This window comes from Acomys minous (assembly GCF_964271855.1).
Source record: "Acomys minous genome assembly, chromosome: 3".
Taxonomy (NCBI): domain Eukaryota; kingdom Metazoa; phylum Chordata; class Mammalia; order Rodentia; family Muridae; genus Acomys; species Acomys minous.
Window position 1 is genome coordinate 134,216,896 of NC_140485.1, and position 144,179 is coordinate 134,361,074.

General features: G+C 45.2%; 1 protein-coding gene and 1 long non-coding RNA gene across 3 annotated transcripts in view; both read right to left on the bottom strand.

The window, feature by feature from the left end:
- The window catches only part of CNKSR3 (CNKSR family member 3), an 89,009-nt gene extending 77,820 nt beyond the window's left edge, over positions 1-11,189 (bottom strand). For both annotated transcript variants that reach the window (XM_084774662.1, XM_084774661.1), the window contains exon 1: positions 10,611-11,189. In XM_084774662.1, the coding sequence (XP_084630788.1) occupies positions 10,611-10,662 (52 nt within the window). In that variant the 5' untranslated portion in view covers positions 10,663-11,189. The remainder of the gene's footprint in view (positions 1-10,610) is intronic.
- Positions 11,190-33,473: 22,284 nt separating this feature from the next.
- On the bottom strand, positions 33,474-102,861 carry LOC311593577. Its single transcript, XR_014777764.1, has 4 exons — positions 102,600-102,861; positions 101,137-101,239; positions 34,769-34,916; positions 33,474-33,955 (listed from the first exon to the last, which is right to left on the bottom strand). It is a non-coding gene; the product is annotated as an uncharacterized lncRNA (long non-coding RNA).
- Between the last annotated feature and the right edge of the window lie 41,318 nt (positions 102,862-144,179).

Consider the following 144,179-nt stretch of genomic DNA (forward strand, 5'->3'; position numbering starts at 1 on the left):
CCTGCTGGAAGAGCCCTCCTTCCTAAGCACTCATCCAGTCTCCACCTGAAGTCACCCTGTCAGCAGGACCTCTGTGGAGGCTCTGAGTAGTGTCACTTATTTCTGCTTGGTCCCTCTGAAAGGGGGCAGACTAACGCTTCTGGGCTTATAGCCTGTTCCAGAATCACCTGAAGATGCTGAGTTCCAGGCCCTGCCTGGTTTGCAACACACACGTGTCCTCAGGTGATCCCAAAGCTGAGCAAGCTGGTTCCAGGGCAGTGGTGCTCAGAGAGTGGGAGGCAGCACAGGGTCTCTCTGTTCAAACACTCACTCAGAAGTGTCAGGGGTCAAAGACAATGATCCTGTAACTGCAGGTGCCCGGCATGTTTTCCTGTCCCAGAGCCCAGACCATTCCTGTCAGGATCCAAACAAGAATAAAGACTTTTTTCTCCATACAGAGAGGTCTGACCTTACTTGCTGGCCTTCTATAAAGTGCTTCAAGCTGGCTGTGGTGCTCACACTTAACCCTCTTCATCCCTTTCGTCGCTAGGCACCTCGCTAGTGTTGAGTGGATATGGTTTTGATGCTCATTATTAACATTTTAGGCTCCAGGGTAGACAGTCTGTCAGAACTGCTGCTCACAGGTGCGTCATCTGTTCACAGCTAGCGATGGCTCCCGATGATAAGATGCTCATGTCCCTCCACCACATTAAGTCATGCACTCCCACAGGCATGCTCCCTAGACTCTGCTGTTGACACTGAAATCTGAAATTACCTCAAGGGGCTAGGGTGACGGCTCAGTCAGTAAGGTGCTTGTCTTGCAGGCAGAAGGGCCTGCAACAAAAGCAGCCAAGCAGAGCTGCATACGCTGGTAATTCCAGCAGTAGGGAGACAGGCAGGTCCACAGGCTCCCTGGCTCGCCTGGCTCCCCCAGCGCGGCCTAACTGCCAAGCCCCAGGACTCTGAGAGCAACTATCAACAAACAAACAAACAAACAAAGATGTAGATAATGCCTGAGGAACAGCACCTGCTCTAGTCTCATGGCGGGAGCGCGCGCGCGCGCGCGTGCACACACACACACACACACACACACACCCTGAGAACATACAAGATTGTTCAATTAGTATATACTTAAGTTGGAAACACATTCACCACCACCGCCACCACACCCAGCTCCCCCACACCCAACACCCAACACCCCACCCCCGCCTAGAGCACTAACTAACTTTCCCCTACCCTGCAAACCTCTTAAAATAGGAAATAGATTGCTTCCTTTCACTGCAATCTTTTCCTCAGGAAAACATGACTCAGATGACCACATGCCCCTCCACTGACAGATAACACAGGGGTTTTCCTCCCGGAGAGTGACAGTCTCCTGGCCTCAGGGCAACCAAGAAACTGGATCAGCAGTAAAAGAAGACTTTCGGGATCTTCACTTGCCTCCTGCTTGCCCTAGTGAGAAGTGAGACAAGTGTTTTTTTTTTTTAATGTGTTCGTCTCTTGCTTGCTGAGAATTTCCCAAAATACCATCTATTCAACTAAAACGGCTCTGTTTTCTAAAGTAAAAATTAGGACAGTCCATCAGCAAAGCAAAATATTTTCAGTCAGCCCTGCCAGTTCCTGTGCTCCAACACTTTCAAAGTTTCCAAACACACACATTCTAATTTAACCCAACTATTGATCTCTGACTAAAAGGCTGCTTTGTCTCAAGAAGCACATCTGCATCTGCCCTCCTGGGCACAGGTTAAAAACTGTTCAATTTGCCATTTGATGTCAAAGTAGACGAACCAGGCCGAGCGCGCTTCCACACAGACACTATTCACGGAGGAATGAGCAACTTCAGACACTGCAGCTCCAGCAGAATGCACCAGGAAAGAACAAGGACGTGAACACAGCGTGTGAAGACAACTCGGCAAGTGACCGGCACACGTGGCAAGACCGGAATCAGGGCAAGCAGAGGCCAGAGGACTCACCTAACTCTGGCAAGAGGGAAAAAAACAGACGGGCATCCAGTTTCAAATGCGGAGTTCAAAGTACTGAGATACAGAGCAGTGCATGGACTGTCCTCAACATGTCTTCAGAGTCGAGCATGGCCTAGTCAATAGTCTAAAGCATCGCCTCCAGACCATGACAACCTCTGCAGCAGTATTCCAATTTCACTGCTACCCCAAGAAGCCCATGACCCTGCTATCCACCAACTGTCTTCGATGCACATGAGCCCGTGTGGCCTGACCTCTTTTCTCTCACACAGCCTCTTTCCTACTCCACCTGCTTCCTGTCAGACTTGATCTTCGTAACCCTGCCATCCTTCCTTCCCTCACCCCTTCCCTCCCCCCCCCCCCCCGCGCCCCCAACAAGCTCATTCACCCCACAGGGACTCTGCACAAGTGATTCTCTCACATGAAGCTCCTCTCCCGATTTCTCCCACAGCCAATTCCTTCCTCTCGTCCACGCCTGTGTGCCGTCTCCTCAGAAAGGCTCCCCTGATCACACCATGCAAAGGAACCCTTCGCCACTTGCCCGGCTGCTCTCCCTCCAAGTCTCTGCTTTGCTTTGCTTTTGCATTTACACTTATCAACACAGGTATCTTCTCATTCATCAGTCTAGAGCAACTGAAAGCCTGTCCCCAGAGCATCCCCTGGAACTAGGTACTCACTCATGAGTCACCATCAGACTCCACAGACACGGGCTCCCCGCTTTGGCTTCCTCCCTTCAGCAAACTGAAGTGACCGCGGACAAAACACTTGCGAGAAAAAAAGTGTGCCTGTGCTGAATTACTGCCTGTTAGTCTCATTATTGCCTAAGCCACAGAGCTTCCCAAGGACTCACATAACCCTTTATGTTGTTTACTACAAATAACCTAACAATGATTGGAAACATAAGGGAAGGACAGTGCCGGTCCCATGCAAACACTGTGCGTTTTCACGTGAGGAAACGAGCATCCAGACACGTTTAACATCCCAGAGCTGTAAAACCAAACCTGTGCAGACAGAGAGGGGCCCCGTTTGTTAAATGAATTTGAGACACATCTTCCTGCCGCAACACAACGTCACCATGACAAGAGCTGCCACTAAACTGTTTTCAAACAAGAAGCCACCCAATCTTTTTATGTTTCCAGAGGACATAAGGTGTCCTCTCAAGAAAGAAATGGGAAGTGACCAGGAAAACCAGACAGCAGAAAATAGCTGATACGCCCACTTAACTTGCCTCTTGCCCATCAATAAACAGAAAGGAGGCCGTCCCGTCACAAATGATCATAAGGCAGGGAAAGGTGACAGGTCATCCACAAAGGTGTTGAATATTTAAATAAGAATCATCCCATTATATCCCACTCATTCACTGAGAAGTGATATGAATTAATAACAAACAATAAGAGTGTGGATATTTATATACCTCATGCTGTGCCCATTATCCCCCCCCACACACACATGATATCTTCTCACACTGACTGAAACCCTGTGTGCTGGTTACGATCTGTCCCTTCTACGAGATGAGACAAGTAAAGATGAGCTTGGCAAAGTCGGGTGGCAAAGCTCTCCACCCTCTGTGTGAGACAACACGGGCTCTCAGCCTGACTCTATTCTCACTGCAGATGCTGCATCTTCAGCCCCTCAACCTGACCATCCTTCTTGCCCAAAGCAGCTACGTCAGTACACTGCGTCAATCAGTGCAAACACCAAAGAGGCCCATAACAACTACAAGTGCGGTTGAAGAAAGCTAAACCCATGTGTACATAGGTGTGAGATTCTACCAGCCAGATGTGCTAACCGTATCACTCTGACAAGAAATGTGGCATGCAACATAAAAACAAAGTGGGTTTGGGTATGTAGCTCAGTTTCTTAGCATGCCCCAAGGCTCAGAGTTGGATCCCATCACTGGAAAATAAAATAATATTAATATATGCACACATATACACACACAGCTAAGAAAGCCAGAGGAGAAATGGTTTATTCCATTGCTGAGCTTCCTTCTGACAAAACAAAGCAACACCAAAACTTCACTAAGTGACTAGTAGTTAATGTCCCAACTGCTACCAAAGTGACATTCCTAATGTCAAGGATTCTACAGGTGCTGCAGCCAGAGCATGAGAGGCATAGGCAGCTCCCCCACACCTTCCTTCCCACAATGCTGACTAGAAAGGCCAGACATGCAGTCCCACCTGGAGGGGAGGAAGGAACCAAAGCCTGTGAAGGCAGCCTCGGCTCCGGCCTCCAGATCCAGGGCAGCAAAGACTCAGAGATGTATGTGAAAGGCCTGTGGGAACGGTTAAAGGAAGGGGAACCTGGGAAGGCCCTGCAAAGCTCATGTAAATAAAACTGCACTTGCTCACAGGAGCCCAGAAAATGGCTAAAGCCAGGAATAAACCTCCAGAGAAAGCAGAAATTAAGACAAAACAGAAAAAGTGACATGAGACCACACATGCTCCCTGCCTGGCGAGCTGTGATGACCACATTGCTGTGGCAGAAGCACAGCAAACACAGTGAGGGGGGCAGGAGGCTGCTCCTGGCTCCACCCAGTGAGGTGAGCTTAACAAGTGAGCTTAACAAGTAACAGGAGGCCAGACAAGAACAAAGTCACAGCCCAGGAGCTGTGACTGGCCAATGGTCCATCTTATCCTAAGTACAGCTGAGCCACATGAGAATAATCTTCAGCCACGGAAAGCACTGACCCTTGTACACTTCTCCATCATTCACCTTAAAGAATACAAAAAAATAAACAAATCCCAAGTTGTTATGAGCATTCTCAAAGTCCCAGGAGATAGATTAAAAAATCACAGGGGCAATGGCTCACTTACTGTGCTAAGAACTACCTGTGCTGTTGCTACGTGATGCTTATAAATAGAAACCTTCAGGTTGCTTTTCTGTCTTAATGAGTGGCCAAGTCAAGCATCCTCAAAGGACGGGGTACTCCTTTGAGTACTCCTGAACTCAAGCACACAGCAACTGAAGGAGGACGGGGCAGGGCCTGCCAGCTAAGTTTGAAAACATGTCTTCGGCTGTGTGCTGCTGCAAGAGGGCTTCACCAACTGTAAAGGGTGTGTGGTCTTGTTAAAATACAGATTCTGATATGGAATGCCAGAGGAGGTCAATGCCAGTGTTCATGGACCAGATGCCAGGTGGGTATGGGTGGGGGCAGGATGGGCCATTTTAATGATATGCTAGCTGAGTAGTCAAGCGGGTGAAAAAGTGTTTGCCAATCAAACATGAAGACCCAAGACTGATCCTCAAAAACCCAAATGTAAAAAAAAAAAAAAACAGGCATGGTGGTGTGTACCAGGGAGGGTCTCTGGAGTTTGCTGGCCAGCCAGCTCAGCTAATATATGAGCCCCAGGTACTAGTAAGAGCTCTTTTCTCAAACCACAAGACAGACAGCACCTGAGGAACAGCATTAGAGGTTACCTTCCGATTCCACATACACACGAACATGCTCAAGTTCACCTACACACGCAGAGGAGAAGAGAAAGGCAAGCCTTTGCCACATTAACAACAGGCACGTGGCATCCGCTGATCTAGAACATCCAGAAGGGCTACAGGTGCCACCCCAGTTCCCTGACTGGCTGGCACCTCCAGCAGAGCCTAGTGCTCCCCAGCAGTCAGAATCCCTCCCCGGAGACCTCTCTGCTCACACCACAGTTCGTGACCTGAAGCTATAGGATAAAGGGAAGGAAGCAATAAAAACACAGCATAGCAATTTATGGAGCACTTACGTAAGATCACACAGTCAGAGGCAAACCCGGATGGCAACTGAGCTGACGGCGGTGCCCACGCTACCGGCCGCTCGGCTCTTCTGACTGGCGCGAGGCATCACGGAGATGAAGAGATGGGAGAAGGCTTCAAAGCACGCATTGCTTGTAAACCTATGGCCCTCCTTCCTGCCTCTGTTTCTTTAATATGGGTTACCTCTCTGCTTGGGTTTTCTGAGGACTCAAAGGAGGGCGTCTAAAGCAAGGCCTTGGAACCGCATCTCCCACGTAACAGATGCTTTGTTTAATGTCTTCCCAATATGGTGATTAAGAAAACTATTACTGTAGAAGCAGAAGAGAACCAGAGAGGGGAGGTGTATATTGGACCTGCGGTAAATATGATGACCCTACAGCAGCTGAGAACATCTCCCCCTTCCAGTGACCACAGAGGCTAAAGGAAAAGGTACGCCCTCACCTGGAACCAGGATGGCAAAACCCTGGCCCCAATATGTCAGATATGTCGTAGGGAGGAATGACAGTGCCCTGTAGTGTGAGGCAGCACACTTCTAGCTGACCTACAATGTGAGACCCATGGCCCCTCCATGAGCACACAGTGAGGCCCTTTAAGGTGGCTAATGGGCTGTGCTCAGGCATTCCACAGAATGAGCAGAAGACAAGCAAATGCCTCCCATGGCGCCCGCTCAGCCTTGGAAGGGAAAAGGCCCCTTCACTGATGGAGACAGACACAGTGACTGATGCTAGCAAGGGCACTGGCTGGCCACGGGGAGGCTTCCGCAGGAAGGCGGGGCTATCCAGATGTGCTCCTTCAGCACCACACTGACAAGAGAACTGCTAGTTCTAGCTGAGCATACCCAAGAGAAGGGAGTAGGGGGGAGACACGGAGCAAAGTAGTGTCTTCCTTCTTGAACACAGTGCCCAGCAGTGTGAAGGCAGAAATGTAACTGGGGGGCAGAGCATATCACAAGACTAGTATTTAAATCAAGCTCAGGGACAAGGACCCTATTTTAAGGTCTTGACCCAAGAAGACTCAAGAGAAATAAAAATAATGAAAATGTAACACTATGTCTACAACAGCGCTGGCCAGTAGAAAACTGGTTTGCGCCCTACTTGAGGTACATCTATAACCACAGGTTCATGCTCCACGTTTGATACCATGTGGCAGACACTCATGCTGCCTCTCAATAGCTAGACACTCTTCCTTCCCTCCTGATCACACCCTGACTTTTTTTTTTTCAAGACAGGGTTTCTCTGTGTAGCCCTAGCTGTCCTGGATTCGCTTTGTAGACCAGGCTGGCCTCAAACTCAGGAGAGATCCGCCTGCCTCTGCCTCTAGAGTGCTGGGTTGAAAGGCATGCATCACTGCACATTCTCCATTTTTAAGACCACAAATGTGCACAGTGGCAGAGCACCTACCTGCCTACCACCTGTGAGGCCTTAGGTTCAACTCACAGCACCACGAATGCACAAAAGGCAACCATTCTCACAGTGAGATGGAGACCATGTGAGTTGAAGGAGTTTCCCGGGGAACTTTTTTTTTTTTTCATATCTTCTAAATTTTATGTGCACTGGTGTATGTCTGTGTAAGGGTGTCAGATCCTGGAGTTACAGACAGTTATGAGCTGCCATGTGGATGCTGGGAACTGAACCAAGGTTCTCTGGAAAAGCGGCCAGTGCTCTTAAGGGCTGAACCATCTCTCCAGCCCCTCATGTGGATCTTTTTTAAGGGGAAGCCGTGGCTGTCCCTGGGTGTGATCCTAAGTTTTTCCTGCCTGACACTGGAGCAGAACCTGGGACAGAACAGCCCTCTACTCTGAGGTGCTACCTCACATGCTATGGTGCATACACAAGAGACTAGGATGACCAAGGCCTCGGGAACAAGAGAAAACTGAAACTCACGCTTGCTTAACCCACTGGCTTTCTGTGCACACAGCTCTCTGCCACACACAGACCATGTAGAATAAAATACATGTGTGCTGCTGGTTATCCAGCAACACAGGATGTTAATACACTACATCATGACAACACTGTGGGCCCACTCTTAAGTGTGTCAGAGTCTCCGTGTGCTCTCTGTACTGCCCTGGAAAGAAATTCTTGAGATGATAGATCAGACACCTTTTCACCACTTTGGTCAAATACTGCTCACCAGCCGGCTGGTTGACACAGTAAAGGTACTTAGCTCCTCGGTGCTTCGGTTCCTCAACTGGAGAAAGAAATAGCGGTTCCTGCCTCAAAGGTGGCTGCATATATTAAAACAAGTTGATGCTTACACTATGCCTATCCCTGAGTGCCAGGCATCCACTCGTATCATGGTAAAAACTGGTGATGGTGTAGCCAAAAGTTAATAATAAAAGCCAGATGGATGTGTTTATCCAGCACACTGCATCCTTTTTAGACATGAATCTGTAATATTGACATAAGCACAAGCTGTAGATAGGACTGATTGCAGATAGCCCTTTTCACGGTGCTCCTAACTGCCACGCTCACGGTCACACAACAGCAAGCGTGGCAACATCCACGAGACAAGCTGCTTGTCACAGGGATGTATTTATAAAGTGGGGCAGAGAGACTAGCAAAGACAGCTAAAAACAGCCCCCTAAGCAAACAAGTGGCATACGTCAATTGTTTATTAAAAAGCTAAAAACCTGTTCAGCATTACAGCAAGAAAGCTTCATTTAATATGTCACGCCGTCTGGAAAAGCATGGCCTCTTGCCATCCAAGAGTTAGGCAAGTACTTCCTCCACCCTTTATCTTTTTTAAAGATTCTAACACTGAAAGTATCCAGGTCTTCCTAGGAGGCTAAAAAAGTCACAGAATTTGTAGGATGCTGCCACGTACCAGCACAGGTGTATAACCTACAATATGTGAGTGTCAAGGGTCCTGAGTCACCTGCAGTCGACTGTCCTGGGGAGCGCAAAACTTTTTCTAGATGAAAGCAGCCTCAAGCAACCCATAAGGCCAAAAATACCCCAAAATGTGTTTTAACTTTTCTTCTCTTAAATCGATGATGATGATGATGATGATGATGATGATGATGACGACGATGATGATAGAATTAACATTTTTCTCCCAATCTAAGAGAAGATGGAGAAGAAAAAAAAAAGACACCCTCCTGTGTGTCTGTTACCATTTTTCTGGTTGTACATTATCAAGTAGGCTGGCAGAGCCACAAGAAAGCCAGAGTGGTCCTCTGTCACCCCTTCATGAGATAAGAACAGTACCACACAGATACAATGTGGACCACAAGCAAGGGGCATGTCACAACAAAACCATAGAGGACATAATTAAGAAAGTAAAAAGCAAACGGCTGGAGTTCCTTTTAGTAGTAGTAGTAAATGGTATTCAAAATACTATCACATCACTATGTAGTAAGTACGAAATTGTTAATATTTTCTATCCCTTCTTCACACTGGGTCCTCAAACACCCTGTTGATTGCATACACAGCACATAACAATTACAACTGGCCACATGTCAAGGACGTGAGAGCAAATGCAGCGACTGGCTGGGCAGGTTCTGAGGATGCCTGGGTGATGGTTCAGAAAAACTGGCCATCTGCTCCGTCTCAGCAAGCTAGCTGTGGCACCTGGTACTGTTCATGTTTAGGGAATAGGCTTAAAATAACCTTTAAGTGCGCTGCTGCTAACAGTGTGGTTTACTGCTTACCCTGGCAGGGTCACCGAGGCTCGTACATTCATTCTTTCACCGCCACGGCTTTACTTGAGAATCCTGGAAATTCCGGCCACTAGAGCAACTACTTCCTAAGAAAGTACTCTGTTGTTCTCCTCCAAGGAAGCCAGGAATAACCCGACATACACCGGACACTTCCCTACTGGCACAGCCCCTTCCAGTGGCCTATTTAGGACTGGCTTGAGAAATGACAGGATGGGTTCCCAGTGTGCCATAGTCATGGGGAGGGCAGTTTGAAAGACGACCTGCACCACCTACTTCTCATCGTCTTTACCGAGATGAACAAAAGCAAAGACAGAGCACTTGGGCCAACTGTGAAGCACTCTACAGTTCTGCCTGCTACTGAGAAAGGGCACCAGCCCTCACCCGCAAGACCAAGCAGAAGAGGGGAGAAAAGTAGCTTGAAACACATGTTAAAGTGGGGAAGTGGGACTCCTGAGAATCCACCGGTTGGTTTCTGTGCACTTTGTACCACTGAAGAGGACAAAGAGAGTTGAGCCCCTCTGGCAACTGTCTCTAAGAGCTACAATAAAGTAAGGGACCCTCCCACGCTTGCAGCGCCGCCCAGCACCCACTGGGCCCGAGCACTTCATGGAACCCGACTGGGGTTCCAGGCACTCAGCTCCCTCTCAGCGCTCAAGTGGCCTCAAAATGCTGCGCCCTCGGGGGTCCTGGCACCTCCGGAGCTGAGTCCCGGCCTATGCGGGAGTCTTGGCGCTGAGATTCGCACAGGCGCATAAGCCAGTTCGCCCTCTCCAACCCAAACAGACAGGCTAGGCTGGCCTCAGAAATCTCCATCTACCTGCTCCATTGCCGGGTCACGCCCGCCGACTGCTCCCGGCCGACAGCCTTTACTAGATTCAGGGGCAGTCACCCACACAAAGACGCCTTGTGCCTCTACGCTTGGCGACAGGCAGCAAGTCGCGGGCACCGTACCCGAGCAGGGCAGAGAGCGTGCCCTGGCGCCAAGACCCTCAGTCTCACATGCCCAGCCCATCTTCAACGTAAAGACCATCCCATGGCTCCACAGCTTAACCATGGGTGTCCCGTCGGCTGCACACGACGCGCACCCCCACCGAAAGGAACCGGTCGGAGCAGGCGCACCAGAAAGGGGCGCACAGGCCGCTCAGCAGAAGTTTGCTTTGTCGCCGGCAGGAGAGGCCGAGCACCCCAGTGCCCAACTCTTGGCCCGCCCCATCTCCCAGGCTGCAGAACACGGGGGTCCTCCGCGGTCCGCTCACCTCTAGTCCAGTCCACCACTTGTTTGGGGCTCCACTTGGTCACGGGCTCCATGGTAAGCGGCTTCGCTGTCCGATGGGCTGGGAAGTCGGCGGCGGAGTGTTGCAGCCTGCGCCCGAGGTTGTCCCCTGCGCGCCCCGGGCGTCCGTTCAAGCCTGCATGGCCGCGGTCAGCGGGCCATCCCGCTGCGACTCAGCCAGGGGAGCGCGGCCCTGGGTCCCCGCGCACGGGACAGCTGTGTCTGGTGCTGCTGCTCCCCCGGCTACTGCCGTCCAGCTGCAGTTCCTCCCAGCCGCTCTCTTACACAGCTGCTTCCCCGCGACCACCGCAGCTGCGGGCGCACTGCTGCGACCTCAGACCCCAGGCCCGGGCTGCCCAGGCGTGAGACTCCTGGCCGGGAACTTCTAGCTCAGCTGCCCTACCATCCCCGCGGTCCCCGCTCCGCGTGCGCCGGCGCTCCGAGCCTTCCCGCCAGCGAGTCCCACCTCCTGCGCCACCGTCGCGGGCCGCCCGGGCAGGGAAGGAGAACGCGGTGCGTGCGCGCTCGGGTTGCAAAGTTTCTGCTCCGCGCTGGGCTCCCGGAATAAAAGAGAGGGCGGGGCCTAGCGGGAGCAACACGTGGGAGGGGGCGGGGCCGAGTGGGTGCAACACGTGGGCGGGGGCGGGGCCGAGCAGAAGCAACACGTGGGAGGGGGCGGGGCCGCGACGTCTTGGACTCGGTTTACTTTCCCTTCTTCGGCGCCGCTGGGGACTCCCAGGGTTCCACTTTCCTTTTCCAAGGGCAGGCTGTAGCCGCTCCCTGAGTCCTGGAGAGCCGGTTGGCTCCAAAGAGGTCCCAGCTAAGTGGGAGCGCCGAACAGTCTTAAGTCCTGTGAACAGCTTTGTTTCTTAAGTAAGATTACGTTTCCTGAAGTAGGCCAATTACGTGTGTTTTGGACAAAAAGTCCCCTCAAGGCTGCTACAGTGTATCGACTCTTCGCTTTAATAACAGCAGAGTGGCAGTTCTTTGAGATGTGTTTTTGCCATAATGTAATATTCATATCTTCAGAATGACCTAATGCTCCAGTCAGATTAATCATTAACCCTGAGGCAAAATTTGTCAGCGAGCTACAATAAAAAAGAAAAGAAAAAAAAAAAAAAAAGAACCATCCCGGGTTTCAGCCTCCTGACAAGGGGAGGAAAGCCCTTTCCACACTACAAGCCTCAATTTGGAAGCAGAGCATAGGTCTGGGGAAAACCCTATAACCGGTGTTTACCTCCTCCAGCCCTCCCGCTCTACCTCCCACATACATGAATAGACACTCTTGGCCCCTGGTGAGTCTTCTTTCAATTATAGTTATTGATTTCCATCTTCCCCTTGGCGACTATTAACCCTATCCAGGACAGAGGCTGATTGTGTAGACTGAGCTGGATCTGTTTGCCCACTTCCGACTACCTAGCTTCCGGCGTGAGGGAGTGGTTGGTGTTTATTTATTCAGTAAAAACCCGGAGATGTTTCCTCTGTTCCAGCCATTGCGTTCCTATTTGCTGTGTTGGGATACACGCTGTTTAGTACACGTGAGAATCACAGCTAACACCCAGTTATCTGTTGAATGGTGTATAGTGTGCAAACTGCCTTAACCCACCTGAGCAATTCATTTATACAATAGAGAGGTGCGACTGTCAAAAATAGTAATTTTTTTTAACCAAAAGCAAATAGCCAACCCAGAAACTTGGCAAAGGCCGTTAGAAGATTCCTGGTAGAGGAGTTGCCCTCTTTTTAAAAATGATCTTTGACACGTATCCTTCCTTAATCATCTTTATGGCCACAAAAGTAGAGAACCATCTTGACCTTTGCTCAGTGGGAGTTGTCCTACAGTTTCGACAATCGCTGTATAATTAGGATAGCCAAACAAGTAAGTCATCCACAAAACAGTGCTGCCTATGAAAGGGGGTGCAACAGTAACTAGGCTGACATAATATGAACCAGACTGTATAACCCTTGGAATCATAAAGAGAGTCAAATGCCAATGATTCTGCTTGAGATTTTTACTTGTTTTGACAATATTCTCTCGTTCCTGTGCATTCGTTGCATTGTCTCATTAAAAGCTGGAATTCCTGAGTCCAGTTTGCAGAATTTCATCCCACAGGTAACACAATATACACTCAGCTTATCAACAGAATATGCAGAGAAGGCCAAGTTTAAAATCTCCAACCTGAAAGACCAATTAACTATCTAAATGAATTAGCGATATATGTTTACCCTCCTCGGCCCTGCACGCTAATTACTATGTAAATAAGGCCTTCTACCTTAATTACAGCTGTTGCTACGTGAAAGTTCTAGGGTGTGCTGACTGCCTGCTGAAAGGCAAACTTTACATAGAAAGTTTGGCATATCAAAGAGATGGGATTTGAGATGAGTAGATACGGAAATTGATGTGTACGCAAAAAAAATTTTTTTTTAATTTATACACTCACCAGCTTTCTTTCTGCTTGTCCCTGGTGGCCTTGTTGCTTTGTTCCCACCCTCTTCCACTGGAGCGCCCTTCCTCCTTCCCACCTTGATACTTGCCAGGCTTCCTCCCACATAACTAGGAACTGAACAGGCCTTCTCTTGATTGAATCTGATGTGTTACACTAGGACCCATTCTTCTGTGTTTTCCTCTCGTTTTCTCAGTGAGCCTCCTTGCATATTTAGGTCAATCATTCAATCACCAAAAATATCTTGTGAACATCTGTAGCATAGCAAACTGAGTATGAAGATTAAGGAACTCATAGCTAGAGGCTCTTGGGTACCCTGGGACTTTCCCAGGGCACATTTTCTTCTTGTTACCTTCAATCAACAGACAAGGCCCAGAGGGAACAGAGGGACCCGGACAAGGGAGTCTGGGAATCAATTTCACATTAACAACTTAAGTCTCTTCAAGACTTGCTGTTACCTTTATTGGAGAAGTCGGAACTAAGCACTTTGGAAGCATAGCTATTACTGTAACCACTGGATAAACACAGGAGTAAAGACTTCAAACCCTCTCCCAGTTCAAAACACTTTGCATAATGAAAGAAACATGAAGGTCAAATGCCACCTGCTCCAAATGCCTTTCCTTTCAGCTGAGGCTCCTTTCTGGGTGGTTATTTTTCTATTGCGATGATTCTTTTCCATATTATTTTCAGAACATTTAGAATCCCTTAATTTCCTCCCTCATATAAATTGGTGGTGTTTATCTTTTTAGCTTGAGAGACAGCAAATAATTCTGCGGATTTCCACCTGGGAAATCCTATAGTGGGGCAAATGTTCTTATCTATGACGTCACCCCGCTACCTACAAAGTCATCAGTTAACCCAATTACCCAGGCTGCTGCTGAGCTCGTCTCCCACTCAGTTCCAATGGGTCTGGGTTCTTCACACCACGGTAACGAAATTATCTCCCTAAATACACAAGCGTCCCATCAGATAATCCAAGTGGTAAAGTTCCCAAACATTTTTTTTTTCATTGAAATACATTCGGCCTTACTTGTTTGAATTCTTCGTTTGATCATCCAAGAACCTTAATGACATCAGCTGCAGGCAGCAGGAGAGCTAATGCTGAGCTTTCTCTTACTCCCACACATATCTCACAGATCAACATCTATTGAATCAAGAGTCAAAGGCCTCGTGTTGCTTGTTGGTTATTATTGTTTCATTTTTATTTATTTATTTTGTGGTACTTGGGGTAGAAAGTAGGGTTAGCAAATACTTTATCATTATTCTGTATCTCCAGCCTTCTTTTGATTCTTTTTTTTTTTTAGGCTGGGTCCAGTTAAGTTGCCCAGGCTGACCTTGAACTTGGTATGTAGCCCACAGAAGCCTTGAACTTCTGATCCTTTGCCTCAGGCTCCAAACTAGCAGGTATTACCAGTGTATGCATGCTTTCATTGATCTGTTTTGCAGTGCTTAGGAAGGGACCCAGGGCCTTGCACATGCCAGGCAACTGTTCATCCCCGCCTCTGCTCTTTTAAATCATGTTTGGAAGAGCTGATTCTAACAAAGAAACACTGAGCCTATAACTGAATTTCAAGGATCTAGCTCAATGTTGGGCTAATGTTGGGACCCTTTCATACAGTTCCTCATGTTGTTATGAACCCCAGTCATAAAATTATTTTGTTGCTACTTCATAACTATAATTTTGCTACTGCTGCAAAGTGTAATGTAAATAATAACCCCATATGCAGATCATGCAGGACCTCTGATAAGCGACCCCAAACGGGTCACAGCCCACATGTTGAGAAACATATTTTGGAAGAGTTGCTACGTGACGCAATGCCTGCAAATAGTTAAGCTAAAGCAGCTAACAGGGAATGCACTGCATAGACAAGGAACAATCAGTCTGGTCCGTCCCCCCCAACCTCACCCCACCCCTTGGATGCATGATATTTTCTTGTTGAAACTATCAGGTTGCAGAGTGTCTAAAAAGAACAGAACGGCATTCCCACCTGTTTTTCCTGCAGCTCCATGTAACTCCTTAGGACCCATAGTCTCTGAACAAGGAAATATGACACCATCAGTTTCTGACTCAATGACCCTTGGTACAAACACAAGCTCTAGTGGATAGAGACAGACAAAAGCATGGGGTGAGAAAGCAGGGGGAAAGCAGTGTAAGTCTCTTTTAAAATTAAGTTACTCCAAGTGAGCAAAACACAGGTTTGTCGTAATTCTCTGGTGTTAACAAGACAGACAAAAAAAAAAATCATTGTTTCTGTATTGCTTTGTGTTTTTTTTTTTTTTAAATTTGGCTTAACAGAAATATTTTATTAGACCATTTCAAGTCAAATAGAAGCCAGGCATGGTGGCACACACCTTTAATCCCAGCACTCTGGGAGGCAAGTCCGAGGCCAGCCTGGTCTACAAAGTGAGTCCAGGACAGCCAAGGCTACACAGAGAGACCCTGCCTCGAAAAACCAAAAAGGGGAGCGGAGATCATCTCAAAGGTCTCATTCGATGGAAGGTTCTTGCATCTGCCACTGCGAATCCCCAAAATGGTGGCTGAGCTCCACATCCAGTTCACAAATGACAGCGATAGATGACAGTCACAGCTGTAACATTTCATTCTAGAAAAACCCCAGGATCCAGTCTTTTGTCTATTTAAGTCCCATATAAGTTCTGCTTCTAGTGTCTGAGGGGGGGGGGGGGATGGGAGATGGCAGTGGGGATGTGGAGGGTGGGGGTAGGGGGAGATGAGGTTAAGATATTTCTTGTCCGTTTTCTTCCCCCTTTCTGTGACTCAGGCAGGGGAGGGGAGCCTGGAGGAGCCTCAGTTTACAAGCCAGTGGGAAGTCTTTTGGAGATAGATGGAGGAAGAAGCCCCTGAGCTCCCTGAAATCCTCCTGCCTAGGGTGGAGAGAGGCTGAGACTGGACCTGAACAGCTAAGGCTTCACTTCTGCCAGCTCCAAATTACGGTCCCCTGTTAATGTCACAGACCTGCCAACCAAAACACAGTATGAACAAGAGTGTGCCAGCAATGCCGGCTTCACCAGCGGGGACCCAGCAAGCCTGCTGCAAACTCTGGTTGGCCTGATGTTATCCTCCATCCTCTTGTCCATGACTTTTGATGACATAGTGTCATCTGTAAGGTACAGGCCTAAAACGTCCCTTTCCTAAGAAAATCCATTTTGAGGTCCCAACTAACTTTCATATCTCACTGCCTCAGCCAAACTATAGGCAGCTAGCTGTGTAACCCTGAGAAGGTCAGAATTTGCGTCCTAAGGAATATGACGAATTCCTTTCTCAGCCAAGTGTGGCAGCACACACTTTTAATTCCAGCACTCAGACGGCCAGAGGCAGGCATATCTTTGTGAGTTCAAGGCCAGCCTTGTCTACATAGTGAGTTTCAGGATGGCCAGAGGTATGTAGACAAACCAAACAAATTTTCATTCACCTTAAATTTCTTTGTTGTCGCAGTAAGACACCAGTTGCTGAGGTACAGATTTTCAAGCAAACGCCTGCAGCAATTTCTTCCTGAATCTATACATCTATCTACATGTTTTAGCAGGGTGATATAAAAGCACTTGCTAAGCCAGTTTGGGATACATTGTCTTTAAAAATAGGAAATGTGAGGCTGGAGAGATGGCTCAGAGGTTAAGAGCACTGTCTGCTCTTCCAGAGGTCCTGAGTTCAATTCCCAGCAACCACATGGTGGCTCACAACCATCTATAGTGAGATCTGATGCCCTCTTCTGCAGGTGTGCATGTAGGCAGAGTACTGTATATATAATAGTATAAATAAATCTTTAAAAAAATGAAATAAAATAAATAGCAAATACTGCAGTGATAAGAAAAGACATGCACATATTTATGTGTATGTGTGTACATGCTTTTTGTTGTTGTTGTTGTTGTTTGTTGTTGTTGTTTGTTTTTCGAGACAGGGTCTGTTTGTGTTGCCTTGGTTCTCCTGGACTTGCTTTGTAGACCAGGCTGGCCTTGAACTCACAGCAATCTGCCTGCCTCTGCCTCCCGAGTGCTGGGATTAAAGGCGTGCGCCACCATACCCGGCTGTGTGTATATGTTCTTGTGTCTTCCTGTGCACATGTGTGCATGTCTATGGAGCTCAGAGGACAACATGAGGTGTCATTCTTCTTATGTGTTTTGTTTGTTTGTTTGTTTGTAGATATGATCTCTCACTGACTTAGAACTCACCATGCAGGTTAGACACTCCGGCCAGCAAACTCCAGGAATCCTCCTGCCTCCGCCTCCAGAGTCTGGAATTTTGACATGCAACACCACACCTGAATTTTTCTGGCCTGGGTTCTGGGATCCAATTCAAATCCTCTTGCTTTCAAGACAAATGCTTTATTGACAGAGCTCTCCAACCAGCTCCGAAACATTGTGTGTTTTTGTGGATTTTTTCCCCCCAGTGCTGAGGATTGAACACAGAGCTTCACACATGTTAGACAAATGTTCTTTTAGTGACCTGTATCCTAGGTCCCCCATCTTCCTAATTAGAGTTTAACACAAAATGAAGATATGCAAATACCAGAACTATGAAACTGCAATTATCACAATTCATACCTTGATTATCAAATTGAGAATTTCACTTCTGTCAGCATTAATTTTTTTCAGAAGTAATACTTTTTTTTAAAAAAAAATACAAGTATTAAGTATACAGAGGAACTCATTGTCATTATTAGTCATCAGCTGCAGACTTGCTCTTTGTTTGAGGGTCCAAATCCATCGTTAGTTTTCGGTATCACTGGATGAGCTAAGGGACGCTCAGAAAGCCAGTAAAGCTCCTTTGTGGATGTGTCTGAAACAGTCTCTGGAAGAAATTCACATTCGCTCAGTAGACTACGCAGAGGAACTCCCTCGCTGACCCACCAGGAACCTTATGCTTTGCCGAGGGCCCAGGTAGAACAGGGAGATAGAGGAAGGCTGCGTTTCCCTCAGTAAGGGAGAGCATCTGTCGCCTCCTACTCTTGGCCTCCTTGTCAGTCTAGTTGTCAGCTCATACCTGGAAGGGTCTCTGATATCCACGATGTCGAACTTCTAACCGATGTGGAGCAAACTGTCTGTCCCACCCCCATCTTGTTAGCATGGGGTTCCATCCAGAGATTCTTAATTTAGAGTGAATTTAGAACAGAGCTTGCACAGTCTGAAGTTTATCTGATTATCTTTAATACACTTTTCTCATTTCCCCCTGTGCTACAGGGTTCTACAATTATTTTTTGCAAATAGGTATAATTCAAAGAATGCTTTTAGCTTCAGTTACTAATTAATACGCTGAGAAACTTAAATGCATTTCCTTCTGGGAAAAGAGATACTTACGTCCTTAGCCAACCAGAGGTGAAGTCCTGGTCAACCCCTAGCCAAGCTGCCATACTTTTACAGAGTCCGTTGCTGAGTCCCTTTGCTGTGTGCTTATAGTCCCAGCTCTCAGGAGGCAGAGACAGGTGTGAGTTTGAGGCCAGCCTGGTCTATAGAGCAAATTCTAGGAGAGCCAGGGCTACACAGAGAAACCCTGTCTCAGAGAGAGAGAGAGAGAGAGAGAGAGAGAGAGAGAGAGAGAGAGAGTGTTGTGGAGACAGGGTAAACTTGATGAACTCCATTGAGAGGTAAGCCCTGTGACTGTCAATACCTATGGGGCCACGGGGTCTGAGTCTCTTCTCTTCCCTTCATGTATACAAGTCTCCGCCAAGCAGCCTGACACTACCCCTTTGCCCTCATGTCTTTATCTTATTTTATCTTCTGAGGAACCATGCATTGTCTCCTGCCTGCTTTCTGGGCTAAAATGCAGCTGTCCACTATTTTAGATTGTTAGCACATTTTAGAGCATGTATCTGCCAGTAATCCTAAGCGAGCCTTTTTGTGTAGCTATTTCCTCTGAGTTGAAACATCCCCTCCTGAAAGACGTAGAAGGAAGGAAAGGACTCCGGGAGCTGAGGAAGCCTCTGGGCTTCGGGAGGCTCATCGAACTTAGGAAGGAAGCTCAGAAGGTGAAATATTCACCAACCCCCACCCCCCCAACATTAAGCAAGCAGTAAGTGATTGCCCATGGAGAGAGGGCTGTGCAGTTGAACTGATTTCAAGGTGGCCAAGGAAGCAGCTTTTATAGCTGTCATCGCTGCTGGTGTGGACCTTTCAGGGACACAGCTGCCTTTGAGTCACTACACTCCTGTAAGTGACCTCACTAAGCTCACTGGTGCACCAAGATTCACTTGGGTTGAATAGTTTCACTGATCCATCACTGATGTCCTATCAAGGGTGAATAACTTGTTCGTGTCTCGTCAGGAAGAGTTGCACAGTGAGGTTCCACACCGGAGCTACACTTTCAAGGACCTCAGAGGATACACTATGAAAACCCTTTGCTTTGGGAACCACAGGAGGTTTTATTATAAAAACTGTATATGTTTATCCTATTCAACATACTGTCTTGATTATGTTTGAATGGTACGCTAGCTAAATCCAAGTATGCAAGGATTTTATTTTGATCATAGACCATATGGATGAGTTGCGGTCAATACAAATGTGAATTAATGATGTGCGTGCTTATGCTCACCAGCTCTCTCAGAGATGAAAGGGAACATATCAAGTAGTTTTACTAAGGAACTCTAGATAGGTTGTATACTAGCAACCAAAGTAAAAACAAGAGGAAAGCTCAGGCTCACACTTGCTAGCTTTGTTATACAGGCCCAAGACCGCCTGCCTAACGATGGTGCCACCCATGGTGGGCTGGGTCCTGCCATACCAAGTAACAACCAAGATGTCCCCCAGCCCCAACCGTGCCCACAAGCCGATCTGGTCTAGCCTAGCCCTCCATCCAGGCTCTCTTCTCAGCTGTCTGTCCCGAAGCTGTGTCAAGCTGACTGTTAAGGCTGACTTGAAGAGAGAGCTTACACTGAGATTCTGAAGCAGATCATTTCATTTGTTTTTAAGCATATCAAGATAATTAATGTAATACTGAAACATATAAATATGTTCATAGCTGGGTGTGCTGGTACACATCTATAGTCTCAGCGCTCAGTAGGCTGGGAAGGAGGATCATAAATTCTAAATTAGCCAGATTATCTAGCAAGATCCTATCTCAAACACTCACTCTCTCACACACACATACACACACACACGCATGCACACAGGGAAAACACCACAGGAACAATTTGGTGGGGGGGGGGGGGGGACTGAAAGGTCTTTCAAGTGTGGTGATAAAAAAATGCAAAGGAGCCGGGTAGTGGTTGCACACGCCTTTAATCCCAGCACTCAGGAGGCAGAGACAGGCGGATTGTTGTGAGTTCGAGGCCAGCCTGGTTTACAAAGTGAGTCCAGGACAGCCAAGGCTACACAGAGAAACCCTGTCTCAAAAAAAAAAAAAAAAAAAAAAAAAGCAAAGAGGCTGACCATGAGCATAGTGTGGTAAGTCTTGAGTGGTCAAAATAAACCATGTAGCTTCACATCAACATGGGCAAGGCCCCAGAGATGGGACGGTGAGCTTCCTTTGTCTCCTCAGCTCTCTTATTTGCATCCAAGGACCCAGTCAATGGATCTAATTCTTTTCCACCATGTCCAAATGAATAGCTTCTCTACTAAATTGGTTCTTTATTCAGTAATACAATTTTCTCTGTGTTTGTCTGTGGCCGTTATTGTGTCTTCTACTTTCTTTGCATTCACGGGACCCTGAAGAACACTGTCTGTAAAGGCTTATACAGTATTTTGTCATTCAAGTCTAAAGCAGCATTTAAAGGAATTGGTTGTCTCATTATTCATCTAACAAAGAGTTGGATGTCTACCATCATCCCCTATTGTACAAGAGGCATCAGTGAAATACTATTTATATAATATAGATATTATATAGATAAATTATATATTTTCCAAAAAAATGAAATGTAAACTGCTCAAAAATTTGTTACTTTAGCACATTGGACCATTACCCTAGTCTGATGGTAAGTGGCTGAAGAGGTCGGATGTGAATACAGCTTTGGGGCTGGATTGTGTCAGAGAGAAGGAAACTAAACAAGCTTTAGCAAATATATTACAAGGACAAAAAGGTAATGCCATGCCTTGTGTGGGTTGCTTGAGCTAAAGCCAGATTGGCTGACATATCCCTAAGGGAACACTCCTAGAAAGCAGTAAACAAATAAACAAGTGAGAGTGAGCGGAGAACATGAGAGCGCATGGGTGGGTCAGAGACACGAGAACTAAGAAGTATTATCATGAGGGTCAAGTCTTGAAAATGACAGTTAAATTCCTTATGAGCTATTGCTGCCTGTGTCCATGAAGAATGAGTTGACAGTCTTACATTTGGAAGAGGTGACAGCCGGGAGGAAGCCATGGATATGTACATGGTGTAATGGGATTTGTTAAGAAACAGCCACATTTGTCCTTTGGTCAGTCATTTCAAAAACTAAAATACAGGGGGAAAAAAATAATGAGCCGGGTTCAGATAACCCTCAAAAAAATATAATATTGGTAAGAAGAAAAACTCATTTTACAAAGAAAACAACTTGATAAAATATAGTCTCATAAGTTATCTTTGCCACCTAACCCTCCTCTAGCCCAACAAAATTCTCTACTCTGTTGGAGTGAACACTGTTGATAGGCATTGCTCATGGACTTATGCAATAGATAGATAGGTGATAGACAGACAGACATATAGATAGATATACATGACTAATAGATGTTAGAGAGATAGACGATAGATGATAGATGATAATTGACACATAAATAGATGATAGATTGATTAATAGATGTTAGATAGATGATGGATAGATGACAGACACATAGATGACAGGTAAATAGATGATTGATAGATGATAGAGGTAGGTGATAGATGATATAGACAGATACATAGAGATAGATGATAAATACACAGGTAGAGAGAGAGAACTAGATTAGATAGAGGATAGTAGATAGATAATAGATATTTATATAGAAATTATCTATATGTGATATATAATATTAGATTTTCACATTAAACAAGTACATCTTATTAAAAAATTAAATGGGAGGGGAGAGTCCGACTTTAACCCACATATTTTCCTTTCCTCAGAATCACCCTTCCAAGGGTGAGGAACAGAGGAGCCTACACTCCGGCTCTGTTCAGTGGTTGATTGAACTTTCCAGAGGAGAATAGCATTCCTTCCCTGGCATGAAGCAGGCTACATGAGCCAAAGAAAGCTGTCAAGACAGACAGAGGTTGCCGCTGGCAGTCGGTCACAAGCTGGCTTCCTGTGAGATGGCAAGGCTGAGGAAAGGGAAGGGCAGTGTTTGCTACAGTTACTAATTACATATGCCAGGTTATAGAATATGCTGCCACCTGACACACAGTGTGGGGTCCCCACAGCCCTTCTCTGGATCTGACCCTCCCAATGGGAAAAAAGCAACTATAGACCTAATAAGAGAGGCTCACTTGGAGTCCAGACAAGCCTTCTAGACTCTGTGCCAAGAAGTGGAGCCTCAGAACATCTCAATGAAAGGTAGGCCGAAGTCCTGACCCCCTCAAGGGGTGATGCCTCAGCCTATGACCTTATTTGGAAATAGTAAAATATGACCAAGTGAAAAATGAGATCAAGGAGAGTCCTAATCCAAGATGACTAGTGACCTAATCTTTAAAAAAGTAAATTTGGACACAGAAACAGACAATGGGAGAAGGAGGATAGTAAAAAAGAGCCAGAGAGAAAATGTCTGTCTCCGAGCCAAGAAGAGCATCCTTGGGAGCCCAAGAAGGAGCTGAGCCTGGAGCCATCTTGACTTGGATGCTTGCCTTCAGAACCATCAAACAGTAAGTCTGTTTGTTGGTTAAATTGCTCAGTTCATGCTACTTTGCCTTGACAGACTTAGCCAAACTGCTGGGGTCTCTGAAGGAAGCCAGAAGAGGAAACTCAAACAGGGCAGGAACCGGGAGGCAGGAGCTGATGCAGAGGTCATGGAGGGGTGCTGCTTACCGGTTTGCTCCTCATTGTTTGCTCGGCCTGCTTTCTTGTAGAACCCAGGACCACCAGCCCAGGTGTGGCACCACCCACAAGGGACTGGACATTCCCACACCAATCACTAATTCAGAAAATGCCATAGAGCTGGATCTTTTGAAGGCATTTTTTTTCGATTGAGGTCCCCTCCTTTTAGAGAACTCTAGCTTGTGTAACATTGACATAAAACTAGCCAATATAGACTGCTTATTTTACAGTGTGTTATTAACATCTGCTGAACAGATTTAACGACAATCGGTTTGAAGTAGCAAATCCTATATTAAGAAGTTAATTAAAATAAAAGCTGTCCTGTGCATTTCCTTGCTTTTCACTTTTAAATGCTAAAGTTCTTTTCCAACCACAAGTTCTTTTATGCCCACTTCTAGAGCAGTAGATTTACTCTCATATAATAGCAAAGGAGAGGGGTGTGGGATATAATACATATAAAGTTATATAACATTCTTTGTGAATAGTTAGGAAAGTCAGCACAGTGAGTTGGAAGTAGGGAAAATAAAGTCAAAAAAAGCTGAGGGTACTCAGGAGGCAGAGACAGGTGGATCATTGTGAGTTTGAGGCCAGCCTGGTCTACAAAGTGAGTCCAGGACAGCCAAGGATAACACAGAGAGACCCTGTCTCGAAAAAAAAAAAAAAAAAAAAAAAAAAGAACTGAGGGTTTCAGTTTCATAGAAAGATCTTCTGCAGATCCCAGAGGGAAGGTTGGAGAATATGGAAAGTTACTCTCAAAGCTGGCTTCCTCCGTCCTGGGAAGGCAGGAGCCTGGACCGCTAGAAAAATGGGCAGAGCTGAGGTTACATAATCTTGACCTGGTAGCAGAAAGGCTTCACTGTTGAGTAGCAAGACCAGGCTTCTCCTACCTCAGCATCATGGCCAGCATCTCCCAGAAGGATGTGAGAAACTAGGAGAGCTCAGGCTCATGAATGCCTGCGCCGGGCCAATCTTACCTCAGCATCTGTTTTACAAAGTAAGATGAATTTTCTTAAGATCTTAGAGAAAGAAGAGAGAAAGAACTTCTGGACCTATACAACGTGACAAGGAATGGCTTGTCGCTAAGCCTCACATAGATAAGGGCCCCCCAGATATTTTCATTTAGTGTACTCATTTTTTTTAAATTAAGTGTAAAAGTACTCATAAGGGTCCCTATAAATGAAAATTTTATTATGTGAGGCTGTCACCAAACTGGATCATTGTCTGCCTTGTCTAGAGTTAGTCTTTTTTTAAGCCTAAAAGAAATTTCTCAGTCCATATACAGACAGCAAGTGTTGAAATTTGAGATTTGATACAATAGTGATGAAAATACCACGTCTATTTTAAGAGAAGAATATTGACATCTGGTGCTTTATCCCAGGCTTAGACTATATAGAGATACATCATACCCCCCCACAAACACATACATACACACCACACACTCATACACACACTCTATCACATACATATTACACCATATACACACACTACACACACACTCACTGCATCACACACACACATGCACACCACACACACACCATACCACACACATATCAAACACACTACATCACGCACGCATACACTCCCCCACACATACTACACCATACACACACACACTACCCACACACACCACACACAAACACAGTATATCACACACACATACACACCCCAAATCCCTGAAACATACACCACACCACATACAATCACACACATTACAACACACACACACACACACACACACACACACACACCACATACTCATACACACACTATACCCCACACATTCACACACACACACTCATACTATACCACACACACCACACGTACATTCACACACTACATCACACACACACACATTTAGATAATAATGACTTCCTTCACAACAGCAAACCTTCCCTTTGGCTATTTTCTACAACAGATTTTTTTAATTTCCTGAGAAAAACACAACCATGGTTTTTCTAACACCAGTCTTCTGACCCCTGGACCTCTAGCCTTTCCTTGCACAGGATTCGCGCTCCTCTGGGAGCTATTGGTGACCCGCACACTTCCTCTGTGGCTTGACAGGCATGTAAAAACACCCCTCCTGATAAAGTCTGCACCAGTTTTGTTTGGTGCCACATCCAAAAGCATCTCCTCAGAATCAAAACCTCCTGAGAGGCTTTGCGAAGTCTTCTCACTAGACTGAAACAAAGGAAGTGGCCTTGCAACCCCTGCTGGGCTGCGGTGGTCTTCTCCCGCTGCCCAGCTTAATCTGATGGCCATTCGGTCACATATAGTAAATCTAAGGATAGAACACACTGAATCATTACCCCCACCATCCCAGTTCTAGTTTGTTCTTCCAAAAGATGTTAAATGTTTTTAACTAGAATGTTTTCTAGAACTTAAGTGTAAGGGAAATTTACGCTGAGAGGCATAGCACACACCTGTGGCTTTACACATGTGACATCTGAGCATTTGGGAATCTTGGGCAAGAGACTCTTGAGTTTGAAGATACCTCAGGCTATAGAAGAAGATAACCAAAATGTGTCAAATTGAAACTTGTAAAAAGTCTACATTTACTACATTCATATTCCAGGGCACTAAGTAGTATACAGTGCATGCTTACTATGGATAGATGATAGATAGATAGATAGATAGATAGATAGATAGATAGATAGATAGATGTTTAGTTTCAGGCATCCCTGGGTCCCTACCTGCTGCAGGGTGTGGCTTGCATTCCCTGCCCTCTATCCTGAATTCCCTAGCCCAGGGGTGGGGCTTCCCTACTCCCAGAAACCCTTCTTTATATAACCCTCACATTTTGGTTTCCTCTCTAACTTCTGCTCTCCTCTTTCTTTTGTATCTCTCCTCCTCTTCTACTTTATCTCTCCCCTGCATGACACTGGAAGCTGCTTTCAAAAAACCTGCATTTATTAATATGTAAGTTCTTCTTGCCATTAGCTCATTCCAATATTTCAGTCGATAAATAGATAGATAGATAGATAATTTTAAACAGGCATTATTTTCTTTTAATAAGCCATTGTCACTCAAAACCCTTATAAGGTCTACTGCTATCCCCTTTTCCAGATGGGCAGAACAAGGCTCAAAGATGCTCAGTGTCTAATATAAGTTTCCTCAGGGGGAAAAGTAAGGCAGAATTCCCACCCAGGGCACAGATGCAATGACTTCACTGCACCCCTGTGCCTTGTTAATTTATTCAGTCCAACATGCGTTGAGCAACTTCTTCATGCCACACTCTGTTCCAGATGTTTCCACACACAGCACGGGCCAGATAGACCAGGCCTACGTTTGGAACTTACACTGTAGTGTAAAGGGTATGAAAGCATGTGGGAGAGGGAGCTAGGAAGAGAGGCTGGCAACTGTCCAGCTTTCTGATAACTCTGGGGTCAACCAGGCTTGAGAAAGCTGCTCCACGTTGGGTTCCAGTTTCTAGGCTGGCTTCCACACCATCACTCGTTACTGTCTACAGTTTTACTGTGGCCACGACGACGAGTTCGTTTATAATTTCTATTTGCGAAAGAATTTCTTCCAAAAACAAAACTACCAGATGGAGTCACAAATCAACCCGATGTAGGAAAAAAAAAAAAAAAAAGACGAAGAAATTAGCCCTTGGTTTCCGAGCCCTGTGACCTGGACACCAGCTGTGGGGGTCTCTTTGTGGCACCACGCAGACAATGCTGTGCCCTGATGATGGCCTCTGGGGGCCCAGGACATCCACCAGCTATCTGCCAATAACAAGTTTCCCAGATGGCCTGTAAGTGATCTATCAGGCTTCTCCCTACCCCCACCCACCGTGGAAAGGCCAGCCCGATCCTTCCCTGCTGTGCTGGTGAAAAACAAAGTAAAAGGCTTCATTCTGTTTTATAGCCCAGGGAAAGCCAGTCCTGATGTCTTCACTTTCTTCTTTCTGGAAAAAAAAATGCATTTTATGGTGGTGGTGGTGGGGGAGGGCAGGCTCGTAACTCACTGACACAGAAGTAGATTTCCAATATATTAGACATTTGTAACAGAGAATTGGGTTATCTCCTCTTAAATGGCTTACTCAAATTTATGGCTGTTTTTTAAAATGAAAGAAATAGAAAATAATATATTACATATCTGAGACATAGTTTTGCAACCAAAGTGCACTTGTTTTTTTAAAAAAAATCAAACAAGAAGCATATTCTAGGTCCTGGCTAGAACTTGGCCAAAAGTAAACAGTGACATAAACATTCAGCAAGTATGTGACATAATGCGTTGCTGTAACTGCACTATCAGACGCCCAAGGGAAGAAAGCTATAGGCAAAACTGATTCCCTAGTCAGACCGAGGGAGAAATAATTTGGAATCCCCCCTTTTAATTAATGGCTTGCTTCAAATACAACAGAAAGACTAAATATGGTTGCATTAAAGATTGAGGGGAAAAAAGTCGAATAAAAACCGCAGCTTCGTATCATCTTAACTGTAAAAGAACATCCAATTCTAATAACATGATTCCAGCTGTATGTAAGTTCACTCGGTTGTATAGATTTGGGGTCTGGTTAGTTTTGGTGTGTGATGTTTTTATTTATTTGCAAGGGTATTTTTTAATAATGAAAAAAATTTTAAATTGTAAACGCCACTAAAAACTCTGTCCCAAGAATTCTTTGGGTGTCAGCTTATATGAGATTCTCTGTTTATGTTTTCCCGTTTGGTGCTTTGGTCATGCAGCTGTTGTTATTGATTCCCACTGACCCTAATTTAAACTAAAACTTCTACCCGGAGACTGGCTCTCATCAGAAGACACTGCCGGGAAGGCTCCAATACTACAATACTTCATTTTGGTTTGCCAAACAAGTTAAATTTCTCACATTCCTCTTACCGCTTTAGTGCAGTTGGCATAACAGTGCATTAAAGTAACACCTGAGCTGCGTCCCCACCTGAAGATCCCACAAAGCTTTAATACATTAACTCGCATCTTGTTTGGCCCAGCCTCTCCTGGTGCCCAGAGAGGTTAAACTTCCCTCTGCCAAGAAGATTAAGGTAAGAAGATTAAAACTTTTTTTGCACAGGAAAAGATGTCTCCGGGTCATTAGTTCCCAACGGTGATCCTCAGACAATGTGCACGCTTAGACATGCAAATTCTCAGGCCCACCTGGACCAACCTCTCCAGAGCGTTAGGGGCTGCCCCGCCCCCCAATCTATTCAGATGCACACTAAGGTTTGAGAGCCGCAGATTCAGGCCAACCCTCTCATTTTTTACGACTGAAGTGTCCTCACCACAGGCAGGTTAATGATTTACCCGAAATTGTTAGGGTCCGAAATGGAATTAGATTCTACGGCTTCAGCTTCAAGCACAGAGGAGGAACAAGAAAAACCTTGGCTTTTTTTTTTTTCCTCCCTTGCCCTGACTGGTTTAGCCGTGGCTGGCTCAGGGTCCTTGGCTTCAACCCTGGCTAGACTCTGCAGCTAGAGGTCCTTTGCAAACCCCTTTCCCAGTCTGTCTGTCTCTTTGCCCAGGCCTCACTCTTTGTGGCGGCTGGCTACTGAAGAGTGTATTAAGTTTGCACAGACGTGTTCCTTTTGAGTCCCGGCTGGGCCCACTGAGGCCTTCAAAGGGTCCTCTCCCTTCTCCTTTGTGTGTGTCACCCTTGGGGAAGTCATCTTTGGTCACATTAGAATTTGAGATGCTACAAAACACAGGTATTTCATGGTTCCCTGACTTCTGCATAAACTTTCTCCCTGTCACCCTGCCAGAGAAAATAAATCCATTTCTTGCTGACCAGAAATCTACATTCCCAGGGTTTTTTATTCATCCCTTTTCTCCCATCCCAGCTCTATGCCCTTTACAATGGCTACCAGGCTGTCGTTTTTGTGTTAAATTATGATTTAGTTTGGATGAGAAAGCAAGCTTTTTCAATTTCTTTTTTTATTAGCCCACAAAACTATTAGGTTTCACTGTGACCTTTTCAAATGTAATTTTGTCTCTGTTGGTCTTCTGTCTGCTTTTCTCCCACATCCCTTGTCCCAATTATATTCCTTTGTTTTGTCACTTGTATTTTTTTTTAAGATTTATTTATTTATTTATTTGTTGTATGTGAGTACTTTATCTGCAGAAGAGGGCTTCAGATCACATTATAGATGGTTTTGAGTCACTATGTGGTTGCTGGGAATTGAACTCGAGACCTACTGGAAGAGCAGGCAGTGCTCTTAACCACTGAGCCATCTCTCCAGCCCCCTGTCACTTGTATTCTATTACTTACCCACCACACACACACACACACTGCTAGGATACACATTTGAGTCAGAACAGGTCTGAGTTAACTTGCTTTAACATATTTCACAGATCTATCCATATTTCTGTAAACTTAATAATTTCATTAGAGTGCAAAACTTAATCATAAAAAGATCAAGAAGAAAAAACTGGCAAACGACAAGACGTTTCAACTTTTTTCAGTAAGAAAACTGTAATATGTCTGGAAATTCCGCCATGGTAGACTTGATCATGCTCCACAAGACTGCAAGAAGAAATTTCAACTTGCTTCTGGTGGTGTTCTAATATGGGCTAACACAGCAGCCATTGACAGACTTGGTTTGTTCTCACAACATCATGTGTTTATAGGCATATACCTGTGTGTGCAGTTGCCTTTACAGCCACATAAATAATGTATAGCTCCACTTTGACAGGACAAGAATAGTACAGAAAGGAGAGGAGACAGAAAAGGAACGCTAAAGAGAATGCAGAACGAAGCTGTCTGAGAGAACTTTATTCTGAGGAGGACGATCCCATTGCTCTCTGCTCACTTTTTGTTGTTTGTTTTTTTTATTTTTGTGTGTTTTTGTATTTACTTATTTTTTATGTATACAGTGCTCTGCCTGCATGTACACCTGCAGGCCAGGAGAGGGCATTATATCACATTATGGATGGTTGTGAGCCACCATGTGGTTGCTGGGAATTGAACCTAGGACCTCTAGAAGAGCAGTCAGTGCTCTTAACTTTGGAGCCATCTCTCCAGTCCTCTGCTCATGTTTTTGAAGCCAATGATGTTAACATGAATGACATTGGCATCCAAATACCCTGCACCCAGCAGGGACAAGGCATCATAATTTCCCAGAGCATTGTCCCATCTCCTCTTAGAAACCTCTTAATCATTACCACTATAAAAAAGATCACTTTTCAGGGGGAGACTCAAAAACCTGCATTGTGGACAGTCTCTTTTCTATTCACCAACAATAGATGTTGCTTCCTAAATTAAGCCCAAGTCTGAGGTCATAAATTCTAGATCTTTAATTTCTTTGGCAGAAAGCTTTTATAAGGAAACCTTGACACATACAGAAATAAAGGTGTCTCAGGCCTCAGAAATAAATCTGAAAGCATGTGATGAAAGGAAAAGGAAGAAAAAAAATAGCAGAACTTGAGGAAACTTCACAAGTTGTTTCGCTAAAATAAGCTTCATCAATTTATAGAGAAGAAAAACTGTGAAATCAGTATAACTCAGGATCAAATTAGCTGTTTTTGTTAGGATGTTTGTGAGAACGCTTATACACCTCTTACATAAAGACACTAGGTTTAAATAAGTCCCGTTTGTTTGATGAAAGCCTCTAAAGAGAGCTGGCATTGAGAAAATAAAAGCATAATATTTTATAGTGAGACAACAGTGTACAAGCAAAGGAAACTGCCTAGAAAGAAAGCCATTATTTTTTTAATGTATGTGTGTGTGAGGGGAAGCACAGGCACCTGTATACAGATCGAGTCCAGAAGACAACATTAAAAAAATAATTTTCTATATGTGCATTGGTGTTTTGTCTGCATAAATGGCTGTGTGAGGAGGGTGTTGGATCCTGGAGTTACAGACAGTTGTGAGCCGCCGTGTGTGCTAGGAATTAAACCGAGGTGCTTTGGAAGAGCAGCCAGTGTTCTCTTAACCACCGAGCCATCTCTCCGGCCACAACATCTTTTTAAAAAGGGCTCTTCATTTGCAAGAGTTCGACAATTTCACCCTTTTCTCTGTCCACCTCCTGCACCTCATCTTCTTTATTCTTCCTCAGAGCCTCCCCTCTCCTGCAATCCACAAACCAAACTTTCTTCAGCCTGTCCATCTGCCTGCGTAGGTAGCTCTCCCACCCCCTCCTTGGGGCTCAATTCAAGTGTCCATCACAGAGAGGACGTAGTTTCTAGGAAAAGTAAGTGCCTTCCTTCAGTCGCCCAGTGCCCAGCTGCATTTTCCTGTATATGTATTCTCAGTATGCTCCATGCCCAGCTTGCTTGTTAGAATGGAGGTATCCTAAGGGCTGGGCTTGTAAAATGCCCCCTCCATTAACAGTTATCCACAGAAGAACAGGCTGTATGTGGCTACTGAGAAGCAGTTAAGCCCTGAGCTTCCTTCCTCCCGGCACACACTAACACTCACACTCACGCTGCTCTCTCAAAAGCATTTTCTTTTCCAACTAGAAATTCCTAGTGCCACAGACTTGCTTCAAAGAGCACTCCTTCCATCCGTCCTCATCCACCTCGACTTAACTGCTGCTGCCATATGCAAAGCCACCATGAGCCTTCCTCATGGGCAAGTCCCATGGCTTCCTGCCCAATGTCTTTGCTATTTTAACTTTTTTTTTAAATCTATGTTTCTTTTTTCTTTTTTCTTTCTTTTTTTTTTTAAATTTTTTTTTCTTTTGGTTTTCAAGACAGGGTCTCTCTGTGTAGCCTTGGCTGTCCTGGACTCACTTTGTAGACCAGGTTGGCCTCGAACTCACAGTGATCTGCCTGCCTCTGCCTCTGCCTCCCAAGTGCTGGGATTAAAGGCGTGTGCCACCATACCAGGCTGTTAATTTCTGTTTCTACAGAGCCTGATAGCATATAGGATAAATGCTGAGTACATGATTTTTTAATGTATTTTTTATTAATTTATTCATATTACATCTCAGTTGTTAGCCCATCCCTTGTATCCTCCCATTCCTCCCTTCCTCCCACTTCCCCCCTACTCCCCTCCCTTATGTCTATGTCTGAGGGGGACCTCCTCCCCCTGTATATAGGGTATCAAGTCTCTCCTTGGTGACCTATTATCCTTCCTCTGAGTGCCACCAGGCATCTCCATCCAAGGGACATGTTCAAATATGGGGCACCAGAGTTTGTGTGAAAGTCAGATCTCCTTCTCCACTCAACAGTGGAGAATGTCCTGTCCATCGGCTAGTCTGGGTAGGGGTTTGAGGTTTACTGCCTATTTTTTCCTTGGCTGTTGCCATAGTTTGCGGAGGACCCCAGGGCCCAGACTCGCCTGTAGTTTTCCAGGACCCGCTGGATCCTTCTATTTCCTCATTCTCCCAGGCTTCTCATACCTAAAGTCTCAATAGGATGTCTTCCCCTCTTACCCACTTTCCTGGTAGGTACAGTTTTTCATGGGGACGTACATCTTGGACTAGTGTCTCGATGTAAGTGAGTCTATACCATTTAGCTCTTTTTGCTTCTGTGTGAACTCACTCATTATGACAATTTCTAGTTCAATCCATTTGTCCACAAATTTTGGAAATTCCTTGTTTTTAATAGCTGAGTAGTATTCCATAGTGTAGATGTACCACAGTTTCTTTATCCATTCTTCTACTGAGGGACACGTAGGTTGTTTCCAAGTTCTGGCTATTATGAATAAGGCAGCTATGAACATGGTTGAGCATATGTCCCGATTTTTCTTAATATATTAAAATTAGTCAATTTAACTAACCCAAACTGTTATCTACCTTTTGTTCTGTTTCGTCTTGTTTTCTTAAAGGGGAAAAAAAAAAAAAGACAGGGAATCATGTCGCTTAGGCTGGCCTCAAACTGACTATGTAGCTCATTGTGACCTTGAACTCTTGATCTTCCTGCCTCCATCCCTCCGGTGTCTCCACTCTTAAGTTCTGGGTACCAAACTTAACACTATATTCCCAACCCCCTCGTCTTTGAAATGCTCTCTCCTTTTGCCATCTACAGCACTGCCTGGCTTCTTCACAGCTGGCTACTTTACCAGCCTTCTTCTTCCTTCCTCTTCTACGCTGGCCTTTGGGCGCCACCAACCACGTGTGATCCTCCTCCTGTTCGTCAGAGGAGAGCTTGCCCAAGACAGAGTCTTTACTTCTCAAAATCCATTGACTGAGGACCTGGAGTTGCATCTCTTGGTTTAACCTCTTGTTTCAGTTCCGCAAAGGCATACCCACCTCCGAAATATACCTTTAGATTGATAAATACATACTTAGGGCAAGCGACACTTGTCCCAGTTCAAAGACACTCTAGAATAATTTTTACCAGCAGAGCATTGCTTAATCAGTTGCTGGACCTTGGGATGTCTCCACTTTGTTTCCATTCCACACTTGCCTTCCAAAGCATCAAGAGAAAGAGAAGTGGGCGGGCTGGGAAAGGGGAACCCAGAGTGCCCTGCACCATCTCCCTACTGTGGCTGCTCTTGCCTGAGTTTTACACACACAGGAGGCTTGCAAAAATGTCTCACGCACTCCAGCTGAGATGTGCAGACATGTGTTGTTTCTTTATTTTGGTCTTTTTCCAAAGTTTCCAACTGCTCACTAATAGGAAAAACACATCAGTGTTCCAGGCCATTCTAAGCATGATACCATCTAATCATTTAAAGAGACCATTTGAGGACTACCAAGGCTCCCCTGGAAAAATAACTGGGCCTCTGAGGAAGCTTTCCTTGAAAGGTCCAAGTATGGGGGCAGGAAGGGATGTGGTTGACATGGCTGTAGTCAAGGGGAGACACATGCTCTCAGACCTCACAATGTGGCTCCAGAGTCCCTTGTCATGTCAGCCATTGGTAGAACATATGGTCTTGCCCCTTGGGTTTGGTCAAGACCGAACGGTCTCTGTAGCTGATCTCACCTCACTCTGGCCTCTTATGGATGTTTTCTCTGTTGTGGTATCCTCGCTGTGCCTCAGCTAGCCGCTTCTGTCCCACACGGGAACGAAAGATAAACTTCAGATGATTCCCTCGCTAGCACATATCTGCAGGGCTCAACCTGGGAAGGATATATTAGCTTTGTCACTCTTGACCTTGGTGTCACTCACTGGCTGAGCACAACCCTACCTTCCCAGGAACCTGGGACTGACCCCTCAATCATCTTTCCTTTCTAATAAACATCTTCTTTATCTCTTTTCCTCCCCATAATCTTTACTGCCACTAAAACAGGGTTGTTGGGTTGTTTTTTTGCCCCCATCCTATACTTCTCTCTTCTGCTCCGTGTGTATTGAAGGGCTTTGGCTCCAATGTGGAAGACTTCCGTAAGTCCACTTCTCTAACTAAGGTGGGAGCATCCTAAAAGAAACTGGAACTTAAAAAAAAAAAAAAAAGCTGGAACTTTCTAAAAGTAAAAGGAACTGGGGGAATGTTTTCCCACTACAGACTGGTACACATGATATAAATTAAAGCTGATAAGGTGAGCACTACATACTGTGCTAAGGAATTTTGGTTGAGCCTTACAGCAACATGAAGAACCATTAACTGTTACAAGCATGATTCAACTTACTTCGAACAATCCCATTGACTGGGGTGCAAAGAGGGCATTAGACACAATGCTTCTTAGATGCTACATCTACAACACTAATGGGAAATGCTAATAGCGTGGCATGATGCAGGGACGGAAGAAAAATGCAAATCTGGAAGGCAGCAAAGTTGTTGAGACGCAGTTGCAATGACTCATACAAGGTCCAAGCTTTCAACTATGCAAACATTAGTTCACATTTCTGGATGAAAGTATGGAGAGGAACAAAATGGATCTGGAGGACTCTGTCCTAGTTACTTTTAACTGGCAACTTGATGAAGAGTAGATTACCTGAGAAGGGGGCCTCCATGGAGGCATCACCTAGACCAGATTGGCCGTGGCAATGTCCTAGGCAATGTCCAATGACTTCTTTGCTGATTGATGTAGAAGAGCTCCAGCCCCTGTGGGCAGCATCATTTCCTAGGCAGATGGTCCCGAGCTGTATAAAAAAGGGAAAAAAAATCAAGCTAAGCACAGGTCTGTAAGCAAACCAGGAAGTCCCACGCCTGCCCAGTTTCTGCGTCAGGTTCCCTCTTGAGCTTTTGCCTGGACTTTCCTCCAGGACAGACTCTAACCCGTGAGCTGAAATAGGCTATTTTGTCCCTCAAGTCGCTTTTGGTTATGTTGTTTGTCAGGGCAGCAGAACGACAATAGAACAGATACCAACTAAATGGGAAAGGGGGCATGTAGTTTCATTGGGGGTCGGATAAAAGGTGGCGCTGATTCATGAAGGCGTTTATTTCCACAGCAGTGGGGGAAGAGGCTACTGTTCTCTCTGATGTAGGAGCAGCAGTGAAGGAGAGCAGACGGGCTGCTGATAATATGGTTTTGAATGTTTTCCTAAGTTTAGAAAAGAACCCACTACCAAGAAGAGACTTGATAACCTAGGAGCATATACAGGGGGAAGAGATCCCCCTCAGTCACAGTCATAGGGGAAGGGAGTAAGAGGAAAATGGGAGGGAGGGAGGAATGGGAGGATACAAGGGGTGGGATAAGAATTGAGATGTAACAAGAATAAATTAATAAAATATATTTTTAAAAGATTAAGATATCATCAGGATGTGTAACATGATTGGAGAAAAACAAAGAAACCAATGTAACTTTTGGGTATTGATCATGTTACAAAAAATAAATACTTAGAACACTTGAAAAAAAAAAAGAAAAAAAGAAAAGAACCCAAAGCTCATGTCAACATATGTTTTAGAGGCAATAATAATCTTTACTTTTTTTTTTCAACACAGGATTTCTCTGTGTAGCCCTGGCTGTCCTGGAACTCACTCTGTAGACCAGGCTGGCCTCAAACTCAGAGAGCTAACACTGCCTCTGCCTCCCAGGTGCTGGGATTACAGTCGTGCGCCGCCACCACCACCACCACCCAGCTAATAGCCTTTTCCTTTTTACTGAGTATTTTATGTTTGTTAGGATTTATGATATGATTGTGTTCCCTCCTCACACACACCAAAAAAACCAATTTATATATTGAGGTTCTAACGTCAAACTTAATGAACTCCTGAGGTAGAACCTGCAGAAAGTAGGTTTCATTTCTGTCAGCCGGATGATGCCCTGTGATGGGGATTAGTGCCTTAGATGAAGGGAAAAGCAGGGTTCGTGGTGCAGCTGAGTGGAGGAGCACTGTCTAGAGTGCACAAGGCCTTGGCTTCAATTCTTAGTCCTGAAAGAGGAATTTGTTTTTACTTTTTCTTAACTAAAGAAAGAAAGAAAGAAAGGCGTCAGGCATAGTGCTGCACACCTTCAATCCCAGCATTTGGGAGTCAGAAGCCAAGGGGGAGCTCTGTGAGTTTGAGGTCAGTTTGGTCTACATTGAGGAGCTCCAGGACAGACAGGACTACATAGAGAGACCTGTCCCAAAAAAGGGAGGCAGGAAGAAAGAGCAAGAGAGGAAAAAAGAGAAAAAGAGGGAGAGAAAGAAAGAGGGAGGGAAGGAGGGAGAAAGAAGGAAGGAAGGAGAAAAGAAGGAAGGAAAGAAAGTAAGAGTAAGACAGAAAACTCTCCATATGTAAACACACACAAAAAAAAAAAGGTCATGCAAGGACTGAGAGACGGCAACCACCTCCAAACCAGGACGCTGCATCTCCTAGCACCCTCATCCAAAACCGTCATCTAAACCCCAGTCTCCAGGACAGTGAGAAGCAAGCGGCTGTTTAACCACCCTGTCAAAGGCATTTGGGATTGCAGGCCAAGCAGACTCAAGCAGCAAGCAACCATCTAGTTAGGCTCCAAACAGTATCTCATTAACCCAAAGAAAACAAAGTGGTACCTGCCAAGATCCAAGAGTCAGGGAAGGGAACCCCCAAGATGGGCGGGACTTGCCTGGGAAACTCCGAAATTCAGTCTCAGAGCATAGATTTGGATCCTGACCTCTCTCTTCCCAAAACCAGTGGTTTTTAGAAAACTCTCCCATGCCTGGGAAGAGAGTACTGTAGTTTTTTTTTTTTTTTCCTCAAAAGTTGCAAGTCCATGTGTGTGTTGTAGCTTCTCCAGTGGTTCCGTTTCATTTCCAAAGTCATAGAGCCAGTTGCCAGAGAGCCGAGATTAGACCCAAGGTTCTATTTCACCTTCCAGTTTCTTTCCACACCCCAGCCTCTTACTTAGGGTACACGCGAGCTGGGAACCAGAGAGACTGTCTGTGTCTGTGGCCTGTGGCAGGCCACATTTTAATTGTGCCATTTTGTGTACACCTGTAAAACCTTCCTGGTGTCCTTGTGCTGTGCGAAGCCTCTGCCCCCAGTGGTCCATGCAGTATTGTTGGAACTAGTGGGGAAATTAAACAACTTCAGGTCATATCTGTGTCTGTTCTAAGGTGGATTTTCTTCCTTCCTTTCTTTCTTTCTTTTCTTCTTCTTCTTCTTCTTCTTCTTCTTCTTCTTCTTCTTCTTCTTCTTCTTCTTCTTCTTTCACCTAATTTTATAAGCTATGGTTTTGAAGGTTTGAAAATGATTTTTATAATTTTTATCGTTTTATTCAAATAACTTCTTTATCTTTTCCGCATCATAGCAAAAGACACAGGTGGGTCAACAAATGCTCAGTAAAGTTCAGATGATGTCATTTGTGTTTCTCACCATGCCCTAGCCCAGGGGGAATGACTCTTTTCACTCATTATAAAAATCACAGCCTTATGCTAGGTCTAAGATATGCTTGGAGATATGATTTCACTTTTGAAGTATGGCATTTCTGATGCATTAAGCTTAAGTGTGCTAATGGCGTGTGCTGTTGGCACAAGCCAATGCCAACTTTACCGTCAACCCAGTAGAATTCCTTAGATGCCTCGGCACAATTAAGGGAACTGAGTTGCTGCAAGGTGATTATTCAAGATGAATTAATGTGTAATCCCAAGGAACAGCAAATAGCTGTGGAAAATGTGCACTCTGGTTTATTAGAGAGTGTGAGTGAGGGACAACTCCAGAGCTGAGGCATGAACCTGACCCATCTGGACGGGCACAGGACACAAGTCCACGTTTTGGGTATGACAATTTGTAACACTCCAAATTCTTCAGTTCTATCAAGAACCCCCTGCACAGCCCAGCCCAGTCCTCGGCCTACCAATATATGCAAAACATTTTTCTAAATGTGATCTCATTTTTCTAAGTGAAGGGACGTCCTCAAAGGTGAAACTGGTAATTTTCCCTACAATGATCAGTATTTATTTCCTGGAGAAGAGACAGGATTTTTCCACTTGTCTTTCTCTTCTGCTTTCTCTATACTTTTATCATGTATAAATCACATAGCAAATCGGAGAGGTCTTGTTAAGGATATTTTGAGAGCAACTCAGAGGGTTTTTTAAAAAAAAGATATATTTAAGTTATGGATAGAAAACTCTGACAATATTCTAAAAGTTACTGAACTGCATATGCACATAGGTGAATTAAATGTTACATAAATTGAATTTTAATAAAGTTCCATTGTTAAAACAGTTTCGGAACTCAAAACTGTGTACACCAAGCTCAAGCATGGATGAGAAGACTATTGAATCTAAAAGAAAAGGAAAGGGTTAAAAAGTCTTAAAAAATTCATCCTAACTCCCAGGAGAGCCTCATTAATCATCTCTATACATCCACAATGTAATTCAGGACAGACATTTAGATTTGAAGCTATGACCTCATAAACAACAAATCAAGTTGGATAAGCTGTTTTATTCAATCCACCAGTTTAAAAAAAACACACACATAAAATAAAGGGCTGGGAGATAGCTTAGTATGTAAAGTGCTTGCTGTACTACATAAGGACTTCAGTTCCGAGCATTTTCCCCCACCTCAGCAGACTATGCTGAGCTCCTGTAAGCCAAGAGCTGGGGGCAGGGTAGGCACTGGGGAAGGGGTCGACACAAAGGATATTCCTAGACTTCACTGGCCCCCCACTCTAACAGAAAGCCCCTGGATTTGTAAGAAAGACTCATGGATAAGGTGGGCAATCATAAGAAATACCTTTGTTGACCTCTGACCTTTGCCTCCACACCCACATGTACACACACAAAAGCAAAACATAAAACAGGGGAAGGGGCCTAAGTACATTCACTTTAGCTGGTCGTGTCTTAAACAGCTGTCCAAGTAGCATTTTTGTGGTGCGGCTTCGTGCAAACAAGCTTTGTGGATGATATTTTCAGATCTTTCTGCCTGTGCCAGCTGTAGGAGTTAGAAGGAAACTCTCCTCCAATCTGGGGACATGTCTAAACCAAAGCGCCTGTTTTACTCACACTTCTTAGCCAATTAGATTGCTGTCAGGAAGTGCAGGACATCCAGGAAAATTTTAACGAAGTCCCCAAAACCTACAGGGATGCTTTTCTTTCAGTAACTCTGTGGCTACAATGAGGGGAAATGAGCCACTGAAACAACATCCGGAGCTATCCGAACGTATCACTGCAGACCTGGTCAGCTTTACTGTCACAAGGTGGTGACATCATTTTTCAAAAATACATTGCGGCTTAAGGGCCAAGTAAAGTTGGAAATGACAGTTGGTACTGTCCTGTGTGGTGGCTCACCCACATTTGTCTCCTAATGTCCTGCAAAGTAATGTTTGTTCCTCTGTGTTTTTGTGACCAGCTGATTCTATGTTCTTAACTCCATGAGCCAAAGCCTCACCCCCACCCCCACCCCAAGATATAAAAACAAGAAAAGAAACCCTCAAATCCCGCAATTAACAGACCAGATGGCCTCCTGTTCAGCGGAAATCTCATTGAGGTGAACTCAAGTGACCTGGCCTCCAGCTGGCAGCGTATTAGCTGTGTATGTGAATTTAATTGGGTCCAAAGATCCTAAGCCTTTAGTCTTGTCAGTTCTTAAATGGGTTCTACTTGTGTGAGTTTCTTCTGATTCACAAGATGAGGGTAAACAGCAAAGCAGGAGCATCTAGGCATATGAGTTTTCAACTAAAGGAATGAACAGGAGAGGAGAGAACGCGTTGAAATCAGTACCCAACACATGGATAACAGTTCTCTGAACCTCAATTCAGTTACTCAGTACCTCCTCCCTGCTACTTCCCCTCACGACTACTCCTTGATATAAGCAAGATCTCACCAGGATAAGATGCTGTGATAATTTTAAATAAAAATAGCCTCCATTGGTTCATAGGTTTGAACACTTCGGGCCAGTTGGTGGAACTGTTTGGTAAGGATTAGGAGGGGTGGATAACTTGGTGCCATTCTCAACCTAACTCTCAACCTATGTCTTTGTGTCTCTGTGTCTCTGTGTCTGTCTGTCTGTCTGTCTGCCTGCCTGCCTTCTTGTTCTTGTCTCAAAAAGTGTGAGCTCTCAGCTACTGCTCCAGCACCATGCCTGCCTGCCTGCTGCCATGTTTTCCCCCCATGACAGGCATAGATTCCAACCCTCTGAAATTGTGAGCACCAGTTTAAATGCTTTCTTTCATAAGTTGCCTCAGTCTTGGTATCTTATCACAGTTGTAGAAAGTAACTAAGGCAGATACCACAAGCAGAAACAAAGCCTACCCCTCACAGCATTATGGGAAGAGGCATTTCTTTGACTCTCGCATGAAGACACTGTGTAGTAGGGGTTGGGGATTTAGCTCTGTGGTAGAGTGCTTGCCTAGCAAGTGCAGGGCCCTGGGTTAGGTCCTCAGCTCTGGGAAAAAAAAAAAAAAAAGAAGAAGACACTGTACAGTAGTTGAAGAACAGATTGATCCTTTCAAATCCATTCTCTCCCTTACCATCTAAATAGCCTTCGGTACCAGTTCACAAATACCATGGTCCATCTTTGAGGTGTGTGCAGATGTTAGATAACAAATGTCACGTAAGACAAGTGCTCAATGTATGTTTGTTTTTGTTTTTGTTTTTCCACGTAGCTTTTATAGACACAAATTCTTTATGGGGGGAAAACAAGTAGGATGTTGAGAGAAAATTGTGGTTCCAGGGAGTTTTGTATTGATTTATCTGTAAAAAATGTTAAACATTTTTTTATTCATTTAGCAAGAGCACCACAGCGTCCATGGTGGAGATTAGATGACAGTTTTTGGCGAGAGTCAGTTCTCTCCTTCCGTTATGAGGGTCTTGGGGGTTGAACTCACATCCTCGGGCTTGGCAGCAAGTGCCTTTATTCACTGAGCCATCTCAAGAGGAGAAAAATCAATGTGAGCTTTTGTCAAGAGGGTCACATATCTCAGTCAATTTCCAAAACAGTGCATGAAGTCCTGAGGACTCCCACAGGCTCTGTGCCTCTGCTTCCTCGTTCAGGCTGTATCTGGCTGGCCTTGGAGTGAGGCGCCTTTGCTGTTCATTGACCTCTGCAATCTGGGGGAAACGAGAGAAACTTCTCAACTTGAGCCTCCACTCTGCTGTCTGGCCTCTCGTGTCCCGGTTTTAATAACGAGGTACCCTTCTTCTAGACAAACCTCTCACAAACTGAACATGGTTTCAAAATCTGCTTATTTACATTTCTCATGGAACTTTCTGTGGTACACTGTGTTCGGTAGGAAACATCTGCCTTTGGATTTTTGACACTGTGAGGCCACTTACTGCACGGTGCGGTGCGGCAAGCCGTGGGCGCAGGGATAACTGCCACGGGAAGTGACACCCCCACCCCCACCCCCACGCGCGTTCGCGTTCACCCGGCATCTACAATCACATCCTAAGCGAATGCTCATGTGCTCACTGGCAGACACCATATAAAGGTGCGGGTCAAAGTGGAAACGTGCCCAGGGTCCCTCAGAAAGTGCTCGGCCTTCTGCTAGGCTTGAATCGTCAACCTTGGGAGGCACTATTAACGCTGGGTGCTTTTATTTACAGTGGGCCCCACTCAGGGAATTCCTGCTCACTCTGAGTATTAACTTTGCAGGAACACTTTGCGTTTTCGTGAGATGGCTGTGTGGAAATCAGCATGCTAGATGCTTCTGTCTCACTCCTGAAGCCCTGGTCGCCCCATGGCAGATTTGCAAGTGAAACCCTGCGCTGTCTCTGTTTGCACTCTGGGTTACATAGGACGTTTGCTTGCGAGTCTGTGATGCACTTTGAGCGGATTCCCCTGAGCCCTCCCTCCCTCCGCCCTTCCTGCTCATCCTTTTCTTCTCTCAGACAGATTGGCTTCTCACTTCATGTCACACGCACATTCATGACTTTATGTATTCATATAAAACCAGGGAACCACAAACTTGAGAAAATGTGTGTCTTGTTTTTTTGTTTTTGTCTTTTTGGGAACTAACTCAGTTTACTTAATACAATTATCTCTACTTGCATCATTTTCCAGTAAACAATATAATTTCATTCTTCTTCCTAGCTGAAAAGAGGAATTCCAAACTTCTGCATTTTAAGTCTGTTATTCCAGGGGCGGCTTGAAACTGGGTGGGAAGGTTTCCTGCACGGCAATAGGTAGGTATGAGCCACACACTGGACCTTGATTTTTTTTTTTTTCACGGACAGGTAAATACCGAACACTCACATCTTTCATGATAGGCCTTCCCGCTAGGCTTCTCCGTGCGAAGCGCGTTGGCACACGAGGCTGTTTGACAGTCCAGGTATACGTGGGCCTTTGGCACGGTGGTGAGCAAAGAGTCGGGGGCACCTGGGCTGGAGGAGTCTCCATGAATTGGGAGCACCTGGGCTGGAGGAGTCTCCATGAATTGAGGTTGGATGGTCAAGTCTTCCTAATGGAGAAAAATGACTGCCTTAAGGGTGGGTCATTTCTTTCCATTCTATATTCACGGTTTTCTTTCTAGCCTAAGCCTTGGATTTTATCAGTTTTTCCTCCAGCTTTTAATTCTTAAATCCATTTCGGCTTTGTAGATTTTTTTTTCTAGATGTTTTTAATATCTCCACCACATCATGATTGTGTTAGGTAAGGTATTAATCACACTGAGTGAACGCAACTGATTATTTATATACGCTGATTGAATTATTGCTGCTGCCTTCCTGGAATGTCTTAGGAAGGATGCCGCCAATATTCTCCTCTGGGTCACTGACACAGATGATGAGAAGGCCAACACAGTGTCTTGGTTTGGGTTCCCTCAAGGAATGGACTTGGAGGCAGATGTTTAAGAGGTGACCCTGAGATGTGGTGCGTGTGGGTGGAATGCTTGCCTAGCTCATAAGAAGCTCTAAGTTTGAGCTGGGCAGTGATGGTGCAAGCCTTTAATCCCAGCACCATATAAAACCAAGTGCTGTAACCAATGCCTTTAATTGCAGCACTTGAGAGGTGGAAACAGAAGGATTGGCCATTCAAGGTCATCATCGGCTACACTGGATGCCGAAGGCCAAGCTAGGCTATAGCAGATCTTGACAAGAGGAGGAGGAAGAGGAGGAAGAGGAGAAGGAGGGGGAGGTTAAGCCAGGGATTCAGAGTGTCTAAATTGAGCTGGAAGGAGGGAAGGTCATAAAGAGTGGTCGGTCAGCACTGTCACTTAGGGAACTACTTACTAACTCAGTAAGTATTTATTCATTAAGTCATTAACTCATCAAATATTTACTGACTATATATTAATTCCAGGCACTATTGTAAATGCTAAGAATATAACATTAGAGTTCTCATAAGCTTGCATGCATTCTAGTAGAAGGAGACAGCTTACACACACACACACACACACACACACACACACACACACACACATACACACACACTTTATTTAATTTTAAAGGAATCATACAAATGACAGTAAATGATGGGTTATGAAAAGGCATACTTGGATTTGGTTGTTAGATGCTATGTGTTAGTTGCTATGCACCGTGAGGAGAAGTGAGGAGGGTCCAAACTGACACCACCTAATGCTTTACACTTTACTTCTCACAGTCAATAATCCCACACAGCTTTGGCTGCTCAGGGAGCTTCATGACAATATGGTCCCTGGCATGCTCTCTAGCAGCATGTTGGCTTAGAAAAAGTAGAGCCACCTGCACCATATGTTCTAACCCTGTTCAGGGAAGCTGAAGGGAGCTGGCCTGAAGCTTCTGGACAGTGCTGCTTCCCAGAGCTGTGCCCCGGGGTTCCTGAAAATGAAGAGGCAGTGTGAGAGTGGGGGTGGGGAAACCTACCTGTGTATCTAAGTCCATTCTGGCTGCCCATTTCAGCTTTTTTTTTAGTTATTGTTGCTATTTTGTTTTCTTTGAGACACAGTTTCTTTGCCCTGGCTGTCCTGGCACTCAAAGATCCGCCAGCCTCTGCCTCCCAAGTGCGGGGAATTAAAGGCGTGTGCCACCAGCATTTGGCAATTCCAGCAATTATGATAGAGATTTATCTCTAAAGAAATTACAACTTCACTCCCTAACCTGATCTGTCTGAGGGGATCATGAATGCAGCTCCGAAGCCTTATGAAGATGAAACAAGATCACAAACACACAGACAGACTCATATGGACTAGGATCAGACCATTCACACGGGCAGAAGCTGTGATTTGTAAACTTCTAGTCTTAACAGAAATATTTAAACGGACCCTTGCAAGGTTGGAGCTTAGTAAACAAATAAGCTGGAAGGAGCTCGTAAATAGATCTGACAATCCAATGTAGTCCAATTATCCCAAGATACATACTTAGTGTCTGTGAGAAACTGCTGGGGACCATGAGGGGGGACACAGCGGAAAGAAAGGTCAGCAGGTGTGAATGGGTACCTCCTCACACTGCCCTACGGGGAGACAGACTGATAATCGAATGCAGAGACCGGAGCCTCCAATGTAGGAGTGAGGCTCCCGGAAGTCAGATCCCAAGGCAGGGAGTGGGAGTGGGGAAAGTGATGAGCCCAGGAGCACACGCCTGCCATCCCTCAAGAAGGAAAGCAGCCTCGCCTCATCAACACCCACGCAGCAAACAGAGCCCTAATCATCTTTTACTGTCCCATAGATCACAGGAGCCGGCATGCCTCCCAAGCCCCAGGAACTGCAAGGGTAGTAATTCACATAGCTGGTTTGAGACAGCTACATGGGGACTTCCCCCAATCGAGACCCCCCCACTCCCCACCCCCACCCCCCAGAGAAGCTGGGCACCTTACACCTCCCTTCACTGCTTCTTGTGGACCGAACTAAAAGCTACATAGACTAGACAGACAGGAAGCAAGATGATACTTCCAAAAGGGCAAGGGAGATTGGAAATAGTAGTGTAAGCAAACGCTTAGTATGTTCTGATCAGAAAAAGCAACAAAACCCACACCGCATTCAAACATCAATGCCAGTGAGCTGCAGATGCACTTCCCGGGTTTTTGGAGTCTTTCAGCAGGCCACTGGCCCTCTGTGCTATACACTTAGAGAGCAGCAGCGTGATTAGTTACCATCCTTACAGAAAAGCCATGAACAACATTATTAAAATCCTTCTTTTTAAAGATGAAGCCACTGAGCCTCGGGCGGTGGGGCGGGGGGGGGGGGGGGGGGGGAGGGCGGAGTGGAGAGAAGAAAACAAACATATTTACCCCAGGACCCATGCAAACTAGACTCCATGTCGTGGCACTGAACCCTAGGCTTCTGGCAAGTTTATTTTAGTGTCCATTTGTTCCTCCTCAGAACCAAGCTCCAAATGCCACAGCCATACTGAGCTTCTGCGAGGGACAGAACCCCCACTGAGTTGGGACTTTATGAGAGACTTAGGCCTTCCAATCTGTCCTGACCAGCAGAGTGGGCACTAGCACAGAACTCAAGTTGTCAAATCTAAGGGCAGAGGGAGCTTCATCAGGCTAGAAACTCCTCCAAAGCTGAGGTGACCACGACAGGCAAATGTCTTGTTAAACAGAAGATGTCAGACTCGTCCAACACCCAGTAGAGCATGACACAGTGGTTGACCATCATCACTGCACACTAAGATTCTTACAGCCTGTTGCACCATTTAACGGGCGTGTGTGATATGGAAGGCCTCTTTTTTATGGTCAAAGCACGTGTGGGTATTTCCTTTGCTTCCCTCGGTTTCTTGCTGAGGGTTCTGAAAAACAGATAAGCCCATGAGGACAGGAATATATTGCCTGGACCATCCGTGCCTGTTGCCCATTGGAAACTCACTGAATGGCTAAACTGTGAAGATGGCAGAAAGGCTCTCTCTCTCTCTCTCTCTCTCTCTCTCTCTCTCTCTCTCTCTCTCTCTCTGTGTGTGTGTGTGTGTGTGTGTGTGTGTGTGTGTGTGTGTGAGAGAGAGAGAGAGAGAGAGAGAGAGAGAGAGAGAGAGAGATGTGTACATGGCTACACAGTTCCTGTATGTACAAGGGGAGTCCAGAGGATTATGTCAGTGATCTTCCTCCACCACTCTTTGCCTTTTTAATTTTTATTTATTTTTTGAGTCAGCGTCTCTAATTGAACCTGCAACTTCCCAGTTTGTCTAGGCCCAGCAAGCCTCAGAGAACCAGTTGTCTCTTCCCATGATACATTGCCTTTGTCAGCATTTTACACTGGCTTTGTGTATTTAGAGGTTAAATTAAAAATAGATTCAATTATTATAAAGTACAATGATAGCATTGGCCAGGAAATGGCAAACATATCTCCCTTCCCCTGGTAACAGGAGCTACAGCTAAGACCGCACTGGCTTCCTTCTTTTCCAATAGCACGTAGGCTTCGAAGCTGCTCCATGGTTGAGCATACAACAGATGACCTGGGAAGGGCACTGATTGCGTAGACAGTGGTTTTCAGTAAGGACCAACGTCTTCACACAGAGGTACAAAGGGCTCTTCTGTAAAGAAGTCTATTTCTGTTTTTCTTCCTTTAACTACATCTCTATTTTCACTTCATTTAAATACTTGTGGAATCCCCTATTATGCAAGCTAGGGGAAGAATGATCTCGGTTTTGTTTAGAAATTTACCAAAACCTACTGACCATTGAAGATAAGCACCATCACCAAGTAAGTGCGCATAGTGCGCTGATAAAACAGAACCTACCTCAGTCTGTCTTTGAAATGGCAGCCTTTACTATGAGGATACATAAACACTCAATTGTCCTCAGTGTGGTGGTCAGTTTTTATTGTCAACTTGGCACAACCTAGAGTCACCAGGAAAGAGGGAGCCTCGATTAAGGGATTTCTCAGATCAGATTGGTTCACAGTATGTCTGTAAGTGATTGTCCTGATTAATGGTTGATATAGGAGGACCAAGCCCACCGTGGGCAGCACCAACCCTAGGCCTGGGCTGTATGAAAACACTAGCTGCACATAGAGAGAGCTGGTAAGCTGCATAAAAAGATTATTCCCATAAACTGATGACAAGATTGAGCAATTCCTGTTATAAGGTGTTATTGTAGCTGCTGTCATGTCTAGCACAGGCCATCACATGCTTATGATGCAGCTTTGGAAGCAAACCTATGACCCACACCATTATGTATAGTGCCTAATTCCTGATAATGACGATAAATGCTGTGCTCTTGGCTTATGTGTTTACTTCCTGTAGGTTTTGTCATTATTCAAGAGTGCACTCATATATACATACATATGTATGTATATATACATTCACATATAATGTGCATGTGTGTGTATATATGTACATACAAATATACATACATATATTTAACTGTAAAATAGCTTCAGGGAGGCCCTTCAGGAGGGGTACTGTGACAAAAGATGAGAGCTCTATGCATGTCATTGCCCTGAAGACCTCTGGGTATGACAAGGATGAAGGTGGGACACAGTGATGTGGACAAGCCCAACTCTGTATAGCTCAAGACTAATGTGAGCATAGTGTTCTGTTATCATGATTGTTGCGTTGTTTTGGTTTTTTTAGATAGGAACTCCTCGTCTATGGGCCTCTAGCTGGCCTGAAACTTGCTATGTAGTCCAGGCTGGCTCTGAACTTGCTGTAATTCTCCTGAGTACTGGCAAACATAGGTGTGCACCACCATATTTGGATGTGTCTGTTTTTAAACTAAGAGGCATAACAAGTAAAATAATAATAATAATAATAATAATAATAATAATAATAATAAAAACACCCCACAAGAAGACCATCAAGGCTGCCAGATCTGGACCCAGGGGGCCCTCACAAAACACTCCACCAACCAAGGAGAATGCGGTAAATTCAGACCTCCTATTCAGATGTAGCCAATGGACAGCTCATTCTCCAAGGTTATGGGGAGAGCAGGGACTGGCTCTGACATGAACTCTGGTGCCCCCTATTTGACCACTTCCCCTTTGGTGGGGAGGCCTGGCATCACTCAGAGGAAAGGGAAGCAGGCTATCCGGATGAGACATGATAGGCTGGATCATATGGTGAGGGAGGGGGTCACCCTCTGTCAGAGGTCTAGGGGAGGGGAATAGGGTGAAAAAGGGAGGGAGAGGGGAATAAGAAGATACAAGGGAGGGGATAACAATCTGAATAAATTATAAAAAAAATAAAATACAGGGATTCCAAATAAAATAAAATAGAAAAACATTATACAATAAGGATATAAATAAATAACATATTTTGTACATCTCTGTAACATGTTTGTAACTTAAGCTAAATGTGAATGTTATATGCAAATTCTTAAAAATTTAAAAGTCTATAAAGTAAAATAGTTAAGAGTCAATTATGCCCATTTTTAATTGAAGAAAGAAGAAAAACATTTTGAGACACGGTCTTGTTATGCAGCCCTGGCTGTCCCGAAACTCACTATGTAGACCAGGCTGGCCTCAAATTCACAGAGATCTGTATTATGCTACCACAACCAGCAAGAAGAAAAAATAAAATTCCATGTAAGCTCAGTGTGTGGTGTGCACAATGCCTACAGCTGTTCCATGGTGATGCACTGGCCTTCACATCTGTTAATCACCCTTCACTCACCTCAAGCAACTTCCAGGATGGTAAGCCTCCAACAGCCTGTGTCATACGGGTAGGCATGTGATGGGCTGTACCGCCTGGGTTTGTTTAAGGAGCCTCCGTAGTAGTTACCTAAGAAGAAATCACCTACACTGCATTTTCCCTTCTCTTTTTCCTTTCTCCCTTTATGCTTTCTTTATTTTAATTAGTTTATGTGTGTGTGTGCATGTGTGTACATGTGTGGGCAGTTGTGTGCGTGCATATGTGTGTGTGCATGTGGGGTGTGTGTGTGTGTGTGTGTGTGTGTGTGTGTGTGTGTGTGTGCACGTGCGTGCGTGTAGGCCAAAAGACAAGTGTCAGGAGTCAACATCCAAAATGCCATCCTCTTCCTTTGAAACAGGGTCTCTCATTGTCATGACAGGAAATGACAGCTTTGTGACTGTCACTGTCATCAAGTTTTCCTTGTAGGGGCTTGTGAGAGGGAAGAAGAAGAGAAGAAAGGACAGAAAAAAAGAATAGGAAGGAGGGAGGAGGGAAGAAAGGAGAGAGAGATAATAAAGCCATGGCACCATGTACTGTGCCCAAGCCCAAGCACCTACATAATCAGAAGGCACGTGAAGCTCAGCCGAGGTGAGCTAGGACCGTACAGAAGTGGTTGGTGCCTCCCCATGGCAGCACCCAGTCCTCCTGTGTCCAGAGCTGCCTTGTGTTGTGTCATCCCAACTCATGTGTGTTTTGAGCAATTGACCTGGAACATAGCCTGAGTATTCTAGCCATCACAAACTCCACTGGTTATCTGTACAGAGCTAAAAATAATTGCACTCATTTGCACCTCGTGAGAACAAAGTGTCCCACAGTCTTCCCTGCATTTATAAATCCAAGGATAGGTCCCCACCTTTTGCTAAGTTTCCAGAGATGTTGTGGAAAATGGTTCTACAACCTTTTAGGTCCTGATTCCCCCAACACCACCACCACCACTAGGCTGGCCTCAAACTCACAGATATCTGCCTGCCTCTGCCTCCCAAGTGCTAGGATTAAAGCAATGCACCACCACTGCCTGGCTTTTAAAATTATATATATTATATGTATTATGTATAATATATATTATGTATGGATCAGAAAGGAATATATTATATATTAAATTATATATAAATATATTATATATTCTTTTCCCATTAAATACGATAAATATTCTTTTTCCATTCAGACATGTAATGAACACAGTATTTCAGAAAACTGAAAGATAAAATACATCAAAGCCTAACTGATGGCTTTACTCCTTCAGTAGTTCCAGACCCTCACCGGGTGGCCTATTCTTTAATAAAAGCTCTGATATCCAAAACCACTTCATGTTTTCCCAGTCAAAAAGGATTTTACTAAAGAGTAGTCATAGGTACTTATTAATAGCAATGGGGAAGTGACATTTCCATTCATTATATAATTTTCATTGAAAATAAACTGTTAAATACACATTATTTCTCAGTTCTGAGAAGATAGAGGACCAGGAAATACACTGGGAGCTAAACACGGATGCAGTTTGGTAGGGTCAACAGAGTGTGAGCTGCTGTACATTGACGGCAGCGCGGTCACACTTAGCTTCCACACACCCACTTCTGTCTACTGCGCCCACGTATTTACCCTAGGGAAAGGAGGGCAGAGGGGACCTCAAGAGCAGTCACATGACCAGGGTCACACCCAGCACGGCAGGCAGGGCTCGTTTGCACACCTGCCTTTCCTGGAAATGTTTGGGCTCCTTGTTTTTTTAGATTCACGTGCAGTTTCTCTGGGTCCTGGAAACACCTACCCTGTGTCAACTGTAGCAGCCCAGGGAGACCAGGCCATTTCAGAGGGAGGAAGTGGAGGGGCTCAGGGAAGCCACCGAACTTGGGCCTATTTTAAATGCTCCTTCTGTCTCCAGAAAATGAATTTAAAACCCCGTTAAACCATTGTAGAAGCCCTCTCTCACTCTCAGATTCGAGCTGTGGGGTTTTTGTTTTGTTGGGGTTTGTTTGTTTGTTTGTTTTGTTTTGTATTGTTTTGTTTTGTTTAAGAGAAGGAAAATAAAAGCCTTCTCAGTGGCCACTGGACATTAGCTTGTGCTGGACTATCAGGGACACAGCAACAAACAACTTTCATTGCAGAAGGTTTTTGTTTGTTGTTGTTTTTTTTTTTTTTTACTCTTTAATATAGTTTCCTCATGTTGTGGTGACCCCCAACCATAAAAGTATTGTGTTGCTACTTAATAATTATAATTTTGCTACTGCTATGAATCATAAGTTAAATATCTGATACACAGGCTATCTGATATGTGACCCCAGTGAAAAGGTCATTTGACACCTCCCCCGACAAAGGGATTGCAACCCGCAAGTTGAGAAGCACTGTTCTACAGCATTTTGCATTGGATAGGCGATATTTTGTGACCTGAGGTAATCATAAATTGCATCAAGAAATATAAGGACTGGGAACATAACACAGCAGCAGAGTGTTTGCCTGTCAGGTACAAGGATGCGCATTTGATCCCCAACACTAAAACCGAAATTCAATCTTTAAGTCAACAGGGGAACCATTGACTTAGCTCCTCACAAATAGATACTTATATACACACAATTATGAAGTACATCACTACAAACTAACAGACTCACACTTATATGGAGAAGGGGTGCTGGCTAGTTTGACTGAATCCCATGGAAAGTGAGTCTTCATAAGGAACCATCTAGATTATGTTGGCACGAAGGCATGTCTGTGGGGGTTGTCTTCGTTGTTGATTTATATAGAATGACACAGACCACTGTGGATAGCACCATTCCCTTGTCAGGGGGCTGAGGCAGTGCAAGAGAGGAGAAAGTTAGCTAAGATCAAGACAGCAAGCAAACGAGATCTACGCATTTATATTTACTCTTTTTGAAGTGATTTATTTAATGTGCATAGGTGTGAGGGCGTCAGATGCCCTGGAACTGGAGCTGCAGACAGTTGTGACCTGCCATGTGGGCACTGGGAATTGAACTCGGGTCCGCTGGAAGAACAGCCAGTGCTCTTAACCACAGAGCCATCCCTCCAGCTCCTTATATTTATGCATTCTCTGCTCCTGGCTGTGGATGTGCGACTTTGAGTTCTTGCCTTGACTCTCTGGCACTGTGAGCCAAATACACTTTTTATGCCCTCATGTTGGTCTTTCTTTCTTTCTTTCTTTCTTTCTTTCTTTCTTTTCACAAAGGAAATGGAATTAAGTCATGGATTCCACCCAAATGTGGGCCAAGCAGGGAAAGGATGGAGGGAAAGCTTCCTGGATACAGGGGGCCACCAAGCATCAACACAACAGCCAGAGCACTGTGTCCCTGACAAAGACGGCAACTAGCACTGAAAGGCACTTGGAGCCAAGGCACAGTGGCATGGTTAATGTCATCCAGTGGGGCCTGGGGTGGAGTTGGATGAGTGTTTAACATTGCTAGATCATACACTGGGACTCACGCGAAGCTTGAGGAAGGAGCCGAGGGTGATACGGAAGGAAAGAATCATAGAGAAGCCTTGCCCACCACCATGTTGGGAACAGGCTTCTGTGTTAGGAGACACTGCTCAATAGACGACAATAAACCTAATTACCAAAGGCTCGGGAGAGAGCTTACGGAAGAAACAGCCGGCCACCTCAATACCCAGACAGGATATTAGAGGCGCTTTCATATTGGAAACCTGCCCCTAATTCTCATCCCGTGATACTGTCATCTAGTCTTCATTTTCAAATTCAAACTACTTAGACCTAGTAGCAATTCTGTACGCATGTACCAAAGCAAGTAGAAACAATATGAAATCATGACAAGTACTCAAAAATCAAAATAGTTCATGAGGCGTGGGGATGGGGGTGGGGTGGGGATGGGGTGGGGTGGGGATGGGTGGGGATGGGGTGGGTAGGGATGGGGGTGGGGTAGGGATGGGTGGGGATGGGGTGGGGATGGGGTGGGTGGGGATGGGGTGGGGTAGGGATGGGTGGGGATGGGGTGGGGATGGGGGTGGGGTAGGGATGGGGGTGGGGTAGGGATGGGTGGGGATGGGGGGGATTCTGCCGGAAGTTTGCCCACTGAGTGCAAGGAGTATGACAGAGGTTAGATTAAAGAGAATTCCTTTTTTTTTTTTTTAAGATGTATTTATTATGTATACAGTGTTTTTCCTCCATATACAACTGCGCTACAGAAGAGGGCACCAGATCTCATTACAGATGGTTGTGAGCCACCATGTGGTTGCTGGGAATTGAACTCAGGACCTTTGGAAGAGCAGCCAGTGCTCTTAACCTCTGAGCCATCTCTCCAGCCCCGAGAATTCCTATTTGTCTTAGGCAATTTTTCCTCTAACTTTGAGAAGATGGAGGCGTTCCCTTTGTGGGCAAAGATGAGCTTCGACGCCTCTCAGAAAGCCCGATGCTCAGTAGAGAGAGGTGTGGGTCTCTCCCCAGCCTCATAGTGAGCTGGGTGTGTCAGGAGTGCCTGGGTATGTGCTGTGGACTCTTTGCCTGGAGAACACAATGCCACACAAAAGGTAAACACTGCTCTCTAACTTTATAAAAATCAAAAAATTCCTCCAGCCAGATTGACAGAGATTATGATTTACCAGGCAACAATGCCTGTGCATGTCTGTGCTGTTAAAATATGCATCAATTTTTAGTGTGTGTGTGTGTGTGTGTGTGTGTGTGTGTGTGTATTGTGTTGTGTATGCTCCAGAGTGCATGTCCAAGACTCATCAACAGAGCCATTTCCTTCACCTATGTTTGTATTCCTGAGACAATGTTTCACTCTGTAGCCCAGGCTGGCCTCAAAATTACAGCAAACCTCCTGCCTCAGCCTCCCAAGTGCTGACATTATAGGCATAAGCCAACACACCCAGTTGCACTGGCTTTACTGTTAAAAAAAAAAATAGTAAAGTACGATATACATGGGACAGGATGCAAACACCCCATGTGGACAATCTAACCAGAGGGAGGCTCATGCCTAAGAACCCAGCTCAAGCCAGGCGTGGTGGCACACGCCTTTAATCCCAGCACTTGGGAGGCAGAGGCAGGCGGATCGCTGTGAGTTCGAGGCCAGCCTGGTCTACAAAAGCGAGGCCAGGACAGCCAGGACTGTTACACAGAGAAACTCTATCTCAAAAAACCTAAAATTAAAAAAAACAAAACAAAACAAAGAACCGAGCTCAACGATGACAATAATGAACAGACTGAACACACCCACAGCCCCCAGGTTTCCTCCATCTTTTAGTCATCTTCTTTAAAATAATTCAAAGGGCCAGAGAGATGCCTCAGCTGGCAAAGAGCTTGCCCTACTAGCCTGAGGAATTGAATGCAATCTCCCAAACCCACATCAAAAGTTCTGGGCAGGACGGCAGGCTCCTGTGATTCCAGCTCTAAAGAGATGAAGACAGGAAGACTCTGGGAGCTCCCTAACATGGCAGTCCAGCTTAATTGATGGGCCCCAGGTCCCCACAAGAGACCCTGTCCCCAAAAAACAAGATGGAAAACAATTGAAGAAGATATCTAACACAGACCTCTTACTTCTGCATGTACACATGAACACATGCCCTGCACACACACACACACACACACACACACACACACACACACACACACACTTCAGAGTGCTTTTTTCTCAAGTGCTGTTTTTAGTTGCCCAAATCCATCTCCTGAAGCTCAAAGGCATCTGCTAATCTGCGTGAAACATGCAGAGCAGTCTGCTTAGTCGTCTGGCACACGTTTCACATAGGGGGGAAAAAAAACCAGAATAATAATAAATCGCAAGCAACTTCCAAGAGAGCGAACATATTTGGCTTGCTTAATAAGCATAAGGAAAAGAAGTATTTGCCTCAGCCTTAAGCCAGCAAAGCTCTCTCCCCTGTGGAAAAGCAGTGCCGGGAGCAGCTCACCACTCTCACAGTGGCCGCGTTGTTAGTAAAAAGAAAGAGGTGACATCGCTTAAGGAAATGCCCTCTCTGGTAACAGAGAGCAAGCCTGCTTCAGCTCAGCGATTGCCTCCTGTGTCTGTGGGAGGCTGCGGTGATGTGACAACTTCTCCCTGCACATTAGTGGACTAAGTGGAAGTTTCAACTTGGAAAGCAGTGCCCACCGTTTAACTTTAGGTTGAGCTCCGTTTGCCCTGGGGGGGGGGGCAGATCCCCCACCTCTCCTTTTCTCTTTTTAATGGTGAGAAATTTAAGGAAGAGCATGATTCAGAACTGAATACTTAGATTCTTCTATTAACTAACTATATGAGCCTACATACATGTTGCTTCGCTTTGACTTCACTTTTTTTTTAACGATAATTTATTTATTTATATTTTATGCGTATTGGTGTTTCGTCTGCATGCATGTCTGTGGATGTCAGATCTTGAAATTACAGACAGTTGTGAGCTGTCATGTCGTTGCCGGGAATTGAACCCGGATCCTTCGGAAGAACAGTCGGTGCTCTTAACTTCTGAGCCATCTCTCCAGCCACTCACTTTGACTTCTTGTGGAAATAATAAGAGAATTGAACTTTAAAACCACCTCAAAGGCTCTTCAAGCTTTAAAACACATAGAATGGGACACTTTGGGAAGTATCTTTGTCCTCGTTGTCCTCCAAGGGCCTCAGCTGGTTCAGGTTGATCTCAGAGTGGGAAGGAGGCAAAGTCCCTTCTAATGACCAACGGTCCTTCCGGCAGCTCTTCTCTGCTGCTTCTATTGTAAAAGCTACTATAGAACCCTTAGGTAACTCTGGAACCAGCAGAAAACAAGCCCGTTAACATTTGAAACAGAGAGCCAGGCCACCTAATGGTTCTTGTGAGAAAACACTGCTAATTCTAGACACCCCTATGGATCTAGAACAACCTGTCACATGTCATTTGCAGCAACCACCATGGTTCCAGAGAGAGAGAAACAGAGAAAGAGAGAGGTTCTCCTCCCTGCCCCCCTGCCCCAGATGTCTTTCTGTTTGTTAAGAGTACTTCCCAGCCTCTGTACGGCTGTGAAACTACAGACAATTGTATTCTGAAGGTTTATGAGGTGAAATGATGCGTGTGGCCAAACGTGGCATATCTAGGAGATTTGGCAATCATAGGCCCTTCCAGAACTTTCTCTGGCCTTCAGAATCCTACATCACAACCTTCTTGTGACTCATTTATTGTCCCCCATTTTGCCACAGCTCTCGCTGAGCGTCTCTGACTGGGGAAGGAGTTATTCAGTTAAATCTGTCCCCCGCTTGTGGTGTGCCATGATGCACACACCTTTAACCCCAGCACTCAGGAAGCCGAGGCAGGCAGATCTCTGAGTTCGAGGCCAGCCTGGTCTATAGAGTAAGTTCCAGGAGGACCAGAGCTACACAGAGAAACTCTGTCTCAGAAAAACAAAACAAACAAAAGCATCCAAGTCCCCAGCCATGCCTGCAAAGAAGGTTGGGGAAACTATGCCTTTTTACTTTGACTTCTAAAACACGGATGGAGCAGATTCCCATATATTAGGGGTTCCATAAAGAGAAGCAAGCAGACGGAGGGGAGCAGATTCCACGTGCTTCTTCCTGTGTATATAGTCATTGTAACAGACCTTACCAAAACCACTTGTTCCACAGGACAGCAAGAACTCTGTGTGTAGCAACATGATTCAAGCGGGGCTTGAGACCTGCCGGATCTCCTAACATCTGCCATGGCCACAGCATCTGTCATTCTCCCGGCACCTGCTCTAAACAGCAGCGCTACATTCCCTTGTAACTCTCCCGAGGTTGTCACTTCATGTGCTGCCCACAGATCTAGGTGCGGGAACCACCATCTTAGAAAGCCTCGTGTGGGCCACTCTCCTCCTCACCCAGTAAGGCCACCAGTTAACCCAAGGGGTATCCCAACTCCCTCTTCATAACCCATTGGCTGCTCTGGCTATGCACGACCCAGAATTACCAAATGACCCATAGGTTTCCCAGGACCTTTCCCCAAGGGAGCAACCATTTACCCTGTCTGGGATGCACAGGACTAAGCAATATTTATTAGGTTGTTGCCCCAAAGTCAGCATTTGCAGACAGTCACCTGCCTTCTAAGCCATGTCACCTGTGTGTCCCCCTGCCTGGCAAGCCATCTTCTCTGTGTAGCCTTGGCTGTCCTGGACTCGCTTTATAGACTAGGCTGGCCTTAAACTCACAAAGATCCACCTGCCTCTGCTGGGATTACAGGCGTGCGCCACTGGGCCCAGCCATCATCTGCCTTCTAAGCTGTGTCTCCTGAGTGGCCCCCGTGCTTTGCAGAGATGCCTCTCTCTACAGCCGGAAGTCAACTGGCTGTGAGACTGAGTGATACCCTGTGAGTCATGGCTGTGCCGCACACATCTCACAGGCAGCTTTAAAATCCCATCAGACACGTTGTTTACATAAGTTCACCTTTTCAAAATAAGCTGTCACTATGGGGTTCACAGGAGTGACGAAACAGGGAAAATGTTATTATCTGCTCTTGGAAGTCTTAATCTGACTGGGCAGTGGGTGAAATTATCTACAAAAACTAATTCTCTAGAAAAGGCTCCGGACAGCCGAAGTCAAGCAACCATGGGGATTTACTTTTTTTTTTTTTTTTTCCTGGTAAAGAAGATAAACACAGAGTCCATTCTCTAGTTAAGGGCATGCCTCTTCTCAGCCTTCCCTTCACACAGCTAAGCAGACTGCCTCCCAGTGCTGTTATCTCTTTGCTTTTCCACTAAGGTTTTCAGAGAGCTGCCAGCCACTCTTATCTGGGAATTCCAACTTTGCTACAACACTGTAACTACCAGAACGGAAGGGAGACCCATGAAACTGAAGCTCTCTGATGTTTTCAGTGCCAGGTGCCTCCCACCCTTGTCCTGCTATGCGGCTCCACCCCGCCTCTCTTCCTACTGAAATCACAACTCCTCTTCAAGGTCCAGCTCAAATTCCTCCCCATTTGGCAGTGACCTTTCCCACAGTTCTGAATTCTGATCGGGACCTCTCTTCAAGACACTGCTTTATCATTGCACAATGTATTGTGTTGTGTTGCTGATCTTCTTTTGAAGTCAGTTTTCTCTGTTTAATTTTATTGGCACTTCTCTTAGTACCTACCCTTTAAATCCAGCAACAACAGTGACTGGGGAATTTATTTTCATTGGTTGAATAGGAAGGTGAGTATTTAAATGAAGTGCCAGTTAGTTTCTAAACAGATCAGATGGTTTATGTGGATTTACTGTAATGCCTAAGAACAGATATGATGACGTGATGAAGACCAAGCAATATGGGGACTTCAACTATTAGAGGATTATATCCAACTGTGCGTGTGATTGTGTATATGTATGTGAGTGTGTGTGATTGTGTATATGTATGTAAGTGTGTGTGATTGTGTATATGTATGTGTGTGTGATTGTGTATATGTATGTAAGTGTGTGTGCAGATATAAAGCAAATGGATGTTTTAGAGAGATTTTTGCCAAACAAGACTTGAAAATATTGTTTGCTTCAATTCTACTTTCAAATTTGGGGGTGCCTCATTAAACGTTTATGTATTTAAACATCTCCAGTCTGGGGCCTGGCTGACCATAGAAAGGCATTAACCTAAAGCAGGCAAGTACAAGAACTGGGAAACCTCTCAGTATGGTCCAAGAGAACCCAAGGTCTAAACATCAAGCTCTTTAAGATTAATCTAGAAAACAAAGTGCCAAGGGGACTGTGGGACAAGCCAAGACTAGTGCTCCAGAACTAACACTGTCAACAGCTAGAAAGGTCTGCAGGAAACTTTTATGTGATGTTTGCAGCATGATTTAAGAGTGAAAAAGAGCCATAAATTAACCACACACACTGGGCAATGGTTCTTGTAAGAATTAGCACCAAAAGGGCCACAGTGTTCTCTTCTACAGAGGCCCCGCTCCTTCTGCCTGCTGCATTCCTTCTTCCACTCACTCCTGGCACACATCAGCAATGTCTATATGGGCTAGGTTTTTTTTTTTAATCTTCTGTGGCTGTTTTGGTGCCCACTCACTAGACTGGAAGCCTGCTGTGTGTGGGAGCTCTGTCTCTCTTGGTAGATGTACAGATCACAGCCAAGTGCCTGGAAGCTGGGAGAGGCTTAGTCACAAGGTCCAACTCTGACCTCTAGTTTAGATGATACTTTATACACTCCATGCCAAAGCAGTGTCTGACTCACTGGAGACCCAGTACATGCATGGATGGATGGATGGATGGATGGATGGATGGACGGACAGGTGGATGGATGGTTGGACGAATGGGCAGATGAGATGGATGGATGGATAGATGGATGGATGGATGGATGGATGGATGGATGGATGGATGTTTGACAACCTAGCAATTCCTCTGTAAATACTGGACAATAGGAGCTTTCCCTAAGAGTCTGGCAGTCCCATGGAATTAAAAGGCAGTTGTATATCTGATTCACTGTCACCTTCCACTCACAAGTGAAGGCAATAGCCACTAAAGAGAGGTAAGTGTGGGGCACATGAGACCGAATGCCCCAGGTGACCTAGAGCTAGAGCTATATACAGTTAAGCAAAGGGTTATCTCCAACCCACAATACACATGACCAGGCTAAGTCATCTTTGCTTAGTCTACAAAGGAATCAAATTTACATCACAGATAACCCGGGTGCATCATCATAGCTCACTCTCCAATATTTATGAGGACAAAACACTTATCCCGACATCAACCACATGCCATAAAGATAGGTTAACCACCATGACCCTCAAAGCCTTTCATTCAACCATAAAAACATGTGCACCCCTTCCTGTCTGCGTCACTGATGAACTTTCCAGCAGAGCTTGCACTCTGACACAGACAAGCAACCTTTGGCTTCATCTCTTAAGGTTTCAGTATTCAACACACACATATGTGCATGTGCCTATATGCACATACGCACAGATGTACACACATCTGGTAATAGTTTAGCTCTTCTTTGGAAAACTCCTTTAAGAGTAAAGAATTGGAAGCTGGGCGTGGTGGCACATGCCTTTAATCCCAGCACTCGGGAGGCAGAGGCAGGCGGATTGCTGTGAGTTTGAGGCCAGCCTGGTCTACAGAGCGAGTCCAGGACAGCCAAGGCTACACAGAGAAACCCTGTCTCAAAAAACCAAAAAAAAAAAAAAAAAAGTAAAGAATTGGGAGTCTCCTATTAACTACTATTTTTAATTAATTTAAAATTATTATTATTATTATTATTATTATTATTATTATTATTATTATTATTAGTTTTTTTGAGACAAGGTTTCCATGTATAGCCTTGGCTGTCCTAGACTCACTTTATAGGCCAGGCTAGCCTCGAACTCACAGCGATCTGCCTGCCTCTGCCTCCCAAGTGCTGGGATTAAAGCTGTTTACCACCATGCCCGGCTAATTTAATTTTTAAATTTTATTTATCTTTTTTGTTTGCTTGGGTTTTTTTTTTTTCAAGACAGGGTTTCTCAGTGTAGCCCTGGCTGTTGTGGACTCATTTTGTAAACCAAGCTGGCCTCAAACTCAGAGATCTGCCTGCCTCTGCCTCCCGAGTTAACTGCTATTTATTAGCAAACACACTCATTACTCATAGCTGTAGACTTACTGAGTCCCCATTCCTGCAGAAAATTCCAAATTAAATCAAGACACACTTCTTCAAGGAGACAACCACCAATGGACAAAAAAGAGACAGTAAAAAATCTCCATGGAGGGGCTTCTATGCTAAAATAGAGAAACCCAGAAACGCTGATCCCTTCAGGGCAAGATCACCCTTTGTAGTGCCTGCTTGAGCAAGAGGCTTTTCAGTGGGTGCCTTCAGGCCTGTAACGGTCCTGTGAAATGAATAAAGGCAGAGACATTGTCTGTGTTTTGTAATAATGGAGTTAGCAGGCCGCACAAGCACAGGGACCTTGCTTTGGATCTCCAGAAGCACCTGGGTGTAAGCATCTGTCACCTGCAGACCTGAGGGGTGAAGACAGACAGATCCTCGCAGCTCCCAGACCAGCCAGCCCACCTGAACAGTGAGAAGCCATGAGAGAAGCCATCACTCACTCACTCACACAGACACACACACACACACACACAGAGGAGTATGATTGAGAAGACACCTGAGGCCACCCTCTGACCTCTCACATAGGTGCCCCTCTCTTCCCCAACACACAGTAATCAAGCTAGGAGCACCCAGAGGTCTGAGGCTGGAGGATCATGTGATCCCAAGAGTTGGACACCAGCCTGAGCACCCATAGTGAGACCCTGTCTCTAGCTGAACACGGAGTTTTCTGTTTCAGATAAACTGGCTAATCCTGTCAGATTTTGTTCCAGGTCACACAGCAAACAAACAGCGGAGCCAGGACTTTGGGCCTTCTTCTATTCTCACTGCAGGATCTCCACTATGCGGCAGAGTTTCACGGAGGACAAAAAGAAAGATTTAGTTGCTTACCAGACAGGGAGTGTGCAGAGAGACACGGTTGTTGGCTGAGCCAGTGCATTTTGTGTATTTTGCGGCTCATCAGAGAAGGTAGAAACAGCAAACAGAGTGGCAGAGCTAAGATTAGGGGAAAGACAAGAGACTGTACTTTGTGTGGGTTCTGTGTTTCCTGATTTCCTTTAGAACAATGGTTCTCAACCTCTCTGATGCTGTGACCCTTTAATACAGTTCTTCATGTTGTGGCGACTGACCTCCAATGGTAAAATTATTTTTGTTCCTACTTCATAATTGTAATTCTATTGTTATGCATTGTAATATAAATATCTGTGTTCTGATGATTTTAGGGGACCCCTATGAAAGGGTTATTGACCCCCCCCCAAGGAGTCACGACCCACAGGTTGAGAACCACTACTTTAGTCATGTTCTCTGAGCCAGGCAGCCCAGCAGCTCTTCCGTGACCAATCTAAGGTTTGCAAATTCATGCCTCCTGCTAACCAAAGGGACCCTGTCACACTCCTTCACTGTCAGCCGAGATGTGTTTATTTTTCACCCCTGCCTCCAACTCATTAACCCAGCTATGAGGAATCCAGGCCCATCAAAGCAGCATCACCGATGTCTACGTCAGTTTTCAAACCTAATTTCTTACTGCGGAGGAGAAACAATGCAGTTGTGGAATGTTTTGATTTCATGGCCACAGACTCTCTGTAATTGCTCTCTCTTTGTGGTTGAAGATGCCTCCCTATTTTTCCAACCAACCAGTAAACATCTCCTTGGATTTCCTGGATAAGAAGATAAATAATAAGGACTCTTACAAATTTCGTTATAATGGGCCACATCTTTACGTCCATTGTAAACAGTATGGAATAGCTCCTGAGTAAAATAAGATGCAATTAGGAGAATGACTGTGCACCTGACACTGTAGTTCCCGGCCTCATCCCCAGGCCAAAGGTAGACATGTGTCCAGTAGCACAGATTGGGTGCTGATCAGCAAGCCTGAGTCGCCCCTGACACTGTACTCAGCAATCCTTTTATCTAGTTTCTTGTGAGAGTGGGGCAAGTGTGTGGAGGTCAGGGGACAACTTGTGAGAGTCAGTTCTCTCCTGTCACCCAGTGGGTCCTCACGCTTGGGTTCAAATGCAGTTACCTACCAAGCCAAACCATCTATTATGAGCCTCAGAATAGGCCATTTTCTGATGGATCTGAAGAGAAGTGATTGACTGTTACCCTTACCCATAGGCCCTTTAGGCCTCTAGATGTGGTAATTTGTCTATCATAAAGTCATGAGCCGCCACAGCCCAGCTAAGGTCTGGTCTTCTTTTTCTTTTTCTTTCTTTTCTTTTTTCTTTTAGATAGAGTTTCTCTGTGTAGCCATGGTTGTCCTGGACTCACTTTGTAGGCTAGCCTCGAACTCACAGTGATCTGCCTGCCTCTGGCTCCCAAGTGCTGAGATTAAAGGCCTGCGCCACCACGCCGGGCTAAGGTCTGGGTTTCTAATGCATTATGACTCCTGTCATGAGTGAGTCCACATGTTTTTTGATGAAAGAGGCATTCCTTCTTTTGGTCTTGAAAAGTTGAATACACACAAGGAGACCACCAAGGTCAGCGGATATGGACCCAAGGGGCCTGAACAAACTGATGCACCAACCAAGGACGATACATACAGAGTACCTAGGCCTCCTGTTCAGATGTAGCTAATGGACAGCTCATGCTCCATGTGTATGGGGAGTGGGCAGAGAGAGGACTGACTCTGACATGTACTCTGGTGCCTGTGATTTGATCACTGCCTCCTTGGCAGGGGCGGCCTTGGGGGTACACAGAGGAGGAGGATGCAGGCTACCCTGAAAAGACCTGATAGACTGTGATCAGATGTTGGGGGAGGAGACCCCCCATTAAAGGTCTAGGGGAGGGGAAGAGGGCAGAAGAGGGAGGGAGGGAACTGGAAGAAAAGAGTGAGGGGATTACAATCAGGATATAATGTGAATAAATTATAATTTAAAAATTTTAAATAGTTGAATACATGAGACCTTCACGTCCCAAAGAAGCCACTGTCCCTCACCACTGTTGATGCTTTTCAGGCGACAGCATTGCCATTCTAATCCTACTGGTCAGCTCCAGCTAGACCAGCTCTAGAAATCAAATTGTATTGTTCTTTACTGTGTCCAGTATCCCCGATAATCAGAAACTATTACGCCTTTCATTGAAAAGCCCATCTGTAAAAGAACCCACAGTCAAGCTTTGAGATGTAAGCATTAGACATTTCAGAGTACAGAAACAGGCCCCTCTGAAATCGAAAGATGTCTGACTCAAAAAGGGTGCCATAAGATGGTCCACAAAATTGGGGTGGCTGCTGACCACATCTGCCAATGAAAACATTTTCCTCCAGATGGAATTGCTGAGGAGCTATGGAAAGCCATTTTGAAGCTTCAGTCATTTGCCCTCTCTGTGCCTGCGGATGATGGCTGCTTCTCTCCGCTAACAGAATCCAGGCAAGTCTGACTGCTACCCCTCCCTGGTCAACACAACAACAGGGGTCTTCCATATATGACCTGAGCTCAGCCTTGGAGTTTGTCTTGGGTCTGAGATCATAGCTGCGACTACTTGGCTGGGCCACAGTTCCTAGCTCTCACAGAAGCCAGATGGATAATTTATCTCAATAAATTAAAAAAGAAAAAAGAAAAACTCAAAAAAAAAAAAACCCAATTCTTTCCACTTGCCTTTGATCTTTCTAGATGAAATGTTTGAGTTTAATTAGGGAGTAACTAGGGGTGAAATGTGCTATGTACCTATAGGAATGAAACACGTGAACATCATGGCCCCTGAGAGGAAGCAAGAACCCTGCTACCTTAGACCATGGCCAGGCTGGAGGAGAGCGAGAATCAATGCTCCAGGCTGGCAAAGCAATGATGTAGTCAAACTGGCGTGAGCAGTACAGACGCAGACAGTCTGCCCCTTGCCATGTTGCTCATTTCATATGCAGTGCTGACAAACACCAAGTTTAGCAACAAATCTCAAACCAGAGCGGCCTGTGCTTCTCGGATTATGTTTCTGTGTGCGGACGACAGTACAACAAGGGACATCCCTCCACTGAGAGTACAGGTTGGTCATTTTTCTGGCCCACATGCGGCCACCTGTAATTATTGTAAGGGACACATGTGACAGCTCGTCTTAGTTGCCAACTTCACATAGCTGGGAAGAAGGAACCTCAGTTGAGGAATGGCCTCCGTCAGATTGGTCTGTAGGCAAGTTGGTGGGCATTTTTGTGTGTGGGGGGGGGGCGCTCAGGCCACTGTGGGCGATGTGACCCCTGAGTAGGTGGTCTTGGTTGGTATAAGAAAAGCAGCTAAACATCAGCCTTGGAGCAAACCAGCAGCAGCATTCCTCTGTGGTCTCTGCTATAGTTCTTCCCTCGGCGCTCCTGCCTCAAGCTCCTGACATGGAAGTGTAAGTCAAATGGGAACTTTCTTCCCCTAACTTGTTCCTTGGTCATGGTGTTTATCATAGCAACAAAAAAGTCAAACTATTGTAACAACCAAGATCAGCAGATTAGTCTCAACTCCCATAAACAAATCATAACGAATAATAGTGACTTTAGACTGTATCTTGCCCAGATGGGAAAAGGCATCCACTGTTGCTCCCTGGACTTAGTACAGTTATTAGAGTTGGCAAGATGCTGGGGACCGGGCTGGAGGGATGGCTCAGTGGTTAAGAGCACTGTCTGCTCTTCCAGAGGTCCTGAGTTCAATTCCCAGCAACCACATAGTGGCCCACAACCATCTATACTGAGATCTGGTGCCCTTTTCTGGTGTACATGCAGGCAAAACACTGTGTATATATGATAAATAAATAAATCTTAAAGATGCTGGGGACCACTTGCAGAAGCCCTAAAGTAACAGAAGCCTGTCTACAGAACCCTTAGCCCTGCCTCGGATGAGGTGCATGGAGTGAGACCTGGCCCTACAACATCTGTCAGCTCAACCAGTGAGCAGGCCAAATGGAGTGACATTTCTGGGGGAAGTTTTGACAGAAGCCAAGGGACAGTCAGTCATGGGGGTCTCCTGAGAATGCCCCAAACACAAAACCTCATGTTCTCTCTACCTAGACCGTCTCTCCAGGTTGTACTTTCAGTGTCTGTAAGAGATGAGACTTCTCTGGGTAAAAGAATAGTCTTGTTTACGATTTACTACAAAATGCTAGGTTCCTCAAGCTCAGCCATCCTCAGGTGGACACAAACCCGGTACCCGTGTAACATCCCTCTTGGTCTTCTGCATCCAGACGTAAGGTCAAGAGACAGACAAGCCATGCCAATGTTTCTGGTGTTTGCTCTGCTACAACACAGCCCTTTATCTCTCAGCAACCTCAGAGATGGAAGAGGCCAACTTAACTGGTAGAAAGAGTAAAACTTCAAAAACAATCCCAGTTCTGGATGCTAGTTGGATCTCTGAGGGAAAGGAGAGCTATCCAGTGACCGTATTGACACACTGTGGCCTTGGAAGACTTTTTTGGAGGGCAACTTTATTACTTTGTTCTCATCCACACTGACTGCAGATTTGTCAAAGTGGTGACAGACACAAAGGGACCAGGGCACAGAGATTCTGGGATGGCTCTTTGGCTTCATTACACTCTCTGGACGACATGAAAGACCTTGATGGCAGATCTTCCTTGTCAACTTAATTGGATTTAGCACAGCCACGAAAACACATCTGGGTATGCCTGTGATAGTGTCTCCAGAAACTTTAACTAAAGGGAGGACTCCCACCCTGACTTTCGGAAGCACCGTGCCTTGGGCTGGGAACCTGGGAAGAACGAAAAGGGCAAGATGAGCCTGGCACCGGCGCTCATGGCTCTCTGCTTCCTGATTGTGAGCACAGCGTGACGTGACGGGCCGCTCCGCACTCCTGGCTTTTTGCCCTTCCTCACCATGATGGACTCTAACATCACACTGAGCCAAAGTAAGGCCTTCATCCTCTCTGGTGTTCCTACTCAGACATTTGATGACAGTAATGAAAACAGCAGCTAAGGCAGGAAAGGTGCTGTGCCTCCCTTTGAGTCTGTCTTTAAGGAGCTTTACGTCTCTGTACACGTTGGCAACTCCCCATTCCCTTGGTTTCTTTGAGCAAATTCTAGATTTGTTTTTGTTTTCTTTTGTATTGTGGAGTTCCTGAGAGACATAGCATTCAAATTAGATGAATCAAGCCAGGTAAACCACCTGGCCCCCCGTCAGACTCTTCAGCTCCGTTTCCTCATCCACCCCTCCTGCAGGGAACATGTGCCCCGCCCCACCTCAGGGCCCTCAGGACCTCCTCTGAATGGATCGCTTACACCCCCAGGCCTCCTACATTCTCGAAGGGAACAAGTCCCTGCATCCGCACAAAAGGTCTTTCTTTGCATGCCCACATCTGACAGAAGCTGGGGCCGATGACAAAGCCTGATGTGTCAGGGACTTTTCTGGTCTGAAGGTGGCAGGCAGGGCTCGGCCTTGGCAACTAGCAGGCAGGCAGCTGGAGAGGTCTCACTGCCAATCAGTGTCTGAGCTGGTGAGGAAGCCGGATTCACCTCTTTGTCCCACCCCGCCCTCAATTCTCCCTCTATTACCAGATGGGAAAATATGCTCCCATCTTCCGGCCCCACTTCCCTACCCTCCCTCCTCCTCCTGTCTCATCTCCCGCTGACCTAGCTAGCTTCAGCGAAACAACTGGGCCTTCAGGGGAGATACCAAAGGGCTCCTGTCCGCCTTTGTACAGGCCTTATCTCCACGTTGCTTGGAATTAGCGTCTTCCTGCCCTGTCAAAGCTGAAAGTTCTGGGAAATGTTTCCCTTGCCTCTGTCTCCTCAGGTACAGTTCTTGGCCCATCTTGGACTCTCCTGAGAGGGTTTGACGCTGGCTGCTTCACTTCCTCCCTGACTTTTACTGCCTTGGATCTGATGCCTCAGGAAGCACAGGCTTGGAAGAGAACCTCAGAGCTCCCCGGGCATCTTTTCTTTTAAAATGTGCAGCTTCGGGGGAGGCTACTGAGACCTGGCAAGGGCACCGGACAGGCCCACAGGGGCAGAGCTGCAACGGAAAGCGGGGCGTGGTGGCGGCGGGGGCTGCCATGGTGGACTCTGTTCTTTGAGTTACATAAAGTCATAATTTGCCTTGACATCTATTGAGTTTACAGGAGTAAATCTTCCCAGAAAACACTGAAAAGAACAGCTATTAAATACCATTGGCACGAGGCATTCATTAGCGAACAGAAACTCCAGCTGCCCAGGAAAGCCTGATCAAAGTCTGCAAAGGGCACTGATGGAGGAGAGTACATTGCCTTCATCCTAAAATGAGGCAAGAGCCAACTGGTACCTCACACTCCTCCGGAGGCCTTGCTCCTTCAGGCTGACCACATGCACGGTAGGAAGGTAGAAATGAGCGCTTACACTTTTCTCTCTTAAATCTAAGCGATCCTTTTACCCTCAGGTTTCATCCACTTAAATTTTTTTTCTTTTATAACCATAAAGAAGGGTCCACATGAGCCCTCCCTGAGCCAGACCACCTCCATCTAGTGTTAGACCAAATTCCAGCCCTTTAGTTTTGTTTTCATTCCCTGCTACTTTTTCCATAGGTAGTGGTTTCAATTAAATCTATAAAACAGTCCTTTGCAGATGGCCTGGCATTTTCTTCTCGGTCATAAAACAGCTCACACTGCTAACCAAGTTAGCTTCATCCACTCAATATTTTCATTGGGCATATATATTTCAGCTCTGAGTCATAAGAAAATAACACAGCCGACAAAAAAAAAAAAAAAAGCACTCCCGGAGGCAAATGAGAAGAGAGGTTTTTTAGCCTTTTAATCTTATGTTTATTATTTGTGTGTGTGAGGGAGAAACGGGGTCTCATAGAGCCTGGCCTGGCCTTGAATTTGCCAGACAATCAAGGATGACCTTGAGCCACTTACTTCCCCCACCTGAGTGGCAGGATTACAGTCATGAGCCACCATGTCTGGTTTATGTCTTGCTGGGGACTGAACGCAGGGATTCCTGTGTGCTAGGCCAACACTGGCGACTAAGCTGCATCTTCAGCCCGCAGGGAAATTTTAAGCACAGATTTCATTGTACTTGGCCAGGTCACTGCAAATATCACTACTTCTCTTTTGACAACACATTACAACCAGCTCCTCTGAACAAACAGTCTTATATGCAAAAGTATTGGAATGATTCCCCTTCCACAGTTTAACAGAAGAGAAAACGGAAGCTTGATGTGAAATTACTTACTAAAGCCTCTTTTCCAGGTAGTATCAGAAGTAGGTGGGACACATAAGATTTCTTCATTTGTAACCAGGTTGTTTGTGGAAAAATTATAGTTTAATAATAATATATTACTATTGGCTTGTTTATAGAAAGCCCACAGGAAATGTGTGCTTAGTAAACGTGTGATTCATGGTAGTGATTTTCTAATAAAAGCTAGAGTTGAATAAATAAACGGGAGAGAAAAGACAGATTCCCCTATGCAGATCTCATGTAATTTATATGGATATTCCACCCTCAAGGAAGGGAAGTGTAACTCCTTATTCTAAGTGTGGGCTTCCTATGGCAGCTTCCTTTCCAATAAGTGTAGAGGGAGGAGTGGGAGAAACCTCTGCAGCATGGCGGCCAAGGTGAACATCAGGAACCTGTGGGGGAGAAACCTCTGCAACATAGTGGCCAAGGTGAACATCAGTAGCGCTAAGCCACGAGGGCAGCATTATCCCTGATATATGTAAGAGTAGTTCTGCACATCCACGGTCTCCTGAAAATGCCAATGATCCACTACAACTCTGAAGAAAACATCACACAGACCTTCTGAGGCATGCCCATTCCACAATCCCATGCCCCAGTATTACTTAGAACACACTTGGAAAGTCTGGGAAACTGTCAGTTGAGAAACGTTTAAGAGATGAAAAAGGTTAAAGATGCTGTGGTGAACTGGGTAGCACAGAAAACGGGCATTAAGAAAACTTCATGAAATTGAAATGAAGCATGGAATTTAATTAATATAATATCCAGACATTGTTTAAATGGTTTTGACAAATGTGCCAGAGTATCATATTGATTATATGGAGAAATGATTTAGGATATAAGGAGATTCACTGAACTGTCTTCTCAATGTTTCTGTAATGGTTGCAGCCCAAAGTTGACTACAGGAAACCAAAACATCTGAAAAATGAGGTCATGGACAAGTGGGGACAGCCACTCCCTGACTTCACCCCTATTGTGAAGAGCTATGTTCCCGTGCCCATCTCTCAAGTCTCCATATTAACCTGCAAGGTCTCAGAGGCAAGAAGGGGCCCTGGTCATTAGTTTCTGTACCCAAAGCCACCCACAGACACACCAGCGCTGCCTGCTCACTGAGTCTCCATTGCACTGAATAGGGCATGGCTGTGATTAAATCCAGAATTGCAGGACACATTCCCTTTATTAGCCTCAATGGTGGGAGATTCTAGTGCTTTGAGCATGAATGTGAGCGTGAGGATGACCAAAGCTGCTTCCTACCTATGTTGATGAGCAAAGCGGGCAACTGGCGTAAGCAATAGTATTTTACAAACCTGGAGATGGCACCAAACAATGTCTTCATAGGTCGCGTAGGGTAAACAGAGTCAAACATCAATCATAGAATAGCAAATCCATATCTACTCAAAATGCCCATGGAGACCACAATCTGGCTATTGCAAGAATTCATTTGTTTGCCCATCTATCCGGTCATTAGTCTCCCACTGTCTAGATTTGAATAAGACAAAGTCTACAGAGCTAAGAAGCACGAAGATGGATCAGCACCATTGTCACCTGTGTCGGGCTGTAACGCTTGACTTAGAGGGCAGAGTCTGGAACTGTCCCCTTTCTTTGGAAGGTGTTAGAGGTGACACAAAAGCCTGTTGCCTCTGAGTTGATGACCTAGATTGGTGCGTCCAGGCTGTGGCACATGTAGCAAAGAGCGAATTGAGGCCAGATGCAAACAGCCTTTGAATGCTGGTCTGATGTGCCCTTCTGTAACTTAAAAAGAAAAAAATAGACCGATGGCCATGAAGTCTTTGAGGGTTTCTAAACTCACGACAACTACTCAGCCTTCTTTTCCGGAAGGCACATCTCTGGGTCATTTGTAAGAGCGACAGGATGAGCCGGGTGGGGCATCAGACTTGAGAAGTAAGAGGGAAGGGAACAGCTGCAAGGCAAGGCTGTTCCCTGAGCCAGCAGCTTTCACACCTCTGCTCCTAGGACCCCTTCATACCCTTAAAAATTATGGATGTTGTCAGATGATGGTGGCGGTGCCCGTCTTTAATCCCAGCACTAGAGAGGCAGAGGCAGGAGGATCTCGGTGAGGTTGAGGGCAGCCTGGTCTACAAAGCGAGTTTCAGGACAGCCAGAACTGTTACACAGAGAAACCCTGTCTTGGAGAGTTTCATTCCTGTGGGTTATGCCTATCTGTTCCTATTGTACCATAAGTGAAAATGGAGAAAACTATGAAAGGCTAGAATGCTTCTCAGCACACAGTCCATCTGCCTAAGGACAGGTAACATCACACATCCTAAAGCTTCTGAAAAGCTCACTTTCTCTTTTTCTCCATTAATTAATTTATTTACTTGCTTTACATCATGATCTCAGCCCCCGTCCCCACCTCCCGTCCCCACCACACACACATCCCTCCCCCTCATTATCTCCTCTCTTCCTCAGGGAAGACAGAGGTCTCCCACAGGTACCAACCCACACTGGCACATTAAGTCACTGCAGGCCTAGGTGCATCCTCTCCCACTGAGGCCAGAGAAGGCCACCAGCTAGGGAAAAGGGACCCAAAGGCAGGCATCAGAGTCAGGAGGGCCCCTGCTCCAGTTGTTGGGGGACCCACATGAAGACCAAGCTATGCTTCTGCTGCATATGTGCAGGGGGCTTGGAACCAGTCCGTGCATGCTCTTTGGTTGGGGGTTCAGTCTCTGTGAACCCCCATGGGCCCAGGTCAGTTGACTCTGTAGATCTTGTGGAGTCCTTCATCCCTCCTGTCTCCTTAATCGGTCCCCCAACTCTTTCATAGGACTCTCCAGTCTCTGTCTAATGTTTGGCTGTAGGACTCTGCCAAATAACCCACTTAAAATGGGGTACAGAGCCAAACAAAGGATTTTTAACAGAGGAATCTCTAATGGTATGGAAACACTTAAAGAAATGTTCAATGTCCTTAGTCATCAGGGAAATGCAAATCAAAATGACTCTGGTTTTCTATCTTACACCCGTCAGAATGGCTAAGATAAAAAACTCAAGTGACAGCACATGCTGGCAAAGATGTGGAGAAAGGGGAACACTCCTTCATTGCTGGTGGGAGTGTAAACTTGTACAACCACTTTGTAAGTCAACCTGGTGCTTTCTCAGAATATTGGGAATAGCTCTACTTCAAGACCCAGCTAAACCATTCCTGGGCATATACCCAAATGATGCTCTACCATACAACAAGGTCACTTGCTCAACTATGTTCATAGCAGCCTTATTCATAATAGCCAGAATCTGGAAGCAACTTAAATGTGCCTCAACTGAAGAATGGATAAAGAAACTATGTACATTTACACAATGGAATACTACTCAGCTATTAAAAACAAGGACATCATGAAATTTGCAGGCACATAGATGGAACTAGAAAATATCATCCTGAGTGAGGAAACCCAAACCCCAAAAGATATGCATAGTATATAAGTGGATATCAGCCATAAAGTACAGGAGAACCATACTACAGTCCACAGACCCAAAGAAGCTAAGTTACAAGGAGGACCCAAAGGAGGATGCTTGAATCTCACTGAGAAGGGAAAATAAAATAGGCATTGGAGGTGGATGGAGGGAGGGAACTGAGTAGGAAAGGAGATAGGGAGGGGAGCAGGGGTCAGAATCAGGACTAGGGAGAGCAGGGGGGTGAGAGGGCCTGGCAAGAGAAGGGAAATTGGAGGTGGGGGCATCTCTGGACTGTGCCAGAGACCTGAATAGGGGAGGCCCCAGGAAGTCAAGGGGTTACCTGAAACTCCCAGTAATAGGGGATGTGGAGCCTTAAGTGTCTACCACCTGTAGCCAGGCAGGACTTCCAGTGGAGAGATAAGGACACCAACACACCCACAAAACCTTCAGCCCAAAATCTGTCCTTCCTACAAAGACGAAGCCAAGATTAAAGGAAAGACTGGCCCTACTTGAGACCCATCCCACGGGAGAGAACCAATCCCTGACACTATTAATATTACTCTGCTACGCTTGTAGACAGGAGCCTAGCATAACTCCTGAGAGGCTTCACCCAGCAGCTGGTAGAAACAGATGCAGAGACCCACAGCCAAACATTAGGAAAACTCACTTTCTACTCCTCACAGAGAACGAGTGGCCATGGAGATGGCTCAGCGAGAAGAAGCACTTGTTATGAAAACCTGATGGCCTGAGTTTAATCTCTGAACCCCACAGTTGAAGGAGGACCTCAACCATTGAAAATTACTACCTACTCTCCATACGCAACTATGGTGCATGTACACACACACACACACACACACACACACAGACATATACACATTGTGAATTGTGAGCTCAGGGGTCTTGGGAACACACTTTGAGAACACGGATCTAAGCAAGGCTCAGAGCGAAGCTAGTTGGGAAGAAAATTTGTGTCAGAATCTGGCAAAAGACAAAGTTAGGATGAAGGTGAGTAGAGAGGACCAGGAGCCTGAAAAGAAGAAGAAAAAGAAAAGAAGAAGGAGGAGGAGGAGGAGGAGGAGGAGGAGGAGGAGAAGAAGAAGAAGAAGAAGAAGAAGAAGAAGAAGAAGAAGAAGAAGAAGAAGAAGAAGAAGAAGAAGAAGAAGAAGAAGAAGAAGAAGAAACCTTACATCTTACAAAGTCATCATTTTCATTTTGAGGAGATATGCTTTTTTTCTAACCCCTCCAACGCTAATGTATGTGATTAATATGGATTAAATGTGTAGATGCTCAGGTAATATTTCAAAACTGAGCCTCAGATGTCTCATCTTCCTAGACTCTCTGTCCTGCCTGGGGAGATGCGTGTCCTCCTGCTGGCAAAGCACCCGGACTAGTAAGGACTTGGCACTCAGGCTTGATGAGCGCATGAATGTTGACTCACCCAGTGGAGTCCACAAATAACCCTCGGAGCCCTCAGATGAAAGGCACAAAACTGCAAACCCCTCTTGAACAATGAATCACGTTCCAAACATGCATTAAGATTATTTTCCTAAGAGCGCATCTCTCACCCCTACCACCAGTCCAAGAACAGCAGGACTGACCTTGCTTTTGGAAACGCCCATCACTTAACTGTGCCTTTCTTAAAGCAGGGTGTGTTCATTTAATTAGTTTTAATTGAAATACCAATTAACAGTGTTTCAACATAGAACAACATGATAAAAGTTGGCTTTTTACTTCCTGAGCTACTGAATCATCTCTGGTGACTCTGACAAAGTCTGTAAGGAACCCACGCTAGACTGTTCTATCCCTTTCTGGTTTTCAGGCCATTAGCTTTGCTCTGTCAAACCTCCCCCCCCCCCAATATTCTACCTTTTCTGTCCTGTAACTACAATGTTCCAACAAACCTAGGTATACTCACTAAATTCCAAACTGTGTATCACAATGAGCTACAGTAACTCAAGTTTTTGTTTTGTTTTGTTTTGTTCTGTTTTTGTTTGTTTATTTTGTTTTGTTTTGTTGGTTTTTCAAGACATGGTTTCTGTGTATTAGCCTTGGCTGTCCTGGACAGCTTTGTAGATCAGGCTGGCCTCGAACTCACGTGATCCGCCTGCTTCTACCTCCCAGTGCTGGGATTAAAGGTGTGCACCACCACACCTGGCCCAAGTATTTTTTTTTTAAATCAGAAACAATATGCTCTAAACATGAAGAACTGCAATGGGCCCTTAGTTCACGTACAGCTGTGCCCTTCCTTTGGCTCCCTTTCTATAGGCTCCTGCTCTCCCCACCATCTTGTGAGCACCAAGTTCAGTGCCTTCTGCAACCCTTCCATCCACCTGCTTGGTCTTGCCTTTCCCACTCCTTTCAATGTCTAACTCAAATCCTTCCCCCCACCCCACCTTCCCCCTTCTGTGCAGTTTCCGCAATCCCTCGGGCCTCGTTTATTCGATCACTTCCCATTTCTCTTCTCTAGAAGCGCCATGATCCTTTCTCCCTGTGACTCACTGGACCGTGGGCAGCTTCTGGTTCTGGTTGCCTGTTTATAATCAACCATTCATAATTGGTACCTGAGTGGAATTGACACTCAGCAGGGAGAGTACTAGAAACAAGTTCTAACATCCCAGCTCTCACCTCTGCAGAACTTTTCCCAATCCCTAGTCCCACATTTGATCTGTCAATCAGAGAAGCCCTCTCTGTAGCTCTGGGTGAATTACCAAACATGGAATCACAATCTAGGAACCATTAAACCCCCAGGGCGTTCTCTCCGAGGAAATGGTAAGGAAGTTTTTGACTGGGAGGCTAGTGAGAAGACCTCTCCCCGCCCCAAATTGTAACCATGCACCTTAAAATCCTTCCTGCACAGGCACACCTCCAGCCTTGTATCTCAGCGCTATATCTTATTTCACAAAGGATGCGAGCTCTATCACACAGTTGTCTGAACCTATGTCTGAGCCTCGGCTTAGAGCAGTGGTTCTCAACCTGTGAGTTTCAACCCCTTTGGGGGGCTCAAAGGACTTTTTCACAGGTGTCACGTATCAGATAGCCATTCATAAAAAAATTATGTAGCAAAATTGCAGTTGTGAAGTAGTAACGGAATAATTTTAGAGTTGGAGGTCACCACACCATGAGGTATTAAAGAGTCGAAGCGTTAGGAAGGTTGAGAACCACCTGGCTGAAATTGTCCTCCAATCTAGACTGCCCTTCCACCATCCCTTCTCTTCTTCCTAGTTCAAGTCCTCACGACAATTCCTTTTCACCTTCCTTGACTTCTGTCAGAAGTGTTAATGCAGGAACTTCTGTTTCCATTGCTGATACTCTTGAGCAACAAAGGAGGGCTAAGGCCAGGCAGGCTGGGTAACTAACTCATCCAAGACCGCATAATAGCCCTAGAACCGGAAGCCCACTCACAAAACAGCCCTAGAACCGGAAGCCCACTCTGTCCTGTGCTCATTTCTGTCCTCCCTCATCTTTCTTTCCTGCTCCACTCTCTAGTCACTGTTATTTCGTGTGGAATGAATTTGTCACTGCCTCTGTCAATCCCTGTCAATCCCCTAGAAGGGGATTATGGGAGCCTTCAGTACAGTGGAAGATATATGGCTTTTGGAGTTAAAGCTAGGTTCAAGAGCAGGCTCTCTCAGCTTCTGACAGCTTATATAAACTTCTGAGTCTCATTCTATTCATCGGTTTAACAGGCCTTGACATCAGTGGGTCCAGGAAAGTGCCAGGGGTTGGTTAAGCCATGAGAAGTCTGATGCTTGCCACAAACTACTGTCTAAATGAGAGTAATAGCCTTGTACTCAGTCGCATAGTGGGGTGGGCTCTCTCTGTCTTGGCCACTTACAGTTCCAAGCAGTCCCCTGACTCTGGGATTGAGGGTAAAGGTCACCAAAGAGAAGCACCAGCTTGTGTTCAAGAAGAAAAGGAGTTTACACTTCCCCTGCAAAGACTCTTGAGAAAAACAACAAATAGCTTTCCAAAGACAGAGCTCAAAGCAAAAATTAAAAACTTTAGCTCTGACAAATGTCCTCCAAAATATTCAGGATCTGCATTCATCCAAACCCCAAATAAACTCTGACCCAGTGGTCAGGGACATGGCACTACAGTGTAGCTATTGTGGCTCTCACCAAAGCCACACCTCCTCTGCACCAGATACGATATTCTATGACCCTTAGCTCTGCCTCAGACATGGAAGCCAGCTTTTCTGTTCTAAAGGAAGAGTGAACACAAAGTCAGCTGGCAGGATTCTGGGCCACCATGTGTCCAGCGTGGTGTACTTTGTCAGGCATACTGCTCACTCGCATAAGTCCAGCACTTGAAATGAAGTTTGTCCCAAGACCTTGGTGCAGTACAGAATGTGAGCTTGTCTCAAACAAAAGAAACAAAAACTGGCACTAATCAGAAGATTGGGGGTAGCTCAGTGGGCAGGATCACCAGCTCTGCAAGAGTCAGGACCCCACTTTGAATCCAGCACCCAAATAAAAAGCTACTGTGACTGTGCACACCCAGATCTCCAACACTGTGGCAGGGAGCAAGCAGAGCCCACTAGCCAACCAGCCTAGTGCGAGCAGCAAGCCTGCAGACCTGTTAGAGGCAGAGACAGAGGAAGATAATGCACCCACACAGGCATGTGCATGCAACATACACACACACACACATATGGACCACACACACACACATACTCACACATACAAATACACACACAGTCACATACACACATACACATACACAAGTGTGGCAGCCCCTAGAGTCCCAGCTCCCAGGAAGCCAAGCTGGATCTCCGGGGCAAGCCAGCTAGCTAAACTAGGTAGAATTACATGTTCCGAGTTCAGCAAGAGACCCTGCCTCTGTGAATAAAGTAGAAGACACCCAACATCAACTTCAGGCCTCTACACACATGCATCTGCACACATGTGGACATGCATACACATATGTATCTGGAGACATGTGGACACACATACACATGTACCTGCACACAGATGGCCATACATATGAACTGTACCTGCACACAGGTGGCCATACATACACATGCATCTGCACACATGTGGTCATGCATGCACATACATACACACATTCACACCACACTAACACATTAACATAGAAAACGACAAAAGGATGAAAGCATGTGCACTGACGGTGTCTAGACGCATGGAAGTTGCTTAACAAACATTTTAACAGCTAAAGGGCTTCTTTCTTTCTCTTTTTCTTTCTTTCTTTCTTTCTCTCTTTCTTTTCCTTGTTTTGCCAAATTTTACTCATTTGGAAACTGCTCAATTTAAGAATGAAAGAGACTGGTAATGGGACATTTTCCTGTTATTGAAACTTTTGTGTAACTGTTTTGGATCCTGGAATGCCACTGAGCATGCGCAGGGTTGCCTTTGTTTCGAGGATTAAAAAGAAGAGTGATTACGGCTACCTGCCTGTGTCTGACCAGTCTCTGTAGATCTGAGACCAGCTTTACTTCATCTCCCTCTCCTGGAGCCTGGGAAGTACAGGTGGCCTATGCTGGCTACCAAAAGGACACTCATGTAGGGAGCCAAGTGGGCCACGAGGGCAAGGTTAGCAGTTGCATAGAACAGTAACTGCAACAATACACATTTTAAAACTCCATAAGCGCTTTCACTGAGCTTTTTGTAACCTGCTTGATTGATTAACAAATTAACAAAATGGTAAAAGGAAAACAATGGTAGCTTCGTCCATTTATCCTGCTCTAACTTTATCCATAGGAATAGCTGGAGCTTCCTTTGCCTTCAGGAGACTATTTCACAACACAATCTCAATCCAGGATAATTATATGTAAACAGAATTTTAGGGTACAAACCCAAATGACGTCCTTATTAACTGTGGGTTGAGAGCCATCCTACTAAGACTAAAAAGGAAAAAAAAATGACATCATTTTCTGTGAAGAATGTGAGCGAGCAACAGGAATGTTGTTTAATCATCTCCACAGTGTGTAGAGGTTAATCCTATTTTAAGTAATCAGCGTGCTCTAACCATAAGACAAACCATGTTTAAAAATAAATACCCATGACACAAACATCTGAAGAGCATGTGTGCTTTTAAAGGAGTCACTCCGAGGGAACATATTTTTTCAACAAGCTTTGCGTTGTTCAAACAATGAGGCGTCTCCTGCACAAACCACAGCATGCTCTTTTGAAATATTTCAGTGCAGAAAACTCTGTGCTTTGCCCCTTTCGGGTTGGATTGAAAAATACTCAGGCACAGGGTACAATAAGACGACACTGGCCACTGGACCTGGTCATCATGCCTGCACCTAGTAGTCTCTACGTGCTGTCTTTGTAGAGATCTTTCAACTGGGCACTAAAGCCTGTTGGGTTTGCCTCATGGCCCAACTACAGTTCTCAGAGCATAACCTGAACTGTGTGACCTCAGCAGAGTGAAGTGCTTGTTCACACTTGGAGTTTGATATGTGGCAGACCTTGTGACTCTCCCAATTACCTTATCACCAACCATGTTGGCATTGATACAGAGCAAGAGCACGGGCCAGGAGCCTGATTCTTAGGTTCTCAGGAGCCCATTTCACCATCGGTTAAATTCTGACAATAATTATGCTTACCTTTTCTTGTGCAGATTGAGTATCTGTGTATTGTAGATGCTTAGAACAGCACCTGCTACAGTCAAAACTAAGTAAGTATGAGGTAGCCAAGTGATGGTGGCACATATCTTTAGTCCTGGCACTCAGGAAGCAGAACAGACAGATCTCTGTGAGTTCAAGGCCAGTCTGTGCAGAGAGAATATCTTGGGTATTGTATGGATACATTATTTGTCAATTACAAAAACCTATGGCCTACAGGAAAGGACAAAAATAAAAGATGGGACATCAGGTAGGCAGAAAGGATTCTGGGGTAATGCCAGGCATGGGAGATTTGCCTGGGAAGATGTAAAGAGGACAGATGCATGGTACCTGAGCAGAAGTAACCAGCCAGGTGGCAGAATGAAGATTAGAATAAATGGGTTATTTTATGTTACGATCTAGTCAGAGAAGAACCTAGCTATATGGCCTAGATATTCGTTATTATTTTGGGAGCTGGGATGTGGAAGGAAAACATGCATTTACAAGTCTGCTTCTATAGAGCAGGTTCCAGGGAAGCCAGGGCTACACAGAGGAGTACTGTCTCAAGAAAACAGACAGATAAACAGAAAGATAGATGATAGAGAGAGAGAGAGAGAAAGAGAGAGAGAGAGAGAGAGGGGAATAGGTATGAGGTACAGTTCTTTAAAATATGGTGGCACACGCCTTTAATCCCAGCACTCAGGAGGCAGAGGCAGGCAGATCGCTGTGAGTTCGAGGCCAGCCTGGTCTACAAAGTTAGTCTAAGACAGCAGCCAAGGCTACACAGAGAAACCCTGTCTCGAAACTCAAAAAAAAAAAAAAAAAAAAAAACGATGGCAGAGGATGTGAAGACAGCCTTCAAAAAAAAAAAAAGTAGCCTGTGTTCATTAGAATGGTGGATTGTTTTAATCCCAGTCTGTAGGGGGTTTGGAAGCCATGTGATGTGTCACAGGGCTCTGAATGTGGAGGACAGAGCCTCCATAGTCAGTACATTCAAACACTGCAGCCATAGATCCCAGTGAACGGTGGGTCTTCGGAGGAAACAGCTGCCTTTTTAGCCGCTCTAACACTGTTTTACGAAGACATTGCACGCTGGAAGAAGACAGCTTCTTTGGAAATAATAATACCGAAGAGAAGACGTGGGCCTAAGCAGCAGTTGACACGTGATACAAGGATGTCCTCGTGCTTGTGCGTGGTGATGGAGACAGGACATCTGCTTGCTTACCAGCGATGACAGAAGACGTCTGTGTGTATTTGTGTATGGACGCTTCTGCAGGCTGGGGTCCGGAAAGGGGAGACTTTCCCAAGGTTCAGATTTTTTTTTTAAAGAGTGTACTGAGCTCTGAGCACAGCTCAGGGAGAAGAGTCCCAAGGGAAGATTACATTTCCTATGTGAAGTGGAGAACACGCAGGAGGACTAGAACATTCCAAGGGAGCACAAAGGAGCAGGTATTTCTTAAATGTGACCCAAGAGCATTCTGAAGTGCAGCAGTGCCCTTCTTTCTGTGGAAGGAGTACATTGCTGCACCCGAAGAAAGGAGCAAGAGGGAAGAACTGCCCAGGCCTCTCTTCCCAGGCTCTCTTTGGGCTTCTGGGGGCTCCTGGCTTGGACCGCGGTCGTGGCTACCATCACCTGGGCTGGTTAAGACTTCGTCCAATCACACCCGAGCCAAGACATCTGCAAATGTTGGCTCCAAAGGATCAGTTTCCGTTTGTAGCCACTTGTTTTTACATCCCGATTCAGCAACTACCGGCCAAAGGATCTAGACTAGTACCTATTTGTCGGCGGCCAGGTGTGGAGTGTTTTGACCCAAGAGCTGAGAAAGAGGCTCAGATTTCTCACCCACCTGGATCGCCATCCTACGCATAAGGGTACCAGGAATGAGAGGTCAAAGAGGGAGGGAGGGAGAGAGGAGGCAGGAAAGGAGAGGACCAGAAAGGCTTACTTCTATTTGCTTCCGTTTTTATTTGACACGGGGTCTCATTCTGTGGAATCCACGGTGTAATCCAGGCTGGGCTTCCCTTCTGCCTCTGTTTCCCAAATGCTAGAATTACAGGCATGAGCCATCACACCTGGCTTACAGTTGTAAACACAATCCAATTTGCTCAGTGTCTTAGATTGTTCTTTAAGCAACATTACACATTCTGCCTTTGATGAGCCTTTATAGTCCATCAAATATAAACTTGAATAGAACTGTGAAAAATTATACCCAAGATTCATTGCATTTCTCACATGCTTTACCATGACCAGCCTATGGTGAATTCATAATGCATTCCTAATTTAAACACATGGATCCAACTCTTCAGACTTGGAGACACTTTTGTATAAAGTTTTAATTGTTTGAACTTTAAAAAAAGATTTATTTATTATTTATATAGTATTATGCCTCATGTGTGCCTGCACACCAGAAAAGGGCACCAGATTTGATTATAGATGGTTGTGACCCACCATGTGGTTGCTGGGAATTGAATTCAGGACTATTGGAAGAACAGCCAGTGCTCTTAACCTCTGAGCCACCTCTGCAGCCCAATTTTTTGAACTTCTATGGGAATCAACTATATTTATTTCAAATACAGAGTATCATTTCTCAGCATAAACTGCAACACAAACAATATAATATATGATTTTTATTTAAATTAAGACACCAGGACAGACAGCGCTACACAGAGAAATCCTGTCTCAAACAAAACAAAACAAAAAAGATGAAGCATGTGTCTTGTTTTTGTTCATATAAATAAATAAATAAATAAATAAATAAATAAATAACTCTAGGGGCTAGAGAGATGGCTCAGAGGTTAAGAGCACTGGCTGTTCTTCTAGAGGTTCTGAGTTCAATTCCAGACAACCACATGGTGGCTCACAACCATCCATAATGAGATCTGATGCCCTCTTCTGGCCTTCAGGTATGCATACAGACAGAACATTGTATACATAATAAATTAATAAATAAATCTTAAAAAGAATAACTCTAGGATCTGGGGTGATGACTCAGACAATAAATTGTTTGATGTATAAGCACAATGACCTGAGTTCTGAATCATAGTACAAGTAAAGTTCTGATCATGGTGAGCCCGGGAGGCAGAGACAGGAGGGTCCCTGGAGCTTGCTGTCCAAGTAGTGTTATTGTATCCTTGAGCCCTGGGTTCAATCAGAGAAACAAACAAACAAACAAACAAATGTGTAAAACAATTAAGTAAGACACCCAACAATGACCTCTAGCCTACACACACACACACACACACACATAGACACACTCAAATGTGTACATATACATATACCACAAACATATGAAAACAACAGTAACAATAAAAATAACTTCGGAAAAAAGTCACATGAGTGGTCTCAATATTCTCCAAGTTATTTTTAAGCACTGATCTGGTTCAAGTGTCTACCAGTCTGATCTGGACCAAATATGAGTTGGATAGGATCACTGAACATGGAGGGTGCAAAAATCCCACATTTACGCAGAGATTTTCAGAAGGTAATATTTGCTTTGAGTTTGGCTGAGACTGGTGAGAGTCAGTCAAGATCAAACTTATCAGAATATCAGTCAATTAACCTAAATTTTCATTCCATGTAGGTTTTGTGCATACATGTGCATATAGAGGTCAGAGGACACCCATGGACTCTCTCATTCCATCATGTGGGACCCAGAGACCAGGCAATCATACCAAGGCCAGGCACGACCACAGGTGCCTTTACCCACTGAGCCATCTCACCAGCTCCACGTCATATAACTTTAAAAAGCAGCTGTTCAAAGTAAAATATAAGTAAATAAAAGTAAAAAGAAAACAATGGGTTTTTTGGTTTTTAATTTTACTTTAATTTTTTCTTATTATTCGTGTGTGTGTGTGTGTGTGTGTGTGTGTGTATACACATGTGCCGCAGCATGCGTGTGGCACTCTCTATGTGTGTGAACAACTCTCCTTTCTCCATTCTCTCCTTCCACCTTTATGAAGGTTCCAGGCCTGAACTCTGGTCCTCAGACAACAGCACTTTTACCCGAGGAGCCACCGCACTAGCCTGTGGCTGTGTTTTGCTGAATTTTCTGTGGCCTCTTTTATAAAGAATTTATGCATGAAGGTGCTAAACCTTTTGTGTTGGGGTTTATTTGTTGCAAAGTGTTTATCAGTGCCACTTTCAAATCTGGTGCCCTGCAGGGAGTAGCCCATCTGGGAGGCAGAGGCAGGCAGATCTCTGAGTTCAAAGCCTGCCTGGCTACAGAGTAAGTTCCAGGACAGCCAAGGCTACACAGTCTTTGTTTGTCTTAAAACAAAACAAAACAAAACAAACAAAAAGCTGTTGCCCTAACTCACTATCTTGAAACCTTGTAACCTCTTGACAATGAATCTGGAACCTTCTACCCCTCCCCTCTCTGTCCCTGGCTTTCCTGGAGCTCCAGTGTGTCTACAATATTACATCTGTGTACCTAAAAAAAAAAGAAGCAATAAGACATCCTCTCAACTATGTTGTTTTGGCTTCTAAATTTTCCTTAAATATAAATCCTGACTCAGGCTGCCAAAAAGTCTGGCAAAGGTTTCACTGAAAGAGGGCGAACCTAGAATTCCGTGGCTTTACAGATTCTTGCAGTCTTTGCCAGCAGCCCTCACTCCCACCCCGCCACCCCACCCCACCCCCCCTCACCTCACCCCCACCTCATCCCCACCCCACCCCATCCCCACCCCCACCTCACCTCACCCCACCCCACCCCCACCTCACCTCACCCCACCCCACCCCCACCTCACCTCACCCCACCCCACCCCCACCTCACCTCACCCCTACCCCACCCCACCTCACCTCACCCCCACCTCATCCCCACCCCATCCCATCCCACCCCACCTCACCTCACCCCCACCTCATCCCCACCCCACCCCCACCTCACCTCACCCCACCCCATCCCACCCCACCTCACCCCCACCCCACCCCACCTCACCCCCACCTCACCCCCACCCCCACCTCATCCCCACCTCACCCCCACCCCCCCACCCCAGCCCCCCACCTCACCCCCACCCCACCCCACCTCACCCCCACCCCCCCACCCCACCCACCCCACCTCACCCCACCTCACCCCCACCCCACCCCACCTCACCCCCACCCCCCCACCCCACCCACCCCACCTCACCCCACCTCACCCCCACCCCACCCCACCTCACCCCTACCCCACCCCACATCACCTCACCCCACCCCATCCCACCCCACCTCACCCCCACCCCACCCCACCTCACCCCCACCTCACCCCCACCCCCCCACCCCACCCACCCCACCTCACCCCCACCCCACCCCACCTCACCCCCACCTCACCCCCACCCCCCCACCCCACCCACCCCACCTCACCCCCACCCCACCCCACCTTACCCCCACCCCCCCACCCCACCCACCCCACCTCATCCCCACCCCACCCACCTCACCTCACCCCCACATCCCACCCCACCTCACCCCTACCCCACCCCACCTCACCCCTACCCCACCCCACCTCACCTCACCCCCACCCCCCCACCCCACCCACCCCACCTCACCCCTACCCCACCCCACCTCACCTCACCCCACCCTATCCCACCCCACCTCACCTCATCCTCACCTCACCCCCACCCCACCCCACCCCACCCACCCCACCCACACTCCCACACTCCTCCTACTGTTAACATCAAGCCTATTTCCATGTTTACTCAAATATGTGAGGGGAGATGTTTCCCTGCCATGAGGCTGCACATCCCTGCCAGAAGTCCCATTTGGGTAATTTACTTTTTCTTTGTTGATCATATCAAGCAAATCATTACAAATAATAATCCTGTAATAACATGGTTCTTTCCAGGAAATGTCGTCCTGCTGATGGCATCTAAGGCTGGATATTATTAAAAGCTGGCGTCCCCTCCCCCGCCCTGCAACTTAACACCCCCTTGAAGAGAGACAACACGGAGAGACAGTCTGGTTTGTAAGCTGCCATTTCAGGTTGGTGTCAGATAAAGGCTCCTCTGGAAATGTTTCCAAGGGTTTGCTAGGTGTTCTCAGATTTCTTGTTCTGTGTTGACTCAATCTGTTTTGTGAAATAGCTCCATTGGCGGGCAGGGAGGTGGGGGGGATGGGGGGGCAGGAGGCTATTGAGGCAGCACAGATTAAATAGGAAAAAAGTTTCCATTTGCTTTTCATTTTCTGAATATATATACATATATGTATATGTATATATATATATAACACAAGTCTCTGTATTATTCCTCAATTACCAAGACAATTGACTAATGGAAATTTGTATGTATGTATACATGTTCATGTATATGCACATGTGTATGCATGTTAATGTGTGTGCATGTTCATGTGTTTGCATATTCATGTACATGTGTGCATTTTTATGTGTGTATGCGTGTTCGTATACCAGTGTATATGTGTAGGCATATTCATGTGTGTGTGCATATGCATGTGGAGGCCAGAGTTGACACCTGGTGGCTTCTTCAATCATTTTGTACCTTGCTGCTTGAAACACGGTTGCTAAGAGGATCTGGAACTTTCTGGTCCTTTTAACTGGCTGGCTGCCAAGCCCCACAGATCCTCCAGTCTCCACCTCCCCGGCCCTGGGACTATAGGCACACATCCCAACACAGAGATTTTAAGTGGATGATGGGGATTGAACTCAGATCCTCATAGTTTTGCATGATGCAAACTGTACCAACAACATAGTTGAGATGGTGCACTGTTACGCCACCCCCTCGACATTTAATGTAAAACTTAAAAAAGAATCTGCATTAGAAGCAAAGTGCCCGCGTGTTATGTTTAATGTTGGGCACACGGAGATTCGCCCAAAATATTTAAGGAAATGGTGTTAGTTTTGATGAGTCACATTGACGAGTTTTTGTAGACTAGTATTTGTTCCCCTGGAGAACTATGTAGAATACACAATAAAGAACTTCTTTTAAAAACACGACAAAGCGAGGGATGGGGAGTAGGAGGAGGAAGGGGGTGGGGGGAGGGGGTTGGAGAAATGGTTCAGGGATTAAGGGCAGGACACTTCTTGCTCTTCCAGAGGATCCAGACTTGGCTCTAAGCATCCACAGGATGGATTTCAGCCATCTGAAGCTCTTGGTTCCAAGGGATCTCATGCGCCTTTCTCACTTTAGTGGGCACTGCACACATGTGCTACACAGACATACAAGAGGGCAAAACACCCATGCACATAGAATGAAAGAATAAAAACATGACAAGGAATACTTTTCAGAGGTAATAAGTGACTAAAAAGAATACCTATAGCTGAGCATGGTGGCACGAGCCTTTAATCCCAGCACTTGGGAGGCAGAGGCAGGCAGATTGCTGTGAGTTCAAGGCCAGCCTAGTCTACAGGGTGAGTCCAGGACAGCCAAGGCTACACAGTGAAACCCTGTTTCAAAAACAAAACAAAAAACAACAAAAGAATGCCTATAAAGAGAACCCAGGGGAAGAATCTTTAACCTTAATGTCAACGCATTTGCTATAATTGCAGAACACCTTACGTAAATGACAACAGGAAGGTTTCCACACCCCTTAATTAGAAACCTGTTAAAAACTAGGTAAAGAGGCTGCAGAGATACCTCAGTGGCTCAGCTCCCTTGCTGCTCTTCCAGAGCACCCAGGTTCGGTCCTCAGCACCCACATGGCAGCTCAGGACTTTCTCTAATTCTGGTCCCAGGGCCTCTGATGCCCTCTCCTAGCCTCTGCAGACACCAGGCACACAAGTAATGATCAGACATACAGGCAAGCAAAATACCCATATACATAAAATAAAAATACACTTACAAACTTTAACTGGCAAAGCAAAAGGACCTGAGTTTGATTCCTAGCACACACATAAAAGCTCAACATAGTGGTGCCTATCTACAACCCCCAGGAGTAGCTAGAGAGATGGATTTCAAGGACTTGCTGGCCAGTCTAGCCCAAAATGGTGTGCTCCAAGTTCAGTTAGAAAACTTGTCTCCAAAAAAATAAATGAATAGGTCAGAGAACAATGAAACAACAACAACAACAACCTGACAGTGATTTCTGACCTCTGTACACGTGAACGCGCATACACATATGTGTACATACATGTACACACCACACACACGAATAAGTAGGTAAATAAATAATAAATCATTTTAAAAAGTTGTCTTGTGCTGTGGACATGGCTCAGAAGTCTTGTTGACAAGCCTTAAGGAGACCTGAGATCGATCGCTGGGAATTTCATGATAGAAAAACAGAAATGACTCTTGCAAATTGCCCTCTGATCACCACACATATACATGCACACACTAATGACAACTTAGATTGCTGTTTGTTGTTGTTTAGAGACAGGGTGTCTCTGTGTAGCCTTGGCTGTCCTGGACGCACCTTGTAGACCAGACTGGCCTTGAACTCACAGCAATCCACCTGCTTCTGCCTCCCGAGTGCTGGGATTAAAGGCGTGAGCAGCCACACCGGGCAATAACAATTTTTTAAGTAGGTTGTTACAGGGTTCTTAGCATAACTCAGCAATGTCAGCGTTCTGACATCAAACACCTCAGATTCATTCATTCTTCCCTCAGCACGCCTTGGATAATCCTGGGGTCCCCTCTTAACCTAGCAGCGAGTGCACCATGCTAGCCTGGGGCCTGGTTCAGGGTAAGTTACTGTGTAGATAGATACATGGAAAAGGTAAGATAGGACCTTTGCTGTTGAGAAGTTAATTCTCTTCTCATGGTGGGATGGTTGGTGAAACCTAAGGAAATCAGGGGCACATGGTCAGCGTCTGTGGTCAACACAGTGCCTGGGTAGGGGCATAAAAAACCAACAAAGCAGAAAAGGAATTTTCTAGAAGGTTGCTTAATAGCTCTCAAACCGGAAGGTTGAACGTTTGCAAAACAATAAAGCCAAAGGAAGCCACAATCAAGGTCATGAAACCTTGGAACTCATGGGTTACAAAACCCCCGGGAGACGTGGAGTAAAAGCCACCACCCGACAGCACGCATGCGCTCCACTGTCCTTGTTAGGCTGCCCTGTTGGATCGAGAAGAGCTTATGTATGCTGTGAGATGAACGCCTGTCAAACCACATGCTAAGCCGGACACGGTCACAGAGCCGATGACTGAGCTGGTACCCAGCACTCTGTACCATGTGACCTTCCTCTCCTCACAGTCTAAGTAGGAGTTATGCCTGTACCCCTGCTTCTCTGAACCGGAAAGGACACACACGCTCTTTCGGCATCCTACTACGCTCAAGAATTTGAATTAAATGGGCACACGGCGCAGGAACGTCTCAGCCAATAACAGGGAGATAATCTTAAGGGTGCAGCCCAGAGGGTGCTGCGCACACACACACACACGCGCGCGCGCACACACACATACACACACACGTTTCCTTTGTTACTTTAATGCATCCGTTGTCCTCAATTTTCTAAAAGGCTATTGCTCTCCATTTCATAAACACATGAAAAAAAGGCCAAGTTATGAATTCAGTGTTGACGTTTGTCGGTCGCCTTTAATCACTCAGTTAGCTCTAAGGACCTTGTTTACTTTTTAGATTCATGGAGTCAATGACTTCTGAGGAACTTCCTGCTTTGTGGCTGCGCCTGCTGTGCCTAGCGATGGTTTTGGTTTGGGGTGGGTTTTTGTTTTGTTTTTGAGACAGGGCGGCCTTGAACTCATTATGTAGCCATAGATGGCCTTGAACTTCTCCTTCTACCTCTGTGTCCCAAAACATTGGAGTTACAAGTGTGTGCCACCACACGCAGTTTATGAGAGGCTGGGCTATGTGCACAGGAGGCAAACACTACCAACTGAGCATGCCCTCAGCCCTCTGCTCTAGAGTTTTGTTTTTTTGTTTTTTGTTTTTTGTTTTTTGTTTTTGTTTTTGTTTTTAAGAATAAAAGCAGTCTGTACAAATGACAAACTGTGGCAAATTCTGAACATGAAGTCTTTTTGCATTTAAATATTTCATCCATTTTGGTTCTCACTGTGGGAGCATGGCTCTCAGATCTTCATTTGTCCAAATTCTGCCTCTAGGCATGTTTCCAGATGCCTAAACAGGCAGCTGATGTAATTGAGAGTCTAATAACACCAAAAGTTCAGGGAAAGAATCTCCCTCATGTCGGACCCATTCTATGTTTTTATTTCTAAAAATCAACTTTCTAAAGGTCAGTTTATGATGACTCTGTGGGGTATGATGTCATTGCAATTTAAACTGACTCCCATTAGGAAAACAGCACTTTATTGGTAGGGTCAGTCTCCTATATTTCAAAGTAACTGTTAGATTTTTAAGGTTGATTTTTAAAAAATATTTATTTATTTATTTATTGGTTTTTCAAGACAGGGTTTCTCTGTGCAGCCTTGGCTGTCCTGGACTCACTTTGTAGACCAGGCTGGCCTCGAACTCACAGCGATCTACCTGCCTCTGCCTCCCAAGTGCTGGGATTAAAGGCATGCGCCACCACGCCCGGCTATTTATTTATATGAGTGTTCTATTTGCATGTATAACAGAAGAAGGCATCAAATCCCATGGTCGTGAGCCACCATGTGGGTGCTGGGAATTGAACTCAGGTCCTCTGGAGGAACAGACAGTGCTCTTAACTACTGAACCATCTATCCTGCCCCCCCTTTTTTGAAACTTCATCTCAAATGTTTTTGTATGTGTATATATATATGCACTATATGTACATGTTCCTATAGTTGGATGCACATGCATGTGCTTGTATGAAGGTCAGAGGTCAGTGTTGATGTCTTCCTTGACAGACAGATAACTAGATAGATGGTTGATAAATAGATAGGTTTAGATGATAGGTGATAGATGATAGACAGACAGACAGATCAGACAGATGGATGGATGGATAGATTATATATATATATATATATATATATATATTTTTTTTTTTTTTTTTTTTTTTTTTGAGAGAGAGAGTCTCTCACTGAACCTGGAGCTCTTGGATTTAGCCAGGTTGCTAGCCAATCAGTGCTACGGATTCACCTGGCTCCTGATATTGTCAAGTACCTCCGTCATAAAATAGTACATTTTCCATTCTCTGCTCTCTGTGGTTTTTTTTTTAATGCTTTAATAAGTCCATAAACAGTTCATTTAAAGATACTTGTTAATTAAGTCTATGCATATGCTGTCTGATCATTTGTTCTGTCTCTACCTCACTCACTCATTCACCTGGCTGCTCTCACTTCCCACCCCATCTTTGTCTCAGCAGGGTCTCCTGTAGCCCAGGCTGGCAACAGACTCACTGAGAAGCCAAGGATGCTCTTGGACATCTTGTCTTCCTGCCTCTGGCCCCAGATTCTGAGATTATAAGTATATTTAGTTCATTCATTTGTTTGTTCAATTTCGAGACAAGGTCTCACTGTATGGTCTATCCTGGAACTCAACAATTCTCCTGCCTCCACTCCGCCCACAAGTGGGGATACAGGTGGGTGCCACACTCTCAGTGGCCTGTGATCTTCTTACCAACAAAATGAAAAGACTTCAAATATGATCTCTAAGCAAAATTTCCACAGTTAATCTGAACTCCCCATAAAAAAATCCTCTTTCATAAATCGTAAACTTGTTCTCCCAGTGTTCCCATGATACGTAGAAAGAACGCAGCAAACACCACGCTCACTCTTCAGGGATCATGAACTCAGAAACCTTCCTTCCACTGAGTGAATTGGATTTTCCTTAGAATTTTCTTAAACTCAGTAAAAGTTATCAAAATACCAGAGGAAAATTGCTATTTTTTTCCTTCTGCCTTTGGCCCTGAAATTTCTGTGTTGAGTTTTTCTATGGTCCCTCTGTGAAATCCGCGCAGTGTTCCCATATTGGTGGGATCCAGTGATACAGAAAGCTTCTTTGTAGCCCGAACTCAGAAAAACAACCTCTGTCACATGGGAAATCCTCCTCCAGTGCACTAATAAGCCTTTCTTTATCTGATACATTAGGCACTGAGTGTTTTGCAAAAACTATTTACTTTGGAGAAATGCAAGCAAGTTCAGCATCAAATTATGTAAAACAAAATTTTCAAGAGGAAATACAAAAATTTCTTTTAATGAGACAGTGAAGATCTTGTTTTGTGTAAGACACTTAGAGTCAACAGTCTGCCATTGTATCTTCAGGGTTTTGCTGCTGCTGTTGCTGCTGCTGCTGCTGCTATTGTTTTGGTTTGTTTTGTGACCTCTCCGGGATGGTTTATTTCTGTTTAGATCCCGTTTTGTTTTTTTTTCTAATGAAAGAAACTTTGTTGACTCTATGCACATCGCTTACATATGTGGCCACTAACTCATGACATGGGCCACTGACAAGATAACCCTGTAACAATAACGTACAGAGGTTCTTAAGAGAGACCATTTGGAAATCATAGTTGAGAAGGACTTTTCCTTTTTAATATTTTATTCCATATATATATTTAAAACGCCACTTGTGGTTTTTTACATATTTAAAATTTTTTTTATTTATGTGCATGTATCTGTGCACCTGTGTTTATGCCATATGTATGCAGGTGCCCTCAGAGGTCAGAAAGGGGAGTCAGATCCATTGGAGCTGGAGTTATAAACAATAGTGAGCCACTGATGTAAGTCCCTCAGGTCCTCTGGAAGTGCTTTTCACCACTGAGTCATCTCTCCACCTCCCATCCCTCCTCCGATGTTTTGGTACACATGACGAAATGGTTACTAAGAGTGGTCAGACTCGCACCTGCCATCTCACGTAATGGTTAGCTTATTTTGAAAAGCATGTGAGATCTGCTCTCGTCAGTGTACCAGTTGGAAGGAGACAGACGCCGTGGCAGAGCAGTGACAGCATGGCAGCCTCCTTGTAGCTACAAAAAACCCTACTGCGGCTCTACTGCATCCAGCGGCCTTACAGAGGTGTGCCCCAGGTTCCTGGGTTCTAAGACTCCAGTTAGAGTCATGGCTTGAGCACCGAGGGGAATCAAATGGTGAAAGTTCATAAGACATAGCTTCCTCTCATTGGGACATACTCCTGATGTCTGCAAAGAGTTTTAAGATGATAATAAATAGGTAGTATCTGCAAGGCAGGTGCAGCTTAAAAAAAAAAAAAAACTTTTGGAGGCGTCTAAGGCTCTGCCTACCCATGTCGAGGCAATAGAAGATTATCAGACCAAACCCAATCCTAAAAACAGAGTGAGCAGAGGTGTTGTTGACTGAAGTTTCGAAGGAATTCATCAAAGCTAAGAAAATGAGGGTTGACATGGGTGCCCATGTCCTGAACCGTGTCAGAGCTACCCATCGCCACTTCTTAAGATGCTGGGACCACCCAGCGTTCCATTGTAGAGAAGGGAGAATATCTGGGGGAGTGGGAAGGCTTCCAGGGCCTCAACAACATGCTATTAGTTCTAAATATGACCAGAACTACTGAAGTAATGAGTGAGGAATCAAGTTAAGGCCAAACCCAGAACTATTGCCTGTGTATACAGGGGGGTGTGGCTCAAGGGTTCTAAGGGTCCTCTGAGGTGGCGGATGGAGTAGCTCTCTAGGCAATAGCTGGGATGGTCCTTGGTACTCATAGCTAAGGATCTAAGGTTACCAGGGGTCCTAAGGCTACCAGCACAGGGGGCCTGGCTCATCTGGACAGGCTGTCCCGTCTGATCTGCAGAATGCTGTGTGGGAGGCCTCCCGACAACATTCCAGTCTCTGTCAGAGCTGCCCTCAGAGGCTGTCCTCTGCCAGGCTTTTCAGAGCAAACTCTTAGGGCCCATCAGGTCACTCTACAAGCTGTAATGGGTCTAATGGAGTCTTCTATCGAGTTCCGATCACCTGATCATAGTGGCCGTTTTTCCTCACAGAATTTGAAATGCTTACTCTTCCTTTATGTTTCACAAACATGTTATCTTTTTTAAAAGCCTGCTGACTAGATGAGTTGACCTGTTTTAACTTTTTGAGAGGTGTGTGGTGGTGCACACCTATCCCAGCATTCAGGAAGTAGAAACAAGAGGCTCTTGAATTCAAGGCTGGCCAGGGTCCCATGGAGAGGCAAGGCTGTTGCGATGTATAAAGAGACGCTGCTGAGGGTGGAGCTCAGCATGCAGGGACATTTTATACCTGCACATCCTCAACGGAATGCTTCGCTCGTAATATTATTGGTTTTACTTTATATAAAGTGAACTCTTGTCAACTGGATAAAATCCAGCTAAAGAAAAGAAAAATAAATTGGCATGAGACACTAGGAAAAGAAAATCAAGTGAATTAACCACCTGCACCAGTCAGGGTTCCCCCACTAGCCGAGTGACTGTGGCTCTAGGTGGTATTCATGAGCTCACTGGCTATTTCCCAGAGTCTGGCAAAGCAAGGTAACTTGCAGCTGCCTGCTCAAAACGTTTGACAGCTACAGTATCCAAGGGTGAGTGCTTGTCATCACCAGACCTCAGGTGGCGCCTTCTACTTCCTGCCTCATACCTTTTTACTATATCCCTTTTTAACCTCAAAAGAATGATGTTCTAATGAACCATATTAGTTTATGCAATTAATATATGCTAGTCATTTTAAAGAAGAATTACTTCTTCAAATCATCAATGATGATATTGACCTTATATAATTATTACTCTAAATATAGCCTATTGTTTTGAATATGAATACAATTCCATGCCATTACTAGAACAATCTAGTCTCAAGGATCTCCAGTGAGTAACACTGTTATTCTAGTCCATGTGCTATATGTTAGAGCTTTAAATATTAGAAGGTCCTTAGATTATGAATCTAAAATCCACACAAGAATTGCTGACCTTGGTGGGTAGGGCAGCACATTTATAATCCCAGTACTTGGGAGGCAGAGGCAGGAAGATCAAAAGATCAAGGTCACTTTTGACTAAGTAGAGAAGGTTGAGGCTAGCCTGGCCTATATGAGATGATATTAAAAACAAACAAAACCCCAAATTGCTAAACTTATACTTTTTTTTTTCAAAACATTTATTCATTTATTATGTATACAGGGTTCTACCTGTATGTACACACCTGCACGCCAGAAGAGGGCACCAGATCTCATTATAGATGGTTGTGAGCCACTAGGTGGTTGCTGGGAATTGAACTCAGGACCTTTGGAAGAGCAGCCAAGTACTCTTAACCTCTGAGGCATCTCTCCAGCCTACTAAACTTAAATTTAACGACCAGTGGGGAGATGTTGGTGAGAGTACACCAACTTCTAGTTGTAAGAAGAGTAAATTCGGGAGCTATCATGTTCAACCTGAGGACTCTAATTAGTAATAGCGTATTGCATACCTGAAACCCCCTGAGCTAGTACCCTCGTCACAAAAAGCAAATAAATCTGTATGAAGGGACGAGCGTGGCACATTTATCATAGGGGATCCTTAAACAGCTACTTACACACCAAAGCAACGTGCCGCACTGTACACCTTAGGTAGTAAACTTGTCAAGCACAGTGGTCCATATGTACAATTTAGCAATTGGTAGGTAGGCAGGGGGAGGGGATTTGCCACCTGAAGTGAGCTCCAGGCTGGAGGAGCTGACAACCATGTAGTACCTCGCTATAGGAGGCCATAGGACAGTGTGCAGAGGCCAGCTCTTTCTTTTTTTTTTCTCATTTTTATTTGTTTTTTTAAATTTCTTTGTTGTTTTTGTTGTTGTTTTGTTTTGCTTTGTTTTGTTTTTATAGACGGGTTTCTTTGTGTAGTTCTGGCTGCCCTGTAACTCTCTCTCACTCTCTCTCTCTCTCTCTCTCTCTCTCTCTCTCTCTCTCTGTAGATCAGACTAGCCTTAAACTCACAGAAATCTGCCTGCCTCTACTTCCACCACTGCCCAGCTTATGTTTTTTTATTATTTATGACAATTTAAATTTTTTTCAATATATTTTGACCATATTCTTCCCCTTCCCCAAATTCTTTCAGATCTTCTCTCTCCCCCCATCAATCCAACTTTCTTTCTCAAAAAAAAAAGGAAACAAAAACCTGATGCCACAATAAAAGCCCCCAAACCAAGAAAACAAAATAAAGCGACACCCCCAACTATCCCTGAACATGAGGCCTGCCCTAGATTGGTTAATATACTCAGTTTCACTTCACTGAAGACAAGTGACTTCCCCTCTCCCAGCAGGTACAAATGACAGCTCAGTTGTTAACCTTTACCCTAGTGGCTAGGTTTACAGTCATTCATTTTTTTAAAAATATAACAAAATAAAATATAATAAGATAAAAACAAAAACTATCCAATCGAAGGGCGGACAAGAGAAACCAACGGAAGGAAAAGAGCCCAAGCAAAGGCACAAGAATCAGAGACCCACCCATTTGCACACTCAGGAATCCCATAAACGTACACAGAGGGGTGCAGACTTTCAACTGTGGGTTCTGGGAGCCACACTCAGGTCAGCAGGCTTGTGCAGCAAAGAGCCTTTCCTCTGAGGCAGTTTGCTGAGGAACCTACAGTGGTGGATATGGAATGTTGGCACACACATTGATGACAAACTGACTACGAGACAAATATTAGGCAGTATCCGTATCTAATAATACCAAAATTGCCCCAATAATCAAGGGAAGTACAATAGACCTCTCATAAGCTATTGTAAACAACAAATGTAATAAAAAAACATTATAAACCAAAAAACTATTAACCTAGTTGCTTTTCTCACGGCTATGATCAAATCCCTGGCAAGATGCAGCTTACGGGAGGTCTGACCCCACGGTGACCCACTCCCTCCCTCCATCACTTCCAACAGGAAACCAAGTATTCAAACCCCACCAGTCCAAGGGGGACATTTCACACTCCAACCACAGCAGCCATTGTAAACAAGGAATGTAATCAGAATGTATGTAAACCAAAATGCAGGCTTCATATACAAAGGCTTGAGAGCAACAGAATCAAAGGTTCGGAACCTCTGACCTCGGCTCAGCAGCCTAGCATGGCACCGGTCCAGGCGCACCCTCCTACAAATTCCTGAAAGAAGTCTGGGTCTGCAGCAGACGCATACACTGTGCTCATTCATTCTCTCTCTCTCTCTCTCTCTCTCTCTCTCTCTCTCTCTCTCTCTCTCTCTCTCTCTCTGTGTGTGTGTGTGTGTGTGTGTGTGTGTGTGTGTGTCTGTCTGTCTGTCTCTGTGTGTGTCCTGCTGTCTCTGTCTCTCTCTCTCTTTTTCTGTCTCTTTCTCTGTGTGTCTCTGTCTCTGCCTCTCTAACTCTGCCTCTCCTCTCTGTCTCTCCCTGTCTGTCTGTCTCTATGTGTGTCCCGCTGTCTCTGTCTCTCTCTATCTGTCTCTCTCTCACCTCTCTGTCTCTGTCTCTCTGCCTCCCTATGTGTGTATCTCTCTCTCCTCCATGTGTCTCTGTCTCTCTAACTCTGCCTCTCTCCTCTCTGTTTCTCCCTGTCTGTCTCTCTGTATGTGTGTCTGTCTGTCTGTCTGTCTGTCTGTCTCTCTCTCTCTCTCTCTCTCTCTCTCTCTCTCTCTCTCTCTCTCTCTCTCTCTCCCCCTCTTTCCCTCCCTCCCTCCCTCTGGAAGTTTCCCCCATGCCTTTGGCAGAAAAGAAGGCAGGAACCAAAGCAACTCCTTAAATTAATAGGAGCCAAGATAAATTCACTTATCTGGAGAAACAATAGAAAGAAACGGTCTACTGGGACCAAACTCAAGAGGGCTGATGAGAATTTCTTCCTTGCCCAGTGGCAGGCTCAGATGTGGGGCTGGGGGCCAGGAGGTGAGAGGCTACTTGATGTTTTATGTGCCGTGAATGCTCAGCAGAGAAAGCAGCTTACATTTTACCTCCCAATGCCCTTTCTCCTATGGAATGATCAGTATTAAGTATCCTCTCTTGGACCAAATCTTTGTTTGGTTTTCACATTTTTTCCGATGTAACAGTTAAGGGCTTTATTCTGCAATTAACAAGCTGGACCACCCACAACTGCTGCAACTCTTCGGGAAATATTTTGGTGTGTTTAATGTTGTTTTCAAGCCATCTTCAGTAGCATCTATATCTTCCTATGAAAAGAACCATGTTTTGAATATGTGCTCTACAAGCATCTTAGATAATGCCAAAAGATGCCTTTCCTTTGGAAGGGATGACTAACCTCACTTCTGCATCCAACAGTAAAAGTCTCTATCTTCTTTTCCATAGGCCCAGAGCTCAAAACAGCTTCAAGTGCAATTATCACATTCTAGTCTCAAGTTTATTCTAAGAAGGCTCATGACTGCAGGGGGAAGCCACACTGGCTGTGAGCATACTTTTTCGGGTTTGTTGTTGTTGTTGCTTGTTTTTTGGGTTTTTTGTTTGTTTGTTTGTTTGTTTTTTGCTTGTTTGTTTGTTTGAGGTTTCTGTTTTGGTTTGGTTTTGGTTTTTGGTTTTTCAAGAGAGGGTTTCTCTTTGTAGCCTTCGCTGTCCTAGACTCATTTTGTAGACCAGGCTGACCTCGAACTCACAGCAATCCACCCGCCTCTGCCTGCCAAGTGCTGGGATTAAAGGCATGTGCCACCACACCCGGCTTAGGGTTTTTTGTTTTGTTTTGTTTTATTTATTTATTTATTGGTTTTGGCTTTTTTGAGACAGGATTTCTGTGTAACTCTGGCTGTCCTGGAACTCTCTCTATAGACCAAACTGGCCTCAAACTCAGAAATCCACCTGCCTCTGCCTCCCAAGTGCTGAGATCAAAGGTGTGCGCCACCACCATCTGGCTATATTTGCTCCATTTTGAGTGTCTCTTGTCTTCTCTCTCCGTGGCTCCTTAGTCTAACAAACTCATATCCTCTCTCTCTCTCTCTCTCTCTCTCTCTCTCTCTCTCTCTCTCTCTCTTTCTCTCTTTCTCTCTCGCTCTGGTATGTGTGCATATTCTCATGTGTGGGAGTGCACATGTGGGGGCTGTGTGCATGTGTGTGCTCATGCACACAGAGGCCCAGTGTTGATGTCAGGAGTGTTCTTAAATCAGTCTCTACCTTAGTCATTGAAGCTGGGTCTCTCACCTGAACTCAGACCTTACCTATTTGCCTGGTCTGGCTCAACATGTGAACTTCCGGCTGTTTCTGCCATCGTGGACTCTAACCCTCCAGAAACATAAGCCAAATTAAATTCTTTCCTTTATACATTGCCTTGGTCATGGTGTTTTGTCAAAGGAACTGAAAGAGAACTATGACACCCTGTCTTTGCCTTCCAAAAACTGGAACTGCATGTGGGCCACACTGATGGGAGTGCAGGGGTCAAGGGTCAGGGTGGGGATGCAAACTACAGTTTTCATATTGCCCTGCAAGCACTTTAATGACTGAGCCATCTCCCAATCTATTTTTTATTATTATTATTATTATTATTATTATTATTATTATTATTATTATTATTATTGAATCTTACATCATGTACCCTGATTGTGCTCACCTCCCAATCCTCCCCTGTCTGTCTGCCTTCTCTAAGACCTCTCCCTACCAAAAAAGTCCATTTTGTGTTATGTTTATACTCATTGGAGCATGATCAAATGCCTAGAGGCCAGCCCACCAAAGGAAGGTGAGTCTTTCCGCACCTGTGCCTGACTCCCAGGCACCAGAAGCCAGCAACTGTCGAGAGTGATGCACTAGCAGAGATGGGCGGGGCCAGCTCTATTCCCAACTCATCCTTTTTTTTCCCCCCTTTTTTCCCCCTTTTTAATGATTCTTTGTGAGTTTCACATCATGCACCCCAGTCTCACTCACCTCCCCACCCCCTCATATCTGCCCTTTGCCCATGCAACCTCCCCTCTCCAAAACAAAAAAACAAAACAAAACAAACAAACAAAAAACAATGACAGCAAAGCATAGAAGACATCTCATCACGGAAGCCGTAGTGAGCCACAGCGTGTCCCACAGTACGTCCCTCTGTCCACACATCTTCACTTGCAAATGTTCATTGTAATGAACCCACTCTTAGTACGAAGCCTCAGACGTCAGCAGTGACTTTGCTTCATCCCTGCTCTCCCTCTATCTTTCTTTGTGACTTCAGTTCTGTGCTACCTTATATATCCCACATTCACTGCTTTAGTGCTCAGGTCTCAGACTTCTGACTTAAAAGCTGAGCTCACGGCCCTCCTCCAGGCTCAGCTCACCTCATGTGACTCCCTGAATGTCCCCATAGGTCTTTAGCTCTTTCTAACACCACACATGTCTTAGTTAGGGTTTCTATTGCTGTGAAAAGACACCATGATCTTGGCAACCCTTATAAAGAAAAACATTTAATTGGGCCTGGGCTTACAGCCTCAGAGGGTCAGTGCATTACTGTCATGGCGGGAAGCATGGTGGCATGCAGACAGATGTGGTGATGGAGAAGGAGCTGAGAGGCCTACATCTTGATCCACAGGCGGCAGCAGGATGCTATGTGCCACACTGGGCGTAGCTTGAGCATAGGAGTGGACCTCAAAGCCCGCCCCACTGTGACATACTTCCTCCAACAAGGCCACACCTCTCAATAGTGCCCCTCTCTATGGTGCCAGCACTGAAAACACAAGTCTATCAGGAAAGATTCTTATTCAAGCCACCACCCCACATATTTCCTTGAAGTATGATGCCCACCACAACCTTCAGTAAGATTATCCTTGGATCAGTAGTAGGCCTTGGGCAGATATTTGGGATTTACCCATCTTGAAAGCTTATTTTGGATATCTCAAAACTGTGATTTACACGGGGTCTAGTTCACTAGGGTTCCGTATAAATGGCATAGTCACCATTATATCACCATCATGTACAACCTTGCACGTACTTGAGTTTCCATAAGCACTCTTCACTGAAAGGGTTTCTAGGATGGTGACAAAGGGTGGCCACACTGTGCAACAGAATATAGGCCCAGTGAACTCTGCGGATTCACTACAATGCATTGAGCAGAATTTCCAGTGAGAAAGCAGTCAGATGGAGACCACGAAACTACCCTCTAGCCCAGCTGTTCTCAACCTGTGGGGCTTGACCCCTTCGGGGTCAACAGATCCATGCACAGGGGTTGCATATCAGGTATCCTGCATATCATGCATTTACATTACGATTCATAAGGGTAGCGAAATTACAGTTATGAAGTAACAATGAAAATAATTTATGGTTGAGGACCACTGCTCTAATCCTAAATTCTTCAAAGTAACGGTAACTAGGCACCAGGGAGACGGCTCAGCAGCTAAGGCCACATGCTACTTTTGCAGGACTGAGTTAGGTTGCCAGCACCGACCTGCAGTGGCTCACAGCTGCCTGTAACTCTAGCTCCAGTGGATCCAACAGCTACTTTTGGCCTCCCTGGCTACTCACACACATGGAAATAAAAATAAACTTTCAAGGGCAAGTAAAATAAACTACAGAACGTTCAAAAGATTTGCTCTCTTAATTACCTTTCAAAATGAGAACCATGACTGAGAAGAAAGACATAAGGATGATTACTGTAATATATTCATTTCCTAAATCTTATTTTTTTTAACTAGCTTTTGTTAGTCTTTTTGGACTGTTCAGTACCACAGGCAGAGCAGCCGTTAAATAATAAACATCTCAGGAGACTGGAAAGTCCAGATCAAGGCACCAGAGGGATGCTGGGTGAGAGGGATGCTGGGTGAGAGGGATGCTGGGTGAGAGGGATGCTGGGTGAGAGGGATGCTGGGTGAGAGGGATGCTGGGTGAGAGGGATGCTGGGTGAGAGGGATGCTGGGTGAGAGGGATGCTGGGTGAGAGGGATGCTGGGTGAGAGGGATGCTGGGTGAGAGGGATGCTGGGTGAGAGGGATGCTGGGTGAGAGGGATGCTGGGTGAGAGGGATGCTGGGTGAGGGTCCTTGTCATTGAGTCCTCTTGTAGGGGAAGGACCAAACAAGCACTGTCACCCCACTTCTTAAGTGCACTAATCCCACTGCTAAGGGCCCTGCAATCAAGTTCTAATCACCTCCTCAGTGCTTTCCTCAATCCCAGCGCCCTGCGGCTTAGAATTTCAGTATAAGCCTTTGGATCAGGCTTATGTTATGTCACACTCCAACATAACCTTAAGAAGGTCCGGAACTTTGTCTCCAAATATTCCCTGCCTAAGACAAAGATAAAAATACATTGCTAAAGGAAAACTCTACAATATATAGTCTCTTGGAAATACATATCGCAGCAGCATAGAGAATATTGGTTTTACAGCAATCCATTTGAGGACCTTATGTAACAGCACACATCTTAGGCACATAGATCAATGACTTTTTTTTTTTAACTCGGCATACACCTGTGTGACTACCAATCAGATCACAGCATGGGCCAGATCCAAGACCCTGAGTGTGCCCCTCCTTCCCTTCTCTCAGGAGGACTTCCTGGAGGGTTTAGAGGAGAGACTTGTGGTGGCTTTTGTAGATGTTTAGTGTACTAAACAATGGTTTTCACTATGGTATATGCATCCATGCATATAACATACTTGAGCAGCAGCTAAGCCTTCATCCACAGCATCCATTACTCCTATAGGCATCCTAAGTAAACACCACTGAAGAAAAGAGCAGGTTACTTACTACAGGCTTAATTCTTTTGCCCTATCCAGATAATATTTGGGCATCACATGAAATAAGTGCCAGAATTTATTTTTTCCCATTGGAATACACCAATGATCGGTATCATTTCTTTAAAATCATTGAAAATATCATCTCCTCTCTGCTCTGTCACAATGCCAGCTTTGTCATTCATTCATCGGGTGCCCCCCTTGGATACAGGACTGTTTCTGTCGCTGGTTTCTGTTCTATTGTACTTCCCCAGCTTTGCACCTGTTCACAGTGCTGTTAACAAGGGAGGTTGGCCTGTGCTATCGTGTGATAGGCCTGCATATGAGATTAACCCCTGGCTGACATCTGGGAAATTAGATTTGGGGAGAATTCCCATTGCTTTTTTTTTTTTTTTTCAAATGGGTAAAAGTACCTCATTGTGCCTAAAAGGCTTACATGAACATATCATTTCTGCTGAAGATTTGCTTTCCTTCTGGGAGCCTGGAGCACAGGCTTATGCCTGGCAGAGGGCCTCCAATGAGTTCCTCTCCAGATATTAAGTCTATGGTGAGCTTTGAGACATTTTACATGAGCTGCTGTAACTCACCAAGAGAAGTCAACACAGGGAATCCTGGAGCCTCACCAGCCTTTGACCTGCACCTGTTTCTCTTTTCGATTTCACTTCATGTATTTTGTTCTGTCTCCTTTCACTGCAACACAAAAGTTGTACCCCGTTGTAATACAGTGATACATAAAACATGATACATAAGCACAGCACGCTGAGGCCTGCTAATTCTGTGCAGTCTGAGGCAGCCCGGTTATGCTCTTAGGGAATATTAACTCAGGACCGTGCTGCCATATGACTATAGGTTGACAGCCATGATACCTGGCAGTGGAAGTTTGCCAAGCCAAGCATGGGGCTGACTAGGACTCAAACTCTTGTCTTTAATGCTTCACAATATCCACAAAGAAGCATGTTGCTGTCTTAATGCTAAACAAGGTCTTGAGGCCTGGAGAGATGGCTCAGTGGTTAAGAGGACTGGCTATACTTCCAGAGGTCCTGAGTTCAACTCCCAGCAACCACATGGTGGCTCACAACCATCTTTAGTATAATTTGGTGCCCTCTTCTGGTGTGCATAAAGTTAATGTACTCATATACATATAATACATAAGCCTTAAAAAAAAACAAAGTCCCAAGAAAGTTTTTTCAAGTGTTAAAGTTATATAGAACTATATATCAGGAGTGAGAAATGGCTCAGTCAGTTATGTGCCCATTGCACAAGTATAAGAACAGGAATTCAGATGCCCAGAATCCTCGTAGAACCTGGGCACCAGCAGAGGGCATCAGATCCCGTTACAGATGCTTGTGAGTCACCACGTGGTTACTGGGAATTGAACTCAGGACCTTTGGAAGAGCAGAGAGTGCTCTTAACTGCTGAGCCATCTCTCTTGCCTCCACTATGCAAATTTCTAAGGGTTCCCCAGATAATAAGCTTAAAACTCTTAAGTTTACTACCTCACTGAGGTTTTTTTTTTTTTTTTTTTTTTTTTTTTTTTTTTTTTTTCCTCACTGAGGTTTTTAAGTGGTAAGAGCAGGTATAGATATTTTAGATGGGGGAGTTCCATATATATCCCCACCCCACTCCCTGGGGGGTGGGGGGTGCACATCTTTAATCCCAGCACTCAGGAGGCAGAGGCAGAAGGATCTCTGTGAATTCCAGGGCATGCAAGGCTACACAGAGAAACCCTGTCTCGAAAAACAGAGGGGGGGAGGGGGGAGGGAGGGAGGGAGGGAGGGAGGGAGGGAGGGAAGGAGTAGTCATGCATCTGCTAACACCTTTCAGGTCCTGAAAGGCTAAGCCATTACAAATTAGAGCCAGATAAGAGAGCACTTTCCTGTTCCCCTGCCTCTTTCCTGTCTCTGTGAATAAAAGATAAAAGGGGGCGAGCAGGAAGAGGAAGAAAGCCATCTGTACCCCTTAACCAACTACAGCATGACCCCAGCTTCAGACCGTAGCTACATGTGGACAGCGCAGGAAGAGGGAGAGAGAGAGGGTGGGTGGTCGTTACATCGGTTTGGAGGTTTTAGCTGACACATAGAAATGACTGTGTGAATTGCCAAATCTTTGCAATCAGAAATTCTTCTGGAGCTTCCTGAGATGCGGTGGTGCCTGCCGTGGGGCCCTGTTCCAATTGCTCCTGCTCGCACCCCTGGGCTCACTGCAGTTCAGTCCTGCCGAGCGAGGTACAGGTAGGTCAGGAAACCACGCCCCAGCCATGGCTTTTGATGACGTAAGAAAGACGTCGATGGAACCTGAATTCAAATCACGCTCTCCAGCCGCGATGAAGTCGCTAGAGAAGGTGGGGAGACCTGCTGACACTCAGAGGGAAGAGGAAGCAGGCTGGGGGAAGGGAATAGGATGGAGGAGGGAGGGAGGGGGACCGGGAGGATACAAGTGAGGGGATAACAATTGAGGTGTAATCTGAATAGATTACTTAAATAAAATAAAATAAAAAGAAGGTGCGGGTCAACTTGATCAGAGGCACAAAGAAAAAGAATTTGAAAGAGAAAGGACCGGTGCCAGTGCTCATGTCTAGCAAGACAGAGACTTACTACAAGAAAAAAACCTTTGTGGTGACGGATCCAAAGGAGGGGGAGGGGGAAAAAAAGAGAAAAAAGTTAGTTATAAAGTTAGTTCTTCTGGAACAGTAGGATGGCTGATCTCAAAGTCGACTTGATAAGGTGTAGAGTCACCCGGGGAGGCAGGGGGATGGACCTCTGTGAATGCCCACGGGGGACTTTTGTGTGGGTTCCTTCCCTGGGCTGGGATCCTGAACTGTGTACGAGAGGGAAAGTAAGCTGAGCACAGGCATTCCTTGTTTTCTGCTTCCTAACGGGACACCAGGTGACACTTCCTGGTCTGGCCTCCCCCGCACCTTGAAGTGTGCCCTGGACCGGTGAGACAAGATAAACCCTTTGCTCATCCAGTTGCTTTCCTCAGGCTATCTGTCACAGCATAGAACAGTAACTAAGGCAGGGGGACGGAAATCTAGATTTGCCTAATAAACTTAATAGACTTCTAAAAAGCTAATATTGTGTATGGGCCTGGGGAGACCGGTCAGCGGGCAAAGCATGAGGACCTGAGTTCAGATCCCCAATACCCACAAACAAGCAAGTACCACAGTGCAAGTCTGTAAGACAGAAGAGCTGAGGGCCATAGTCAAGTGGATCCCAGAAGCTCCTGGCCAGCTAGTCTAGGCAAAGAGGCAAGCTTCGCGTTTTCAGAATAAGAAGAATACGGCGGAGAAGCGATTAGAGACATGCTTTTCTCTCACAGTTAGCCCTGTCTCATTCCCAGAAGTCTTTCTCTTTCTTAATAGACTCTTAGAGAGCAATGGTGGCCCAGGCCTTTAATCCCAGCACTAACTATGGAGGCAGAAACAGGCCGATCTCTGAGATCTTGGCCAGCCTGCATAGAGAAACCATGAAGGGAGGGAGGGAAGAAGGGGAGGAGAGGAGAAGGGAGGGAGGGAGGGAGGGAGGGAGGGAGGGAGAGAGAGAGAGAGAGAGAGAGAGAGAGAGAGAGAGAGAGAGAATAAATTGTCTCTATATCTATTTCTCAACAGGAAATAAATAATAAGGTAAAGGAAGATATTATGCATCCATTAGAACAGTGATTATCTAAACAGACAGACAGTACCAAATGATGGAGCTGATGTAGAGAAGCAAGAAGTCCATGTGTCACTGGTGGAGCATTGAATGGATGTGCCATTGGAGCACAATTAGACAGTTTCTGAGCTGGGCGTGGTGGCGCACGCCTTTAATCCCAGCAATCAGGAGACAGAGGCAGGCAGATTGCTGTGAGTTCGAGGCCAGCCTGGTCTACAAAATGAGTCCAGGACAGCCAAGGCTACACAGAGAAACCCTGTCTCAAAACAAACAAACAAACAAACAAACAAACAAATAAAAATGCTGCACTAAGTAATACACACATGCAAAGTAAAAGGGGAGATAGTTCATCTGGCAAAGTGCTTCCTTACAGATGTTAGGGCCTGAGTTCTACTCCTAAAACTCACAGAGATGGCTCAGCTGTTAAGAACACTGGCTGCTCTTCCAGATGACTTGAGTTTGATGCCTGCAAACATGGCAGCTCACAACAGTCTATAATGCCATTGCCAGGAGATCTGATGACTTCTTCTGGCCTCTGTGAACAAGAAGTGTGTGTGTGTGTGTGTGTGTGTGTGTGTGTGTGTGTGTTACACAGATGTATCTGCAAGCAAAAACCTACACATGAAATTTAAAATGATAAATTTTTTAAAAAGAAAAAACCTAGGCATGTTGGTGTATTGTTTTTAAATTACATGTATTACCAGTATTATCTGTAGGCCTGGCTAGCAATCAAAAGACACAGACACTTGTTATATTTTAAAATAGCCTTAGTTATCCTGGGGCAGGGCAGATATCAATCCTCTAAACTACTTTTCATAGTAGGGCCTCAGGCATGGGATCCCTGTCTCAATCCCATGTCATCTATTTTTAATAACTTCTATCAAGTTATTTTTCATTTATAATCCCAAACACTTGTCAATGTTTTTTTATATGGGTTGGATTCTCCATCCACGCCGCTGGCCATGTTTTTTTGTTTTGTTTTGTTTGTTTTTGTTTTTTTTAGTTAGCCCATGGTGGCCTTCCTCTCTTCACTTTAGGTCTCTCTCTTTCTTTTCGTGGTGGTCTCTCTATTTTCTCCTGTGGTGGTCTTTCTTTTTTCCAGAATTCCTCTCTCTCTTAACCTCACCTATCTCCTCTGCCCTGCCCAGGTGGGATGGCTTTTTATTAAGCAAAAGGTTGGTCACAGAGACAGTAAGCAGTAATTGGCATCAAAATACATCAGACCATCCCCCAACAGTGGTGTGCTGAGCAGGGGACCCCTAAGGCCTCCTGGCCAGCTGGCCTAGCATTCTCAATGAGCTCCAGGCCAGGGAGAAACAGTGACTCAAAATAAAGTGGATTATACTATGAAGCAATGGCACTGGAGTTGGACGCCTGTCACACACACACACACACACACACACACACACACACGTGCCAAATGCAGATTACGTTCTGTGTGGTTACATTTATATGAAATGTCCAAAAAGTGAATATCCATAGTTTGTAGCCGGGCGTGGTGGCACACGCCTTTAATCCCAGCACTCAGGGGCAGGTGGATTGCTGTGAGTTTGAGGCCAGCCTGGTCTACAAAGTGAGTTCAGGACAGCCAAGACTACACAAAGAGACCCTGTCTCGGAAAAAGAAAAAAAAATCCATATGTTTGCAGATTTGTGGTTACCCGTGACTAGATTTGAGAGAGGAATATTACCCGCCAACAGGAACAGGGGAATTGTTTGGATGGCAAAAATATTCTAATACTAGATGGTGCTAGCTGGTTCATAGATGTATGAACCAACAAAAAGTTTTATTGCATTATGTCCTAACAATGAGTGAATTTTATGAAGTGTGAAACTTTGTCTGGGGGAGGCAAAATTTTTTTTATCTCAATAAAGTTTTGAGAGAATACTATACGTAGGAGAAGAGGTAGAGAGATGGATATAAATACATTGATAATGTATTAATTGTTATCAAAGCTAGATGATAAGTATTGGGGTTTTTTGGTTTCTTTTTAAAGATTTATTATATATACAGTGCTCTGCCTGCATGTACACCTGCAGGCCAGAAGAGGGCATCAGATCACATCATAGATGGTTGTGAGCCACCATGTGGTTGCTGGGAATTGAACTCAGGACCTCTGGAAGAGTGAGCAGTGCTCTTAACTTCTGAGCCATCTCTCCAGCCCTAGTATTGGGGATTTATTATACAATTCCTTCTTGTTTTTTATATATGTTGGTATATTTTTTTCTTGTTTTGTTTTGTTTTGTTTTTCGAGACAGGGTCTCTCTGCGTAGCCTTGGCTGTCCTGGACTTGCTTTGTAGACCAGGCTGGCCTTGAACTCACAACGATCCACCTGCCTCTGCCTCCCGAGTGCTGGGATTAAAGGCGTGCACCGCCACCACCTGCCTATGTTGGTATATTTCATAGCAAATATAGCTGACAAATATTTGGCATTAATTATTATGCTTACATTTAATTGCTGAGCCATTCTATAAAGTGACAGTCTTTACATTTATATATCTAGAGATATAGATATAGATAGGTATTTTTGCTACAGGTGTGGGGGAGGGGTAAATATTTCTGAAGAACTTGACAAAGAATCTTGTTAGTGACAGTCACAAGTTCAGTGGAACAGGTACCAGACACTATTAACATGTCATATCATCTGTGTGATGTGACAACCTACTTTTACAGGCTGCTGGGGAAGGTCTCATAAGAGAGAGCGAGCTGACAAGCCAATCTGTGTGTGGGAGAGCCCACTTGTAACAAGGCATTCCCCCAGAGAACTGATCCACTGCCAGACTGGCCTTAATACCCCCAGGAAAGTGGGGCCGCCATGACCAGTCCCTTCTCCAAGGCCCCCACCTCTTGACACCATTGTACTTGGAATCCAACTTCCAACACATGAATGTTAAAGGGCAAATAAGCCAGCATTGCAGGCTGCAAGACTACGGTGATACCGTTCTGCACATTGGGTCCTCAGTGGTCCCAACACACCTCCTAAAGCAACTGCCTCTCTTCTATTACCAATTCCTGCGCTTTCCTTGAAAAATGAACTGACCATGAACATTCAGATTATAAAATGTTAATCATTGCATCTTCTCTCTGATGCTGTCAGTTTCTAAAAGAGTGTGCATCTGAAAGGACTAAACACCAGTGACAGCACAAGAGGATCATGGGTATGTGCTAACAACCAACACGCACTGTGCTGACTTGCTTTTTTTTTTTTTAAAGGCAAATTATTTCTTGTACTACTCTATGGTTTTAGTTCTTACTGTATGTCTTTTTTTTTTTTTTTTTTTTTTTTTTTTTTTGGTGTTTTGAGACAAGGTTTCTCTGTGTAGCCTTAGCTTTCCTGGACTCACTTTGTAGACCAGGCTGGCCTCGAACTCACAGCAATCCGCCTGCCTCTGCCTCCCGAGTGCTGGGATTAAAGGTGTGCGCCACCACGCCCGGCTTGTATGTCTTCTTATTATTTTTTTATGTCTCTCTCTGTAAAACCAGAAACTCTAGTTGATACTACACACAGAGGAGTCCAGACCAATGGAGAATCACAAACTCCATCCTCATCCTGGACCTGTCCTTCCTCTGGGTGCCTTCTTTTTCTTTGATTGACCCAAGTGTCTGCATCAGTTGAGGCTTGTAACCCAAAGACCTGGCTTTCCAGTCCAAGGTTGCCTGTCAACTGACCAGATAAAAGAACATGACAAAGGCATGACCTGTCTTCTGTGGTGGCTGTCTGTCCCTTACATAGTATCACTAACGAAAAAGCGAAATGTTTTTCAGAGAAGACTCATTATACTTTGTTGCCATTAATTTAAGAGTATGACCTAATAATGTTTATTATTAGGCTAATAATTATCATGGTGGTATTGTCTAGCCCATTATCACAACTAATAAAGACACAGACACCTGATAGATTTCAGAGTAGCCTTGTGTCACCTGGGACATGGCAGCTATTACCTCCTAAGCTACCTTTACCTCCCAAGCCCCCATATTATGGCATCTGCTCTAATAATTTCTATCTGGCCTACTTCCCATCCATAATTCCATAAATACTTGCTTACTCTGGCTGTTTTCCTCCATCCACGCCGATGCGGCCATGTGTTCCTCTCTACGCTAACTCCATCTCGCTTTTCCCTGCTTCCTTCTTCCTCCAATAACTCTCTCTTCTTGTCCCTGATCCTTCTCTTCCCCAAAGCCCGAGAACTTTGCCATGACTACCTTCCTCTTGCCCTACCCAGGTGTCCGCTCTTTATCGGCCCAACAGGAATAATTTCATAGGCAAGGTTTACACGACCAGGACAGGTGTACATGAGAATGTGCTCATCTGGGTGCAACTAGATCTTGGGAGCCAGTAATTAGCACCAGAATACAGAGCACCAGACCAAGCCCCGACAGTACCTGGTGCAAAGTGAGGCTTGAATTTATGCCATGGCAGCCCACCAGTGGGAAGTGACTGGCCAGGGTGAGACAGGGGATGATGAGAAACTAGCCTAGAACTGAAGGAGAGAGAGAGAGAGAGAGAGAGAGAGAGAGAGAGAGAGAGAGAGAGAGAGAGAGAGAAGTTCTTTCGCACCAGCCCCTGGATAAGAACCTTGGCAACTCCACCTCAAAGAAAAGCACTGTTACTTGGGACTCAGTTGTGTTTCATCTCTCTGTTCTCTCACAGTTGGAAATTGTCTGTCTGGTATCTGTCACCCAAAGCAGCTTTGGTGTTGGGGGGTTGGGGGGGTGATGCCAGCCTGAGTTGCTAATTCAACACAAACAAGTGTTCTGTGAGTTTCAGGGAGCTGGTAGGTTAGCTAGGCATTTCTCGTTAGGGGTGTGCTGTGTAATTTTTACCTTGATGCAATCATGTGGAAAACTTAACTTCGTTCTGGGAGGAGGGACATCCAGGGAAGAGCAATCAAAGCAGGGCTGGAAACTCCCCAGTGATCTGGCAGCTTGTGGCCTGGCCCATGGCGAGGCCAGAAAGTTGCTGAGGCGTCAGGGGAGGCCTTCCTGTTGTAGCCTGTGCTTCCCTTCCTGTCAGTGTCAACAGCCCAGGCCAGGCAGAGCCAACCGGCTGCATCGTGCCCAGGAGAAACTGCAGCTTAGTCATGAGACATCTATTCCCGAGTCTGAGACACAAAATGTAAAGATGCTCTGTAACTTCAAACCACTTGCTACTTCTTATCCTCCACCAAGGCACAATCCATGTTCACCTCCTGTTTAATGGAGCATCATTACTCCCACAGCTCTAACGAAACCTGAGATGAGGAAAGCAAGCTTGCTCCCAGCTTGGTTGGTTTCTTAGTGACCGTCAGGACTGGACCTGTGGTAGAGATAACATTTCCTGACTTAGTAAGAGGTCAGCTGTGGCTCCAGGCCTTACAAGCAGCAGCATCTACCATCTTCCTCCTCTGGGAAAGGACAGCTGATTTGTGGAAGGCTGTTTGGGAAAAACCATCCAGCTGGACAGGGCTTAGCTTGAAGGAGAGGCAGCAATGAGCTCCAGAAGACACGAATAGGAGAGCAGCTTGTGCTGTGTGAAGGCACCAGGTTCCAGAATGGACTTCCAGGCACAGCATCTTCTGTGGTGTCTTGCCTCCTTCCACCTGCTGTAGACCATGGAGTGCTGATCAGAGTGGGAAATTACAGAGAGTAAAATCCTACCCAAAAGGCTGGAGAGATGACTCAGAGGTTAAGAGCACCAGCAGCTCTTCCAAAGGACCCGAGTTCAATTCCTAGAACCCACATGGCAGCTCACAACTGTCTGTAACTCCAGTTCTAAAGGATCTCTCTCTCTCTCTCTCTCTCTCTCTCTCTCTCTCTCTCTCTCACACACACACACACACACACACACACACACACACACACACACACACAGAGAGAGAGAGAGAGAAAGAGAGAGAGAGAGAGAGAGAGAGAGAGAGAGAGAGAAATAAAAATTTTAAAAGACTAAGTGAGCCTCTCACTCCTAAACAAGTACTAAACAAAAGTCCACACTTACCAGTGTAGGTGGGGAAGGCATTAGCAATAAATGCTTCCTTTATAATGAGCGATAATGGAAATATGAAAGGAAATGATGGTATAACTGGGCTTCTGAGGTGACACGTGGACAGAGTCATAAAGCACACATGGTACCTTTGCAAACAGCTTTAGTTGATTACGCATAAATGTCTCATGTGACCTTTTGCACTTCTGAGCTACTTTAATTACAGTAATGTCAGCGAGAGCAGCCAAAACCATGTACCATAAGTTCTGTTGTCTTCCTATTACTGCAGGAAAACCCGTGCGTGCCTCATGTTTTGACTCTCTGGGACAGACACAGAGGGGATAAACACAAAAGTAGCATCTCATTTGCTTTACTTACAGGCACATTAGAACAGCACTAACAACCGCAGATAGGCCCCTGGAAGCATTCACTAAGTAATTATAGAGAGTAAGTTCCCAAGCAGGCAATATTCAATCATACAAAATCCAGTGGCTTTACCAAGGTTCATCCCAGCCAATGAACGCACCGAACCATGTTTCTTTAAGATCTGAGATTTCTAGCCGGGCGTGGTGGCGCATGCCTTTAATCCCAGCACTCGAGAGGCAGAGGCAGGTGGATCACTGTGAGTTCGAGGCCAGCCTGGTCTACAAAGCGAGTCCAGGACAGCCAAGGCTACACAGAGAAATCTTGTCTCAAAAAACCAAAAAAAAAAAAAAAAAAAAAAAAAAAAAAAAGATCTGAGATTACTGTGATGATAAATAGTCATTACTACTAAATCTCATGGACCTCAGATGGACAGGAGAACCATGAGTTTGAAGCAACCTTACATTATACTGCAAAACCTTACATGTATATGAAATAAAATTAAAAATTAAAAAAATTATGTATATATAACACACACACAATGAAATTCATGGGCTCCTCAATGTATCTATATATGTTTGGAATTTTATTTTTATTTTATATATATAAGGTTTTTTTGAGACAGGGTTTCTCTGTGCATCCTTGGCTGTCCTGGAGTCACTTTGTAAATGAGGCTGGCCTCAAACTCACAGCGATCCACCTGTCTCTGCCTCCCAAGTGCTGAGATTAAAGGCATGCACTACCACGCCCGGCCCATGTTTGGAATTTTAAATTCTGTGTTGTTCAACTCTTACAGGAAATATGCTTCCATCCTCCATTCCCAAAGGCCTCTTTCCACTATATCACTTGGGTCGTCTGATTGCTAACAAGGGAAGCTATTTCCTTTAAGCATTTATTCCTCTGTAAAAAAAAAAAAAAAAAAAAGGTTTTCCTAGGCCTTGTCTAGAATGTGTAGCATGATGCTGCCTTAAGAGCCATTTAAGAATGACTGCCAGGGTGGATCGCTGTGAGTTCGAGGCCAGCCTGGTCTACAAAGCGAGTCCAGGGCAGCCAAGGCTACACAAAGAGGCCCTGTCTCGAAAAACAAAACAAAGCAAAACCCAAAAACCCAAGGACGACTGCCAGGCATGACCCTGTCGAGAGAGCAGACAGAAAATAACTGTAGTCTAAATGACGTGAACACACAGCGGAACAACGCAAGAAGCTATTTCTAAATATACACCTTTGGTCCATGCCCTGAGGTGTAAATTTATACAGATTGTATTAGTGGCCATCTGTCTCTTTTCACCGTGTCTGCCAGAATGCTGGGGCCAGGTTAGAACCCCACCCCACTCCAGAGAGCCCCGCAGATGGCAGAAGCGTGGGTTGTGTGTGTGGACCAAACCCACTCTTGGCCTCACCTGAGCTCCTCACTAGCCTCCATCTGTGTTCTTATTTTTGTCTTGATTCACCGTATGCTCCTAAGCAGGCTTGGGTTCTGTTCTGTGGGAAGACTGTAGGTGACTACTAAATCACAATGAAGGCAGAAGTTTCTTAAATGTTACAGCCTTTCTGTGACCTTTTCCTCTTCTTCAGAATTTAAGTCTAAGCCTCCCTCAGTTCCCATCAACCCTCCTTGCTGGAGATCATCACATGAACTTCACTGACACTCAGGAAACCACCATCTGTTACTCCCAAAGGCACTGGGCCTACCTGTGCCTTTCCTCCCGTCCTCTCCCCTCCCCTCCCCACTCCTCTCTCTCTCTCTCTCTCTCCACCCCCACCCCCATGCCTTCTAAATAAAGAATACTTATCTTGCTTGCTGTAAAGGGAAAAAAATTAAAGAGAGAGAGAGAGAGAGAGAGAGAGAGAGAGAGAGATGAAGAGGAAGAGGAGGAGAGAGGAGAAGGTTGATTAGGGAGAGAACATGGCTCTTCACAGGACAGAGCAAGTGGTTTGGTTGTTTGGGGCAGTCAAGTCTCTGGCCTAAGACAATGTTAATAATTAGTTATGAGGGATTGGAGAGATGGCTCAGTGGTTAAGAGCACTGCCTGCTCTTCCAAAGGACCCCGGGGGTTCAATTCCCAGTACCCACATGGCAGCTCACAACTGTCTGTAACTCTAAGATCTGACACCCTCACACCAATGCACATACATTAAAGATTAAATAAAATATGAAAAAAATAATTAGTTATGAGACATGAATACATATATGCGTGTGAACGTTGTGCATGGGCTGGGACGTAGCTCAGTGGCAGTATGATGGTTATCATGTGAAGGTCTTGGATCCATTTCCGGTACTGGAAAACAACAACAACAACAACAACAACCTACATTATTATGCTATTCAGTAAAACAGAATTAACTTAAGCCACAATCTTTTCCTATTGTTTTCTTCTTTGTCTCCTTTGTAGATACATAACGTTGGTCATTTGGTCTAAATATGAAAGGATGTCTGTGGTGGATAAAATAGAAATCTGATGAAGGTCAATAAAAGAAAAGAGAAAGAGAAGAAGAAAAGAGAATTGTTAACAAATTTGCAAAAGGAAAAAAAAAAAAGGAAGATCTGTGTGTATTGTGGAATGCAGCATTTTAAGATGAAGGCTTTGTTCACGGGAATATTAACATGGTCATTTCATTAAACTTCAAAAGGACTTAAGATCTAAAGAAACTGCCTTTTTGTTTCCACTATAAACCATCCCAGGTGAGAGACACCACCCTTCATCCTCTAAAAGTGAGCTGTCCCTGAAACTCACTGCTCCCTCCGTCCCCAGCTAGTTCAGGAAGGACAGGGGCAGAGTTCAGCAGGGCGGAGATCATGGCAGGAAACTTCTAGCTCTTTCCCGAAGGATGTGACATTTCACAGATTTAGAAGATTACGCCCCCAAAACTTTTCTATTGAAACAAAAAAAATCATCACACACACACAAAAAAGGCTCAGATAGAGTTAGAAGAGACAGAGTGGGCAGACAAATGGACAGGAAGTCCAGGGGTGACAATGGCATTTCAGTGCACTTAAAATACCCCTGGAGTTATTGACCAGGCTCTAACCAGGACTTGGCATAAAGAATCTGAGCTCCGGATGGAGGGGTCAGCCCCAATAGAGGTTCTGTGGCTTTAAAAAGCAAATACAGTGTCTGCAAGGACTTGGATTTGACATCTATAAACCCAGATTCATGCCCTGCCTGTTTGTTTACTTACTCACTTTTCCTGGAACACGTCTGTGTACCAGGTGTGTAAAAGAAGAAATAAGAAATAAAGCCGGGATACAGTTTCACTCCGAGAAGCAGGAGCCTCTGTTGGCCTCATCTGGAAAGTCCGGCTGTGCATAACCTCTTAGGGAACTTCTAGAAACAGACCATGTCCACTAAACACCAATGCTGCTTCACCTCCCTGAGCACCGGAAACTGCTGTTCCAACAGTCTGTCTGTCCCAAGATGGCAGATCTAGCTATCTCGGACAAGTGGAGTCATACCGTGTTGATTCCTCATTGCTCATCATCTGATTTTACTCGCCACCATCTCTTCAAGTTTTGTCGATAGCACAGCACAGCAAAACTGAATAATATTCCATCATTCCTGTGTATGTATATATTTGTGTATTTATAACTTTGTTAGCCATTTTCCTAGCACCTTTGGCTACTGTGAATAAAGAACAATAGTGTTACAAATCTTGGCGAACTATTCATTTTAAAAGCATTTTTTTTTCCTTTTGGGTGCATACATGCTTATGACAAATTAGGACAACATAGCCCATAGATTATAACATCTGTAAGTTGCACATTATAGTTACATGGTCACTGACTAAGAAGGGACAAAGTGACAGAGTGACGCAACACTTACAGGGCTGTGGGTTCTTTATGGGACAGCCAGTCAACAAAGTGAATGGTGTCATTGAGACTCACTGTGAGGGAGACGTACACTCATGGTCTAACCATAAAGACATATGCACATATGAGCATCACAGAAACACCAGGACCATACTCTCTGTCCTAAAGCAGGTCTTCAAAGGGAACAAACTGCATTATCTGACAACAACAACAACAACAACAAAAGAGCCAAGCATGGTAGAGCATTAAGGGAAGTCAATGCAGGAACCTGAAGGCAGGAACTTATGGACAGGACTTGAAGGTGGTTTGCTCGTTATTCAAGACAGAGTTACCTCTGATCAAGGAGCTCATTTATAGCTGAAGAAGGTGCAGCGGGAACCATGGAGGATGCTGCCTGCAAGCTAGTTTTTCTTTCTTTCTTTTTCTTTTTAATTTATTTATTTATTATGTAAACAGTGCTCTGTCTGTATATACACCCACGTGCCAGAAGAGAACATCTGATCACATTTGAGATGGTTGTGAGCCACCATGTGGTTGCTGGGAATTGAACTCAAGACCTTTGGAAGAACAGCCAGTGCTCTTAACCTCTGAGCCAGCTCTCCAGCCTGAACTAGCTTTTCATATAGTTCAGGAGCACCTGAGCAGGGAATTTTGCCACTCAGAGTGTGCAAGACCCTCCTACACCAATTACCAATCAGGACACCCCCCCAACCCCCCAACAACCTGATCTAAGCAATTCCTCAGCTCCCCTTTCAGACAACTCTAGGCTGCATCAAGGTGACAGTTACAGCTAACCATAGCCCCAAAGAAGACACAAGAAACTAGGTAATAAATTATCAGTGCAAGAGGCTGGGGAGATGGCTCAGCATTTAAGAGCACTGGCTGCTCTTCCAGAGAGCTCATGTTTGATTCCCAGCACCCATAGAGTGGCTTACATCCGCCTGTCACCAGTTCCGGGAGATCCAAGCACACAAGTGGTGCACATGCAAACAGACATTCATACAGGCAAAACACCCATACGACATAAAAAATAAATAAATAAAGACAAAAAAAAATCAATGCAAAGAATGAAAAGAAGACCTAACTACAGATCTTATCAACATTTAACAATGTTATAATGGGAGGCAGGCAGTGGTGGCGCACGCCTTTAATCCCAGCATTCAGGAGGCAGAGGCAGGTGGATCTCTGTGAGTTTGAGGCCAGCCTGGTCTATAGAGCAAGTTTCAGGACAGCCAGGGCTACAAAGAGAAACCATGTCTTGAAACAAACAAACAGAAACATTCAAATGAAGAAAAAAATGGGTGGACTTCAAAGTTGCTTCAAAGCTGGACATTGAAGGAAATGATTTTTGTCTCGTGAGGAACAGCCACAAAAGATCTACAGCTAACACCATAGTTAATGTGGGATATTGAGTGTGCTTCCCCAAGACTGGAATAAGGCAAATAAATCTAGCATCACAGTTCACACGCAGCTTAAGACCAAATGCCTCACCCAATGCAAGGCATCAATAAAATCAATAGAAGGTATTGAGCTTGGAAAAGAAGCCGTTGTCATACATAGATTATGTGAGTGATCATCAGAAAGAGCCTGAAATAGTCTACAAAAAAAGTTTATTAAAACAAAAAACAGGGGCTGTAGAGATAGCTCAGTGGTTAAGAGCACTGTCTGCTCTTCCAAAGGACCCAGGTTCAATTCCCAGCACCCACATGGCAGCTCACACCTGTCTGTAACTCCAGTCCCAAGGGATCTGTCACAATCACACTAATGCACATAAAAGTTAAAAAAAAATAAACAAACTATTAAAAAACAAAAAGCAGACACAAGCTAAATATGTAAAAATCAATTGGACATATCACAGCAAGGAAATGAAAAGTACATTTTTTTTCAACACAACTTACAATAACATCAAATGTTTAGTAACTTAAGAACAAGTCCTCCGGACAATATATGGAATAGATAGATGATAGGTAGGGAGAGAGAGAGAGAGAGAGAGAGAGAGAGAGAGAGAGAGAGAGAGAGAGAGAGATATTTTCCAAGACAGGGTTTCTCTGTAACTCACTCTGTAGACCAGGCTGGCCTTGAACTCACAGAGATCTGACTGCCTCTGCCTGCTGAGTGCTGGGACTGAAGATTCTGTGGTGGTTTGAATAGGTTTGGCCCCATAGACTCACGTGCGTGAATGCTTGGCCCACAGGGAGTGGCACTATTAGGAAGTGGCACCACTGGGCGTAGGTGTGGCCTTGTTGGGGGAAGTGTGTCACGGTGTGTGTGGGGGGGGGGATTGAGGTCTCCTATGCTCAAGCTCCACCTAGTGTGGAATTCCAGCCTCCTCCTAACTGCTTTCAGATCAAGATGTAGAGCTCTCAGCACCTCCAGCTCTGCCCAGATGCTGCCATGCCTCCCGCCAGGATGATAATGGACGAACCTCTGAAACTGTAAGCCAGCCCCAATTAAACATTTTTTATATAACATTTTATAAGAGTTTCCTTGGTCATGGCGTCTCTTGACACCAATGAAACCCTAACTAAAACAGATGTGCGCCACCTCTGCTGGACCCACTCTGATATTTTAAAAATTAGTAAAACAAACTCAAGGTAGCAAACACAAGACTAATGACCTGTCCATGAAGCCGCTGAGCAAGTGGGCAGCGGCTGAGCCTGCTGAGGTCCTGTGCTTTAACCTTCATAGATTAGGAAGGTGACAGAGTATGCAGTCAGAAATGTCCATTACACACAAAATCCATATTCACTGCCTGTCGGCCATTTTTTGCTCAATTCCCCACCTCTCTGCCTCTGTGCTGCTTAAGAACCCGCAGATGGCTGGGCGTGGTAGAGGACACTTTCATTAACAGCACCCTGGAGGCAGAGGCAGGCCGATTGCTGTGAGTTGGAGGCTAGCCTAGTCTACATAGGGAGCTCTAGGCCATAGTGAGACCCTGTCAAACAGCCAACCAACCAAACACAAACAAACAAACAAATAAGTAAAGCAAGCAAGCATCAAATGTCTCGAGAAGAAAACGGGTGCCCGGCATTGGGCTTGCTTCTTCTGAATCTTTTCTCTGAATCCTTTTAGAATCTGAACAAATCACTCTTCCTCGGCTTTCTCTCTTAACCACAAGAGATGGTCCAGAAATCAACGTCATCTCAGAACGACCTAAATGACAACTTTCTGTTCACTTTAGCAGTCAACTAATAAGAACAGGTAGCTCACGTGGCCACGTGCTGCCTTTCCCCTCTGGCACCGCTTTAATCTGTGGCATAGATACAGTTCTCCCCGTTTTAAACAAAGAAAGCTGGGGCGCACAGAAGTCAAGCAGCCTGCACCACACACAACAAAAGTGGGAGCAATGTCTGTGTTTTAACCCTTTATTACTCCAGAGCTCTTTTCTTTCTCCAGATTTATATTTTAAGTGTGTGTATGTTCGTGGGTGAGCATCATGACAAATGCAGTGCCCCTTGAGACCAGAAGAGGGCGCCAGATCCCCTACAGCTAGAGTTAGAAGTGGTTGTGAGCTGACCAGCAGGGAAGGTGGGAACCAAATTCTTTTTTTTTTTTTAATGGTTTTTCTTTGTATAGCCCTGGCTGTCCTGCATTTGCTTTGTAGACCAGGCTGGCCTTGAACTTAACTGGCCTCCTGAGTGCTGGGATTAAAGGTGTGTGCCGCTATGCTGGGCTCGCTTCCCACTCTTAACAGTACACATTCTTAACTGCTGAGCTATGTTTCCAGCCCCTGAGTCTAGAGTTCTTAATAATAATAAGTTGCAAAACAACACAACACTAGAAAATGATACATCCATAAAGTAGGCTGTCACCATCAGTTTAGTTCTATTATTCAGCTAGTATATTTTCTTATAGTGAAAGTTTATTTAGCTAGCAGTTTCGATATGATCGAAACATTTTTATTTTTGCCCTCTAATTGTAAATTGCCCAAACGGCATCCTGAACCTTTGAAAATGCCATTAAATGGGAAAATGACGAGACCTGAACACTAGAGGGCGCGCTTCTAATGATGGGTTTATGGTTGGTTGTCTTCTGTTGCCTTTTAGAAGATAGCAAAGGCGGGTCTTGGCCGCAGACATCAAGGTGACCAGCAGATGGCACTAGAATCCCAAAAATCCTGCAGTTGCTGCCTTAACTGAACAAGGAGACTGTCCTAAGTGCAGTTTTAATGCATGTTTAAATATGGCATTATCTAGTTGCCAACAGAATCTAACACACACACATACACACATACACACACACACACACACACACACACAAAACAACCTCATTTCTCTTCTGAAAAAATTTCAAAACAAAATAAGATAGGTTGCTTGAAATAACAAGGTAAAGAGAATGTGAAAGAGACTTAGCTGACAGAGACAATTCAGACTGAGTTTTTCCTGCATGGCATCCACCAAACTCCCCTAAAACACCTGAGATCAGGAAAACGATGAGACCCCCAGGGTTCCAGTGTTTTCTCTCTGGGAAACAGGAATATGGCCCTCATCCTAGTTGCATGGGCAATTCAGGTTGGTGGTCCACGCAGGACAGGTTAAGTGGAGACCCATGTGGGCTGGGGGAACCCGCAGTATGTTCATGACTTTCTGTATCATGTGAGGCCTAAGAGGCTCCTCGGTCCCCAAGCATCCATCCCACTGCCTACCAGGAATTTCTGAGGCTCCGTACCTCAGCGTTTTCACTCCTGCATACCGGAAGCCTGCAGCAGCCGGACTGACTTCTTGTCTCAGGGACTTCACCTGAGTTATTCATACATATCCACGACCTCAGGTGGCAGGCGCTGAGGTCCCTCCTCTGTGAGGCTCTGGCTCACCACAACTCTCTGCTTACTGCTCACTGCTCGCTTGACTCTATGGCAATCCAGGTGCAAAGCCCCACCCGTCAATGATGAGCCGGTCTTCCCGCGGGCAGGCACTGGAACTGCTCCAGTGTGAAGACTAAGGCACCAGCCAACCTTGCTACATCAATGCTGCTTGTAGCGCGTGTGGAGAAGTAGCCCTTCCTCAGAAGAGCCACGTACTGGGGATAGCTGTTCTGAAATTTAATGATGCGACAAGCGGGTAACGGGGCAGGCCTATGACAAGGTGTGCCCCTGAGGAGTTACGCCCGGGCAACAGATCTGGGATAAGGAGGCTTATTGGGGGAAGGGTGGAATGAGAGCCTGGGAGAAGCGGAGAGGCAGCAAGCGAGCGAGCCGAGCCATGAGGGCAGAAAGGGACACAGAGACAGAGAGAGAACGCAGGAACACAGAGAGAGCTGGGATGGCAGGTGGTCCTTTTATTGGGGGCTACACATACCTGTCAGCACCTGGCGGCAGTGGCTAGGCCTCTGAGGACAGGCCATCTGAATTGCCTGTCTGCTAACAATAGTAGTCAGGTGTTTGGATGAATCCCAGCATGCGAGAGATCAGAGCCAGGTGATCCCTGTGAGTTCAAGACCAGCCTGCTCTAGAGAGCCAGTTGCAGAATGGCCAGGGCTATACAGAGAAACCCTATCTCCAAAAGCCAAAAAAAAAAAAAAAGACACCCACCTGTGTTTATGTGGGTATGTGTACTTGTACGCAAGTGTGGAGACCAGGGACCAGGGGACAAACTTCAGCTCTGGAGTGCTCCACTTTGATTTTTGAGATAGGGTCTCATTGGCCTGGATATCAGGCAGGTGAGCCGGCCTAGGCATCCCAGGAATCCTATTATAGGAGCCAACGTTAACCTGAAGCCCCACTTGCCCAAAGGCTGATTGATGGCTTTCTGGAATGGTGGGGGCGGGGGTCCTCGAGAAACAGGCCAGCCACAAGTTTTCACACAAGTTTGTTTGCCCCCGGTGCCCTTGATTGGATGTGGGCGGGAGATGCACAGGCAGGAAATAAGCGAGGACACGTGGTTGCTCCTGATTGGACCTGGTGGGAAATAGGAATGGCCAGGAAATTTTGACTGTTTAAGCCTCTGCAAAAATGTGACTCATGACAGTTTCCTTGAAAGCCAGGGGTGGCCCTGGCCGGCGTCCATTATCCTGGCTCAGCTTTGTAGAATTGGACTTTGTCTTGCGGTTTTGGGGATTAACACTATCTCTGCCTCCCTGACTCTGGGATCACAAATAGGCAAAAGAACACCCAGCTTTCCAGGTGGGTTCTGAGGAGCAGGCTTCTCTTGGGAAGCAAATCAGATGCCTGCAAGTGAACTAAGCAATAAATTGTTCCTTAAACAACGACATAAAATTGTCTCATGATTTAGTCCTCCACCACATCCTTTTGCTCTCTTTTTTTTCTAAAGATTTATTAATTTATTATGTATACAGTATTCTGCCTGCATGCCAAAAGTGGACACCAGACAGATCTCTTTATGGATGGTTGTGAGCCACCATGTGGTTGCTGGGAATTGAACTCAAGACCTTTGGAAGGACAACCAGTGCTCCTAAACTGTGAACCATCTCTCTACTCCTTGCTCTATCTTATTAACAATTTTATTTTTATTTTCTGGTGCCAGGGACTGGGGTCAGCCCTGCTCCCCGCTTCCTTGGTTTCCTCTCTGTTCCCTCAGCAACACTACCAGCATGTCACAGATGTCCCCTTTCGCTTTCTCCTCTCACCTGTTTGTGGCAGAGGATGAAACTTCCTTTATGAAACCCAGAAGCAGCAAGTAAAACTCTTGATGCCCTCACTCTGTGGAGCCTTTCTGCCCATCTAGATAGAAGCTGCTAGAATATTTAAATGTCTGAGGTTACAATTCCTCTTTAGTCATCATGAGTAGGAATTTTGTGCCTGGGGACTTGAGCACTCAAAGAGAATTCTTTACTTTTTTTAAAAAAGATTTAATTAATTATTTATTTATTTATTTATTTATTTATGTATTATACAGTGCTCTGCCTGCATGTACACCTCTGGGGACTTGCACATTCTGCTTAATGAGAAGTCTTTATTTTTTTTTTTTAAAGATTTATTTATTTATTTATTTATTTATTTATTGTAAAGTGCTCTGCCTACATGTACACCTCCAGGGCATCAGATCACATTATATAGATGGTTGTGAGCCACCATGTGGTTGCTGGGAATTGAACTCAGGACCTCTGGAAGAGCAATCAGTGCTCTTAACCTCTGAGCCATCTCTCCAGCTGAGAATTCTTTATTTGTATCATGGTTTCGGGGGATTTCTGTCCTTTCTGTCTGTAGTGAGATGGAATGTCACAGCTACAGGAGCTTGTGGCAGGAGAAGCTGCTCAGCTCATTATCGCCCAGAAGCCGAGAGGTCAGTGCTGAGAACCGGTCCTAACCTTCAAAGGCAAGCAAGCCTCAGTGAGTCACTTCCTCCAACCTTCTACCCCCTCCCAGAACATTACCAGCAGCTGGAAAAGAAGCAGCCAACTTGCAAGCCTATAAGGGTACCATGCATATTCAAATCCCAACCTCAGTGCACAAAACATCTCTGTAGCAACAAATCAACTCTCTGTGGCCCTACCTCACTTTAGTGACTCGCAGCACGTTCTAGAAACAGATAGGTTCGTCATTCACTTCTAACTTACACTTCCGTTTCAGTCACAAAGACCCTATAGAGGAAGACATCACACAATTTGTCTGCAGGGCCTAAAGAAATTTTAATCTCAAACTGACCAGGAGAATCCTCCCCGCTGCCTAGCTTTCACAGGAGAGGAAGGTGCTGTCCTTGCTTCCTGAGGGAAAAAGACAGCAATGAAGCCACCCATCTGAACCCCGCAGGCTACAATACAAGCCGGTTGGGTAAGATGTGTCCACTGGTGCAATAGTGACTAACTGTTACCAGGTAACCAGTGACTATCCAGCTGGATTCAAGACACGGAGAGTGGGGCCCACAAAGACATTAGGCACTTGATAAGAAAGTTGCAATTAGAGAAACAAATTACCCAACTTTTCCTTTCACTTATTCTCTTTTGTTTTCAACTCTATAATGAGAAGATAGCTAGAACAAAGCAATTTTGTATGGTTTTGGAAGTTGCTTTTGTGTTGTGTTTGTTTGTTTGTTTGTTTTGAGACAGGGTTTCTCTGCATAGCCCTGGCTGTCCTGGAACTCACTCTGTAGATTAGGCTGGCCTTGAATTCACAGATTGCCTGCCTTGGCCTCCCAAGTACTGGGATTAAAGGGGGCTGCCACCATTGCTGTGGATGATCGAGTTTCTGCTGGTCCACAACACTTCCATGGTTGCTTCTTAACGCTCGACAAAGCCAACTCTTCTAGGTACTCAAAAGAGAACAGAAAACAAAACAGTTTGCATTATTTTGACCTGAAATTATTCACAAGTGGAGAAACAAGACTCTAAGCAGACACAGCTGCTGTGTGACACACTGGGGTCAAGGAGGAGGGGCCTCTTGCCTCTAGTTAGGCAAGAAAATAACTGTATATATAGGCAAGTGTGCTTCAGCCTGCACTTGGAAGAGCTCAGGGTTTGCAAACCATTCAAGCTGGGCAGGGCACGTCACGCAATTTTGTGGTGTTTCTATGTGCATTGGTGTTTTGCCTGCGTGCATGTGCATGCAAGAGTGCCAGATCCCCTGCACCTAGGGTTACAGACAGACGTAACCTGCCACGCAGGTGCTGGGAATTGAACCCAGGTCCCCTGAAAGAGCAGCTGGTGCTGAGCCCCTTCACACACAAAGAAATAAAAAAATCAGCAAGCATGGTGCATTTGAGAATTCACAAATAGCCTCGCTGTTGTTGTTGTTGTTGTTGTTGTTGTTGTTGTTGTTGTTTTAATGTAAGGTATACAAGGGAAAGATCCTAAGCTGGCACCACATATAGCAAATGCAAACAAATGTGCTGTGGACCTAGGTGCAAGCTTGCCTGCAAATTTCAGAGAACCTGGAGACTGACTGCCCTAGTGGCCTTTAACTGGTTGGTGCATAACTATTTTTGCTTTGTGTCATTTTGCTCTGTTTTAAAGAGGAAAAAAATATAGGGGGTTATTGCCAACATCTAAGCCAACTGTCAGGGTCCGGGAGGAGGGTTAAGGGCCTTCTACCAAATCCGAGGAGGGGCCTTGGGCAGAAGGCTTCAGTCCCATGCTATGACATAAACCCAGAAGTAAGAGATAGAAGGAAAAGACGCACTGCCAGCTCTCAAAACAGGGAGGCAGGACTAGGCAGGGCCCATCGATGGCCCTCTTTTCGGGGGGAAGTGGGGATCGCGCACCTTCCTCCGGTGCCTTCACACCAGCTGCTGTTCCAGGCCTCACTTCTTCACACATAATGCGTAACATAGAAACAGTCTATAAGAATGGATTAAAAAAACAAAAAAGGGAGCCAGGCGTGGTGGTGCACGCCTTTAATTCCAGCACTCAGGAGGCAGAGGCAGGCAGATCGCTGCGAGTTCGAGGCCAGCCTCGTCTACAAGGTGAGTCTAGGACAGCCAAGGCTACACAGAGAAACCCAGTCTCAAAAAAAAAAACAACAAAAAAACAAACAAACAAACAAATAGAAGGTGGTACTTTTCCACAATGGAATATCATTAGCTGTGAAGAAAAAAAATGAAATTTGGAGGTAAATGAATTGAACAGGATGCCATTATGCTGAGTGAGCGAAACCAGACTTGGAAATCCAAACATCGCCTGTTTTCACTCACATGGCTTCTAGCATCACATCTTTAGATCCGTGTGTTTAACCTGGAGTGCCTGGAGCAGATAGGAGACTGTCAAAAGGCCTCTAGTGGGGAGGAAGATAAAGAGGAAATTGTGGGAAAGGAGGCTTAGGTGAGGAGAGGACCAGGCAGAGGACCAGCTGGGGAGATAACTAACATTACAGATTAATAAAAGTGTTGCTTTTAGATAAGTAAAGAAGAAGGAGGTGATCTGAGCACAAGCCCGTGAACACTCATTCTTTCCCGCTCTTCACTCATGAGGTGTGGCTGACTGCTTCAAGTCTCCACTTGCCTGAGTTCCCACAGTGATGCATTGAAACCTGGAATTCTGGGCCAAATAAATCCATCTCCATCAAAAAACAAAACAAAACAAAACAAAACACCGCAGCCCTGTATCTTTTCGTTACATAGGAGGTAGATAGATCCTGAAGGTTATCTATCAGATCCATTTAAAACCACCTAACACAGGCTGGGGGGGGGGGGTGGCACATGCCTTTAATCCCAGCAATTGGGATAAATTCAAGGCCAGCCTGGTCTACAAAGCTAGGCAGGATAGCCAGGAGGACAAGAGAAACCCTGTCTCAAAAAACAAAAAATAAACACACACACACACACACACACACACACACACACACACCTAACAGTACTTCTAAGACAAACTGAAATATCCGTAGATCTCAGACTGAAGACATGTTGGTACTAATCCAGGTCCCATCCACTAAACAGAAAACAATCCGAGTAGGTGGTGGAATTTAAAATTCTTGGCTTTCACAGGACTCAGGTGTCCTCTCCTGTTCCTACTTTACTTAGTATCTGTAAAGGCATTTGCTCTTGAATTTGTCCCAACATCAATACATACACATAGATCCTACTGGATAAGGAAACCACTTAGCTTGCTCCTAAATCATCCCATGTGCCTCATTTTACTTTCTAACATTGAGGATGTAAAACACTTTCAATAGCCAGGTACAGTGGCGCATGCCTGTAATCCAAGCACTCAGGGAGGCAGAGGAGAGCAGATCTCTGTCAGTTCAAGGCCAGCCTGGTCTATACAGCAAGTCCAGGACAGCCAAAGCTACACAGAGAAATCCTGTCTCGAAAAACCAACCGACCAAACAAACAAACAAAACAAAAACAAAAACCACTTTTTATATTAACTGTGAGGGACCAGATTATTTCAATTGTCAGCTTGACTGGACAGAAAAGAATCTATGGGATTAGTAAGGCTGGACTCTAAGAGTGTGTGACGATCACTAGATCACAAGAGCTCTCACCCAATCAATGATTTGATCCATTGATAGATTCAGAATTTCAATAGGCTCTTGGGAGGTGGTGGAGCTGTGAGGCTTGGTTGGTGACAGCATAGGTGTGTCCTTGGCTGGGTGTGGCCCACACCTGTTAGCATTAGTCAGCGCTGTGCATCTGGCCTACCTTGCTGTGGTCTGCCCTGTGCTGCTTCCTGTGCACCGGGAGGTGAGCAGCCTCAGTCAGTTGCACACTTCATATTCCGTTCAAGTACCTGGGACCAGGCAACCAGATTCCAGTGATGAGCAAGATAAACAATCACACACACACACACACACACACACACACACACATACACATACACTCAAGCTGGGTCAGATATTTCACTAGTGATGAGGAAAACAGAGCTTGCACACTAGCCAAACAAGGATCATTAAAACCCACAAAGTGAGCAGGGCAGTGGTGGCGCACGCCTTTAATCCCAGCACTTGGGAGGCAGAGGCAGGGGGATCACTGTGAGTTAGAGGTCAGCGTGGTCTACAAAGCAAGTCCAGGACAGTCAAGGCGACACAGAGAAACCTTTCCTAAAAACAAAACAAAACAAAAAACAAACAAACAAAAAACTCACGAAGCGTTTGTTCTTCATATATACTTCCATCAAAAAACTATATTCTAACTGCATTTTCTTTCTTTTTTTTCTCAGATTTGTATACAGCGTTCTGCCTGCATGTACAACTGCAGGCCAGAAGAGGGCACCAGATCACACTATAGATGGGTGTGAGCCACCATATTGTTGCTGGGAATTGAACTGAGGACCTCTGGAAAAGCAGACAGTGCTCTTAACCTCTGAGCCATCTCTCCATCCCCCAACTGCATTTTCATAAAGTTGCCTAGACAAAAATTTTTGCCAGAGGACCTCTGCATATATCAGGAATTTTAAATTAAAAAAAAAAGACACATCACCATGTATCTTAGTGTTTTGGTTGGTTGGTTGGTTGGTTGGTTTTTTGAGACAGGGTTTCTCTTGTAGTACTGGGTATTCTGGACTCGCATTTTAGACCAGGCTGGCCTCGAACTCACAGAGATCCACCTGCCTATGCCTCCCAGAGTGCTGGGGTAAAGGTATGCACCACCATGCCCTGCCTTAGTTGGGTTCAATTGGGGCTGGCTTGCAATCTCAGAGGTTTAGTCCATTATCTTCATGGTGGGAAGCATGGCAGCATGCAGGGAGACATGGAGCTGGAGAAGGAGCTGAGAGCTCTATGTCTTGATCCACAGGCAGCAGGAGACTGTCTGCCACACTGGGTGGAGCTTGAGCATAGGAAACCTCAAAGCCCAGCCCCGCAGTGGTACACTTCCTCCAACACAACCATACCTACTTCAACAAGGCCACACCTACTCCAACAAGGCCACACCTACTTCAACAAGGCCACACCCACTTCAGCAAGGCCACACCTACTCCAGCAAGGCCACGCCTCCTAATAGTGCCACTCCCTATGGGCCTATGGGGACCAATTACACTCAAAACTACCACACCATGTTGGGGACAGAGAAACAAACAGCAAAGACTGACAGAGTCTCCTATGGCAGAAGCATATTACCTTATGAGAAGAAAAATGGGGCAATGGCCAGTAACAATATACAGTCACTGCATTAAAAAAAAAGTGGGCCGTAGGGATGGAGGGTAGGGAGGATGTGTGTGTGTGTGTGTGTGTGTGTGTGTGTGTGTGTGTGTGTGTGTGTGTCTTTATAGTTGGTTTCCTGTTCTTTTCAATCCCAGGAGGAGTTTCATTTCTCTAGAGAGTTTATTGGTGTGATCTGGGGATGAGCCAGGAGCCAGGTGTTGAGCTATTACTAAGATAAATATAAATGCAGAGTGAGCCGAACTTGCCCAAGGAATGTTTCATTAACGGAATAAGCCATCAGCTGCACCTAATCATGCTCCGAGGATTTATTTGGTTTTCAGAGGCACGGGAAGGTTATGGGTATGTATTTTAGGAGGTGATGCGTTTGAGTGGGTCATCAACTTGTTTCATCAAAAGTAAGAGTTATAAGTGAAGCAAGAGAGGTCCGTTCAGGGTCCATTGTATGTGTCCTCAGAAAACAAATAGAAAATATTATGGGATTGTTCAGGGCGTGGGGTAGCAACACAGTGAGTAAAAAAAAAAAGCACTTGCTGTGCACACGGGATTACAAAACCTAAGCAAACGCTCTGTGGGGGTGGGGAGAGGCTGTGAGAGACAAGGACGCCTAGAAACTAGAGGGCCAGCTAGCCAGATGGTCCAGCAGTACAGAGACCCTGTCTCACACAAGATGCAAAGTCAACGGCTGACTTCAGAAGGTGATCCTCTGCAGCAGGACCTGAAGGCACATGCCTGTAATCCTAGCCCTGGGGAGGCAGGGGCAGGTGGATCTCTGTGAGTTCAAGGCCAGCCTGGTCTTTAAAGCGAGTCTGGGTCAGCCAAGGCTACACAGACAAACCTTGTCCTGAAAACCTTAAAAAAAAGAAAAAAGAAAAAAAAGAATGAATGAATGAATGAATGAATGAAAGAAAGAGAAAGTGGTCCTCTGAATTCCACACAAGTGCCACACATGCACACACACACAGAGTCTATGTGGCAGGACACACATTTTACTACAGTGCAGAGATGTTTTAACCAGGGCCTGGTATGGATAAATCATCCTGTTAGCAACATTAACCCAAGGAGGCATGTAGATGGTGGGCTGGTGAGATGCTTCCGTTGGATGGAGGCATGTGTGGCACAAGCATTGTGACCAGAGTTCCACCCCAGAGCCCACAGTGAAGGCAGAAGCTCTGCTCCCAAAAGTTGTTCTCTGACCTCCACTCATACACCCGTGTACACACACACACACACACACACACACACACACACATACACACATACGAAAAGCAAATCAGAACGGATGCTGGAGGAAAGTGGGCAGAGCAGGTCTCCTCATTCATCAATTCTCTTGGCAGGTGTGCACCGAGCGGGCTGGGTGTCTGAGGTACTCTTTGCTAAGAAGGACTCATGCACAGCTGTAAGCGGCCAAGAGCCAGAACTTGTATAGCACGTATGCGAGTTGTCTGTGGCTTAACCTTTTTTTTTTTTTTTTTTTTTTTTTTTGCTAACCACAGTCTCCTCTCGCAGCCTGCTTAATTTAAGACTACCCTGACAGCTTTCGGTTCTGTGTTTATGCTAATTTGCCTAGCTATTTGGAGGCACTGCATTTGCAATTAAAATGGTCTATGTAATTGTTAGAAAACGACTCTGTAAGTGAGATGAAAAACAATTTTATGCTGTTAAAAATACACGAGGGAGGAAAGAGACTGAGAGAAAAAGAGAAAGGGGAGAGGGGGAGAAAGAAAGAGACTGAAACCTTACTAACCCCGACAACCAGGAGGATGAGGCAGGAGAGTCACGCATTTGAGATCAGCGAGTGCTCTGTAATGAGACCCTGTGTCTTAGGGCTTTACTGCTGTGAATAGACACCATGACCATGGCAACTCTTATAAAGCAGCCATTGACTTGGGGCTGGCTTACAGTTTCAGAGGTTTAGTCCACCATCGTCAGAGCATGGCAGTGTGCAGGCAGACGTGGTGCTGGAGGAGCCGAGAGTTCTACATCTGACCCAAAGGCAGCAGTAAGAGACTGCGTCTCACACTCGGTGTAGCTTGAGTATTTATAACCTCAAGGCTTGCCTCCGCAGTGACGCACTTCCTCTAGCAAGGCCACACCTACTCCAGCAAGGCCACACCTCCTAACAATGCCATTTCATATGGCCAAGCATTCAAACATATGATTCTAATGGGGTCATACCTATTCAAAACACCACACCCTGTCTCCTTAAAAGTAGGCACAAAGCTATAGACGTGATCAGTCAGCTTTACTCCCAATATTCAGGAGGCAGAGATAGGTGAATCTCTGAGTTCAAGACCAGCCTGATCTCAGAGTGAGTTCCAGGACAGCCATGGATACACATAGAAACCCTATCTCCAACCCACCACAACCACCCACAGGAAGCTATAAAGGTGGTTAACTAGATCTAGAAATAGAGTGATTATGGAATTTGTCTTGTTAATATCAGAACTAAGAGGAACCAATAGAAATGTACGCTGGCTAGTTTTAAGTCAACTTGACACAAGTGAAAGTCATCTGGGAGGAAGGGGGCCTCATGTGAGAAAATGTCTCCATAAGATAGATCTGTAGGCAAGCCTGTAGGGCGGTTTCTTAATTAGTGATCAATTCAGATGGGCCCAGCCTATTGTGGGCGGTGCGATGCCTGGGCTGGTGGTCCCGAGTGCTTGTGGCGCACGCACGCATGCACGAACAAATGTACGCACGCACGCACGCACGCACGCACGCACGCACGCACGCACGCACGCACGCACGCACGCACGCACGCACGCACGCACAGATGTCTGTAATCCCAGCACTTGGGGAAGTGGATCTCTGTGAGTCTGAGGCCAGCCTGGTCTACAGAGCACCCTTCCAAGAGTTCTGCGTCAGCTCCTACCTCTCTTGGCTTCCTGCCTTGGCTTCCCTCAGCGGACTGTGATTTAAGACATGTAAGCCAAACAAGCCCTTTCCTCCCTTCTTTGAAGCGCCTTTCTTGTGGTGCTGCTCAGCCTGGGTCATGTAGTTTACTGGAGTACAGTCCATGGATGGGGTGGAGCTTGGCGTGTGTCAGGTGGTTGACTGCAAAGCTTTGGATGGCTTACTTAAAAGATACTGCAGCCTTTTACCACAATACTGTTTAGATACTACTTTGCCGTACCACACATTCTAAGGGGGGACACCTCGGAGATGTCCTTATGTCTCTGAGAACCATTCGTGTCAAATGATGGTGAGTTTCATCTGAATCAGCATCAGTGCAACATCTCAGAAGCCACATTGAACATGCACGGACCAGGTCGTGAGGCAGGGCCCGCCCACCTCCACTCAGTTTCAGCTGAGCTTCATTGGCCCAGGATGCACTGCGAACATAACTTAGTAGTTATGTTCTAAGGACCAGAGTTAATTCGGGATTTGTGTGTGTGTGTGTGTGTGTGTGTGTGTGTGTGTGTGTGTGTGTGTGTGTGTGAAGTTTACCACAGTCAGATCTGGCATTCTCTGGCCTCCATTCATTCTTGGCAGCAATTGATCCAAACTGTTCCTTTTTTTTTTTTGGTTTTTCGAGACAGGGTTTCTCTGTGTAGCCTTGGCTGTCCTAGACTCGCTTTGTAGACCAGGCTGGCCTCAAACTCACAGCGATCCACCTGCCTCTGCAGAACTGTTCCTCCAACAGACCCACAAATCAGATATTTTACTGTTGATGGACTTAACTATTCTATTAATATTAATTATTACTGATTATTTGTAACAGCAGCAATTATTCCTTAACCTGCTATCTTATTATGTGCATAGGTGTGTATGGGGGTGGACCACACAGTCGTGCACGTGCATGCACACGCAGACACACACAACACTAAGAACTTTAATGAATCTATTTATTTTATTTATGTGTTTATGTATATGTCTGTGTGCAAATGCGTGCATGTGTTCAGATGCCCCTGGAGACTGGGAATGGGCGTTAAAATCCCAGGGTCTGGAGTTGTAAGTGGTTGTGAGCCACCAAACATGGGTGCTGAGAACTGACCTCCAGTCCTTGGCCCCAGCGACAAGCACTCTTCACCGTCTCGCCAGCTCTGTTTCGGCCACTTCAGGTGCACAGGTTCAAAACCGATCTTGACAACACCAAGGCTCAATACTAGTAGTGTATTCCAACAGTAAATGCTGAATAGTGACCACTGACCATTGGCTAGGGATTATGCAAAGACCATTGCACGCATCATCGATTTTTAATCCAGGCAATTGGTTTATGAAACAGGAACTGTTATTCCCTTCGTATGGATGAAGAAGCTGCAAGGTAAAAGATTATGTGACACTTGCATAAGTTGATATGACAAGTCAGCTCATCCGAGGGACAGGCAGTAATCGCTAGATCTGCCAGGTCCAGAATACGAGCTCTTAACTTCCCCTTAGAGCATTCACGATATGGCACAGAAACATAACCCATATGTGAAACTGTAGGGACCGGAAGGAAAAGACAGTGGTGAAAGACTATATATCTATTGTGTGTATGGTGCTGCTGACGAAAGACAGCTTTGTGTATGACAGACAGGTGCTTGTGTATTGACTTATTTCCCATCCCTTCAGTTTTTGGCCTTTTGTTGTTGTTGTTAACTCAGGTTGGTTTTTTTTTTTTTCCGGTTTTTCAAGACAGGGTCTCTCTGTGTTAGCCTTGGCTGTCCTGTACTCACTTTGGAGACCAGGCTGGCCTTAAACTCTGCCTGCCTCTGCCTCTAGAGTGCTAGGATTAAAGGTGTGTGCCACCAAGCCTCGATTAAATGGGAAGCCAGGTGGGTTAAATGAGCTCCTACCTCAGCTCTGCCTCCTGAGTGCTGAGACGGTAGATACGTGGTGCTCCTGCTATGATTTCTCTTCATATGTATATCTGGGTGAAACGTCACATTATGCCCCAAGCAGAGTCAGAGTAGATGCCATATATTAAACACAAAAGTGAAATGACACAAAAATATAAATCAAAGGATGGAAAAATAGTAAGTAAAAAGAAAAACACAACAAAACAAAACAGGCTGTGTCTCTGTAAGATGGCTCAGCAGTAAATGCACCTGCAGCCTTCATGATAACAGGAGTTTGCTGTCTAGGATCCACATGGCAGAGGGAGAGAACTGATTCCCACAAGTGGTCCTCTGACTTCCCAGTGCACATCATGACACACACACACACACACACACACACACACACACACACACACAGGATAAATGAACGTAGAAAGAAATTACGTAATTAATATTAGACATTAATATTAGACAACAAACCATCAAAACAGAGAGATAAGAATTGTTTTCTAGGGCTGGAGAGATGGGTCAGTTGTTAAGAGCACTGGCTTCTATTCCAGAGATCCTGAGTTCAAATCCCAGCACCCACATGGTAGATCACAACCATCTATAATGAGATCTGGCCCTCTTCTGGTATGCGTGCTACATGCAAATAGAGCACTCGTAGACCCAAATAAATAATTTTTTTGTGTTTTTGTTTGTTTGCTTGTTTGTTTTTTTGTTTTTTCCAAGGCAGAGTTTCTCTGTGCAGCCTTACCTGTCCTAGACTTGCTTTGTAGACCAGGCTGGCCTGGAACTCACAGTGATCTGCTTGTCTCTGCCTCCCCAGCGCTGGGATTAAAGGCGTGCACCACCACGCCTGACAATACATTTTTAAAAAGAATTGTTTTCTAACTTAAAATGTTATATGTCGATACACAAACATGCATATGAATCTGTGTCTACGTATATATGATATATGTAACACACACAGGTTTCCCCTTTGTTTATTCGTGTATGTGTATGATTGCCACAGCACGCTTGTGGAGGTCACAGGACAATTTTTTGGAGCTGGCGCTTTCCTTCCGCTATGGATTCTGGCGGTCAGGCTCTGGTTACCAGGTTTGCGCATCAAGCACTCTAACCTGCTGAGCCATCCTGCCAGCCTTACATTCTTACACTTTCTGTTCTGTGGGGGAGCACTCTCTGTCCCTGTGGAGGAGCACTCTCTGTCTTGTGGAGGAGCACTCTCTGTCTTGTGGAGGAGCACTCTCTGTCTTGTGGAGGAGCACTCTCTGTCCCTGCAGAGGAGCACTCTCTGTCTTATGGAGGACCTAGATTTAGTTCCCAGCTGTGCTGGCTCACACTCCTCTGTAGCTCCAGTTCCAGGGGCTCTGATGCCCTCTTCTGACTTCTATGGCCACCAGGGATGCGTGCGGTATGCAAACATACATACAAGCAACACTCACTCTCACACACACACACTATTCAAATATGAACTTTTAACAATATAAATGAATTTTAAAAGTGAAATCATAAGGATAAAGCCTAACTCTGATGAACACAGGCTAAATAATCATGGATCAGGTTCACTACAGCAGAGCTGATTAGAAGTGCTGGAAACATTGGCACACACTACAGTGGGGAAGACTTTAGCTGAATCCCACTCCTGCTCTACCTGATGTGTGGAAACAGATCAAGACAACAAGGGCCGACAAAAAGTACATAGATCAAGTTAAAAGACAAAGTTAACATATTTGAAATATTTACATATTTTCTATATTAGATCCAAAGAGACTCTCACTGACACACACCACGTACACACACATACACATATACACATACACATATACACATACACCACACACATACACATTACACTTCCTACACACCCACACATATCACACACACACACACCACACCACATACCACACCACACCCTCTACACACATATACATACACCCCCACACCACAACATACACACATACACACACACACACAACTTCTAAAGTCACCCGGAGGGGAGGGAGTGAAACTTGAGTTTCTGATCATTTTGCTGAATGTTCCTAATCGAAGCAGCTCGTATCGTCATGACTGTTGCTAACTAGGTGGACATGGTGACCCATCAGCCACTAAACAAAGACCATATTACCAAGCAAAGTAGAGTGAGTGGAATATATTGGCTACTATTTCAAAGTAGCCCAGGTGTAAGGACACATCCTATAATCACAGTATCTGCAAGATGGAAGCAGGGAGATAAGGAGTTCAAGGATAGCCTGGGCTACACAGGGAGTTTGAGGCCAGCCTGGGCTACATTAGACCCTTTCTGGAAAAGAAAAACAAAGAGGAAAAAAGAAAGAAAGTAAGGAAGAAAGAAAACCAACCAAGTAAGCATCCCTCACAAAATGTTCTGAAAAATGAAGGGTCGTAAAGCAGAATCAAGGGAAATGGGATATGAAATGTAATTATTGAAACCAGTGAAACAACAGGCTCAGTACACTTTACCTGGAGTGTACAGACACCTCATCCCTGTCTGGCCAGAGCTGGGAAACGCCCCAGTGACTGAGGGCCTTCTCAGTTAAAACCAGGAGGTCCTGGGAAATCTCAGAATCACTCACCCTGACAGGAAGATGGGACACAAGTTAGGAATTCTCGAGAAGTTATGAAGATTAGAAGTAAAGCTGTCAGCACTGACATAACAGGAGATTCAGGTGAAAGAAATATTTTAAGAATAATAATGAGTGGCTGGGCGCAGTGGCGCACACCTTTAATCCCAGCGCTCGGGAGGCAGAGGCAGGCGGATCTCTGTGAGTTCAAGGCCAGTCTGGTCTACAAAGCAAGTCCAGAATACCAAGGCCACACAGAGATACCCTGTCTTGAAAAACCATAATAATAATAATAATAATAATAATAATAATAATAATAATAATAAGTAATTTTCCTGAATTAAAGAAAGCTGAAAGATCTGAGAAAAGGAGGAGTCTAAATTGCCAAGGAAAATGACATGTTTATTTTGTTCATCCAAGACATTTCTGAAAGCATTCCAGATGAGAAAAAAACACTCACAAAATAGCAAGCATCTGAGTGGCAGCAAAAGCAACGCTGGGTACAGGAAAGGCAGGGGATGCATTCTTAAAGGGACAAAAAAAATAAATAAATAAACAAATAAATGAAAAACCTCAGTTTGTTATGTTAAACTTTCAGAATAGGCAAGTATACAGCAAAGAGGCACTCTGGGAGAGCTGGAGGAAGCTGGAGAGATGGCTCAGTGTGTTAACAGACACTGTTGCAGAAGATGTGGGTCCCTTCCTCAGCACTGTGCCTAACAGCTTACAACTACCTGTAACTCACGCTCAAGGGATCCATCACCCCTGCATAAGTGCCTTCTCACATGTGTGCATGCACATACATAAACACACATGTAAATACAAGTAAAAAAATAGAGTAAAGATACATATTTTAAAGACACACTTTGTATGATGGCACACACGCACATACACACACACACAAACACACACATATTTTGAGGCAGGTTCTCACTGTGTAGCCATGGCCAGACTGGGACTCACCACATAGACTAGGCTGGGCTTGACCTCTTAGAGATCCGCCTGCCTCTGCCTCCTGAGTGCTGGGATTAAAGGCAGGCACCACCACACCTAGTTCGGATGGACAATCTTGATTGTCAACTTGACTGGATTCAAAATCCCCTGGAAGCACAGCTCAGGGTGTGTCTATAAGTGTGTTCCCAAACTGCTTTAATGGAAAAGGAACTGGCTTAATTGTGCACTAGACGGGAGCAACAGATACATTCTTGTCTATTTCCCAGTTGGCCAGGGAGACCAACTGCCTCAGGCTCCTGATGCCATGACTTAGCGACCGCTGGGGACTGTATCTGTAATTGCAAGCCAAATAAGTCTGTCCTTCCTTCTTTATTTCCTTTTTACTAGGTATTAGGTCACAACAACAAGAACAGTAACTAAGATGCTTTAACACAGAAGGGCTTAGAGCTTTGTCGTATTGTAACGGGGCCCCCAGACCTTAGCACAACTGACTCCATGATGGAAATACCGTTCGGACCATAAAACTCAGCAGGTAGACGGCACTGCCTGCCAAAACTAAAACAAATGTCTAATCCATCAAAGTCCCCAGTTCTGGGACAGTCTCTGGATGCACTAACCATGCTTTTTGGCTTTGTAGGTCCACTTCTAGCTAAATGTTTTTGTTAACGGAAGTATGACAACCCAGGACATAGTTTTTGTGCTTAAAAGCTCACCCTGAGAAAGGCTCCGGGCTACACTGGGGTCCCCAGCACCCAGTGTAGTTGCAGGCTAGCTAATGAAGACTTTTTATTGGCTTAACCTCCTGTCTGAGCAATCCTGGTGGATGCTACTGCACAACTCCTAGATACTACCGCATATAAAGAGCTCTCTGAATGCGTTCTTGGGAAACTTTCAGTTAGAAGGAAAATAAGGCAAGAGAATGCCAGAACACACCTGGCAACACAGGCTGGCGTCAGCAGTGACTCATGGGTAATCTAGGGCAGTGGTTCTCAACCTTCCTAATGCTGTCAGCCTTTACTACAGTTCCTCGTGTTGTGATGACTCCAGCTAGAAAGTTATGTTTGTTGCCACTTCATAACTGTAATTTTCCTGAGTGGTAATGTAAACATCTGTGTTTTCCGACGGTCTTAGGCAACCCCTGTGAAGGGTTGCAGCCCACTTTAAGAACAACTGCTCTAAAGGGAGGGCGCCTACAAGGACTCGGAACCCAAGTTCTTACTGTCAAACGCAGGGACAGGAGGTGGCTAAGGTGAGGCTGAGGTGGTAAGAAATGAAATAAAAGTACATTAGCTTATGATACGTTTATACTAAGTGTGTGTGTGTTCTGATTATATATGTTTTTTGTTACTTAATGTGCATGCGCGCGCCCGCGCACACACACACGTGTGTGTGTGTGTGTGTGTGTGTGTGTGTGTGTGTGTGTTGCTACTTTAACAAACCCTGACTAATACAGATTCAAAACATAAAAGGTGCTGGGCAGTGTTGATCCCTTCACTCAGTAGGCAGAGGCAAGTGGAGCTCTGAGTTTGAGACCAGCCTAGTCTACAGAGTGAGTTCCAGGTCAGCAGGGGCACAGGGAAACCCTGTCTTTAAAAGAAAGAAAGAAAAAAAAAACCCCAAACATAAAAGATTGCTAAAATTGGATTAAAAAGGAATGTAGAAAATTCTAAATTCAAAAATAAATGGTTGAGCCGGGCGTGGTGGCGCACGCCTTTAATCCCAGCACTCGGGAGGCAGAGGCAGGCGAGTAGCTGTGAGTTCGAGGCCAGCCTGGCCTACAAAGCGAGTCCAGGACAGCTAAGGCTACATAGAGAAACCCTGTCTCGAAAAACCAAAAAAAAAAAAAAAAAAGAAAGGTTGACATAGACATAGTACATCAAAATGAAACAAAATAAAGCCAGGAGAATAGTTTCAATATGATAAAAAAAAAAAAAATACAGTATTTTCACCTTGAATCCTAAAAGGAAGAGAGCGTTAACAGTAGAATGGAATCAAACACAATCTAACACCGAGAGCAACAGCAGGAAATCCTGATGAGAGAAATAAAAAGTGACAAACCTAACTAGCGGTGGCCATGGTGGTCAGGGAGAGATATGAGGTAATGCACTGCAGAGGCTCTGTATGCATCTGGCAAGCTTCAATAAAGAGGCATAAAACCAACAAAAAATGAATATTCTTTCGAAGCAAGTGTGAAATGTGGACGCGTTTCTGAGAAGTACCTTCAACAGCAATTTTGCCTTCACCTCACTGATTGCAACATTAGCTATCGCTGTGTGCCTGACAGAAACCTTGTAACTACACCTCTTCTACTCCGGCCTCCCACTCTCCGGGATCCGCCTGCCTCTGCCCCTGGAGTGCTGGGGTGAAAGGCGTGCGCCACCATGCCTAGCTTTAACTCCTTCGATTTGATAACCTGTAGGCAAGCTGGCCACACCTGGGACTAACTTGGGGGTGGCTGACCTTAGTATCTGCCACACCTTGGATATAAATTGCCATGCCTTCCTTGAATGACTGGCAGCGCCGAACTATGTTACGACATGGGACTTTTCTAATTTCTTGGTTCTGAACATGGAGCACGGGCACTGCGCACTGTGCACTGCGCATGTCATGCTCCGAAACGCCGACAGATGCTGCCTGCAATAACCTTGGTTGAGATTCAAGGCTATCTTGTGTTATAAACGGCAGGTTTTTACTACATATAATGCATTTTCTGCTCATGTAGGAGAGCAGCGCTTGAATTACAAAGACCTGTAATATTTCCCGATCACTGGCCCCCAGCATGTAACTATCATGTTAGTACGTGCTTGGACTTGTCGACTTTACAATGTTTCATTTTAAGAACTACTCACTGAAGACTGGGGAGATAATTTAGCAGGTAAAGGTGTTTGCTGCCAAGCTTGACAACATGACTTTGATACACGTGGTCAAAGGAGAAAACAAAGCGTCCTCTGACCTCCACAGGTCACACACACACACACACACAAGTTGTCCATTGACTTTGGTCTTCGGACCAAATTTCTAACAATTTCTGAAATGCCTCTAAACATGCTTTTGCCACCTTGATGTCTGTCATTATCAGCATTGATCATTATAAAATTAAAACATTGATGAATCCCAAAAGATGTTCAAGTTGTTCTTTGTAGTATTGAATAATCAGCCAAGACTTAACCTTTTACAAAAAAAAAAAAAAAAGCACATCTCATTAATGTAAATTATCTTTAGTCCTTAATAAATGGTAAAATTATATATGGTAAAAGATAATTTAAGATGAATGTATGATTTCAGGTTTAGTGTTTGATTTGTATACCTGTTTTATATACTTTATTAACCCATTCACATAAAAAGTTCTTGGGCAAAAAGGAGTCATAACCTAAGGAAAAAAATTAAAAGATTTATATAACAGGGCATGGTGGCACAGGCCTATAATCCCAGCTCTCGGGAGGCAGAGGCAGGCAGATCTCTGTGAGTTTGAGGCCAGCCTGGTCTACAAAACAAGTCCAGGATAGCCAAGGCTGCACAGAGAAACTCTGTCTGGAAAAACCAAAAACCAAAAACCAAACCAACCAACCAACAACAACAACAAGATTTATGTATGTGGGCATTTTAACTATATGAACATTTACTAGCAGGAGGAATTGGATTTCATGGTACTACAGTTATAGACAGTTGTGACCTGCTATGTAAATGCTAGGAATTGAACTTAGGACTTCTGAAAGAGCAGCCAGTGCTCTTAACCACTGAGCCGTCTCTGCAGCCTTTTGTTCTAAGCCAAGTTGGTGGTGAGCTGTTAACTGCAGCCGCTAGAGGAGCTTTGCTGCTGTTCCTTGGTGCTTACCAGCACTACCATTATGGAAACACTTTATATCAAGGCTCCAGGTAAAGTGCGCCTGTGCTGGGCTGTGTGCTTCCTCATGCAGCGCTTTCGCCTCTTGCTCAGGTTGAGGTAGCCTGATGTGGAGTGAGGAGCCCTCTGAGGTCCCACGTGGCTTTCCCTTGACCAGATTCTAAGCTTTGACTTTTGTCCTCTTTCACCTAGGAGCCCGTTAGAGCCAAAGTTCGAGTTTGCCTGGAATGAACCGAGCCCCCTCCCCCCACCCCCCCAAGGCAAACTCCATTGCAGGATCCCATGTGTCTTCAGCCTCCACCCTTTGCTCCTCCACCCTTTGCTCCTCTCTTTCAGGGACCAGACTCACTAGACTGTTTTTTGGTTTTCTTTTCTTTTCTTTTTTTTTTTTTTCTTTCAGCATCTGTTGTTTATCAGTGTGGTTGCTCTGATTGCAGAAACCTTATTCAAATTTTGCATTCTGATTCTGTCAAGTCCACTTCCTGGACTACTTATTGCTTCTGGAAGCTTCCGTGCATAATTTTCCACTGCCACTGTGAGAACACTTGCTCAAGGCAGAGTACCTGGGTTAGCCTGGGCTTCCTTAAGCAGCGGGGTTAGCAGCACAACCCAAAGCAAAACATGGCTTTCTCTTCAGCCACATTCAGATTTTTTTTTGAGGTGGGGGGGTTGTTTTTAATTTCATGTGCATTGGTGTTTTGCTGGCATGTCTGTCTGTATAAGAGTCCCAGATCACCCTGGAGCTGAAGTTACAGACAGTTATGAGCTGTCATGTGGGTGCTGGAATTTGAACCTGTATCCTTTAGAAAAACAAGACATCGTTCTTAATCGTTGAGCCATCTCTCCAGCCCCGGCCCCCCCCCACCACCCTCCCCTCACTTCCACCCCCACCCCCACGTTCAGTTCTTTAATCTTATTTACAATGGACTTTTGTCTTTACTGGTTCTGCCAGTTGCTGTCCACCTGCAGCCTTTGCGGGTTCCATCTCAGCTGGCTGGCCCCTGGCCAACCCAGTACCACTTAAAATCATTTCTTTGCATGAGTTTTTTTTTTTTTTCTTTCACAGTGCCCAGGTATTAGGAATCACACCACAAATTTGCTTTTGAGGTCTGACTCGAGGTTACAAATTCTCAGGGGAGCATTTTCCCTCTCTTCACTCGTTTTCAGTGTTAACACAGACCCACTGGTTCTTGCCTATCCCCTTGCCACTTTGGGACATTTTGGTGTCTCCCGCTCCCTGTAGACTTTAGCCACTTTGCTGCCGTTGCTACCCTGTACTTTTCATCCTTAAATGAATAACTTAAGAATGGAATGTCTGTGCTTGTCAGGGAGGTGCATAACTTTGAAATCATTTGGGCCATGAACTACACCCTTCTTTCAACCGTGTTGGCTTTTGTTTGTCAATTTGTTTTAAGACAGGATCTTATGACAGTTTAGATTGGCTTTGAAATTTGCTATGTGGCTGAGGCTGGCCTTGAACTCGGGGTGTCTGAGTGCTTGGGTTACAGGGATGTGTAACCATATGTAGTTCATGCAGTGCTGGCAATCAAACTATAGGCTTTGCACATCCCAAGTGCAAGTGCATGACTGCTTACTTGGTGCATTCTTCTCTTTTTGTGCAGCTTCGACTGCGCTGAAAGTGATGTCAGCGACTGATCTGACGAGTGATGGCCTCGGCAGCTGTGGGTGCCTTTTGAACCAGCTGCTGTGACCCTGATGCACACTCAGGAGTCATAACCTTCATCCCCTGCCTCGTGTAGCTCTTACAGTGGCCTCTTGGAGAAGGATGTTTAGTAATCTCTGGCCCCACAGGATTTCCAGCAGCAGTAGGGTTGTTTTCACTGAAAGCCACAGGGGAATCCTTTTTTTTTTTTTTTTAACCAAATATAAAGGCGCTCCCAGACCTGTTTGTAGCTACCTAGCTATCAGGCTCCGTCCTACCACCCTCTCCGTTCTTCTCTTCTAAGGACTCACCCCTTCCTTCCCTCCTTCATCTCTCCCTCCCTCCCTCTCTCCCTCCTTCCTTTCTTCTTCTTTTTCTTCTTCTTTTTTTCCTGAGACAGGGTTTCTCTGTGTAGCCCTGGCTGTCCTAGATCTCCTTCTGTAGAGCTGGCTTCAGAGACCCCGCTCCTGAATGAAGGGACTAAAGGTGTGCGCCTTGCCTCTTATCTCCGTTCCTTTTTACATCACTACCCTTGTGTCTTATTCAACTTTATGTATCCAGTAGAATAGATGGTCAGAAGCCAAAAGTACCAGAGCAAGAGGAGTCAGCGGGAAGTTCTGGGGAAAAGCCTTAAAAATATAGAACATTTAAGAAGCCCTCCCACCCCCCCCCACCCCCCGCCCCACCCCCCCCCACCCCCCCGATTTTGGGCCTGTTGACATGCAACCTTTCTTTCTTTTGGTTTTTCTTTTTCTTTCTTTCTTTCTTTTTTTTTTTCTTTTCTTTTTTTTTTTTTTTTTTTTGGTGTTTTGAGACAAGGTCTCTCTGTGTTAGCCTTGGCTGTCCTGGAGTCAATTTGTAGACCAGGCTGGCCTCGAACTCACAGCAATCCACCTGCCTCTGCCTCCCGAGTGCTGGGATTACAGGCATGCGCCACCATGCCTGGCTTCTTTTGTTTTTTTAAGACAGGGTTTCTTCATGTAAACCCAACTCACAAAGAACAGTCTGCCTCTGCCTCCAGAATGCTGGGATTGAAGGCACACACCACCACTGTCCAGAAAACGACACTATTCTATGTCTCTGTCTTATTCACCTGCAAAACTCCATCTCTCGTTTTATTAAATTAACTAGACAGGCAGGAAAGTTCTAGTAGTTTCCAACCTCCTACTATACTATCCTGCAGGGGTCAGAATACCTCTGGACTTTGGGAGCAAGTACCTCGGGCCAAATCTCTTCTTGTCAATGCAATGTAATCCTCCCAAGGCCCATGACAAGGTGGGATCCATTTCCTCCTCCTCCTCTTTAACTTGATTCCAGCTCTAAGTTGGCCTAAGAACTTTGCCAGCAGCACCAACACACGTGGATGTGATCACAGAAGGCTGTGGGAGGACGCCTCATTTCCCTGAGCCTCATAGCAGAATAAAACTGAATTTACCTTTCTATACAAAAATAGCACCCCTCCTCAATGAAGAACAATTTACTCACAAAAGAAAATTTCAAATGCCTTCCAAAAAAAAAAAAGTTTGGCAACTGTTCTCACTGCGTTTAGCCTGCAGATTTTGGAAAGTGTGGGGTTCTCAGCTTCAGAGTGTGGCATGCCACCTGTGCTGGTTTGATGCATTTATGCACCAGCAGGCTCAGTTTCTTCTAAGGCTTGAGCACGCCCCTCTCCTCCCTGACTTCACAGTGGTCTTCCCTTTGTGGGTCTCTACATCCTCACCTCTCCTGGCCCCAGTCAGGTTGAATTAGGACCAACTCTATTGGCCTTGTTCTAATTGAACTCCCCTGGGAAAGACTTACCTCCAAGTATGGTCAGAATTTCTAACACACAGGATTTGCTGGCCAGGATATATAGCTCAGTTGGCAGAGTGCTTGCCTAGCATGCATGAAGCCCTGGGTTTGGTCCTAAAACACGTGTGTTACTAGCGGCTTGCCTTCTATTCATTTGCACCTAATAGTCTCTCGCACACAGTTTTTGCATTTCTAGATTTAGTCTAAGCATCTTTTGTAGTTAAAATGTACAACAGTCTTAATGTTAACGCCTTAAGTGTATGATCCTACTCCTACTGCTGTGCAGCCACCACAAGCTCCTTCAGCACCTTCTCACTTTTCCAAAATGAACTTGAATCGATTAGGTAACAACTCCTAACTCATCCCACACCTCACCACTCAGTAGCCTCAGCGCTATACAAATGTACCGTGAGTGTTCTCCTGTGACTGGGTTACTTAGCAGATTTTCTTTCCTTCATTATGGTGCAGGTATACCAGATGTCCCTTTCTTTTTCAAGGCGGAATACTTTTTTTTCCTATGGATACACCCCTTTAATTTTATTTATTTATTTAATCTAGTTGGTTTTTTTGAGTCAGGGTCCCTGCATCCCTGGCTGGCCTGGAACTCACTAGGTAGGCCGGTTTGGCCTGGAGCTCCCTTGTGCTGGGAGTAAAGGTATTTGCCACCACTCCCTGCCTGCTGCTTTACTTATTGGGTGATAGTCACTTAGGTTACTGACCTCTTCTAACTACTGTAGATTTGTTATTTGTCCAAGTTGTCATTTGTTCCTGCTATGAGCAGAGGGGTACAAACATCTGTTCAAATCCCTGCCTTCGGTTCTTTGGTGGATGTACATTCATAAATAGAATTTCTGGACCATGTAGCAATGAATAATTATTTTTAACTATTAACTGAATGATTGTGCTCATTTCTATGTTCTCCCCCCCCCCCCAACACGCATGTGGAAGTCAGGGAACAACTATCAGGAAGCAGTTATATCCCATCATGTGAGTTTGGTCTCCTGAACTCCCCAGACCACGAGGACGACAGCAAGCACTTCTAATCAGTGAGCCATCTTGCCGGCCCCAGTTGTGTGTTTGAAGAACCTATAGCTTTCCAGTCAGCTCTTAACCCTTCTTACTGCCTAAAAGCTATTCCACGTCTGTCCCTAACCTTCCTAAGCTGCTCCTTACTGCTGAGTCTTAGGTTCCCATTTTTCTGACTGAGAACTATTCTGAATTAAACAATACTCCAGATGTTTGTATTAGTTAAAAGATAGTATATATATATATATATATATATATATATATATATATATATATATATATGATATAAAGTTCCTATATCTATATATCATTTTTCCTGAGATGGGATAATAAGTTGCTCCTTGCTCAGTGCTATTACCTCACATCTCCTTAGTATCTTGGAGGTATTCTATCTGTGTAGTTATTTCCTCCAACTAAGCTGGAGCACCCCAATGTGACAGGCAACAACCATACTTTTCTCAGTGGTACCAGCCACATCTCAAGCGCAAAACAGTCTCATGGGGCCTAAGCTACTGAATCGTAGAACGTTCCACTGATTCCAGAGAATTGTATATTGCGGGTGCTGCTGTTGTGACTCTTACCTGGTTTTGGCTGACTGTATCCTGAGTAATGGCCAGAAGTGACTTAGTTCTAGGAACAGGCCAGTGATAACCATGTCCAAAGAATGCCACATACTTTGGGACGTGTAGTGATTCCTGTGATAGCGAGACTCTAACCCATTGTTCCCTTATTAACT